This window comes from Syzygium oleosum, unplaced genomic scaffold, assembly GCF_021117445.2.
Source record: "Syzygium oleosum isolate NSW1041296 unplaced genomic scaffold, Sole_v2.1 Sole_v2.15, whole genome shotgun sequence".
NCBI lineage: Eukaryota > Viridiplantae > Streptophyta > Magnoliopsida > Myrtales > Myrtaceae > Syzygium > Syzygium oleosum.
In genome coordinates, this window is record NW_026607499.1 from 6,013,347 (window position 1) to 6,141,508 (window position 128,162).

At 39.7% G+C, this 128,162-nt stretch overlaps 13 protein-coding genes across 20 annotated transcripts; 6 read left to right on the plus strand and 7 right to left on the minus strand.

The window, feature by feature from the left end:
• The first annotated feature begins 5,042 nt into the window (after nucleotides 1-5,042).
• On the plus strand, nucleotides 5,043-7,246 carry LOC130140035 (salutaridine reductase-like). Its single transcript, XM_056318313.1, has 5 exons — nucleotides 5,043-5,196; nucleotides 5,312-5,555; nucleotides 5,635-5,700; nucleotides 6,070-6,252; nucleotides 6,593-7,246. Exons 1-5 carry the CDS (start codon nucleotides 5,189-5,191, stop codon nucleotides 6,968-6,970), a joined length of 879 nt encoding a protein of 292 aa, XP_056174288.1. The 5' UTR covers nucleotides 5,043-5,188; the 3' UTR covers nucleotides 6,971-7,246.
• Nucleotides 7,247-7,416: 170 nt separating this feature from the next.
• On the minus strand, nucleotides 7,417-13,442 carry LOC115675526 (uncharacterized). Of its 4 annotated transcripts, none has more exons than XM_056318309.1 (14): nucleotides 13,047-13,442; nucleotides 11,937-12,687; nucleotides 11,782-11,863; nucleotides 11,575-11,692; nucleotides 11,387-11,485; nucleotides 10,947-11,246; nucleotides 10,736-10,843; nucleotides 9,979-10,050; nucleotides 9,684-9,770; nucleotides 9,334-9,405; nucleotides 9,163-9,252; nucleotides 8,679-8,786; nucleotides 7,937-8,005; nucleotides 7,417-7,847 (listed from the first exon to the last, which is right to left on the minus strand). In XM_056318309.1, the coding sequence occupies exons 1-14, from the start codon at nucleotides 13,305-13,307 to the stop codon at nucleotides 7,773-7,775; spliced, it is 2,292 nt and encodes a 763-aa protein (XP_056174284.1). In that variant the 5' UTR covers nucleotides 13,308-13,442; the 3' UTR covers nucleotides 7,417-7,772. The 4 variants fall into 4 exon arrangements, 3 of the variants coding, with proteins under 3 accessions (XP_056174284.1, XP_056174286.1, XP_056174285.1); XM_056318311.1 differs by lacking the exon at nucleotides 13,047-13,442 and having other exon boundaries at nucleotides 11,937-12,507; nucleotides 12,579-12,687; XR_008818044.1 differs by lacking the exon at nucleotides 7,417-7,847 and having other exon boundaries at nucleotides 7,980-8,005; nucleotides 9,094-9,252.
• LOC115675454 (uncharacterized) lies at nucleotides 12,892-79,806 on the plus strand. Of its 2 annotated transcripts, XM_056318312.1 has the most exons (7): nucleotides 12,892-12,901; nucleotides 75,278-75,700; nucleotides 75,983-76,551; nucleotides 78,382-78,574; nucleotides 78,913-78,977; nucleotides 79,086-79,296; nucleotides 79,378-79,806. In XM_056318312.1, the coding sequence occupies exons 2-7, from the start codon at nucleotides 75,533-75,535 to the stop codon at nucleotides 79,741-79,743; spliced, it is 1,572 nt and encodes a 523-aa protein (XP_056174287.1). In that variant the 5' UTR covers nucleotides 12,892-12,901; nucleotides 75,278-75,532; the 3' UTR covers nucleotides 79,744-79,806. The 2 variants fall into 2 exon arrangements, with proteins under 2 accessions (XP_056174287.1, XP_030453971.1); XM_030598111.2 differs by lacking the exon at nucleotides 12,892-12,901 and having other exon boundaries at nucleotides 75,229-75,700; nucleotides 75,989-76,551.
• On the minus strand, nucleotides 17,067-18,839 carry LOC115675527 (LIM domain-containing protein WLIM2b-like). The gene is made up of 5 exons (XM_030598238.2): nucleotides 18,328-18,839; nucleotides 17,926-18,025; nucleotides 17,774-17,808; nucleotides 17,592-17,681; nucleotides 17,067-17,504 (listed from the first exon to the last, which is right to left on the minus strand). Exons 1-5 carry the CDS (start codon nucleotides 18,460-18,462, stop codon nucleotides 17,205-17,207), a joined length of 660 nt encoding a protein of 219 aa, XP_030454098.1. The 5' UTR covers nucleotides 18,463-18,839; the 3' UTR covers nucleotides 17,067-17,204.
• Nucleotides 18,975-20,782, minus strand: LOC115675528 (remorin-like). The gene is made up of 5 exons (XM_030598239.2): nucleotides 20,492-20,782; nucleotides 19,984-20,031; nucleotides 19,781-19,868; nucleotides 19,618-19,699; nucleotides 18,975-19,437 (listed from the first exon to the last, which is right to left on the minus strand). Exons 1-5 carry the CDS (start codon nucleotides 20,622-20,624, stop codon nucleotides 19,237-19,239), a joined length of 552 nt encoding a protein of 183 aa, XP_030454099.1. The 5' UTR covers nucleotides 20,625-20,782; the 3' UTR covers nucleotides 18,975-19,236.
• On the minus strand, nucleotides 26,348-26,726 carry LOC115675529 (nuclear transcription factor Y subunit C-3-like). Its single transcript, XM_030598241.2, has one exon. The coding sequence runs from the start codon at nucleotides 26,724-26,726 to the stop codon at nucleotides 26,367-26,369; it is 360 nt and encodes a 119-aa protein (XP_030454101.1). The 3' UTR covers nucleotides 26,348-26,366.
• Nucleotides 43,143-48,679, plus strand: LOC115675508 (uncharacterized). 2 transcript variants are annotated; one of them, XM_056318308.1, is made up of 10 exons: nucleotides 43,143-43,617; nucleotides 44,069-44,269; nucleotides 44,375-44,497; nucleotides 44,587-44,624; nucleotides 44,725-44,842; nucleotides 44,996-47,194; nucleotides 47,387-47,524; nucleotides 47,626-47,689; nucleotides 47,872-47,962; nucleotides 48,113-48,679. In XM_056318308.1, exons 1-10 carry the CDS (start codon nucleotides 43,540-43,542, stop codon nucleotides 48,354-48,356), a joined length of 3,294 nt encoding a protein of 1,097 aa, XP_056174283.1. In that variant the 5' UTR covers nucleotides 43,143-43,539; the 3' UTR covers nucleotides 48,357-48,679. The 2 variants fall into 2 exon arrangements, with proteins under 2 accessions (XP_056174283.1, XP_030454071.1); XM_030598211.2 differs by lacking the exon at nucleotides 47,626-47,689 and having other exon boundaries at nucleotides 43,144-43,617; nucleotides 47,874-47,962.
• Nucleotides 57,732-58,519, minus strand: LOC115675455 (protein LURP-one-related 11-like). The gene is made up of 3 exons (XM_030598112.1): nucleotides 58,274-58,519; nucleotides 57,950-58,177; nucleotides 57,732-57,866 (listed from the first exon to the last, which is right to left on the minus strand). The coding sequence occupies exons 1-3, from the start codon at nucleotides 58,517-58,519 to the stop codon at nucleotides 57,732-57,734; spliced, it is 609 nt and encodes a 202-aa protein (XP_030453972.1).
• On the minus strand, nucleotides 70,654-72,024 carry LOC115675456 (heavy metal-associated isoprenylated plant protein 39-like). Its single transcript, XM_030598114.1, has 3 exons — nucleotides 72,016-72,024; nucleotides 71,741-71,819; nucleotides 70,654-70,838 (listed from the first exon to the last, which is right to left on the minus strand). Exons 1-3 carry the CDS (start codon nucleotides 72,022-72,024, stop codon nucleotides 70,654-70,656), a joined length of 273 nt encoding a protein of 90 aa, XP_030453974.1.
• Nucleotides 79,807-94,594: 14,788 nt separating the features above from the next.
• On the plus strand, nucleotides 94,595-99,818 carry LOC115675453 (probable LRR receptor-like serine/threonine-protein kinase At1g63430). Its single transcript, XM_030598109.2, has 13 exons — nucleotides 94,595-95,369; nucleotides 95,804-95,942; nucleotides 96,082-96,153; nucleotides 96,263-96,406; nucleotides 96,501-96,650; nucleotides 97,122-97,238; nucleotides 97,313-97,377; nucleotides 97,659-97,910; nucleotides 98,000-98,205; nucleotides 98,319-98,451; nucleotides 98,539-98,693; nucleotides 99,035-99,250; nucleotides 99,364-99,818. Exons 1-13 carry the CDS (start codon nucleotides 95,285-95,287, stop codon nucleotides 99,607-99,609), a joined length of 1,980 nt encoding a protein of 659 aa, XP_030453969.1. The 5' UTR covers nucleotides 94,595-95,284; the 3' UTR covers nucleotides 99,610-99,818.
• Nucleotides 99,819-102,747: 2,929 nt separating this feature from the next.
• On the minus strand, nucleotides 102,748-105,849 carry LOC115675642 (serine racemase). Of its 3 annotated transcripts, none has more exons than XM_030598387.2 (7): nucleotides 105,764-105,849; nucleotides 104,780-104,969; nucleotides 104,489-104,575; nucleotides 104,177-104,407; nucleotides 103,764-103,837; nucleotides 103,472-103,658; nucleotides 102,748-103,239 (listed from the first exon to the last, which is right to left on the minus strand). In XM_030598387.2, the coding sequence occupies exons 2-7, from the start codon at nucleotides 104,950-104,952 to the stop codon at nucleotides 102,993-102,995; spliced, it is 999 nt and encodes a 332-aa protein (XP_030454247.1). In that variant the 5' UTR covers nucleotides 104,953-104,969; nucleotides 105,764-105,849; the 3' UTR covers nucleotides 102,748-102,992. The 3 variants fall into 3 exon arrangements, with proteins under 3 accessions (XP_030454247.1, XP_056174135.1, XP_030454243.1); XM_056318160.1 differs by lacking the exon at nucleotides 105,764-105,849 and adding an exon at nucleotides 105,560-105,730; XM_030598383.2 differs by lacking the exon at nucleotides 105,764-105,849 and having other exon boundaries at nucleotides 104,780-105,730.
• Nucleotides 105,850-106,139: 290 nt separating this feature from the next.
• Nucleotides 106,140-106,510, plus strand: LOC115675600 (dof zinc finger protein DOF3.7-like). The gene is made up of 2 exons (XM_030598321.1): nucleotides 106,140-106,241; nucleotides 106,328-106,510. The coding sequence occupies exons 1-2, from the start codon at nucleotides 106,140-106,142 to the stop codon at nucleotides 106,508-106,510; spliced, it is 285 nt and encodes a 94-aa protein (XP_030454181.1).
• Nucleotides 106,511-122,210: 15,700 nt separating this feature from the next.
• On the plus strand, nucleotides 122,211-126,732 carry LOC115675674 (probable copper-transporting ATPase HMA5). Its single transcript, XM_030598432.2, has 6 exons — nucleotides 122,211-122,562; nucleotides 123,040-124,383; nucleotides 124,605-124,859; nucleotides 125,170-125,292; nucleotides 125,452-125,931; nucleotides 126,093-126,732. Exons 1-6 carry the CDS (start codon nucleotides 122,392-122,394, stop codon nucleotides 126,507-126,509), a joined length of 2,790 nt encoding a protein of 929 aa, XP_030454292.1. The 5' UTR covers nucleotides 122,211-122,391; the 3' UTR covers nucleotides 126,510-126,732.
• Nucleotides 126,733-128,162: the final 1,430 nt, after the last annotated feature.

Genomic DNA, 128,162 nt, shown 5'->3' on the forward strand with positions numbered 1-128,162 from the left:
CATAAGCAGAGTTTTTGGCGATGTTGTCAGCAGCCACATCGACACCATCGTTTCCAGCAGCCACATCCACGACTTCTTTACCCGTAGCCATTTGAATTTCTAAAAGCGCGATTCTGTTTTAAGATTGTTGCGAAAATTCAAATTGACATTAGTATAAAAATCACAAACAATACAGAATCGCAAATAAACGAAATTGCAATAACAAAGTTGGAATCGATACAAATGAATACCGAGGCCTGTGTTTGACACAGTTTCCTTAAAACAGATTCGTTCCCTTCAAGACGCGTCCGAGGTTTCGTGAACGTCTATCTCCCAGGATACAACGGTTGACTGCTAAGAAGTAATCAGGACTTTAAAGCTTCCGGCGAACTTGAACAAATTACGGAACTGAACACTACCGAAAAACAGTGCAAATGCAAAGAGAGTGTAAAACCAGAGGAAGAATGATTTCGATAAAAAGGAACATAGGGGAGAGCAATTCAGGAATAATAACGGTCGATTAAATCTGTCGCACGTTATGAAATTCGTAACTGTTTGAGTTGAAAGGAAAAATAAATCAGAAGGCAAAATTGGGTTCGTCACGAGGCCCACTTTTCGGTCCTGCAATCGTGTACGCGGGATGTGCGCTTGCGCCCAAGTTTCAGCTTGTCGGGCGTCGGATTTGCACCCCCCTGCGCCTGCGCGCGAGGCAGAGAGTTTGTGCTACGATAGTTACCACTTCAAATAAGTGTAACTGTATATAAAGCACTCCATAGCCTTCTTTCTTTTCCGATGTGGGACTAGTGATTTTCCACATCCCACTTCTAACTTAAGGGTGTTCTTTGAGCATCAATTTCTCATTCATTCACCCATCAATTTATCCCATATTTCCAACAAAAACAACAGAGAGATTTTGCTCTCCTTTTGTAGTTCACTGCATGTGGTCACCAAGTTCCACGATTGCCATTGTGCCTGGGTTGCTGCTACCGCTTCCCACGTGGTGACAAGCGGCACACTCCTCTTGGAGCCCCTTCGACGAAATCCAATCTGGTCTGAGCCTCAACGACGAAGCATTCTGTTCATGGAGACGAGCCGATCCCACTGACGCTAGTGATTTTCTTCGGCGACACCTGCTATTTTCACCGCGAGCCAAAAGCCCCTGTGACGATCTACTCCAATATTGAGTTCGCTGCCCTATTCGCTGCAGATCCCGTGGAGGTCTTTGCCCCGACAAGCCTTAGTCCCTTGTGCCACCTGCGACAAACGCAGCACCTTTGCTATTTGCCCCCACTTCGACGACTGCTCATGTTCCGACTTCATCGCTGTTCCCTGGCTTGAGATCACCCCAGAAGACGACGACAATCTGCTACCTTTCATCCAGTCGAACGAAGCTGCTATCTTTTGTAGGTTGCCCCGGAGTATCTTGCGCCCCACCATCCATGAAGACCCAGCCAATTTGTGGAACTACTCAGTGAAGGTGCCCAGTGAAACCACCGAAAGAACCACAGCAACGTCCACACAGCAGCGAATTCCAGTAGCGATCCAATGAGCTCTCGACTTTCTTGCTGTGCTCGCTGAACCAAATCAGTTTCTTTCCAAGCCATCCAGCACTGGCGGCACCACCACCATCAGCCACCGCAATCCGAGCTGCCCCTGAGCCGCCGTCGGTCACCCGCCATTGGCCATTTCGTTATCCCGATCCGCCGGTGATTCAAATTTGGAAGTTATCCGCGAATTAGGTAAGAGTATTATCCAAATATTTTTTCTAAATATTTAATTTCTTAGTTTTCGGATAATTTAGATATTTCGTGGATATTCTTTGGTGGTTTGCTAGACATCTTAGGATAATGTTTGTAATATTCGCACTATCCTAAGATACTTTGAATTAGGAATTATTCCTAATTTGGCAACGTATTTGGACGACTATCCGACCTTATCTATAAGTTACTATACACGGCGATACGGAAAATCGTTATCTTATCCATAATCACTTGGATACGATAATAGATTTTATTCGCTTTCCAAATTCGAATAATCAGTTTTCCGTCGATATCTATAACCCTATAGATATGACTGTTAATTTGATTTCTTTTCCTAATTCAAATTTAATAAGAAGAATCTTGCGGATTGCGTGGATTGTTTGAATGCGGTTGTTATCTTTGTTTGATTTTTTTTTAAATAAAGAAAATCCAAAAATATGTTAGTTAGGATTTAAATTAGAAGTTTTGCATATTTAGGGAACCCTAAATGTATCTAGAAGATAGGATAATTATTTAATTTAAATTATTACTAGAGATAATTTATTTCCTAGTTTAAATTAGGTGTTATTCTAATCCTAATAGATTATTTAGGTCATTTTTTTATTCCGAATTTCATTGGAAAAATACCAAAAATAAATCATTTGTCCATCATTAGAATTAGGTCACGTCGTGACTATAGTTCGCATGCTAGGTTGCATTAATCGCATGTCATTTTTTGCACGTCATTGCATATAGGTTAGTTTGCATTTTAATAAAGCGCAAATCCTAAAGAACACCTCGAATGCCTTGTTTTGTTAATTAGAAATCATATTAGGATTGTCTGTGTGATTTTCTACTAACAATGCAGATGCTTGCGTTGCATTAAGGTACGTCATTTTCCTAATCTTGCAATCTATTTATTGCTTTCTTGGGTGTTAAATTGGTGGTTTGCGTACCCGTATGAACACCTCACATGTTAATAATTAGGTAATAAAATGGATCCAGACTGCCTGCATAAACATTTTTTAAAAAGAAAAGATACCGAAAGGGCGTTAGACTAGATCTAGCATAACCAAGTCCCCGAGCTTAGAATCTCTGGTTCGTAGGAATAAAACATATCTCCCTATGTTTTATTTAGGTTTCTAATCGACCTACCACAAATAGATTAGTGGCGACTCCAAGCATGAAAACTTTTGCATGTTAAAAACTTAAACCCTAAGTTGCGAATTGATAGGGCTTGGAGGGCCCGAGTTAAGCTTAGATTTAATAATCCATTAGCCTGAGAAATTTAGGTCGCGACAGGGGATTGCTGGATTATGTAGGACGATGAGGAGGCTGAAACTTGAATGTGAAGCAGTAAGCCCCTAATTCTGTGTAGATGTACGGGAGTGACAAATGAACCCCAGTACTTTTGAATACCGGCGTAATGCATAAACATCTTGCCACTGGTAAAATAAATGACTTATGCATCCAAATGAGACCATGTAGCCAATCTTTTAAATTAAACATCGCTCTCAAAGGGAACACATTAAAAATTTGATCTTCCAATGTGAACCTAATATAGATTCTTTGAAAATTGAAGAATTTGAAGAGAGTAAAAGCGAGAAAGAGAAATTGATAGGTTTATCCTTGTTGACACCTGGCGGGGAGGTCGCGACAATTCCGGTTTACCCTTAAACTAGGATTACATCCGGCAAATGATTCCACTATAATTAGCACCTCCTTTCTCTATACTTAATAGCTATTCATGGGCTAAGCCCAACTTAGCAACAACAACTTACCAACAAAATACGGGCCCAAAAAAGGTTTCATCCCTAAATAAATTGTAATGTACCGGACCAATTTTAAAATAGGACATAGGATCCAACATAGCATCCCATGACACTTGTGTCTGGTGTATTAGTTCAGGCAGGCCTTCAACCTACATAGGTAGTTAACCTTCAAACGCCTGTTTTGCTATAGCAGCCTCATATAATATGATAAGAGCACCCAATAATCCCAATGACAGAGATCTGATTTGGTTTAATTACAGATATCACCAACATAGAATGTTGAGTGAGCTCTCTATCGAGCTAGAAAAATCATATTAACCACCTACACGAAAATACCAAAGTATGTGATCTTCTTAACATTACATTTGACAACATCCCCACTGCGAAGTTTGGCCTGCAACAGAAAACAGCACAAGGCGATCAACAGAAAGCGGTTACCGTTGTGAGGTGGAGCCCCTGAAAGAGAGAGGAAGGAAGGAGGAGGTGGTGAGGGCGTGAAGCGATTGGATTCTCTTTCAAGCAAATAAATCCATAACTCCAGATTTGTGATTGGCTATTAGATTACTTTGAATGCGTAATAACGATTAAAGCAAGTTTTTATCTTTATAATGTCACTAGTCCAGAAGTGATCATCTCACTTTGATATAAGCCATAGCTTCTATCAACTTTTTTAGTTTGGCCCAATGGTCCAGTTAACAGTTGTTGTGTTTATCAAACTCCATCGAGTTTTCCTAAGCACGCATGTGAATTAAACTTCCTCTGATCTGTTGACCTATTGAATTCTCCAAGTCCTCACAAACTACTATTTCTCTTTGACTTGTTAACCCTTAAGGTTCTTCCAGTGTTTCAAGTTCTTTCACTTAACGCCAAGAATAGTTTCAATAGTGTTGTGTCATCAATAGTCACCTGGACAAAAACAACACTCGCATCTTTCAAACTACAAATCGCAAGAGATAGTTTCGTCATTATTAAAATCCTCAAGGTTTTTCTCAACAACTTGAGTGTCTACTCAACTCATAATCGATTAGTGATAGCTCTAAATAAATAAAATTGAATGTTTAATACAATTCAATTGAAACCTCAAGTTGTGATTGGAATGGACTTAGGAGAGTCCGCGTTAGGTGATGGCACCATCTCTTTATTAAATGACCATTTGTGCCCACTTAGTAATTTATTAACTTTTCCTTAGTGATTCACCTCGAGGAAGGTCACGATATTGTTAAAGAGACAAAGTAGGGCACTGGCTTAAGAACGACAAGCCACTAGTCAACTACTTGACATGGAAAGCTATGTATGACGGATAAATAGTACCTCGTCCACACATCTTATTACTAGATAACTTATGATATTCAAGAGCACTAATGAGAGAAGATTGACGTGTTCTAGAATTCTATTACACTTCAAAGGGTGATATTTCTTTGCCATTTGCTCCTTAAAAGAAAGTCGTCAACGCTTAGATTAAAAAACGGCGAGGATACGTCACTGCATACGTTCTTGCACGACCAACGACCAAATATAAACCTACGACGCACTGGCTGACGTTTTCTCTCTTTCCTTCTGTTCTTCTGGATAGAGAAAAATGATGTTTTCGCCTATACATATGCACTCAACAAGCCACAGCAGAAGAGCCACCACCTTGCAAAATCTTTGCAGAAGGAAAAAAAAGGGCGGATTTTAACATTTCAAGCTCTTCATCAAATGGACAGGTACTACTCGCTTCCACTACCCCTAAAAAATTATCGAGACCGGTTCGATACAATCTATTTCAGGGAAAATGCTAACCCTTGTGTCTTGTTCTCATCTTTGTGTTCATTTCCATAGGGTTGCGGTCGTTACCGGTGCGAATAAAGGGATCGGATTCGAGATATGCAAGCAACTAGCTTCGAATGGAGTCTTTGTTGTGTTGACTGCAAGAGATGTGAATAGAGGGAATGAGGCTATCGAGAAGCTCGCGAGTAGTGGGATCTCCAACGTGGTCTTTCATCCGCTCGACGTGGTCGACGGGACTAGTGTCAATTTGCTTGCGGATTTCGTAAAGGCTCGGTTTGGAAAACTCGATATTTTGGTATGATCTATTCATATGTCACTTGTTATATATTATGTTGCAAATAGATTGATAAAAGAGCCACAAAGTGGCCTTGCAGGTGAATAATGCAGGCGTAACCGGAGCTACAGTCATGAATAAAGACTTGGTTTTCACAAGAGATAAAGTGAGTTTTCTCAAGTCGGCAAGGCTACTATGAAATACATTTTTCACGTTATTTTTGTGAGGTGATTTATAGAACATATACAACGTTCATGTGTATCTGACGCCACTTTTTACTTTCCTAGATACTAGCCTTAATACCCATTTGCCCACCATTAGATAATAGCTTAGCTTTTGATCGGAAATCATTAACAAGCAAACTCGAAAATGTTAGTTTAAACATTAATTATTTCGTTTCTTAACATGAAAATATTCCTTCTACCATGATGTTTGGGGCATCCATTATATTTCCTTTTTTTTTCGTTTTATTCATGAAAAGTAAGAGGCTTAAACTAATTAACGCTGTCGTCTTTGTCATCTAAACTTATTGCAGATTACAGGTCCGCAGGCCAAATCGATGAAAGAATTCATGGAGCAGACCTATGAATTAGCAGAAAAATGTCTGAGGACTAACTACTATGGAGTCAAACAAGTGACTGCTGCTCTTCTACCTCTTCTTCAACGATCAAATTCGGCAAAAGTAGTCAATGTCTCCTCTTCCCTTGGCCAGCTTCAGGTACGTACTTAATTAGTGTAATATGCAAATGAATTTTTTCACGTTGTCGATCAAGTAAAACTACACATAATCAACTCATTATATCATCTGGTTGGTTAATGCAATGACGAGGAGATCGATTGAAACTCATGACGTGAAAGAAAAAAAATTAAGTGAGGCAGATTTGAATTATCGAACATGAGGAATGTAAAATAACCAACAGTTTATAAAGTGCGCTAATATTTAACCACTTTGCAATTATTTGCCCCTCAAATTGAATAATCCCTGCATGCTCATTAATTCAGTAACTTTTCGTATTCTCTCATGAAAGATTTGTTCATCTTATTCTTCTTGAAATTAGAACATCCCCGGCGAGAATATCAAAGAGGAGCTCAATGACATCGATAGCCTCACGGAAGAGAAAGTGGACGGTTTGGTAGTGAGATTTCTGGAGGATATCAAGGAGGATAGGTCGGAAACTGGAGGCTGGCCGATCATTTATTCCGCTTACATCGTCTCCAAGGCAACTCTCAATGCTTACACTAGAGTTTTAGCAAAGAAATACCCCGGTATCGCCATCAATGCCGTGGCCCCAGGTTTCGTCAAGACCGACCTAAACCACAACACTGGGTTTTTGCCAGTCGAGGAAGGCGCGAGAGGCCCCGTTATGGTGGCTTTAATGCCGAAAGAAGGACCTTCCGGCTTTTTCTTTGCTCGGACGGTAGTGTCGACCTTTTGATCAAGATTTGGATGAGTACTGCAGAGAGGCTATGTCCGTATAAACCCTAAAGCTATATATGTTATATTGCATTTTTCGCTCTGTTTATTGGTAGGAGCTTCTAAAAACGCTTTTAGCACTATACAATTTAGAGTTATGCTGGTGCGAGTTTTAAAATGATTTAGCATTATACAAGATGAAATGATTCAATTTGGGTCAAATCTTTTATAGAGTCATTTTGACTACGTATGGAATGACAATTTGTTCTCGAAATGGAATTGTACGTCCGCAATTAATTACTGATCTGGGGTCGAATACAATGATTCATATCAACCCAAGCTTTCCATGTACATACCATTTCTTCGGTCATGCCATCAGCTACGAGTGAGCATCAACACGTCTATGGTGTTCTCAAACTCGCCGACGCAGGCTGTGGCAGGTGTGAAGTGTTTCTCAGGATATGGGACTGCCATAGATGCATCTGGAATAGACATTGCTCTCAAAGGGAAGACATTACAAATTTGATCTTCCTATGTGAACCTAATATAGATACTTTGGGAATTGAAGAATTTGAATAATCTACATGCCATCAAACTGATTCAAAAAACGTATCTAATCCCAAATACCTCACAACCAAAAAGAATGCAAAAACTCGGCTTGTCTTAGAAAGCTGCATCCGCCTAACACCTTTGGCTCTGAAAGCGCAATTCCCAGTTCATATGGTCCACTTCTGCTAGTATCTTGGAGGATACTCACCAGATGAATGATATTTTCCATCAGAAAGAGAGTGATTGCAATGGACTTAGGAAAAAGGATGAGCAAGCTACTCGACTTGGTTGGTGCACATCAAAATTATGGATTTCATATCTTCTTTGTCCAACGATGCTTCAACTATTACCTACATAATATTTAGAGTTCAAGTGAGTGACACTTCACGCCGAGAGCTGACATTAATCAAAGAATGCAGGAATATACTTCAAATCATACCTCCTGTACTTTGTTTCCAGATCGAGCCAGTAATTTGTATTGATTTTCAAACATGGATGCCATATAAACCTGCACCATGGGACATCTCGCAAGGACACCATGCACTAGTTATAACCATGGACGACGTTCTTTTATTGTCTTAAAGTAGGAGTTTCATTGAAAGAAAAGCATGAAAATAGCCAGCATCCAAGCAATAAGAAGTGTTTAATATGCACACGGCAAAAAAAGAAGAAAAAAAGAAAGAGTGTACAAAGCATTTAATGCGTGCTTTCATCAAAAGGATAAATAGTATATACCTCCTTTCACATATGCAGGTAGAACATTAAAAATAATTATGTGTGTACTCGTACATAGATCTGCTGCTGTTGTTTCTTTATGCATATATGAATACAGCAAAAGCACAAGAAAAAGAACCGTCTGTCCTTGGAAATCAGAAAAAGGATCTCGGATATATTTGTTCATGCTAAGAACTAAAGCAAATGCAACGAATATTTCGAGCTTTTAAAATCTAGTTGGTCCTATGAAAGTTAGAGATGTCTTCGAGTGTGTTCAAATATCAAAAACATAAAAAATTTATGAGCTCATGAATTTGTTGTGCATCAACCTATACCATAATTTCTGCGCAACAAACAATGACCATTATGTAATGAGCTCGAGTATGTCCATAAAGATGGGAATCCATAATATCTTTTTAAACCACAACCTTGCATCAAATAGGAACTATACATTCATGTAGACACACCTGAAATGTTGGGGCCAAACCTGGGCTCAAGAAAAAACGACCTTTTGACACAGTGTGCACTCCTTCAATCTGTTGCAGCTCCTTGATAAGTGACTCCACTTCAACCCACTGTTTAAATTTAAAGCAAGCGATGAATAGTCCCAGTCCATATGTTCTAGTATTATCATGTAGAGACAATATTCAATTTGTCTAATTGCATGTACACGAATAAAACAAACACCATCTATGCTGAGTGATGCAAAATGGGAAAAGGGAATCGACTAGGCTAAGCATCATGGGACACATTGCCTTCTTCAATATTTTAAAGAAGGAATCAAGTAAACCACCTAATTTTATGCAATTAACTTCACAGACAGAAAAACCATCTGAGTTGTTTAGAATCACTACTCTATAAACATCTATAAGCCGCACCAACCAGTGCTCATGAGAGCCACATAGTTCAATGAGCGATAATAGGTTCCAATTAAAGGATGATTGCAGGAACCTCGGATTCTGCTTGTGTAGCTTCCAGGTTCCAATCAAAGGAATTGCCATCACCAACAACTGACTCCAAGGCCTCAATCAGCGGATCGGGCTGCCATAGGAAACAACAATTGTCATGATGAACCAATACAAAAGGTTTCGCATTTTACACCTAAATATTTAACTAAATTACCATAATTTCCTTCAGTGACAAGAAAATGCGTTCAAGTGCGAAATCCAGTTGATGAACTTTGGCCTCCACAACCTGATTTCAAATTGATCTTCTTGAGAAGTCAGAAGCCAAAAGGACCAACAGTGAAAGAGTACTTGGCAAAAATATCACACGAATAACTGGATATGCATAACCATATACACAGAACAGCTCGGGCAGCAACCAACAGAAAATTGGCAAACTCAAGCACTCTCCAAATCAAATAAATAAGTTTTTCAAGAAAATGCATATATTAGATTCACAGACTAATTTTCTGCAGAATTTGATCATGAAGAGAAAAAGCTTTCATCCCTAAATAAACTGTAAAGTACCTGACCAATTTTAAAATAGGACACAGGATCCAAAGTAGCATCCCATGACACTTCTGTCTGGTGAATTAGTGCAGGCACGCCTTCAACCTACATAGACAAATTCAAGGAGTTACCATTAAAACGACTATTTTGGTATAGCAGCCTCAATGGCAAAGAGATCTGATTTTGTACTATAATCCCAATGGCAAAGAGATCTGATTTTGTACTATAAAGTCACTTGGTTTAAGTACAGATATCACCAACATAGAATATTGAGTGAGCTCTCTTTCGAGGTAGAATAATCATATTAACCTACCTCCACAAAAATGCCAAAGTATGTGATCTTCTTAATACAACATTTGACAACATCCCCAATGCGAAGTTTGGCCTGCAACAGAAAGCAGTATGAGGCCTTACTGACCAATTCTCTCATGTCAAGTACTGAACTAACATTTCAACAAGATATACTTTGATCACTCAATTATAACCAAGGATAGCAAACTACTGGAGTAAATGAAAGAGGAGCTATCCCCTGTCGACATATACACCAATAGTAGTATCAGTCACTCGGGATCGGAAGACTGAAACCAACAATCTTTACTAGACTACCCACATGAATATTCTGAACTCATGGATATCACAAACACTGTCCACACAACAAAATTAGCACCCATCTTGGCCACCACACTGAAATACCAGCCACCAAAACACAAGAACCAGGCATTTAAAACATTGTCCATTCAAATTGGCAACCCCCTGGTAACACTTAAGGGTATATAAATATTGGCCGCCCTTTTCCACCCTTAAGCTTATCCCAGAAAAAAAGATTGTCCACATTGTTCATCTAGATAATCTTCTAAGCCAGAAATTGATTATTTTAACCGTTGCTTTAAGCAAAATGGTTAGAAAACCAAACTCGTGTAACAACCAAACAAGACCTTTGAAGCATATATGACAGGTATAACATTTATTTGTTCAGCATATCACATAACAAGTATTAAGTCTCATATTCAATTTAGGGAAGATATATGGCCAACATATAACGAATTTGATTTTCCATATCCTTGCCTTACCATGAGACTTCTTTTCTTCTCAACAATTGCCTCCTTTTCTTTGGGCTTCACAGAAAAGAGAAGCTTTCTAAACTTTCTGTCAGCCACTACCACATTAACCTTGATTTTCTGCACTTTAAGGTTATAGGAGAACAGTTATTTGACATGTAAAGTAACAATTGCAACATTGGAAATTTCCAATGCATTGATACTAAATCAGACTCCTAGATACCTGTCCAACAAATGAAGACAAGAACTTGAGTTTCTCTTGGTCGTAAATCCTAAGAAGATCTTCCAATTTCATATCTGGTGAGATTTCTTTGCTTATTGGTGGAACGTCTTCTGGATCTAGACCTCCACTGGTAGAACTACTTTTGTCCATAACATCATAACTTCCTATAACTCCAAGGTTTTGCCTGTACTTTGACGGGTCTAATCCCTTCTGTATTAGCCATGATTCAAATGCTAAGTACTTCCACTTGGTGGCAAGACTGCGGTATGGCAAAATTCCTATCAATGAACCAAAAGACACCTGCAGTTATTAAACCAATTTCAGGATGATCAACACAAACAAAATCAAACAAAATAGTTGCTACATGCTGATCTGCAATTCGACTCAGAAAAGAAGCAAATCAGCACAAGCAGCAGGAAGGTGTCCGCTAATGTACTTACAACAAAACCTCTGGTGCTAGAGCTTAGTAACTCCACTTCTTCTCTTTCTCCCGTCTTAACCAGATGCTCAGCTCGGGTCCAATCAGCATCGTCACGGTCCTACAGCCAAACAGAATAGCCAAATTTTTGCACAGAACACTCACCTCTCACTCGCCAAAAGAAAGCGTCAATTATTTATGACATCTTACCTCAACTTCAGGGGTACAGACACTACCAAGTTTAAAATCATCACCATGACGGTCAAATGTTGGGGTTGATGTCTCCACTCTGTCACTATTTGAGATTCCTCTAGCGTGTTCAACCATTCTACACTCAAAATGTCGTCATTCAAAAAAATTCTGATTTCAAAACATTAAACTCATTAAAGTCAAGTATTTGGAACCGATTTAAGACACCTCTTTGGTTTCCCCTGTAGTGCGGCCGTCTTACCAAAATTGACACCAGAATCTACATGGCTCTGCTCATGCAGCTGTGATCCTTGAAAGGACAATCATCATATTCATTCACTTATCCCAGTATAGAAAAATCAATAAAGAATCTAGATCTTTACCTAAGACAATATCATCATTGGGTTCAATTCTAGAGAGAGGTACATCAGTACTTGTTGTGGATGCTTCAAATTCTCCTGTAGTTGCACTTGTCTCCCCAGATACAGATTTCAAACCTTTCTCCTCTCCATCAGCAGTGGAAAGAGCTTCAGAATAGCCAACTTGTCCATGCCCATCAGTCACAGTCTCAGGCTTCTTTATTAGTGTAAAATCATTTGCTTCAACCTTTATCTCTTCATTTCGCATCTGCAGTTCACTATTTTCACCATGTACAGATCCGGAGGCATTTGCAGGTACTACTTCTCTGGAAAGATTCCTATTGACATTAGTTGGTTCAGGCTTTCTCAACAATGTCATGTCACTGAATCTCTCCTTCATCACCGGCTGGTTGCTCATTCGTAGTGACAAGTTTCGCTTAATTCTCAACTTAGATGGCTTATCTTCAACGTCATCCTCATTAAAGACAGTCGGCTTTCTCAATATGACATCAGGAACACTACTCTTCGGACTATATTTAGACTTCTCAGCCGATGGTGTTGGTCTCTTCGGTTCTGATGCCATTGGCTTATCACTCTGGAATTTCACACCTTTTTTAGGGACAGGCCGAGCCAAATTCAAACCATCTGATGAGCTGGACGACTTGCCCTCCTCCGTCCCTTCAAATGGCACCTCCTTGATATCACCCTTTTTCTTGTAGAACGATTTCTCGATTTCAAGAAAAGAAGCATCCGGATTTGCTTTCCTCCCCATTATCTGAAAAACCAAAAGGCAGTACTCTCCAATTAATTCACCACACATCTATTGCCCATCAGAAGTTTAATATCTTGATTGCATAACCCTCCTACGCAATCTTACATAAACTAATTCTTTGGCAGTACCAATTCACATAACACAGTCCTTATTGTCGACCATGTAATTAAAATGTTTCCACTCTCGTTGCTTACAGAACCTCTCATAAGAAAAGTATGTCGAAACACTACAATAAAGGCTACTTCTCTCTCATTTGCTATCATCCGAACAACCGCAAGTCTCATAATTCGATTGCTGAAAGCATCCGCCCACACAGAACTATAATTGCCTACAAACACGAGAGAGAGAGAGAGAAAAGTGACCTTGGCCATAGTCAATTTCGGATCTTCACCGAGCATGCGGCCGAATTTAAGCTCCATCTGGTCCCATTGATTGAGTCTCGGCTCCTCCTCCTTGGAGGCAAGAACCGTGAGCCTCTCAAATCTCCTCCGCAAACGGAAGCTTCCGGTCGCCGACCACTTCCTCCGGAGGGGAAACGGACCGGAGATGGCAACGAGCGCCTTGTCGCCGTTGCGAGACGAAGTCGGCATGCTAGCCACAGTGGTCAGAGCAGAGGCCTCCATTACTGTGATGAGTCAAGCAAAACTCATCAGCGCACTGATACAAAGTTTCGATTCGAACTCGAGAGGGAAGTGAAGAACGTGAAAATGGAGCGCTTTCAGAAATGAAGATTCTGGAGATCCTGGAGATAGAACGGCTTTAGGAGGAAGATGATTCTTTTTATCTTCTCTGGAATGGAACACGTCCTACGTGGCCTGTATTTTTGTTTTTTTGTCTTTTTATTTTGTTTTATTTTGCTTGGAGCCAATAGCAATTTTTTTTGCATGCTTTGAATTTTGGGAAAATTACAAATAAATGCGCTTATCAATATCACGAAAAATTCCAAACTGGTACATATGTTATAAATTTACGCCAAACTAACCATAAACTGGTACACATGTGACAAATTTATTCTCCGTTAGTTTTCATTAAAGTTTACCGTCAAATTGTTAAGTTGAATGACACATGACGGTCGACAGATATACCAGTTTGGAGTTTTACGCACAGGTGTGCCGGTTTGTGGTTTTTGGTGATATTAATTCAATTTAGCGGAAACTAACGGAAGGTAAATTTGTCACAAATGTACCAGTTTAGGGTTTTTAGTGGTCAAAAAATTAGTTTAGGTTAAATTTATCATGGGTGTATCAGTTTAGGTTTTTCACGGTATCAACCCATTTCTTAAAAAAGGGTTCAAACGAACCTTATTTCGATCTCCGTGGCCAACTGGTTTGTTGGGGTGATTTCATAGGAGCAGTTTAGGGTAAGTACCAGTTTAGGTTTTTCGCGATACCATTTTAGGTGATTGCTTAGGAGCACAGGATGGGGATTTGAGTTCTTGTCGACCGGTTTGCTGGGGTTTTGGATCTTGGAAAGCAACTTAAAGAGGGGACTCAAAATTGTTGGTTGGCCGCTTATACCCGTGGCCGGCAAGGCGGCCTCGCCCGCAGCGACGATGACCTCATCCAGGGGCGAGGGTCATGACCCTCGCTAACTACCGGCGAGGACTTTGTGGGCGTCTGGCGCCACCAATGTCGTTGCAATAACCAGGCTAGCTATTCTTGCACACGGCTCTGTGGTTACTAAGGTAGCGAATGATAACCATTCTGTTTCGAAATGAGTTCCTGAAACAGAAATAGATTTTTCTATTTCTGGTTTCAGGACGAGTTTCTGAGAAAAGAAACCCGTTTGATAACAACAAAAAATTTCTATTTCTGGAACAGAAACCCGTTTGATAACAGCACAAAATTTCTATTTCCTAAAACAAAAACTCGTTTGATAAACAACACAAAATTCTATTTCCAGGAAAAAAAATATATTTTTTTTTTAAAATGGAATAAAAATAATTAGAAAATCCAAAAAATTCCTAAAAATCTCAAAAAAAATCCAAAAAATCCAAAAAAATTGAAAAATTCTACAAAAATTCATCACAATTTCCAAAAAATAAAAAAAATTCAGATTTTTCTAGAAAATAGGAAATTTATTGAATTTTTTCAAAAAAAATCAAAAAAACAAAAATTTCAAAACTTCATAGAATGACTTAAAATACATGTGGCCACCCACTTTTAGTGAAACTTAAATTTTTTTAAGTGTCCAAAAAAAATCAAAAAATCAAAAATTCCAAAAATTTTAAAAATTCACAGAATAGTTTAGAATACATGTGGCCATCCACTTTGAGTGAAATTTTAAATTTTTGAGGTGAAAAAAAGAAAAAAAAATCAAAAATTTCAAAACTTCATAGAATGACTTAGAATATCTGTGGCCACCCACTTTGAGTGAAATTTAAATTTTTTTAGGTGCCGAAAAAAAAATAAAAAATTGTAAAACTTCACAGAATGACTTAGAATGCCTCTAACCACCCACTTTGAGTGCAATTTAATTTTTTTAGGTACCCAAATGGTATTTTTGATTTTTAAATTTTTTTCGGCACCTAAAAAAAATAAATTTCACTCAAAGTGGATGGCCACATGTATTCAAAGCCATTCTGTGAAGTTTTGAAATTTTTGATTTTTTTTCTTTTTTTCGGCACCTAAAAAAAATAAAATTTCATTCAAAATTGGTGGCCACAGGTATTCTAAGCCATTCTGTGAAGTTTTGAAATTTTTGTTTTTTTGCTTATTTTTATTTTTTTCGGCACCTAAAAAAATTAAATTTCGCTCAAAGTGGGTGGCCATAGGTATTCTAAGCAATTCTGTGAATTTTTGAAATTTTTTATTTTTTTCGGCACCTAAAAAATTTAAATTTCGCTCAAAGTGGATGGCCACGGGTATTCTAAACCATTATGTGAAGTTTTAAAATTTTTAATTTTTTGCTTTTTTTTATTTTTTTAGGCACCTAAAAAAATAAAATTTCGCTCAAAGTGGGTGGCCACAGGTATTTTAAGCCATTCTGTGAAGTTTTGAAATTTTTTCTTTTTTGCTTATTTTTATTTTTTTGGCATCTAAAAAAAATTAAATTTCGCTCAAAGTGGGTGGCCACATGTATTCTAAGCCATTATGTAAAGTTTTAAAATTTTTTATTTTTTTATTTTTTTCGACACATAAAAAAATTAAAATTTCGCTCAAAGTGGATGGCCACAGGTATTCTAAGCCATTCTGTGAAATTTTAAAATTTTTTATTTTTTGCTTTTTTTAATTTTTTTCGGTATCTAAAAAAAATTAAATTTCACTCAAATTGGGTGGCCACATGTATTCTAAGACATTCTGTGAAGTTTTTAAATTTTAGATTTTTTGATTATTTTTATTTTTTTGGCATATAAAAAAAATTAAATTTCGCTCAAAGTGAGTGGCCATAGGTATTCTAAGCTATTTTGTGAAATTTTGAAATTTTTGATTTTTTAACTTTTTTTTATTTTTTTCGGCACGTAAAAAAATTTAAAATTTAGCTTAAAGTGGGTAGCCACAGATTTTAAACCATTATGTGAAGTTTTGAAATTTTTGATTTTTTGCTTTTTTTTCCCACCTCAAAGATCGTGACTTCCAGATGAACATGTGTTTTAAAGAAAGAGTTCTCTCAGAAATGATTCTGATTTTTGGTCTAGAATTAGAAAACCAGCTTTTTTTTTGTTCTGATTTCTGGTTCAGAATCGGTTCTGGAACAAAAACTTGTTCCAGAAATAGAAAAATGAAATTGCGTTAACAAACGGATTTCTGATCCAAAACTGATTCTGGGAACAAAAAACCAGTTCTGGACAGAACCAGAATGGTTATCATGCGGTACCTAAGGCCATTGCTTTTGTCACTCTTCCCTATTTATCTTGCTGGACAAAAAAGAAGATGAACAAGAAGAGAAGGAAAAAAAACTATCTTTAGATGAAAATGCGCTTGACCGATCGGAATATTTGGCCAAACAACAAGGTCAAGCCTTTATTTGGCCACTTCAAGCTCTTATTTGAAACAAAATCCACTTTGAACCCTATGAGAAAATGATAGCACTTGGGGCCTTATTTGAAATCTTCTGTTTTTTGAAGGATGAATAACAAGGTCCATTTTGCTTGGAGCCAAAAGCACTTTAGGCCACTTTAAACTCTTATTTAAAATAAGGTCTACTCTAAATCCTCTTAAATTTTTTTGGAGGATCAACAGCATTAATTCACAAATTTTCACAGCCATGTAAGTTGGCTGTTTACATCTTGTCGACTCTTTTTTTTTTTCTGTGGACGGAACCTTGTCGACTCATGATCATATAAATTATCCACCATTCTCGCAAATCTGGGTTTGCACATCTACCTAGGCCATCAGGCATTTCATGAACAGCAAAATGCAAACAGAGGAGGTCAAAGAAGGTTTGTAGAAAGATCTCAAATTTGATATAAGAACATGAAAACAAGGTTAAACTCAATTTCAAATGCATAATCTTGATGAGCAAGAAAAAAAGCTCCGAATTTCGCCATCGCTATGACTTCATCATTTCAAAGCCAATGGCTACTGTTTCTGTTCCGACTTGGGCTTGTCCTCGGGTCCTGACTCCTGCGCCTTCCGCGGCTCTTGATAGGGCGCTCTCGCTTGCTCCTTCAGCTCAGGGAGTGGCACTGCCGCGTCCCTCTTCATGGAGGCGATCTTGTTGAGGTGGTTGTAGCTGCCCTTCTCCTTGAAGAGCTGAGCAAAGTGGTGCTTGCAGTACAAGATGCCATCCAGAGCAGCATAGGAGGATGGGGTCAAGAAGCAGCCTCCATGAGAGCACCTGAAGCAGGACTTGTGGTATGACTCTCCCTCCACTGTCAGCTGCAGAAACACTCTGACAATATGAGACCTCGGATGTTAAATTAATGAATCAATTATCAAAGCGAATGTGGTGCTATCGATGCTAACCTTTTCAAGCGGATAAGCCGTCTTCTGGCACAATGCGCATTTGTCTTGGGTACCGGAGAACCTGTGTGAAAGCTTGCTAGGAGTCCTAGACTGAAGGTGACAGGACAATGGCGCATAAATACCCAATATGATGATGCATAATGAGAATGATGGGATATTAGAGAGATTTGAAAGTTGATTACCAGCGCATTCGGTTTCTGATCAGAAGACTTTCCCGCTGGTTACCATTGATATAACAGACATACCCCACAAAGAAGATTGTCAGATAAGTGAAAAAATGGAACGACAAAGCGACGGGTAATGTTTTGAGTATTTTGAAATACAGAGATCTCACATTGCTGGAATTTCTTGCTGTAGCTTCCTGTCTCCTTGAAGAGCTGCTCGAAATGAGGCTTGCAGTACAAGACTCCATCCATTGAAGAGAAACTGCTTATCTGAGAAACAAATCGTGCACATCGAAAATGATTCCACATAAATCATACAGTATCTCTGGTATCCTAATGGTTACGTTTCAAACTCTTCAGAGATTGCACGACTTTTAGCCACGGGACCTTTTGAAAATAGGGCTAATTGTTTTTCTCGTTGGATCACGGTCCTTTGACCATTGTGATACGGGAAATAAAGAACACGAAGCACCTATAATTCATGCAGGATTTCCGCGATGGCTACAAAGAGGTGGGATTGATTTCGCATGTGAACACCAAAAGAGAACATCTAAAAAGATAGTGATTTATACCACTAATTTGCCATTGCAGTGACTGCATTTGAAGCAGGTCTTGTGATAAGGGACTCCATCCGCTGATACCAACTCGATGAGATGCACGGTCTTATCGCAAGCCTTGCATTTCTCCTGCGTCCCACTGAACCCCATTGTTCAACCCTAATCTGTGCCGGGAGTTTCCGACAAAATAATGCAACGTTACTCTGTTTAGCGTGAGAGCATGGTCTTCAAATTTCGGAGGTCTTTTAGACAAAAGAACTCAATTGTTTTCACCTTCAGCGTCGTAAAGCTTGGAAGATAGGTTGATGGGTCTGGGAGGAGTCATGAATTTCTACCATGAATTTTGGACACTTGTTTGAGGGTCCTTCTATTTTGGAACCTGTCATTGCCCTTAATTATCTAAATCAAATATGTTGACCTGGTCTGACCTGCATAAATTTAGAAGAGATGGTCTGTTCACTTCCTTCTATTTCTGTGCTGTCTTAGGCCGTTTCTTTTCCCTGCGGTTCATTTTGTTTTTCCCCTTTTTTTTAGATTCAAATGCTTCTTTTGTCGTCCAACCATGTGAAATTCGATTGGAGCCCAGAAAAGAAACATGCCCCTGTGAGAATTGGAGCATATTCCATAGCAGCAAACGCCATAAGCCATGTAAAGTCCCGTCATTTGGCAAAAAAATCTCATTCCTATGAGCCTATTTTGGTTGATGGCGGGTAACCCTCGAGTCTCGACCCCTTATATATATCATATGATACATGATTTCACAAGCCTGTATTACAAATCTTCAAACCTGTTCAAGCAAAATTGTACACACATTAACTGTACAAGCAGAGTCCTTGAAAAGCCTCGGATCGCCAAAAGTAGAACGTAAGCATGCTTGTACTTTCAAATATACATTTTTCTTGAATCAATTTTGGTCGAGGAAACTCAGCTGCCGAAGCATCTGAGGAGCTTCCTCGGTACATAACTGGTGGCGCGGAACTTGGCAGCTGCCTCTTGTACCTTGATGATGTCTTCACCTCGTTTCACTTCGATCGTTGCCTTCTTTACTTCAGCTTCCTTTTGAATTTCTACTAATTTGTTCTTAATTTTCTCTGCCTGCTCGGCCTTCTTCTTTTCTGTTTCCTCCTATCATTTGTGAAGAACATATCACATCAGTATTAATCTAGACCCTCCTCAACGAAATTGAATTACAAAACAGTGAAAATCGGAGTTCCAGTTCCGATCCGCTCATATAACTCATATGATTGGGCTAGAGAACCCCAGATGCCTGAGTACATTTTCAAATGTGGTTCGAATTTCGGTTACCTCAATTTGCTTTATCTGAGCCTCAATATAAGCTATCTGGGTGTTTTCCCAGGACCCAGTGATAGCTAGCTTTTTGTACGCCCTGTTTCAATATCTCATTCAAATCAACCAGGACTCAATGCAAATGCAAAGAGGGGGCAATCACAAGTGTAGAGTCTCTTACTTGCTCTCAGCTTTGGATTTTTCACTCTCTTCCCAAGCTCTGATCAAAGCCATCCTCTTCTCTGCTTCCACTCGGGCAAGTACATCATCTCAAGAACCATAGCAACAAGTCAAATTATATGTCTGATGATCTTACGATGATTTAGCTGACTGATCTTACAATAATGTATAACTATAGATCATCACTAGTCTGCTTGGTCATACCTCTCTCTGTTTGATCTCCTGAGCCTTTCTCAACAGGATCTGTAATCTCTGCCACAAGAAACTCAATTGGGTAAGGAATAAACCGAAAACCAAATGATAGGATATACATAACTGCAGGGAACCCCACCAGTCTATTTAATCAATAGATACAAAACTCTTTTCATTAAAATCATCAGCTTGAGTTAGTAGGCATTATATAGTACTTGGTTGTTCTAACATTCAGTCGTATTCAGGGGTTTGCACTCTATGCCCGAACACGCATCGTGATTGTTGATTTTGGATACTGGATTTCCTATCCTAATACCATGTTAATTTGATTATCTGACATATTTACTTAGATGAATGTGCAGATCATGATAAGTTTACCATGGTGCCCATCGTACTAAACTTGACCTAGAATTCTATTGTTTTCAATCCTAAATAAACCCATAAAAAAAAAAAGATCCAGATGAATGCATGCTAGATAATTAAAACCTCTGAAGAGAAAATTAAAGAGCAGATTACTTACCCACATCAGTTGTGAAAGCGACCTTCTTGTTGGGAGCAGATATAACGATCTTCTCCTCAGCTCCATTCTCTGGTTCTGGGGGAGCTTTTGGTGCTTCAGATCGATCAGCTTTCTTCTCCACCTCCTCTTCCATCACGTAATCCTTCAACTTAGCCACCGGTACGCACGAAAATAAGATAAAATAAAATACAAAATTGAGCAAGATTCGGAGGTGATTAACTGCAAACAATATCTTTAATTTGGGGAACAAGAGGATTCCTGGTGGAACTTGTTGAACCGGGTCATTTAAAATGAAAAGATTAAGGGTCGGGAATTGATTCAATTAGTTGTTAACTTCAAGGTTTCACCAAACATTGATGTGACGAGAGGAGTTGATGAATAAAAGTTGGTGCATGCATGAAAGCGAAGCACCCTCCGACGACAGGCTCCACACATGACGCTTCACTGTGGAATGAAATGAAGTTCTATCGAGAAAGGATGTAGATCAGAGGAAGGACATGCGTTACTTTAGCCCCGCTTGATTGCTTGCCAAGCAAGCGCTAATCTTGATTAATTAGACAAGCACTTTTATAAGGTTTCGCTGTTGATGGACTGCAACTTTCTTGTTAGCAGCATCGATCGAATGATATTTGATACAAATGTTTCATATGGAATCCATAAAATGAATCGATAAGAAAAAAAGGGTGTAGTTTTCGTCTGACAGTCACTGAATTTTGGTACTTCAATTACGGTTCATTTTGAACATTTTAATTTACTTCCAACTGATGCGCATTGGCTGTTTTCTGGTGATTGCAGACCTGTCTTCTCACTCGGCAAAAGATGCATGAATAAGTGGACGCGTGAAGCTCTTCGGAAGATAATATCTCATCACTCATGCATCTTTTCCGGGCGATCTTCTTTATTTTATTTTATGATTCCGCATAAAGTTTTCATAAGTAATCTCCTGGCAAGCACGAAATCACTAGAAAACAAGAGAAATCAAGCTATTAAAACTCTTCTCCGATCATCCCTTCTTTGTTGGAGTGTGGTTCATACTCTCCATCAACTAGAAGACACGGAGGCTGCTCCAGCGGGGGTCGCAAGGGGCCTCCTATGTTAGGTTGTGGTTCACAAGGGGCCTCCTATGTTAGGTTGTGGTTCATACTCCCCATCGATAGGAAGGCACGAGGGGCCGCCTCAAGAGGCAGCGCCCCCTAGCCGCTAGATGACTTTTATTGTTTGGATCCATGTTTTATTGATAGTTTGGATTTAAGTCCATAAATAGCTATTATCTGTATATAATTTTTTTTCTTGTAATTGATAGTTGTAATAGAGAGGTGGGAGGGGATAATTACAGTGGAATCTTTTGCCGGACATAGCTCTTGTTTAAAAGTGAATCAGGATAAATCTTGTGTTTCGATTTCTCTTTCTCGCTTTTATTCTCTATTTCGTTGTGTTTGTACGACTAATTTTAACATCAAAAAAGTTAAGAGGGCAGAATTAGCAATCGATCGAAAATTATCTAACGCCTGGTCAATGACATGTGAACCGACCCCCACAGGGAATGCCTCGTACTTTACCAACACAAAATGTGACTTACCCTGATCGCCGTGCCAGGCCAAGGCATCACATGCCTCCAACACTTCTAGATTTGCCCCCCATAAGCACTGACAAATTGACAATTAACCCCAGCAATCGATAAAAAATTTGTTAATCTTCTTCTCGAATTACGCAACTTAATTTATCTGCCGACGAAGGTAAAGGACAAGCCCCGTTTTTCCAGATTCTATGCACTGAGTTGGGACACTGTAGCCCACTCTAAAAATACTTGTTTCTTCACCGTCTCATCCTCTCGTCTCACATTACCTTGTCAAGTTTCGATCATTCAGAAGGTAAGAAGAGATTGGATCTGGGTGAGGTATTTGCTCAAGCTATCATTCCAGCAGATGGCTTTTGCTAACCCCACCAACCTCTTAAGAACCATCGAATCGAATGCCTGATATCATGGCGGAACGAGGTCGGGGTTGGCGAGGACCGTCGATTTCCCTAGTCACTTGGTTTTTCCTATTATCCTGTCCCCGTAAACTTAAACTGCAACTGCCACTAGCTTCGAAATACTAATGACGGTGTAATTTTCACTAGTTATGTCTTAATACCCAATTGAACAACTTACCTTACCTAAAAGAATCAATCAATTAAGCTGGAGGAAAACTCATCATATTCACATCAAACGTATCCCAAAGCACAAATTTGTAAAACCATATCTAGCTGGAGAAAAAAAGTGGATCCTTCTTGGGGTGTACTAGAAAAGAATCTCATGTGACTTATTAGAGAGTAAGAAATAGAAAATGTCTGAACCTCAGATGAAATTTTAATGCACGAGACAGGCAGTCTGAAAAAGGCCAGGAAATTCTCCTGTTCATCCCTACGCTTGTCAAGCAATGGACTATTATATACATGCCTTTACACCTGTCTTCTCTCTCTCTCTCTCTCTCTTTCCGTCAAAACCTCCAGCTTTCACGACACAAAAGTGAGTAAAAAAAGCACACTCCGAGGAAGGCAAAACGAAAACCATTTGCAGGCACCACCTTGATAACCCTGTCGCTAATTGGTTACCGCCGAAAACATGGGTCCTCGCCCATTGTAACTCTCTCTCTCTCTCTCTCTCTCTCTCTCTCTCTCTCTCTCTCTCTCTCTCTCTCCTTAATATATAACACACCCTCGTCGCTTGCACTTCACTCCACACAAAACCTTGTCGCAAACACCTGAGTGCTCATACCCCCACCATCAATACACTGTCCCATCCTCTCGGCAACAAACAGAAGCAAATAGTAATAATGGACGTGTTCATTCCCGAGGAGTACGTGGTGAGGCGGAGGATGGAGAGGAGGCCGTCCGCCGCTGGAAAGAAGCCGGACACAGCGGCCGGAGCTGCCGACAGAGCTGACCAATCTACCTGCAAGTGACAGAACTGTCGGACGACCGCGAGGCCAACTCCGATTCGTAGGTTTGATAGCGACCAGTTCTTGGTCTCGGCTGTTCCCGGCGAGAGCATTGTTTTCAGCTGCTTCTCTGCTTAATGAAGGCGTACTAGAGGTGTATTGCTTGTTTTTTTAGTACAAACTACGTATGTACGGTGTATATAGAATTGTAGTACTAGTACTTAATGTAGTAAATGGAGTGGTGAGCGAGAGCTTTCTCAATTCTCAGACTGCATTTAGTTATCTGGATTCGGATTGAGATTTGATAAGATAAAGGGAATTTGAAATCCTCCAAATATCCTCCGGATTGTGAAAATATCCCATCAAATGCTTGGTGGAACCTAAGATAAAATTGAAAATCTTTTGAAATCCTTATTATTGAAAATCTTTGAAAATATTTTAATATTCCATCTCTGATGGGCTCCTAATGTACGTGACGACTCAAACCCTCTCGACCACTGTCGTCAACAAGCAGTCTCTGGGAAATCAGCCTCGGGAGCTTGACAACTTTCAACATATATGACCTCTTCCATTAATAAAAATTCTAAACTTGATGAACTCTTAGTTCAGAGTCGACCAAGAGAGAGATTGTGGAACAATGGAGGCCGAGAATGAGTAATCAACGGTAAAGTAGAGAGAGGAACCGAGAGATGATTCGGTGATGGTGGAATAGCTGAAAAATCAACTGAGACAGAGAGGGAGCCACGGTTGAGGTGATGAGCCCTCTTAACCTTCCAAGTGAGCCACAAGCAAGGGCACCGGCGAGGATACTCGAGGATGCTAGAGTGAGGGACTATCACGGTGGATGGCCACCGGAGTGGTAGTGGGGTGTTGCCGGTGAGAAACACCAAGGACAGTGAGTCTCGCATGAGGTGGTTTTTCCTGGTGCGTGAAAATTGTTAAGTTAAGTTTAAAAATTTTACATCCAATCTGGGTCTATCCCACCTCCTAGGCCAGATTTCTTATCCGACATTTTTATCCGAATGTATATGGATTTATAGAGTCCGGTGAATGTCACCAAACACCCAAACGCAATCTCACAGTAGAGACAACCCCCTAAAGTACGTACTAATCATTGTATCCCATTTTGCATTGGTAATTTTTGGCATTATTAATTATCAGTTTTGAGATTTGTCCGCTTCTTAATTTGACAATGAGGCCCTGATTCATTTATTACTAAATTAGCGTGGATTTTCCTTTGTATCCCCCGGTGTGATATAAATCAACTATTGCAATAAACGATAAATAATTACAAAATTTTATATAGATATACATCATTAAAAATGATGGATCCATATGGACACGATGTGAGATCCATTAAATTTGAGGGTCCATACTCAGTTTGTTATATGTACTACTAGTTTTGTTGATTGGATAATTTCTCATTAGTAGTGTTATTGAAAATATAACAGTAAGTTTTCCCGAGTATGGAAATCCATTCGAATGTGGTGTGATGTATTTCCTGTTTTTTTTTTGGGATAGTGACATGGGTGATTTCTGAACTTTTCTTCGATGTTCAATGTAGTCTTTGAACTTATTCTTATTTTGTTTCATCTAATTGCTGGAATTTCAAAAATCTGCCGAATGTAGTCCTTCCGTTCAATGTATCTCCACGTCACATGCACCGCCACACCATTGTTCATTGGGCCAAAAAGTGAACTGGTAATTTGAGGTTTTGTGTGGTTGCATGTCGTAGGTGACATTAGGATGCATAAATAACCTATGACAAGTTTTGGAGATGGGGTGAAGAAAAATATTGTCCAGCAAATATGTTGCCATTGTCCTGGTGGATCTTCTACCTTAGCTTTTATATTCTTTCTTTCTTTCATTTGTCTGATCCTCACCAAGAAAAAAAAAATTAAAAAAAAGTTGACCCTGGAAGGAAAGCATAGGATCTGTGTGCGCAGCAATACAAGACTCTGGTGAATGGAATAAGGAAAGGGCCTAGAAGCAGCCGACCGAGATCCCTAACTTTTGGCCTTTTGCTCATATGTTCAAACCAATCTACCTGCAAGTGACTTAGTATATGAACCGTGTTGTTTTACTTGTTTGACCTAATATGCTCCTATGATCATGACACGTTAATCCTATAGACATTTTGGCAGTGTATCATGATTTAAAGAAGGTGAAATCACTGGTATATACATGAGCGAGCAATGGAAAATTTCCATCGTACCAAGGAGGAGGGAGATTGATATGAACGTACGAACAAGTCGTTCTACCATTGGAATATGTACGCATATTGATTGATTCCCTCCATTTGCCACATTGTGTATAATGCACATATGTTTAACCTTATACAATTTAGACGTATGAAAAATGAAACTTAAAAACACATAAATCAAAATTTGGGTTCGGAAAGACATGTTCCGTATTGTGTTTTTTTCCTTACGGTGGCTTATGATTAACAAAAGTTAAGGATTCAAATGCGCTAGTAGAGCAAGTTTAAGACTTGAAAGTCCAATACAGAAGGAGACTTTGGTGCTAAATACTTAAATTTCTACCCATGTGTACCAACTTGGGTGAGAAGCCTCTTATAGGTTAAACCCTTTCCATTTTTTTTTTCTCCTTACCAAAAAAAATATTGACCCTTTGCCATCACCGCTGTACGGCAATATTTCTTCATCAACTTTAATCCAAAACCCTAGCGAAACCCGCTAGAAAATCAATTCCATAGTGTGCATGTTTATGGCAGGATCAGAAAATGACTATTATGTCTAGCAGAAGGAAAAATAACTTTCGTTACATCTTTCTTCTCGAAGTCAGAAGCAACATATATAACTGAAGTTGTTTCAGCTTTTGCTAATTGATACATAAATTATATATCCAATAAAACACAGTTTTCCATGTACGTCCGAGCTATGTATGAATCGCCATTACCATGTAAATGGTGGGAAGCTAAACTTACTCCAAGATCAATGCTCGGTATCGCTAGTTCCTCCCGGAGCGTCCTCATCGGCAGCGTTTGGAGGCTCCGAGACCAAGTTGACGAGGAAGTCAAAGATGTCAGTCGCCACGACCGCCGAAACCACGTCGTCCTTGTGGAGCGTCCTCCTCTTGCCTTGCATAGTCGTCGTCCAGGACCGCCTGGTGAGTTCCTCGATGAACAGCTCGCAGGCCTTGGAGAACACGATCGGCGCCTCGCCGGAGATCATCTTCACGTCGTCCCCGGACTTCTTCATGATCTTCTTGATCCTCGCAAGTGGCAGAGAGTGAGGCCCGGTTTTGCCGGATAGTCCAGATAACATCCCCGAATACATCCCGGGCTGCCTCATGACTACTCCTCCCGTCACTCAAATCGATCGCGAAATGTACACGTGAGAGACGTAACGCGATGAATCTGTTTATGGGGTTAAAAAGAATGGAGAGATGAGATGAGAGTACTTTGAAGTTACTTTTGAGGGAATGATGTGAAGGAAGATGAAGAGAAGCGATTGGGGAGTGAAAAATGGAGAGAACTGTTGAGGTTTTTATAGGGAGAAGTAGTCATGTGTGAGAAAAACTGGAGATATCCTTATGGCCGGCTAGCCAGCTACGGCCGGCTGAAAATCTGATTACAACTGGTTTCGTATACGCGGGTGTTGGAAATTTTCTGATGATGGGATCATTTTCCCGAAATGATTAAGCGACGGTTCTTAATTTATTGTTTGCTCGTAGGCGTGCCATCATTAGTTCGTTTCTATTTTCTACGAGTGCAAGCCAGTTCCCTCCCTTTACTTAAGCTCAATCTACTCTCAAATGGAGTCTATATGTGATTTATTTAACATATCTACATGTTCGTCTGGATGGAAATAAATTAAAATTACTTTAACCATTCACTTCTTGATATATATATCCTGTAATAAAAATGGGCTCTTATCAACACGAGAGGTCAATTTCCAACAATGTTAAAGTGGCCAAAGAGGAAAACTTCAACAAGAACAAGGAATACAACATATTATTTCTCTCATCAGCTATCCTCATATACACAAAAGTAATACTGTGAGAAATTCATTTTGGAGGGAGAAAAGGGCAGCCAATCATAGTAAAATCCTTTTTATTTTTCTTTTTTCAAGGATAGAACCTCTCTTTCCCTTTGAAAACTTTTTTCTTTAAATTGTTTTTAGGGAAAAGTGCACCATAAATCCTAAAACTCATCGCGAAAGTACAATCGAGTCCTAAAACTTTCGAAAAAAGCAATCAAGTATTTAAATTTGTTGATTGATGCGATCAAGTCTCTCTGTTATCTCCATCCAATTAAATTGACGAAAAAAGCTTATTTGGCTTTTTTTTGTTTATTATTTTTCAAAGAGGGTTACCACATCGGCTATTTTAAGCCAAACCTGACTATCCTTAGCTTGATAAAAGTCTTAAAATAAATTTTGTTTTGTTGTTTCACTCGTTGACAACAAAGAAAGATCATAAACTCCCGACCTTCATTACTATATATAATAAGAATCTCTTTCACTTATGATCAATTGATCATGAACTCCCAAGCCAATTAATTAGATGCTTCAGTTACATCTGTTGGAAATATGGGATAAATTGATGGGTGAATGAATGAGAAATTGATGCTCAAAGAACACCCTTGAGTTGGAAGTGGGAAGTGGAAAAACACTATTCCCACATCGGAAAAGAAAGAAGGCTATGGAGTGCTTTATATATAGTTACACTTATTTGAAGTGGTAATTATCATAGCACAAACTCTCTGCCTCGCGCGCAGGCGCAGGGGGAGTGCAAATCCGACGCCCGACAAGTTGAAACTTGGGCGCGAGCGCACATCCCGCGTACACGATTGCAGGACCGAAAAGTGGGCCTCGTGACGAGCCCAATTTTGCCTTCTGATTTATTTTTTTTCAACTCAAACTGTTACGAATTTCGTAACGTGCGGCAGATTTAATCGTCCCTATTGATTTTATAACAGCAGAATTAATCGTCCGTTATTCGTATTGATTTTATAACGGCAGAATTAATCGTCCGTTATTCGTATTGATTTTATAACGGCAGATTTAATCGTCCGTTATTCGTATTGATTTTGTAACGACAGATTTAATCGGCCGTTATTATTCCCGAAATGCTCTCCCCTGCGTTCTATTTTATCGAAATCATTCTTCCTCAGGTTTTACACTCTCTCTGCATTTTGCACTGTTTTTCGGTAGTGTTCATTTCGAGTTTGTTCAAGTTCGCCGGAAGCTTGGAAGTGCCGTGCTCTATTCTTCGCTGTCAACCGTTGTATCCTGGGAGACAGACGTTCACGAAACCTCGGTCGCGTACTGGAGGGAACGAATCTGTTTTAAGGAAACTGTGTCAAACACAGGCCTCGGTATTCATTTGTATCGATTCCGACTTTGTTATTGCAATTTCGTTTCTTTACAATTCTGTATTGTTTGTAATATTTATGCTAATGCCGATTTGAATTTTCGCAACAACATCTTTGATCGTCCAAGACCTTAATTATCCAAATCTAGCCCGCTTCCCATGGACGGTGTAGATACGATCGTAACGTCAAATACAAAGGGAGTAATAATCATATTAGAGGTAAAAATGTAAGGAATTACCTCATTGGGACTCGACTCCAAGAGATTATACACGAGGATAATGAGATGTTCTTGTACTTCTCAAGAACGAAACTCAAATTGCTTTCCTTTTCAATTACACTATCGCTTGAACTAATCCCTTCAAACTTATCGGGCCAACTTATTTTAAACATCACGGAGATGATTTCTTAGGAATTAGGCACCAGATACAAGTTCGATTATTAAGCCTACTAAAGCACAATCAATTCAAAAATTAACCATCCGCTCGAATTCAGTTCGCTTCCTTTATCGTCTGAAAGGTGAGTGGAATATTTCACGAGCAAGTAATCTACCCACTCGAAGCGTGTCCGTCTTGCTTTGTAACCGAAAGAGAATAATAGTAGAAGTGACAATCTCTAGTCTTGATCAATGCTTAAATCTATTAAAACCAAGACAACAAGTAGCATTATTTTGTTGGCTCTAGACCAGGCAGCATAAGGCCAAATGAACGCTATTTGCGATGGCGTTTTCCACAGAGAATAACGTACATCATAATGAAATAGTCAATTGGGGAAGATGTTTCTCAAACTTGCATTTTTAATTTGCCAATTTGAGGTTCTCAGTTCCATAAACATTACTGTTTGATTATCAAATTATAAACGACCTTCTATCATATTCTACCGGCTATTCACAGGTAGCAACATGCCAAAAGCTCTCTGTAGCAGCGTCATGTTCTCGCATAAATCTGTCCATTGTCTGTAAATTGTACCAATAACGACAACCAGTAGTTTTTGCCGATGATACTGATACATCCATTAACTTGATTTGCCTTTGATTCGTAAATAAAGGAAGAAAATTCTATCTAAGCTAAGCAGAAAATCATGCATCACTAGAGATACCAATTCAATTGAATTCTATTATTTATAGACTATTCTCCATAATATTGGTGGAAAAGATAGCTAATCAATATAATAATCAATTGATTTCTGCGAATATCAAGAGAAATTCACTATTTGCTACAGCGTTCGCTTACTCTCACTAAAGTTTTTCCCCATTAAAAATTAGGGTTAATATCGAAAGAAGAACTTCACAATAGATTTTATATTTTCGTCAAACCCATACCCATCTTCCACATGGTGAACCAGCATGATTTGCTCATGCATGACTTCACGTAAGACTTCTTCGTGCACTTGAAAAGTCCACCTCTAACTTAAGCACGAAGAATAGTTGCTAAAAACGAGCATAAGCTTCCGCGCATGGCGCTTTCGCTCGAAAGTATAAAAACGATTAAATTGGAGATAGTGAAATGGGAAAGACAAAACTCCTTCGTTATTCATATTAATAACTGATTATGTATCCCTAACCCTAATGCGTCAAGGCGAAAAGTGTCAACTTCGAACGCGGTCAATTAAACGTACTATCGAAAGCTTTGTGCGTATGGGATTCGTTGAGATCTGCTCTGAGTTTTCAGCGTTTACAATTTCAGCGAGACATCATGGATTGGCTAAAGGAATTCCGTTTGCAGAAGAAGGCATTTCTTTATGGCTTGAGGTTGCTTTCACCGAATGAATTATTATTTGCATGTTACGACATAAACAATTCATTAATCACGATGGGTCAACAGCTATATGCATGCATTCAACCTTTATAATTAAAAAATCTACGATTTCCGAAGGCAGCACCTAGCTCGAATTAGGTTTCTTGTTCTTTGTGTTTGGCCTCTTTGATTGTTCTTATTTATGGGTCTATCTGACATGGTTCGTGTACTATAATATGTTTGGTAAGAGTGGGATGAAATCCTCCCTTTCGGGGTAGTAAATCTCCTAAGATGAAGGGCTTGCTCATTCATGGCAATTTACCCCGTTGAATATTGAGATTTACATTCATGAAGATGAATAATTTCGGATAGTTAGAACTCTGCGCTCATGCTCCTGAATTATAAGAAAATGAAAGTGAATAATTCATTATCTACCGGAAGAAAAACACCTTAAGGCGACAAAAGAGAGTTTTTTGTGACCTTACGATCAAACCAAAGGCAACAAATTAGTAAGTGTACTACCTTAGGGTCGACCAAAGGCAACAAATTTCTAAGTTTCTTGCCCTAGGTCATACTCTAAGACGACAAAATCAAAGTTTCATCGTCTTAAGTCAAATTTAAGCGAGAAAATTTGTACTTTGTTGCTGTTGATCAATTAGAGTTGAGATATTTTTCAACTTATGGCAACAAACACGAAATTTCATTACCTTAGGTTGGACCTAACGTGACAAAATCATGGTTTTGTAGAGCTGCCCATCACTGCCGCCCCCTCTATGAGTTTTCGTATCAATTCTTCTTTTTTTTAAAAATTTCGCATGATCATTGCTATGACCCCCATATTTGGGTCGTTGATTAACGAAATCCCCTCAAATGTGGTTGCGGTCAGGGCTTTAGCCGTGACCGTGATCAACTGTGACCATGATCTAATATGGGGTTGTCGCGGCCACAATCCATATCTGAGGTCACAGTCGTGAACCAGCCAATCCTTGTAAGCTGCCGTCTATGACTTGATATGGAGCCGTCAAGACTAGGGGTGAGCATGGTCCAAGTTGGGCCGGTCCACCCCCTAACCCTAGGACCAACCCGCACAGTGTTGGTCCTCAATTTTTGGGACCGAGGACCGACCCTATTGAGCCTGGGACCAAGGACCGGACCGACCCAATGGGTTCGGTCCGGTTCCAGGGTCAACCCGGGACCAACTGGTATTTTTTTGTTTTATTTTTTGTACTCCTTGAAAAGGAAAACCTACTATTTCAAATTACATATCATCGACAATGCGGCGCTGTGCAACCAAACTATAAATACCATTACATAAATACCATTTCCTTTTCAACTTGTAAGAACTTTAAGATCACTATTTGAAGCTAGACTTCTTGATGACCCCAACAATCAACTCAAAAGTAACCAACTTCAACCCATAAACTCCAGACTCACCCTTTGAGTCAAGACTCACTCGCTCGAGCGACGAGCGGCGAGCGGCAAGCACGGCGAGCGGCGAGCGCTTCAACCCATAAACTCCAGACTCACCCTTTGAGTCAAGACTCACTTGCTCGAGCGACGAGCGGCGAGCGAGGCGAGCGCGGCGAGCGGCGCGAGCAGCAAGCGTCGAGTGTCGAGCGGTGAGCGTGGAGCGGCGCGAGCAGCGAGCATCGAGCGGCGCGAGCGTCGAGAGGCCAGAGGCGAGCGTCGAACGGGGTGAGTGTGAAGTTTTTTTCTTCGATTTTGGCAAAATGGAGAGTCTGAACTCTGAAGACTAAAGAGACTTTACAAGGAAGACTAAAAGAGAAAATCAAAAGATGTTGTCAGTACCACTACCAGAGGAGGACCGAGGGTTTTGGACGCATGAGAGGCGTGAAAAAAGACTAAAGAGAGACTCTGAGACTGTACAGGAAAGACTAAAGAGAGAAGTTGTCGAGGATGACGCCGTGAGTAACAGTGTAACACCGTTTTGGACACGTGAGAGGCTGAGAGCTGTTTCCCACCTTTTCTTTTTTTGTCAGTTTTTCACAGCATTTCACAATTTCAATTGGGTTCTCTACATAAAAAAATTATAAATAATATATTAAATATATAATATATATAGTCCGGGTTGGTCCGGGTTGGACCGACCCTAAACTATCTGGATCGAGGACCAACCCGCACAGTGCTGGTCCAAGGATCCCAGGACCAAGGACCGATCCAGTCCCCCTAGGAACCGGACCAGGACCGGCATGGTTGGGCCGGTCCAGGGTCGGTCCAGGGTCAACCCTGGACCGATGCTCACCCCTAGTCAAGACCACAACCCAGATCTGGGGTCACAGTCGTGAACTCGCCAACCCTTGTAAATATATGTGTGTTTGGTTTATTATTTAAGCATGATCAAAAGCCTTATAGTTAATTTATGTCTTCTACCGTAGCCAAGTGTCTACATCAAAGTGGGATCGACCCCAAGTAGGATGTAATTACTTGGTATGCTCGATTTTTTTATCTTGTAATTATGTTGTTGTACATCAAGAGGACTTTGTTGGATTACATACTTGTAATATTCCATTTTATTTACCTTTTAATTATGTTGTTAGTACACTAGTATATTTAATGTAATGAAATTGTTTGTCGTGCTTATTAATATATGATGTTGTGATATGAGTTTCATAACATAATCGTCATCGAAATAATAAAAAAATAACTATACTCAATTCTAAGTAAAAATAGACTTTATAATTAAATGGACTCAATCATTATGGGTCAACAGCTATATGCACGCCTTCACCCTATATAATTCAATTTTTCTGTGATTTCCGAAGGCAGCACCTAGCTCAAATTTGGTTTCTTGTTCTTTTTGCTTGGCCTCTTTGATTGTTCTTATTTATGGGCCTATCATGGTTCAAGTACTATATATTTGGTATGAGTGGGATGAAATCCTCCCTTTCGGTGGAGTAAATCTCCTAAGATGGAGGGCTTGCTCATCCATAACATTTCACCCCGTTGAATATTGGAATTTACATTTATGAAGATGAATAATTTCGAATAGGTGGGACTCTATGCTCATGCTTCTAAATTACAAGAAAATGAAAGTGAAAAATTCATTATCGACGGGAAGAAAAACACCTTAAGGCGACAAAGACCATATAAAGGCGACAAAATGGAGTTTTTTGTTACCTTAGGATCGATCCAAAAATGAGAAAGGCAATTGACATGCGGAAAAATTTGGTTATAACCTAAGTCCAAACACACACACGGCAGATCCAACGGTATATGTGCACGTTCTCTATTACACCAGTAGTAGATGTAGCAATAGTCCTAATTGGGGGGAAAAGTGTCAGAAAAGTTGTAAACCTATTGCATTTATGTCAATTTAGTCATAAAAAAAAAATTGGTGCCAATTTAGTATTTCAAACTAATTTGGGCAGATATTGCTAACATGGACATTGGCCGGCCCATGTGACATCACCGGCGCTGACGTGAACAATTTTTAATTATATTTATTTTTTTTTATTTTCCGATTCTTTTTTCTTCTCTTTTTTTCCTTCTTTTTCCTTTTGCCGGTGGCAATGGTCGGGCGGACTGGCCTCGCCTAGGCAACGGTCGTCGTCAACAGGCCAAGCGAGGGGAGCCCTTGCCAGATCTAGCCTGGGCAAGCCTTAACGAGGGCTCCCATTACCTAGCCAGGCCGGGGCTTGCCAGGCCAGTCGATGGCGACCCTCACCCAGGTGAGGCCAACTCGTCCGGCCATGGCCGATGGCCAGTCACCAGCAAAAGGAGAAAGAAAGAAAAAAATAAAATCATAAAAAATAAAAAATAAAATATTAAAATATTGTTAAAAATTGTCCACTTCAGCACCGGCGGTGCCACGTAAGCCAGCCGACATCCATGTTCGCAATATCCAACCCAAATTAGTCAGACTAACTGAATTGGCACTTTATCAAAGGTTTAGGACTAAATTGACACCAAAAAAAAGTTTAGGACTAAATTGATACTAATGCAATAGGTTTAGGACTTTTTTGTATTTTCCCCCATTTAGGACTATTGCTACATCTACTGCTGGTGTACCAAAGAATGTGCACATTCGCCATTGAATCTGCCGCATGTATGTTTGGACTTAGGTTATAACCAAATTTATCCGCCTGTCAATACTCTAATGGTGGGTGCAAGTTATTTCTTATTGGGCTTAATAAAAACCCGTTCAATAACTACTAGATAAGAATGTCATGTAATAAGCATGCACTAAATTCTGTAAGCAAATTATAGGAGCTGGATGCTTGATTCCTGATTCCTTGAAATTCATATGAATCCTTCTCTTGATGCCTTTCTCATTTTTGGATCGACCAGAACTAGGCCCAAAGCAGATTAATCTTTCGTGCCCCCATCAAGGCTCACTCAGCTAAAGTGATTCCCATTTTGGACTGATTACTCGATGGGCCGAACGCTTGATCACTTCATGTCATGAATCACAATAACTGATCTGGTCTTAAGAAAATTGTGTGAACAAGAGAAAAGAACTCCAAAGATTTCTCTTTCAAAAGAAACGATAGGTGATAAATGTACTGTAGTATGAAAGCACAAATCAATTATGCAGGTTTCGACACTCCTCTTCTCAAACTCGTTACGCCATAGCTGTCTCTCAACTTGCTCACACCCAAATAGAAGCCGCACCATTACACTATATCGGAGCTGAGTCATACGCATGTAAGACTTAAAATCCCTTGAATTTCACTTTCCTAGGTACCTTTTAAGAGGTAAAGAGTAATTTCATTGTACATAATTTGCAATCGAGATTTTCTTGTTACTTTTGACCATCTAAAATTTTGCTCCCAAAAGATAACAATTATACATACTACATGTCATTTAGATTAGAAGGATGATTGTCCAAAATCTTTGACCTATTGTACAGGGGTCAATTCAGTCCTAAACATTTTAATTGTGCTAATTTAGTCCTAAACCTTTTGACGATTTGCCAATGTAGTCCACCGGTCAATTTCTTATCTCGTATTAGAGCAAAGCAAACAACAGAACTCTTGCCCCAAGAAACAATCCCTTTCTTAGAGACTTAAAAGACCCAGCAGTGGGTTCACATACCTTTGATCACGTGAGTCCTGTTCATTTTTGGCTGTCCTAGCATGTGACTCCTTTCCCATCTTTTCCCATGAGCAACTCGAAGCAGATCTCTTCCATCTTGCTTTCACTTTAGGAAATATGAAACGAAAGACAAATCATAAGAAGTGATGTTTTCTCCTTTGGGTGTCTCTAAAAAGCTGTTATCTACAATTGGTGATGCAATGGGGTCGACCCACTTTCACATCACATGTGCACTTTCCGTTGTCTCTCATGTTGTGTTTGTGTGGGTATGTTCATGTAGCCTCATCATTGCAGATGCTATCTTTTTCTCTCTTTTCTTTCCCTTTATATCATAATAATTTGGTTAATGAATTAATTTAATGATGCTTTTAGGACTTTATACACGAGGTGATATCATGTTTTGTAGAAAGATGAAAAGGGACAGTAGCCTAGGGGAATAAGAACCACCCCTCACGTGACTAAAGGCTAGGCTATGGTGCATGAAGATGTTACTTTTGGCAAAATTTCTCAAGCATGACTTGAGATGTCTCGAGAGACCTTTGGCCTTTCATGGCTTTCTATTAGTTCCTGTGTCAAGGATGATAAAAGATGACGAGGCGTATGTTTTTTTTTTTTTTTGTAACCGAGGATCCGCCACCATTCCCCAGGGACGAGCCCGCACAGGTAATCGGAGCGCCTATATCTCGGGAGAGACTAGCCCAGCAACCCACAACTAGGGCCCCCCACTTAAATTACGGAACCGAGCAGGGATTCGAACCCAGAACCTCTGAGGAGGAAAGGAAAGCGCCCATCAACTCGGCCATGCGCAGGTGCAACAGGCGTCTTTGAAAAAAAACTCATTAGTGCTTGATAAAATAGAATATGATTTTTCAACAACATATTCTTACCTTGTCTAATGTCCCCCTTTATTTTCAGTTGATATGCGACATATGTATATGATTGCGTAATTATTAACAAGACCTTAGAAAGGTTTATGTCTTTAAGAGATATGATGGGGAAACTGTCCTTGAGGTATCAAATGGACCAGTGAGCTCTTCCTAATCTTGTGAAATTGGTTGAGAGGGGATAATCAAAACGGTGGACAAACAAAGTTGATTAGGGGTCCAACTCATAAGAGAGTTGGAAAGGTTTCCTAATGACGACGACCATCTTCTTACCTCCATTCTTGTCACTCCTAATTAATCACATCAGAACAATCTTTATGGTGAGAAATTTTCCCTCTTGTTTTATTGTCCAAGTAGACCAGAGTAGCCAAGCATTGGATTAGCCAAAAAAAAAGAACATGTATGGTCCTGAAGTCATGTTATCTTTCGGATGCACTCACTATGAAGAGATAACCATGCGACCTGGGGTGTGAGCTCTATTACAAATGTTGGAGGACTAGTGATAGTGACTATATATTTACACGGCAATTAAGTATGTGTGGCTCAATTGCGTCGATGCACTTCCGACTATATCAATAGGTTATCATGATCGAATACTAAATACTACATGGGCATGAGCCCCAAGATTATTGTACGTGGAAAATGTTATGATCGGAACATAATATTTTACCGCTTTGTAAAAACAAAAGAATAAAGGATTCTCCGCATTCAAATTAAGCAATCAATCACCCACCTAACTCGAGTACCAAGTAACAAAAACAGCAGACTTTAGTTTCACCAAACAACTAGGCCTGGCTCAAGTACCAGCCCAAATATTCAAGGTATTAGAAATAGCAGCAGTCCGTGAGCATATCGCAGTCACATGCATTATGAGCTAAGTTTATCATGAGGATTTGCATGTGAAATCAGGAAATATTGAAGTCCTCGGGAAAGGATTATCAATCAATTCCTAATTGACTCGTGATCCTAATGTCTCAATGATTAGGGAAACATTTGCATATATGGACACCAGTGAAAGATAAGGAATGACTTTTTTTAATGAGGAATTCTATGTGCAATGATGAAGTAAGCACGAGGCCACCTTATCATTTCCCACCATTTAGGCAGGCTTCTTGATCTTCAACATATACACATCGATCTGGTCATCAACAAATTGCTAATTTGCACACTTCCCCAACACACATAGATGTGATGTCGATCTTTGTTTTGTCAGAAACGCATGCTTTTATGGGTCCTAGGAAGCATGTGTAGTGTTCCAGAAAAGGAGGTTCTCACAGGAAAGAGGGAACAAGGTACTGTGGGGTAGGAAGAGAGATCATCATTGCCTATATAGTGAAGTGATTACAATGCATCATATTGAGTAGGTCATAGTTTAGGAAGAAGGTTAAAAGGCTTGTATGATCCCTTCTTGATAATGAGTGACCATCTTTAATATTTGCAAACCTCTATAGATGAAACACTTCTGTAATCATTTGAAATCATATAATTTCTTTTTATATATTTTTGAACTACAGAATAAATTTTATAAGTTTTGATAGACAAGTTGATAGGTAGTAACTTTTTGCTTAAGAGTAGTGACTGGAATAAAAAAGAGAGTTATGCATAGAAAACTATAGATATGGAAATTTTGGGAGCTAAATGTATATGCCATGTGTGATTTGCCATAACAATTCCTAACAAATTCTGTGTCAAAATAAGATTGCTCTCCGGTAGGACATGCTCGACCGGTGGTGCACAATTTTGCTAGCCGGTAACACACGTCGTTATCGTCCATAGACCCTTCCAAAATTATTGCTACAATTTCTCTCTCTCCCCTCTCCTTTTTTAGGGTTTTTCAATCAGGTCAACTAAGGATCATTAGCGTTTCCTAGAGCTCAAAATGAAACCGATCGGACATCTTTCTAGGAGAGAGAAGTGAAACACAAGCTAAGAGTAAGAGTGCGAGTAAAGAGAGATGAGAGAGAATCCGAGGGAGCAAGAGAGAAACAAGAGCCAAGATGTTGGTAATAGTTGTCATGTGGCTAGTGATGGCTTCGCCAAAGGTGGTGGTGTTAAGGGATGGCGACCACGCTAGTCGGGTCACACGTCAAATTGATCTAATAAGTTGAGGGTGGAGATGAGTGAAGGAAATAGATGCAGGCAAATCCTGAGCTACGGTGAATGCAACAGTGCACCATGAAATCACACAAATCGGCCCAGGCACACCAGTTGTTTTGAGGAGGAAGCTGCTCAAAAGGACAAGACCTGTGTCCTGTCCAAGCTGCTAAAGCAGGTCGAGAATGGACCCTTGTTGTAAAGAGCAGTTAGGTTGGCAGTTGAATAAAGCTTCCGAACTAAAAAAATAAAGTGACACAACCCCCGATGGCCTCACGAAATAAACAAATAGGTAAAGCCCCCTCATTGACAGTGACTCTCTATTACCAAAGACGACTGTGCTTTTATCAGCTCATCCACACAGAGTTAAATGCTTCTTCGACACAAAAGTGGATGTAAGCTCCGAGTTTGGTGACCCGACTCACTGCCCCACCCGCACGCTTCGACTCACGTGGGACTCTTCACGACTCGCCCTCGCTCTCTCTCACGCCCATCCCATGATACTCTTTAAAGCCAAGTAATACAGCTTCACAAGAAGAAGAAAGAAAGAAGGAAGATCACACCGCCCCTGAGTTTGGTTATTTTCGCGTGGAAAGAAAGAATCCCATCTTCCAAGTTAAAAATTGTTAATTATGAATGATCTTTGAAGCATATCTTTTGGTCTTAGATCTAGATGGAGGACCATTTTTTATTTAGTGTTCTTGTGAATATACGTGGTGATTATGAATGTGTATGATTAGCACGTAGACGATAAGTGAGAGTTTGGAAAGAAAAGTACCGTGGGAGCCGGAGCTTGAAAAGATTTACTAAGATAGGAGGATGTATGACCGTGATATCATTCATATGGTCATCTTTTATTAGACTATTATCTGTTCCGATTAAACATGCAACATGCGTTGTTTGATTGCTAACGTGTGCTTGTGTATGGAGCAAAATTATGGCAAAAGCAAAGCACCCATATCGGATTTTGAACTTTACAATTCTTAAATTCCATCATAGAATCGAAAGAAGCAAAAATCCCTTTAAAGAATGGCTTTTGTAAGTGGTTAAGCCCCCATTCCCTGTGCAGGTTGATTTCAAATATATTCCCTCTGCACGTATGGGTAGCAAATCGAAGTTCTATGATCCTATGTATGATAAATCCGCACAAATCATTTCTTTGACATGAATTATAGGGAGCTATCTTGTTTTCTTCACCAGTCGAGCACTATCTCATAAATACGATCCAAATTGACTTTAAGAAAAATAAAAGTACTAATCACGCACTTAAATACTAAATACCCTCCAAGTTAAACATCATTGACAACGGATCGAGGGGCTAGCAAGCAGTGGCCACCGACTCACCGAGTGTCTTTTGTCACGCTTGTTGCTCGATGTGATTTCTTTTCTAATAAAGATCCAATATAACCTACAAAATTTCATGCGAAATCTCTCTATCTCGACATAGGGTTCTTATTTACGGCATGGCGTTTGTTTTTTCCAATCTCGTCTCTTTGATTGAAATTTCTGCATCCACCATTGAGCAGGACCACAATTCTTTCCTCATATGTATCTTATTCTTCTTCCATACCATACGGCTTCATACCAAACGGCAGGTGAAGCAAAGAGTAGATACCGGCGTTCGGCATGCGCGCTTGTATTTTATATCCAAGAGCATATGCTTGCTGATGAAAAACTCTGCAGATTTGTTGCAGAAAGACAAAAATGTAGAGGCCCAGTACGTGAAGACGCAGGAGTTTGTTGCACCAACAAATATTTAATGATTTTCTTGTTGGGTGTGTATTACCTAAAAACCATATAATGATAAAAAGAAAAGATAGGTGGTGGTGAAATTAAATTATTTGCAGAATGGTTGCTTTTGTTCCATTGCTTTTGTCCGACCCCATTGGAAATTGCAAAGGGAACATTCGTTTACAATAAGTTTACACAAAAGATCACAATTTCACCCAACGGTCGTTCATTTCAAAGGTTTTCCCTTTTCTTATCTTTGGTCATGTTTTTTTTTAATGTGATTAAACTTAGAAATCGATTCTAAGCCAAACGGTCACTATTAAGGTGCATATTTGAGAATGTCAGCCAAACGCGTTCTAATTTGAATCGTCAAATAATTTCCTGATCCTCAAAACATGGCAAATATTTTGCTCTACTGCGTAATTTAGCGTGATTTAGTGTTGTTTTTTTGGCCAAGTCATTAATATATCGCTTAAGAGATCATGAATTGTTAATAGAGATTCGAATCACGTCAAAATAATGTTATGGAATAAATAACTAAATAAGGAAATATTGCAACCGACACATTGATTACGCTCTGATATGCATAATCGGTACTTTAAAAGTTGAATCAGTCCTTAGTAACTATGCTTAACAAGTATTCCGAAGGTACCCTTTAATAAGACCCTAGCGTTATTATCCTTGGATTCCCTTGCAAATTGATATGTCGAGACAATTTCATTATCAATTAGATCATTAGCGCCTCCTAGTTCTTGTAGTCATATCAGTCTCTCGCAGACGCACAAATGTACCAATGGCGCTTCCTTGTCTAGTCCGCCATTGAATGTGATGTCTTGGCCATTATACTGAGAAATGCATGTAGATACTTCTCTGCACAGTAAGTAATAAAGAGAATATGTTCAATTGGTATATGCCGTCGGTGGGTCCAAAACGAAATTGCCAGGCTTTGAATTTCAAGGACGCATTTCTATTGCCACGATCTGAAAATTGTGTGGACTTGAAAGCCCCTGGGATACAGCCCCCCATGGCCAAGCCAAAATAAAATAGAAAGTATAGTCTAAAATAAAAATAAATAAATAAATACAAGATGAAAAGTGCACGGAGATCGTGAATTAGTGATAGTCCTACGTAATTGGTCTAAAATCATAGGCTGGAGTGGAATTCCATTTGTTAGAATGTCCTTCTCATGAGATGATATTCTAATGAAAAGTCATCAATCATTAAGCCTAAGTTTTTCTGGTCAAACTAATCGTTGAGTTTTCTTGTGCGCTTGTATTTTCTTCTTTGCCATTCTAAAAGATGTCTGTCGGCAGGCAAAACTAAAAATCGAGAAACCCTAATATCGAGAGAACAAGACGGCCATAAATTTATGTAAGATCGGCATTAGATCCTCATTTAACAGCATGAAATGACAATCCCTTTTGCAGTCTTCATATCATATCGAAATCATCAATATACCGGAAAACTTCAGTGAAGATTATTTAGTTTGCGTATAATGTTATGAATTGTCCATCTCATCTCATGCATTTTTTGCTGTCAAGGGGGTTGAATATTTTCCTTATCTACCACGAGGGCAATTGAAGTTTATAAACACAATTCATCTTATAATTGCGTATTCGTACACTGGTTGATAGGCAAGGATTATTTTATTTACCTGCAATTAAACAGCAAGAGTGACAAGAAGAAAAAAACCCCAGGAAAAAAAAAGAACAAAAAGAAGAAGAAATTATGTCGTTTGCTATACCCAATTAAAAGAAAGTATATGATGAAATATGTACATAAAGGAGCTGTGGGACATGATTACGAAAGACCCCTTTCCATAAAGACATCACTACCAAAAACCAACTAAAAGGGAATCCAATAAATGCAATCATCTATTATTATTGGCTCTACATGTAGATAAACATAACACATGGAATGGTCCCAAATTGAGGCAATTATTTTCACCTAATTTACCATCACATTATGTTCCAAAAATTCAGAATGACTAAATTGGCAAATTAAATACTACGTTATTCTCTTGTACAAGGGGGGCTTTCCCTCTAAAAAAATATATAACTTTTTTTTTCCAGCCAAATAATGAAGATAATTTCCTTCCATTTCATTTTGGTTGATAGCTAATTCCTTTGGAAGCAATATAAAAAATCACAAAATTGGTATCTTAACTACCCGAATCAAGCAGCTTACCTAACCTTGGTCCTTGGCCTCTCATATTCCCCTCTGTCATCTATGAAGAAACATTATATTTATATACATAAATTCATCATGTTGCTATATTAAACACCTCTTAAATAAATAAATAAATAAAACCATTTCTTTTTTTTCAATATGATTGAAACCCTCTACCGCACTCTAGCCAAGCTACCAAAATACCCAAAACATATAATAAAAATGAAAATCCATAGTCGTTGGATGAACATAAATTAGTGAGAAATCTTGGAAGTGGGGGAAATCTTTATGATAAATGACATGTAGACCGAATTTCAAGCGCAATTTCTTGTCTATTTAAATAGAGTGAACCGACAGTGCCGATGACCATAAGGACAAGACGAGAAATTTTGACAAAAAAACGTGCATGTCAATTTAGGTAATTCGCAGGTGTGCCACAGGGGCAAAGTCGTCATGTGAAATGTGAAGAAGATACTGTCCGTGCTGACCAAGATTAGGCATCCGCTTAAATAATTCATCACTTCTCTCCAACCATAGTAGTTTTTTATTATTCTATTTGCATTAAAATCCCAGAGAAGCTTCTGCTCCAGCCATTTTCCTTATTTTTTTTTTCTCTTATTGATTTCCCTTTTTCTTTAATTACCCACGTTAGATGTTCTGTTTTTTTTTTTTCCTGATCTGACAAAAAAAAGTCAATAAACCGAATAATCAAAAGAATAAAAGCGAAATAAGGAAAGTGTCATCTTTCTGAAAGGAGAGAGCTGTTAGCAAGGGAAGCCGAGCCACATTGCAGCAGAGCACGAGCTCTCACTCTCAAAGACACCGGAGCAGAGCACATCAGATCTGCTTCTTGGATTCATTTCACTTCACATTTCACCCTCTCTCTCTCTCTCTCTCTCTCTCTCTCTCTCTCTCTCTCTCTCATTCTCTCTGTGTAAGAGAATTCAGGGGCACTGTTGCTCTGTATCTCCGTCTGCCCAATAAGCTGACAACACTCAGGATAACGGTCAATTCTCAAGCATCCAGAAGACGGTGGCGGCAAGAAGGAAAATGGTGAGTCTCCGGTGGCTCTCGCCGGAGCTCCGGTGAGTGCGGGGGCGGCGCCGGGAGGGGGATTAGGAAGATGTTCAAGCCGGCGAGATGGAGGAGCGAGAAGAACAAGATCAAGGCCGTGTTCAAGTTGCAGTTTCATGCGACCCAGGTACCTAGAAGAGAGTTCGGTTTTTTCTATATGTCCTGTTGGATATTGAGAATGTGTGAGGCTTTGTGTAAAACGAGTTTGAGCCCAGCTTGGCTTTCTTCTTCAGCATTGTGATCATTGGTCCGTTTTCTTGATTATTATAGTGTGAGCTGAGTTGGGTCGGTTGGGAATTTGCAATTCCCCAGAAAGTGCGATGACAGCAGAAGTTATACACTTTTTGATTCTTGAGGGAGTTTATTCTTGGGATTTTGAGAAGGCAGGAGCTGTCTGGCCTACTGAAACCACACCAAGTCAACAATTAGAAGTCTTTGTGATTTCATCCATTTTTTTCTTGTATTTTCTTGAATCTGTCGGCAGACAAATCGCAATTTGAGAAGAAGGTGTTGTTGGATGCTATTTGAGATCAATGTGTTGGAGGACTGATGGTTTGAATTTCGAATTTAATTTTTAGGTGACACAATTGAATGTGGATGCATTAATGGTGTCTGTGGTTCCCGGTGATGTGGGGAAGCCAACAGTGAAAATGGAGAAGGCCACAATAAGAGAGGGGAGATGCCAATGGGCCAATCCAGTTTACGAGATGGTTAAATTCGCTAGAGATCCCAAAACTGGGAAAATAAACGAAAGGATTTACCATTTTATCGTGTCCACGGTAATGAAATTGTTGCGAATTTCAGTTGATATGTATCTCTTGATGTCGAGGCTTCTTTAGGCAAATGGTATGTTAGAATCAATTATATGTGGAGGGTTGTTGCAGGGAGCCGCAAAATCTGGTTTCGTCGGTGAAGCTTCGGTAGATTTTGCAGATTACGCAGAGGCGACCAAGGCTTCCTCTGTTTCCCTCCCTTTAAAGAATTCAAGCATTGATGCTATATTACATGTTAGCCTCTCTCTCTCTGTCTCTCTCTCTTCTTTTTGTTTGTTGACAGAACTTCGCTTACTGAGAAAACATCTTCTGATTGTTAATAGGTTTCAATTCAGAGGCTGCAGGAAAATGTTGACAACAGGTGAATACCAGCATGATAGCTGATTTTCATTGTGACTGCCTATGTTAGCAGAGCTTGACTTTGATTGTAATATTCATGACGTTTGGGAGTGCATATGCAGAGAGGTGGAAGAAAGTGAAGATACAAAAGTTAAATTGCAAGACAGGAGCTTGAGATCCCACTTAAGCAACAGTGACAAAGACGGGAGCAATGAGAACACCAATAGTAGTTCTGCAGAAGTATGCTCCTTTCTCATCCTACCTATGTAAACCAATTTTCATATTCAATTTCTATTTTTCATAAAGTATAGAGAAAGAACAACATTAAGTTTGAGTCTTTCCATGGAGCAAAGCAAATGAATGATGTTAACTTCAACTTTTTCTTAATCGTAGGATGTGCTAGTCAATAAGACCATCATCACTCAAAATGCCGAATTGAATGGTAGCTTCAGAGCCTCTAGTGGATCTGACTTAACTATTTCTAGCTCCGAGAGCAGCTCAGGACTGAACACGCCTCGGGAACATAGCGTTAGCAATGCTATCGTTCCACACGAATCTAATGGCTTCCAATCCTCCATGAGCAATATGTTACTGCCTCACGGACAGAAATGGGGTTGGTCCGCCAGTTTGGGTCACGAAGTGGTTGCTGATATGTCAGAAGCCAATCTGGAGGGAAAGTTGGAGATGGCTTCAGACTCTGAGATAGAAAGACTCAGAACCGAGCTAGCAGTGATGGCTAGGCAGGTGGACATGTCGGAGTTGGAGTTGCAGACTCTCAGGAAGCAAATTGTGAAGGAGAGTAAAAGGAGCCAAGATCTCTCTCGAGAAGTAGTTTGCTTGAAGGAGGAGAGAGATGCACTAAAATGGGAATGTGAGAATTTTAAGTCCTTACACAGGTCATCGGTGAAGAAGATATTGGAGTGTGAGGACGGGGATCTGCGAGCTCTCCTAGAAGAAGCTAGAGAAGAACTGGATCACGAGAAAAACCTTAATGCAAATCTCCGGTTGCAATTGCAGAAAACCCAGGAATCAAATGAGGAATTGATTCTTGCTGTAAAAGATTTGGACGAAATGCTGGAGCAGAAGAAAATTGAAATGGGTTATCGTTTCAGCAAATCGGGATTATATGAAAATAAGGAATTTCCAAGCGAAGGTGTCTCGAGATGTGATACAGATGAAGATGAAGAACAAAAGGCATTAGAAGAGATTGTTAAAGAGCACAGAGATGCCAAAGAAACGTATCTGCTGGAGCAGAAGATCCTGGACCTCAATAGTGAAGTAGAGATCTACAGAAGAGATAGAGATGAACTAGAAATGCAGATGGAGCAGATCGCACTCGATTATGAGATAATGAAGCAGAAAAATCACGAAATTTCCTGTAAGTTGGAGCAAAGCCAATTGCAGGAACAACTAAAGATGCAGTGCGAGGGCTTGCCTTTTCGAAATACGCAAGAATTAGAGAACAAGATTCAGAGCTTGGAAAACGAACTCAAAAAGCAGTCTGAAGACTTGACTGAATCTGTAACCACCATTGATGAACTTCGCGCTCACATGAAGAGCTTGGAAGAAGAGCTGGAGAGACGGGCAAGAGAGTTTGAAGCCGATCTGGAAGTCATAACTCGTGCCAAGGTGGAACAAGAGCAAAGAGCCATCCAAGCAGAGAGAGCCTTGCAAACGATGAAGAGGAAGAATGTTAATACCGCTGAGAGGCTTCAGGAGGAATTCAGAAGGCTATCTGAGCAAATGGCTTCAACTTTTACCGCAAATGAGAAAGTGGCCATGGGAGCCCTCACAGAAGCTGGTGAGCTGAAGATGCAGAAAATTCAACTTGATGAGATGCTCCTGAAAGCCAATGCGGAGTTACAGTTAGTCAAGAACTCATACGAAATAAAACTCGCTGAACTTTCTGATCAAATAAGAGAGAAAAAAAATCAGATAGACAACATGGCTTTGGAGATTGATGAAAAGTCCGAGCAGCTCGAAGATTGTAAGAAGCAGGAGAAGGAAGTTACAGAGAATCTACTCCACGAGATAATAACACTCAAAGCTGAGATCACAAGGCTCCATGCAGATAATAATCTCCTCTCTAAACAAGCAGGACAGGAAGACAATTTGAAGGAAGAGCTGAGACAGCTGAAGAAATCAATCACAGAGGCAGAGCTGGCGGTTCAGAGAGGAAATGTGGAAAGAAATGAACTGGTGAGTGCATTAGCTTTGGTGAAGAAAGAGTTGGAGGATTCACTTGTGGAATTGAAACACTCGAGGCTTTTGAGGGATGAGAAGGATATTACGATCTGCAAATTAGAAACAGAGCTCAAAACACTGAGAGTTCAGTGTAATGATTTGAAAAATTCGCTTGTTGAGGACAAGTCAGAGAAGGAGAATCTGAGAAAGCAAATAAACCAGCTGAAGGGAGACCTGAAAAATAAGGACAACGCCTTGATGGGCATTGAGAAAAGAGTCAAGGAAAGCAATGGCCGTGCAGCTATTTCTGAGGGAACAAAGAATGCAACAAGAAACAATAAAGTGGTTCCACTTGCTAGCAGCAATAAAGAGGTCTCAAATCTCAGGGAAAAACTGAAGTTGCTAGAGGTAAATCCTGTGCCCTTTGCACTTGGTTGATATTTTTTCGCTGTTGTCACTGTCATTATCTAGAGCTTCAAACATTTTGACCACCTATTACAATATCAAGAGTTTGATTGAATGATTGTTTCCTTCTGATGACAATAATTACTCAGAATGAGGCGATGCAGTGTATATTTTACTTACAGTAGCTTCTGACAGGGTCAAATAAAGTTGAAAGAAGCTGCTTTGGAAGACTCGGCGAATTCTTTTCTGGAGAAGGAAAAGAGTTTCAAAAGCAAAATTGAAGAGTTGGAAAGTAGATTGGACGAACTCAACCACTTTTACCCATTTAACAAGGTAGCCATTATATATATGACTCAACTATTTGTTGCTCATAAATTTTGGCTAGGAATTTGATTTTTTTGCTTGTCTAAGAAATGACGGAGACATTTTACTAGGTTTCCAACAACTCATGTCGTACGAAGATAAGTTTGCTAATTAAAGTATACCACCAAATTCAAAAGGAGAAAAAGATACCAGTGCTTGCGACACTATAATAATATAGCTGCTTTTTCGTCCTGCTTAGAATTTCTTGAGCCATAATATGATTGGATCTGACTACAGAACTGCTCTATAGATTTGTTTAGCTCCATGAGATCAGATCATGCTGTACTCTAATCTTATAGTGTTTTGATTATAAATCCAGGTTGCTGAAGCTACCGGAGGAATCACTCCAGAAAGTGTTTCGCCAAAAGAATCATGCTCATCCACAGAAAATGGAAACTTGACTAACAGGTCTGAATTCATGCAGCAAACTCCATACCCCTGCCAACTCTTTTTTTGTTATTCAGTAGTTGAAGAAATGCGAAAAAGAGGAAAATTATTACTTTTGTAGAGAAATGGCATAATAAATCTGTTACATTCTTTACTTTTCTATGCCTCCAGAAATGATGAAGCCCTGTTGGACAGAGAAGTAAAGAAAAATGCAGCGAATGCTACAGAGGACGATAATAGTCATCTGTCAAAAGAACTGGAATTGATGAAGGAGAGGAATCAATTAATGGAAAGTGAACTAAAGGAACTGCAGGAGAAATATTCCGAGATGAGTCTCATGTTCGCGGAGGTGGAAGGCGAAAGGCAACAGCTCGTCATGACTCTGCGCAACCTCAAAAACTCCAAGAAGAATTGATTTATTTATTTTTCTCATTTCACAGAAAGATGGATAGGCACATTGTACAGTTTAAGCATGGGGATGAACATTGAGAATCCAGACATGAGCCATCAGGGTCAATAAGAGTATACCTATGATACCTATTCTGAGTGCTGGCTTCTCTGATTGGCATTATACATCATTAGATAGGTTTTTCATTTGTTAATTTTTCTTACGGGGTAAACTCTTTTGTTTATACATAATTTGTCTGGCGTGTCTCTATCCATGCAAACTTACTATTTAGGTGTATTGTTTGTATTTGTCTTGGGAAGTAATGATCAATCTATGTTTATTTGTTTTCACTCTATCACGTATCATTTCTGCTTCACTCCTGTTGTTCTGATCTCATAACCTGTACAAGCCCTTATCTTAGAACACAACTAAGCTTTGCCCGGAAGCGAGAAAAATTCATAATTACTAATCGGAGTTCATCTTGATTGGAGTCTTGTATGTGTATTAGTATCAGAGGTTTTTTCAACCACAAAATTGAGACTGTCATCTTTTACAATAAAATGTTGATGTTGAAGCTAATAGCATAACCAATATAGGAAATATCTAAATTCTAATCTAGTGGATTGCTGCAAAAACACTGAAGTAGGAATCTTTTCATGCCCCATCTACTCATAAATTATGTGAGGCTTTTTTATTTGTTTCTGCTTTACAGTGTATCTGTTGTTTTTCAGTCTGCAGTCATCACCCTAATTAAAACAGTCATGTTAATCACTCTATTGAATTTTGTTGTCGTTCAAATCAGAGACAGGCCAATGGAATAGGGAATGCCTCTCTTTTTACTATATGCATTTTGAAAGACAGCACATCATGTCTGAATGAAGAAAATACCGTCTTCAGGAGCATCAGCAATGTTGTATGAAATTAGATGATCTTATTACCAGGTTGCTAGAGTTAAAAGTATAAGAGAGAGTGTATATGCTTTAGAGTTCACAAGTGTGATTCATTTTCATATTTTCCACTTCTTGTGCTGTTACAAAATGTACAATATTCTACAAAACCTTTCTGCCTTGCTTGTGCTTTCTAAGGGAGAAAGACTGCTCACTGGACAAAAACAAAACAGAGAGAGAGAGACCGCATAGCACGGGGGACTCGCCACTCTCGCTATGTCAAAATTAGATCACATTCTCCGATGTATTGATCCATACACAACGACAAGAGCCATGATAAGGGAATGATCAACTTCAGGCTCCACAACCAAACTCAAAACATCATCTCCTAGGCATACTCCAGAAGATGACTGCTTCCTCGTTCCCTGGAAAATCACAAATAAAGGCACAATGTTAGTTTAAGAGAGATGGAAGAAGCCATTCTAGACTGAGAGTGTTCATTTGTCTGACCTCTGCAATCAGACCTCCTGTTCTGTTGACTATGCTGAACTCTGATTTACCAGCCGTACTCTTTATGTTAAAAATTCTTGCCTGGGCCTCATCGCAGTGCACGGAAACTTGGCAGGACGATCTCCTTTTAAACATGGGACAACCTTTTTTGACCCGAAACCAAAGTTTTCCGTCATTTGAAACCGATTCACTGCATTGGTAGCCCTCCCAGCCCCCAAAAACTCGAACTTTCTGCATTAATGTTTGTCATTAGCCTCATCCTGTAGTTCATATAGTAATTGAAGTCATCTACTTGACTTATAAGTGAAAAACAAAAAAAAACATAGCCTATACCCTTTGAATTATAGTGAAGAGAACTTTCCCGCATAAATCCATGAGAAAAACTTTTCTGCTACCCTTCTTTTCATAATTATCGATACGGTAAACGATCTCGCCTTTCTGGTTGAAAACAGTGCATCCATTTCCTTGCATGAGGAGCGACTTCATCCACACCGTGAAAGCTTCTCTCTTTTGAGTCATATACGGAGAACAAGAAGCATCAGCTGTAGCAATTGGCACTACAGAATGATCCTTGGCCATCTCATCCACTGAACTTTGGTTTTCCGTGAGAACTCTTAGCACTCTTTCAAGTGTCGAAACGATAGGAGGGGGAGGCACTTTTTCGGGTTTAAATACTGGGAGAAGACAGTACCTAAGTAATAAAACGTGCTCAAGGCTTCACGTTTATGGTATGTATGCATTTATTATGGAGCTCAACGATTTGTTTATCTAATCATAAGAGTATTATAATGGTTACCCATTTGTTGACCTTCTGGATCTGCGGAGTCTAATAGTTCAGCGGAAAATGAAGTTGGACCTATCACTATGCAGGGGCTGTTGATGACACTGGTGACACAGAACAACTAACTGATATACAAACATTGCTGCAACACTTTTGTTCTCTTTGCCTCGAGTTTTATATGCATTTGTCTGCTTTCAGATCTGATTTTTTTGTGTCTAATTAGTAGAGGGCTTATGCTTATCCAAATAGAGAACATTATGAAGCTTAAGTATGCGCGCTGGGGCCAAACATGACGCAAATCGACTTTACCGATAAGCCTCAGAAGAATATCATTTTGTTGTCATCTTGAACTTCCATGTGTTATATCTTCAGCATAAAGTCCATGACTGCTGGGTTACTTTAGAGCCATTGAATTCTAAGCCACGGACAGTGAAGCAAGTAGTAATATCCACGTATACTTTGGAAACTGATCCGTTGTTAGTCTCGTTCTAGTGATTGGAGTTCAGTGGATTTGAAACTGACATTCAAGATACAGACTCAGTAGATAATGAGTCCGAAGAAAAATACTGTATTTAGACCACCGATCTGTTCCTTAAAAATTTAAACTTTTAAAAGAACGATTTGTCTAATAACATCATAGATTAGTTTTATTTCTAGCCAATTTCTATTATTTTTTATTATGTCCGTTATCCCCGACATTCTTTTCTTTTTCTACTTGTTTGATACCTCTTCAATTTGGTTAAATCTCATATCTCATGTGTAAGCTCAACTCACACGCGACGAAGAGCGTTAAGGAACGGAATATATATAATGTTGACTCGTTTCTTAATCAACTTTAACTTTTCAGGAAAAATGATAATGGACTTAAATTTGCTTGAAACGAGTGCCCTAAATCTCATAAAAAGTTATCTAGTGTAATTCAATCCTATATTTTTTAGAGATAAGTGCACCAGAAGTTCTAAAATTGATCATGAAAGTGCAATTGAGTCACAAAATTTTCAAAAAAGACAATCAAGTCATAAAACTTGTCATAAAAATGCAATTGAGTCATAAAACTTTCAAAAAGTGCAATTAAGTCCTAAAATTTATTAAGTTAGTGCAATCAAATCCTAAAACTTATTAAGTTGGTACAATCAAGTCATAAAATTAATTAGCATCTTCTGTTTGGCAAGTTGGATAGAAGAGATTGATTGCGTCGACTTAACAAGTTTTAGGATTTGATTATATTTTATGAAAGTTTTAAGACTCAATTGCACTTTCGTAATAGATTTTAGAACTTTCGATATACTTATTCCTTTTGTTTTTGTCAGAAGTCATATGGGCAGCCCCACCTGAGCCCACTATTACCATTATATTGTGTTGTGGCTGCGTAACTTTAATGCTTTGAGATCTCAGGAGACTCGTCTATTCCACGAAACTTAAATAATCGAAGAATATATCAAACAAAAACAATATGTATAATTGTTTAGATGATCGAATGATGTGTTCAGTAATCCTTTTATAAATTATCTTTACACTTATCAAACATTTCTATTTCCTATTATAAGAAAACTAAAGTTATCACATATTGCCTTTTCTTTAGCATAACATGATTATTTTGTCATTTTAAAGCAATTGCCATTCTAATTAACTCTAATCGTGTACTTCAATGCATTTTGAATGGGATTGAACCAAAGTAATTTTACGCTCTATGTTACAAAATCGATTCATGTTAATGATCATACTTAGTTCAAGATAGTCAACATACACCCTCTCTCTCTCTCTCTCTCTCTCTCTCTCTCTCTCTCTCTCTCTCTCTCTCTCTCTCTCTCTCTCTCTCTCTCTCTCTCTCCACAGCAGTTGGGCTCACCTCTCTGCAAGTAAAACTATGACACAAGCAATAATGTTAATGAAATACCGACCACGACCCTATGCATAAACAAGTGGGAGGCTTATGTTCGATCTCATCTCTTAGGGATCAAAGCGCAAAGGCCAACTGCGTTTATACCTCGTTGTTGTTTTTCTATATTTGGTTCACTGTTGTATAGGTCAGCAATGCTTTTAGTATTATTCCCTTGACGGTGGGATATGTGCTGCTCAAGTTTGTGACTCAATCAAACCTAAAATAAATATATAAATGGCCGAAATAAGATAAGAGTCACGTTTCATATCATCCTACATTTTAGATGTTAACACTGGATTTATCCACCTGATTAAGAAACAACAAAAATTCAAGGTAGAAACCAAATATGCAGTTGATATCACTCACATGTTTATAGTTGACAATTGATGAGCAATCCTATCCATATGATTATAAGAATGCTCGTCGGAGTGCACAAGTGACATGTGTGAGATGTGAAGTATAATGGAGTTTTTAGATTTAATTAGTGCTTAAAAGAAGTAGTTAAGCCTCCAAGAGGTTGGCTGCGTTGGTAAGGGTGTAGGACTTGGGATCCCAGGTCCCAAGTTCGAGTCCCTATGCCGCGTAGCCTTATCATACTCTTGACTTACATGAAGGCTAGTTTGTGGGGCCAGATTTGCTCTCCTCTGGTTGGTGCCTGGCCGGTCGGACCCTTTTAGTGCGGCCAGTGCGGGAGTCCGGATTATCAAAAAAAAAAAAGTAGTTAATGTACTCATAAGTGTCTCGTCTTATCGGCTTAATAAGTTTTACAGTGAAATCGAGTACTCCATATGAGTATGTTACTAGATTTGGGACAATTACCAAAAAAGTCCAAAATTTATTGCATTTTTGCCAATTCAATCATCAACATTTTAATTGTGTCAATTAAGTCATAAATTTTTTCATGTTTTGCCAATTGAATCCATTCAGCAAATTTTAGTCAGAAATTACAAACGTAAACGCTGGGCATCTTAGATTGCACAATCGGGGAACGCCTAGCAATGGCCGATGCTGACGTGGACAAATTTATTTTAATTTATTTTATATTTTTTTAATTTTGTTATGTTTCCTTTTTTCTTTTCTTTTCTTTTCTTTTCTTTTCTTCTCTTTTTTTATTGTAGCCAGCAAGGGCAACAAAGCCCTCGCCAGCTGCTAGGGAGGGCTACGAAGCCCTCACTGATCGCAGGTGAGGTATGAGGAGTAGGAAGTTCGAGATCCTGGAGCTGCAAGGGAAAACCCTAGGGTCATCGGAGAAGTGAAGGGGGCAGTGGGAGTGGAGGTGCGACCAGAGCGAGCAATTGCAATCCCGAGAAGAATGGCAGCTGCCGTCATCATTGACAGGGCAAGAATCGAGAAAGAGGGGGGAGGGGTCGTCGTCATGCTTCATCGGAGAGGACAAGGCTTGACTTTCGAGCGAGCTCGAATGCCTGAGCTCGGCGCCTGAGATCGACCTCGCCTAGATTTGCACAAGGCCATCGTGAGCGAGGTCGCCTTGCCAGATCTGGGTGAGGCCAGCCTCACCTAGATCAGGGCGAGAGCGCCAAGCTCTAGCATTCAAGCTCATTCGGAAGTCGAGCCTCGTCCTCTCCGATGAAGTGCGACGACTCCTCCTCGTCCCCAATTCTCACCCCAGCAATAGCGGCAGCCGCCATCCCTCTCGGGATCGTGATCGCCGGCTCTGGTCGCACCTCCACTCGCTCTGCCTGCCTCACTTCTCCAATGACCCTAGGGTTTCCACTCACAGCTCTAGGATCTTGATCTTCCTGCTCCTTGCACCTCACCCACGGCCAGCAAGGACGTCGCGGCCCTCGCCAATCACAGTAAAAAAAGAAAAGAAGCAAAAGAGAAGAAAAGAAAAAAAAATATTCAAAAATTAAAAAAAAAATGGTCCACATCATTGCCGGCCGGCGCCATCCATACCATGTAGGACACCAGCATCCACGTCAGCGATTTTCGACCAAAATTAATCGAGTAGATTCAATTGACAAAATGTGAAAATGTCTATAATTCAATTCATTAAAAAATTTAGAAGTGAATTGCAAAAGTGCAATAAGTTTAGGCTTTTTTTGATAATTTTCCTTAATATATTCGGATTTGGCTCCCTGGTCTTCCATCCGTGTGATCTAAGGGTGGCGACAACAAGTGAAGGCATCTATTGCATTTTACAAGTAGCTAGGAGAGATTTTCCAAGCTCTCGATTAAGACAATACTTGATCCGAGTAACAAACTTATTAGTTAGGAAAACTCTCGACGGAAACCCAAACCAAGCTGTAAAGATCACAATGAAACCAATGCCAATAACTTCGTCTTCTTATTGGTTTCGAATCATTAACGTAAATTTCGCTCATAAATAAGAAGCTCGATTTTGATACTAAATTATCAAATGGCAACAACATGCAATACAAGTACCATCAGATCTATTGGCAAAAGTGTCAGAAAAGTCTTAAACCTATTGCATTTGTGCCAATTTAGTCCTTCTGACTAATTTTGGTCGAATTTTGCTGATGTGGATGCTGACTGGCTTACATGGCACCGCCGGCGATGACGTGCACAACTTTTGATAATATTTTAATTATTTTGAATTTTTTTATTTCTTATTTAATTTTTTTTATTTTCTTTTTTTCTTTTTTTTCCTTTCCCCTTCTTCTTCCTCCTGCCGGTCGTCGGGCTCTGGCGAGCCCCACTGGCCACTGACAAAGGCTTGAGCCCTCGCCAGCGGTTGGGCAAGGCACGACCTCGCCAGATCTAGCGAGGTCGGGCCTCACCCATGGCCGGCTAGCGATGGTCAAGCCTCGCCAGCCCAGCGCGAGGCCGCCCTCGTGACCATTCGACCTTGCCGGATGGCCGCGAGGGTGGCCTTGCGCTGGGCTGGCGGGGCTCACCCTCGCCGAATCTAGTGAGGGTCGAGCCTCGCCGGCCATTGGGGAGGCCCGACCTCGTCAAAGGCTGCAAGGTCGAAGGCCGTGACCTTGCGGCCACTGGCGAGATCGAAGGCTACGAGGGACCTAGCCGGCCATGGCCTCCAGCTGGTCGCCGGACCGTCGACCAGCTGGAGGAAGAAGACAGGGAAAGAAAAAATAAAGAAAAGAAAAAAAATAAAAAATAATAAAATAAAAATTCGAAAAATATTAAAATATTATTAAAAGTTGTCCACGTCATCGCCGGCGGTGTCACGTAAGTCGACTGGCATCCACGTCAGCAAAATCTGGCAAAAATTAGCCAGAAGGACTGAATTGACACAAAGACAAAAGGTTTCAGACTGAATTGGCACTAAAAAAAAGGTTTAGTACTAAATTAGCACCACTACAATAGGTTTAGGGCTTTTCCGACACTTTTCCCTCAATCTTGTCATTCCAAATACGATAACAGACATAGTCTTCACATCCAAAGAATCACGAAATCACAAAATAAAAGGATGAGGTTTATGAAATTTCTATCTTGTGACAAGAAAGTTATGTTTGTCAAATAAAACAAGCATTATTTACAGGTAGCTCATTTGTTATAGGCTGGAGATTTGGGTTGACATTCGTTTAAAAAATTTCACAAACAACCGAATGGACGCCTTCGGTTACGGTTCATGCCACTCTTTTCTTCTCATGCCCCACAACAACACTTCACACCCTCTTCCTCATTGTACTAAATGAATTATTCCCGAGAGACATCAAAAGCCCGTATCTTATATCCTCTTATAATAGCAACATAGATCAATCGGGCACGGTCCGCTATCTCATTGAGCAACAGAAATATATAAATCGATCAATCAACTAAACTAAAACAAATGGGTTTTCGTTATCATTTGTTATTGTCAGAGCAAGATGACTCAGACGGTCTCTTTGCAACGTTACTACACTCATCAATATCTTCTCTCTCTATAAAATTAGAATAATCAGAAAAATAAATAAATGAATGAATTGGTGGAGATCATAGGTGACGAGCTGATATTTCTCCTGTATATTTATTATCATTAATATGGCTCTCGTGTTGCCATTAATTATATAGATGACGTATTTTGTAATGTGCTTATATTTATCTATGCAGGCGGAATATTTGTATTCATAAAGATAGACAACTGGAATTTGTACAGGTTGGGTCACGTTTTGCCGAAGTTGTCCGTATAAAAATATTAAAAAAATGATTAAATTACGTGAGATTTTTTTTGTTTTTGCTGCTCTTCGGTGTAACTACTGTTTTCCAGTCTGCAGAGTCATCACCCTAATCAAAGCAGTCGTGTTAGGCACTAGTTTGAAAGACAGCACAAAATGCGCCCATTTTATGAGCAAAAGACAATTTTTAAGCAGGGAATGTTGCTGAATGAAGAGAATATCTTGTCTCATTACCAGAGGAAACCTAAGTGCACGGGGTGCACGTCGCCCCCGGTGCACCCATCGCAAAATAATTTTTCGCCTCCACTCGCCGCCCAATAGTGTTCATCCAAGTGCCTCATTCCCATTTGAGTAAGTGCCACGGCGGTCATGTTACGACATTGGCAACGAGTCACCAGGTCAAGCTTTTCTTTTTCATTGAGATATTTTTCGATGCCGTGAAAACGCCTTTTCGCACAGTAACTTTTCTTCAGCAAAGCCTAGCTTATTCCGTTTGCTGTAGCCACGCCAGTTGTCAACGGAAATCTAGAGCCACCACACACACACCTAACGCACAGTTGCGCCACAAATCCACCATGCCCAATGATGTGCAGTGCTGGTTTCGACCGTTTTCGCTGTCTGATTTCATGGCGATTGAAGATTTAGGGACATTGTTTTGATTATTTTTCAAGCACAATGTGATGTTAGCAATTTGTTTCAACAGATTTGTTTCATCAACTCACCTTGCGTTTGAGGGGATGTTAGCAATATTATGCTATTTACTTGATTCTGCATATCTCTCAGGATTATGCATATATATCCCATTCATATCTTTGATTGATTTATTTGGTATTATGTTTATCTTATTAAGTTATCTAACAAAGCTTATAAATAGACTCGTGTTCAATTTATCATATACATCCAAATTTACAGAAAATCCACAGTCTGTCTCTTCCGCATTTTATTATTATTATCAACTTGGAGTATCAGCAAGATGAATGAAATTAGATGATCTTATTACCAGGTTGCTAGAGTTGAAAATAAAAGCGGTAGTGTATCTGTTTGAGTGATCACAAGTGTGATTCATTTTCATATTTTCCACTTCTTGTGTATTACAGTATGTACAGTATTCTACAAGGACTCCATGCCTTAATTGCTTGTGTTTTCTTGGGCAAAAAGACTGCTCATTGGACCCAAAAAAGAAAAGAAAAAGGAAGGCATAGTCCGGTGGACTTGCCAGCCACTCTTGCTATGTCAAGATGATCACATCCTCCGATGCATTGATCCGTAAACGGCGACGAGAGCCACGACAAGGGAATGATCAACTTCAGGCTCCACAACCAAACTCAAAACATCATCTCCTAGGTATACTCCAGAAGATGATTGCTTCCTCTTTCCCTGGAAAATCATCCCAGAAAGGCACATTATTAGTTCAAGAAGTAGTCCGTATTAAGAGTGTTTGAAAGTCTAAAGAGGCTAACCTCTGCAATCAGACCTCCTGTTCTGTTGACTATTCTGAACTCTGATTTACCAGCCATACTCTCTATGTTAAAAATATTCCGACCGTCATCACAGTGCACAGAAACTTGGCAGGACAATCTCCTTTTAAAGATGGGACAACCTTTCTTTACGCGAAACCAAAGTTTTCCGTGGTTCACATCCTGTTCGTCGCATTTGTAGCCCTCCCAGCGCCCGAGAACTCGAAGTTTCTGCATTAACATTTGTCATTAGCCTCAGCTCTATAGTTCAAATAGTAATTGAAGTAATCTAGTTGACTACTATGTGAAAAGAAACATTGCCTATACCCTTTGAATTATAGTGAAGAGAACTTTTCCGCGTAAATCCATGAGAAAAACTTTTCTGCTACCCTTCTTTTCGTAGTTATCTATACGATAAACGATCTCGCCATTCTGATTGAAGACAGTGCACCCATTACTTTGCATGACGAGCGACTTCATCCACACCGTGAAAGCTTCTCTCTTTGGAGTCATACATGGAGAACACGAAGCGTCAGCTGTAGCAATTGGCACAAATGAATGAACCTTGGCCATCTGATCCACTAACTTTGTTGTTCTGAGAGAACTCTTACCAACCTTTTTTTGTGTGAGAACACCACCCTTTCAAGTGTTCCCTAAATGACAGGAGGAGGAGGCACTTTTTCGGGTTAAAATACTCTCGAGAAGACGGTGCTTAGGTAATAGACGTGCTTGAGGCTTCACGTTTATAATATGTGTGCATAAATTATGGAGATCAACGCTTTGTATATAGAATCATGAGAGTATTATAATGGTTACCCAATTGTTGACCTTCTGGATCTGGGGAGTCTAAAGTTCAGCGGAAAATGAAGTTGCAGAGGTTGTTGTCGATGACAATGGTGACAGAGAACAATATAACTAACATACAAAACATTACTTTCAACACTTTTGTGCTCTTTGCATTGAGTTTTATATGCATTGTCTGCTTTCAGATCTGAACTTTTTCCTGTTTTATTCGGAGGGGGCTTATCCAAATAGAGAATTCGACCACACTTATAAGTATGCGAGCATCGACTTACCGATAAGCATACTAAGTCCTAAGTAAGTGATTTTGTTTCCATCTGGGACTACCATGTGTTATCATCTCTTTAGCATCAAGAACATGACTGCTGGGATTATTTTAGAACCAGTGATTTGTTAAGCCACCGACAATGATGCAAGTAGTAAAATTCTTCTATCCTTTGGAAACCGATCCATTGTCAGTCTCATTTTAGTGATTTAGTTCAGCGGATTGAAACTGATTTTCAAGATACAAACTCATTAGATAGTCATTAGCACAGCACATAGTACACATAGAGGCTTTGTAAAGGTTTTTTTGAAAGGTGAAATATGACAACCTCACTTGGGCTATTATGTTGTGGCTTATTTGCGCAAACACAACTTTAATGCTTCATGCTAGTTTGACATCGCGGGAGACCACGGGAGACTTATCTATCAGTGCAATATACTAGGCATGAGCGATGTAGTTCAAACATCCGGTGCTTCGTGTACTCTGCTCGAAAGTCAAAATCATCCATGTGTTTATTATTTTCATTTTACATTCAAAACGATCTATCAACTTTTTAAAAAGGTTCACCTTTCATCTCTAAACCATGTTGGCTTGACACATGAAAAAGTAGTTGTTATCAATGGGGAAAATTACTAAAAAAACCCTAAACCTATTGCAATTGTATCAATTCAGTCCTAAACCTTTTTTTTGTTGGCCAATTGAATCTTAAACATTTTGCATTTGTGCCAATTCAATTCATCTGACCAATTTTGGCCGGAAATCGCTAACATGGATACTAGCCTTCTTACGTGGCTTTTTAAGTGGTGCTGTCGACGTTGACATAGACAATTTTTTATAATATTATAATATTTTTTTCAAATTTTTTATTTCTTTTTCCTTTTTTCTCTTTCTTTTTTTTTCTTCCCTTCTTCCTCGATCTCGCCGGCCACTAGCAAGGCTCAACCTCACCAAATCTAGCAAGGTCGAGCCTCGCCTAGCCATGGCAAGGCTCACCCTCGCAAGTGGTGGGCAACCGACTAGAGGAAGAAGGAAAGAAAAAATAAAAGAGAGAGAGAGAGAGAGAGAGAGAGAGAGAGAGAGAGAGAGGATAATAAAAAAGAATAAATAAAAAAAATTCGAAAAAAATTAAAAATTATTCACATCAACGCCGGCCGCGCCACGTAGGACTATTAGCATCTATGTTAACGATTTCCAGCCAAAATTAGTAGGATAAACTGAATTGGCACAAATGCAAAAGGTTTAAGGGTACGTTTGGTTCAGCATTCCCAAGGGATTTTGGGGAAATGCAAATACCTTTAACTTAAAGCCTTGGGGAAATGCAAATTGCATTCGGTAAAAAATCCTTTGTGAAGTTACTTTCGGCCAAGTAAAGTTTGGCAAATCTTATTTTGCAAAGGGTTTCGAAATTTTTTTTATCAAAAAAAAAAGAGCTTACCCTTTACCGGAGTCAGCGATGGGCTACGGCCGCCGGCCAGCCAGATTTGGCGCCGGCAGCCGTTGCCCAAGGCTGGGCGACCCTTGGTGAGGGTCGCATGACCCATGACCCAAAGGCCGTCACCTGGGGTCGCGCGACCCAAGGCAGCCGTCGCCGGGGACGGGCGACCTCACCAGCCCCTCGCTGGCATTTCGTCGTCTGATCTGGCCTCGAGCGGCTCTAATCGACCGCCCTCGTCAGCCGCCCTCAACCCAAAGGAAGATGAACAGTCATGAGGGGCAAAATTGGAATGTTGAGGAATTAGTGAGGGTAGTTTGTGAAGAAAAAAATTGATTTTAGTATTAGGCAAATGCTAAAAGCTCAAAGCTGGTCCGGACCAGCAGTGAGCTTTCAGCATTCCCAATGCTAGCTTTCGGCCGAAAGCTCATTGGAAATGCTCGTTAAATACCTCAGCAGTTCCCCAAGGGGTTTTCGAATGCTGACCCGAACGCACCCTAAGACTCAATTGACAAAAAAAGATTTAAAACTGAATTAGCATAATTGCAATAAGTTTATGACTTTTTTGGTAATTTTCCCATTATCATTGCTCGACTTGGTATTTCAATTAATTTATTTTCAAAACCTTTCCTTTGTTTTTTATATAATATAAGGATGTGCATTAAAAAAAATCGATAGAACAAATAGAATGCTTTACTCCAATTCAGTTAGAGAAAAGGAAGTAGCTCGACCTTAACCTACGTAAGAGGTACAAATTGTCTGGTCCGAGAGGTCCCAGGAAGGAAATGTGCAGGTAGGAGTCTCCTACTACATTCTTTATTGTGTGACATTAGGATATCCTAATTCAAAGCTCTCATGGTCCCCTACGTGCACATATTGGCAGGATATGGCAAGCAGAAAGAGAAGTAAATAGAGAAAGATGCTTTGAGCATGTATATAAATATGGACACAACCACTACGCACGAAAACTCATTCTCTGCTATTGTAGATTCAATTGATGTAAAAATTCAATCCCTTTTAAAAGTAATAGTTGTGACTAGAGTTGTGGAATTTAAACAATCGAAGAAAATACCGGAAATAAATAATACGTTATGTATTTTATTTGATGATCAAATGATGTAGGATTGTTGGTCTTAAATTTAAATTCACTTTTACTAAAACTAAATTTATCGCTGTTTGTTTTTCCTTTTAACCTGACAGGATGATTTTGCCTCTTCAAAACAATCATCATTCTTTAATTAAGTTAGATTAACTCTAATGTTGTACTTCAATGTATTTTTTGGTCGGAGCTCTCTATACTATTGTTTCAATATATTTGTACTTTTTCTGTCTAACACATATAATGTATCGATTTGACTTATATTTATAAGCATAAATATCTTCTCATTCTCAATTTTTACTACTTATTAGACAAGTACGACATTCATGACTATGTTAACATTTCAAAAATTCTTCTGTCGTAATTTTTTTGGAAAAATGCAAACATTTCTTTCTACCTTTATGGCCCAATTCCAAAAAAAACCCTCAACTTTACACTTTGTCCCAAATATACCCTGAACTTTTTTTTGTCTCAAGAAAAACCACAAACTTTTATCTAAGTCCCAAATCTGCCCTCCCGTTAAAAATCCGTCCAAATCCGTCAGAAAAAAAAAAATAGAAAACCGGCAGCTGCGGCGGTGCCCAAGCCTTCGCCGGTGGCCCCTGCCACAGCCGTCGGGAAGGAGCGGCGGGCCACGCCCGGGCCTTCCCGAAGGCCGGCGAGGGCCGCAACCGGCCCCCGGGCGAGCCCGGCGAGGGCGCGCAGCCCCGATCCGGGGCGAGGGTCGCCCTCGCCGGCGGCTCGCCCGGGGCCGGCGAGGGTCGCCGGCCTTCCAGAAGGCCTAGGCGAGGGCCAGCAACCCTCGCCGGCGACTCGCCCGGGGCCGGCGAGGGTCGCCGGCCTTTGGGAAGGCCCAGGCGTGGGCTACCGCTCCTTCCCGACGGCTGTTGCGGTGGCCACCGGCGAAGGCTTGGCCACCGCCGCAGCTGCCGGTTCTGTGTTTTTTTTTTTTTTTCCTGACGTCAATTGGACGGATTTTTAACGGGAGGGCAGATTTGGGACTTAGATAAAAGTTTGTGATTTTTCTTGAGACAAAAAAAAGTTTAGGGTATATTTAGGACAAAGTGTAAAATTGAGGGTTTTTTTTGGAATTGGGCCCTATCTTTATTGAATTGAATGCATTTAATGTCCAAAAGCCATTTTTACCATAATAAATTAGATATTCAATGATCCCTTTCACTTTTTGAAAAAGTTCAAAATAGTCCACGTATTTTCCACCGGTCCCGCCACCCTCCATAGCCAACTCTATTTCTCCTCTCCATCCAATCTGATACATAATTATTAACGAAGTACCGACCACGCTCACGTATATTCGAATATTTTTCCAAAAATCATCGCATGTATGCTCACAAAAATGAATAAACAAAAAAAAAATCATCATTCACGAAAATATTTAGACAGAAAATCCTTGTCAATAATAAAAACATATTTCATTAACTAATTATTTCAAGCGAGATAAAAGATCATTTTTAAAAAAATGTCTTTCAAATTATTCAATTTTCGCAAACTAAACTAAGCATTAAACAAATGGGAGGCTTGAGTTCGATCTCATCGCTATGGAATCAAAGCGCAAAGGCCAATAACGTTTGAACCTCGTAGTTCTCTGTCTATATTTGGTTCATTGTTCTGTACGTCAGCAATGTTTTTAGTATGTACGGTCGGATGACTGCTGCTAAAGTTCGTGACTCGACCAAACCTAAAATAACTCACCGGCCGTCGAGAAAAGAATCACGTTTCGCATCTTTTCATATTTAAGATGTTAAGACTGATCTATCCACCTAATTAAGAAACACCAGAAATTCAAGGTAGAAACCAAAACCATAGTCAATCCACAGTAATGTCACTTGCATGTTTACTGCAGATGATTCATGGACAAGCCTAATCCACATGATTATAAGAACAATTGTTAGAATGCGCAAGCGACTAGTGTGAGATGCGAAGTGTGACGATGTTTCGGATCTGATAATTAGAGCTTAAAAAAAGTAGTTAATGTACTCATAAGGGTCGCACCTGACTGGCTTAATAAGTCTTTTTCAATGAGATTGAGTACCCAAGATGAGTATATTAACATGTCCGGATTTGGCTCCCTCTTTGTGATTTTCCATTGAAGCGACAACAATTTGGCCCGAGAGAGGCGATGGCAAGTGAAGGCATGTATTGCACTGTAAACTCTCAACCCAAAACCAAGCCAAACTATAAAGATCACAATGAAACCCGTGTCAAGTAACTTTGTCTTGTTACCGGTTTCAAATTAATGATGTAAATTCCGCGTATAGATAAGAAGCGCTAAATAGACACTAAACTGTCGAATGCCCATATGATGTAATACGAGCAAACCATCGCATCAATCTAATGACTCATAATATGATTAGAAACATAGTTTTCACATCTATAGAACCATAAAGTAAAAGAATGAGGTTTGTGAAATTTCTATTTTTGTGTCAAAAAAACAGTTATATCGTTCCAAATAAAAGAACGTGCATTGTTTACAAATAACCAAATGCGCACGCCTTCATCTTCAGTCCATTCCAATCTTTTCTCCTTATACCCCACAACAATACATCATACTCTTCTTCCTCATTATATTAGAGAGGCATTTCAGGCCAGTCCTTTATTTTTCGCTTAAACTAGCCAACATATATCGATCGGGCACGGTCCAAGACCTTATTGAGCGACAAAAAATAAGTAAATAGATCAATCAACGACACTAAACCATAGAACCACAAAAAAAGAGGGTTTCCAGTTTCATTGGTCGTATCAAAGCTCAATGACTCGGGTGATCTCTTTGCCACATTATTATACTTCTAGCGATTTCGTCAAGGAATAGCACCTCGTGCACGTGCTGGTCTCTCAATAATATGAGAATACTCAGAAAAACTATATAAATAAACTGAGATCTTGGATGACGAGCAGATTTTTCTCCTATATATTTCTTATCATTGACGTGGGTCTTGCGATGCCTTTAATTATATAGGTGACATATCTCCCAATGTGCTCATATCAATATATGCACGCGGAATATTTTTGTTTTCATACAGATAGACACTTAGAAATTCGTACAGGTTGGGTCACATTTTATTTAACGTGTCCGTATAAAAATAAGAAAAAATAACGATTTAACTTATCCAGCACATGATATATGCGTCGTACCAAATCAACCAAGCACGATGATAGGTTTAGCTTCTGACCTACCACGCGTCACGAAAGTGACCAATACTATAATTTTGGGTAATTCTAGACTGTCGTGAACTTAAGTTTTTTAGGTCAATGTGGCCTTATTAATCAGATTGGAGGGGAGGATTGGCATGCTTTCTTGGAATGAGCAGTGCTAAAACTTCAAAGCAAAATCAGTTGGGGTGCGAAGACTAAACTTGATTAATGATTTTTTAATTACCTTGGATTTGTAGCAGGCTTAATCACCTGCTTCTAGTTGATCTTAGTAAGAACACTTGCTCACTTAGCAAAAGATAAAAGGGGTATTCGAAATTACTTTAGGGAAAATTATTAAAGTATTCGATCTGGCTAGGTGAGGGCTTGGTGGCCCTTGCTAACCCCAGGTGAGGGCGTGGGGCCGACGAGGGCTGCCAAGCACCTCACCTGGGACTAATGAGGGCGTCACGGCCCTCACCTAAAGCTAGCGAGGGCCACGACACACTTGCCCAGAGCAGGTGACGGTGGCCAGCCCGAACTCCAAACGCCAAAAAAAAATGACAAAAGAAAAAAAGAAGAAGAAAAAACCATTAAAAAATTAGAAAATTATTAAAATATTATTTAAAAAGTTAACATCACACCACGTGACAGGCCGGCGTCCACGTCAACGATTTCCGGTCAAAATTATCTGGATAAACTCAATTGGCAATAAGTGAAAAGGTTTAAGACTCAACTGGTAAAGTTGAAAAGTTTAAGACTGAATTGGTATAATATGTTTAGAACTTTTTGAACAATTTTCCCAATTACTTTATATTTTGTAGAAAAGTTACTTGCCACCGGTGAATGTTTCTTATTAGAGGTATATAAACATGTTAGGGGCACACGACATAATAGAAGCCCGATACCTTCGCCTGGGGAGATCACCAAGTAGGGGCGCACAATATAGCAGAAGCCTGATACCTTTCACCCGGGAAGATCACCAAGTAGGGGCGCACAATATAGCAGAAGCCCGATACCTTTCGCCCGGAGAGATCACCAAGAGGAAGCCTAAGTCCGAGCTTATTGACATATCCAGTTGGACCAACGTTTACTCAAAAGTTTAAATCAATGAGTTATGGACCAACTATGATATATTAACTGCTTTACACCACAATATTTTTCTAATGTGGGATTTTTTTAACACAACTCACACATGCATCCTAACAAAACACTTGTTGTTTTACTGTGAACTTGCCACTTCACATGATTAAATTACAGAGCATTTAGTATGCTTTTTCGGTCATCTGTAAGTGACCACTATAGATAAAGTTAAAAACTACTTTAACCTCTCGATGCTGATGAATTTTTCCTCTAAGCTAATGTGGAAAATTGCTTGGGAACGACTTAACCAGTTGCTTGTTCCCCTTTCAATCTTATTCAAAAAGTCTACATTATTTCAATAAACTTGATGGGCCAAATTATACATGGCTGCAGTCCCATATTGAAGCCCACTGTATCATAAAATCGACCATCAATTCAATTTCAACATCAACAAATAATTGGCAGATCCATGAATTAACACAAGTGATTCATATGTGTACTCATTTACTATTTTGGGAAGAAGGCATTCATGGAAAATCGAAAAGGAGTAAAAAAAAGGACTAAGCAAATTATATAAAATGCAGTTAGATAATTTTAGCACACAGCCCCCAACTTAATTCTTTTTTATGAAGTGTTTTCTCAGAGAAGTTTATTATAAACTATAATTAGTATGAATAATGTCGAACGAGGTGTCTGTTCTGAAGTGCATCAAATGGTGTGTGGCTAAAAAGAAAAATTTATGGAATAAGTGAAGAAAAAGAAGTGTCTGTTCGAGAAATGCAACAAATGACTTGTGGTAGAACTTTTTGTAAATATTAAGGGTATTTTGATCAATAAAGGTGGAGAAAATAAATTCTAAAAATATAAAAAGAATTGCAAAAATCGTTCAAGTTATCATTGGTCGTGCCATGTAGGACGGTTGATGTCTACACCAGCGATTTCCGGTCAAAATTAGCCAAAATGACTACATTGAGAAATCGTCAAATGATTTAGGACTAAATTGGCCAAATTAAAAAGTTTAGGACTAGATTGGCCATCGTGCAATAGATTTATGATTTTTTGAACAATTTCTCCATACTTTTTATTAGTAGTTTGCTATTTATTTATTATTACATTGCCTTGAGTGTTTGGATTAAAAAGGACATAAATCCAAATTCTGACCCAACAAGAAATGCGAAGCCTACAAAAATGATATTTCTGAATTTGTGATTTATTAAGACCATTTAACATTCACAGTAGACGCAAACATGCAAGCAATTTAATTGTCCTCGCATATTTTTGTTTCTACACAGGCACTCAATTGTTTTATATAAATAGTTTAGGAAAATTGTCCAAAAAGTTTCAAACCTATTGAACTTTTGTCAATTCAGTTCTAACATTTTAATTTTGTCAATAAAGTCATAAACATTTTCACGTTTTGCCAATTAAGTCCATTCGGCCAATTTTGGCAGAAAGTCGCTGATGTGGACACTAGCCGTCTTACGTGGTACCACGGACGCTGATATGGATAATTTTAAATAATATTTTTGAATTTATTTATTTATTTTTAATTTCTTTTTTGCTTTTCTCTCTCTTTCTTTTCTTTCTTTCTACCCTTCTTCCTCTGGCCGGTGAGGCCTTTGGCAAAACTTGCCCCCACTGGCCACTAGCGAGGGTAAGCCTAACCCAACCAAGGTGAGGATCGACCTCACCGTCCTCGTCCAGCTTAGGCAAGGCCAACCTTGCCATCGCTAGGCGAGGGAGAACCCAACGACGAGGTCGGCCTCTCTTGGGATGGAGAGGTATACCCTCACTAGTGGCCGGCAAGGGCAAGCTTCACTAGAGGCCGGTGAGTTAGGGCAAAAAGAAAAGAAAATGAAAAAAGGAAAAATAAAATAAAATGAATCGAAAAATATTAAAATATTTATTTAAAATTTTCCACATTAATTGCGACAGCACCATGTAGGACTACTGACATCCATGTCAGTGACTTCAAGCCAAGTGGACTCAATTGACAAAAAGTGAAAAGATTTATGATTCAATTAGCATAACTAAATAGTTTAAGACTGAATTGGCAAAAGTGCAATAGATTTAGGACTTTTTGGACAATTTTCCCCGATTTGATTTTCAAGATAGAAGAAAGCATATCGACACCTAAAATTAATTTTTGTTCGAATGAATGCTCGACAACAAATGTGAAGAAAATAGAATAACATGCCTTTATAATGGGGGAAATTATCAAAAAGTCATAAACATATTACACTTGTGTCAATTTAACCGTAAAACTTTTAATTTGATCAATTTAGTCATAAACATTTTGACAATTTGCCATTGTAATCTATCCAGCCAATTTTGGCCGGAAGTCGTTAACGTGGATACAGGCCGTCTTATGGGACGCAACCATTGCTAATGTGGACAATTTTTACAATTCTTAATAATTTTCTAAATTTTTTTCTTTTTTTTTGTTTTTCCCCTTTTCTTTTTTTTTTCTTTTTCTCTTATTTCCCTCCGCCGATCTACGGCCTCAACAGTTGCCGATGGAGGCCCCAGTCGCACCTAGGTGAGGGCCTGGGCAGGGTGGCGCAGCCACGCCTAGATCTGACAAGGGGTGTTATAACCCTTGCCCAAATCCGGTAAGGGCCATGACCCCCTCACCGAGGGCCAGCGAGGGCTATGATGCCCAAATCCGGTGAGGGCCAAGCAGTGGCCGGCGAGGGCTTTGGGGCTCTCGCCTAATGTAGGAGAGAGTCACCGGCCACATTTAAAAAATAAAAAGAAAAGTAAAGAAAAATAGAAGAAATATTTAAAATATTTAAAAATTACAAAATTGTCCGTGTTGGTATCAGCCGTACCACATAGCACATCAACGTCCATGTCCGCATCCGCGATTTCTGCCTAAAATGAGGCAGATGTATTACATTGACAAATTTTCAAAAGCTTTAGGGCTAAGTTAGTCAAAACTCTTTGAAAAAATAATTAGTCAAATTGAAAAGTTTAAGACTAAATTGACACGAGTGTAATAGGTTTATGATTTTTTTGGTAATTATCCAAGCCTATCTACAGTTAAAAGAATGTCCATTTAAAGGAGTCATTCCCAGTAATGTATCAAACAGATCTGTAAAAGAGAAGGAAGAAATTCAATAATATGCCTTAATTTACAAGGAGTAAATCTATCATTAGATGAATTGCCATTCAAAGGGCTCGTTTTTATGTATAAATACAATGCCTCCCTCCTTGATTTTCTCACCCTTGAATCTTTATTTCTCTTCCTCCCGACACCTCATCAAAATTTTCCAGAGCCCCGCTGGACTTGATTCATTTTTATTGAGGTCTCTCTCTCTCTCTCTCTCTCTCTCTCTCTCTCTCTCTCTCTCTCTCTCTCTCTCTCTCTCTCTCTCTCTCTCTCTCTCTCTAACATTAGGGCTATTTCTTTAGAATCGCATTTACTGAAACTCTAGAGAATGGACTTGCATATAAGTCGAAGCATACGTGTCAAATTTTTATTTAGCAGAGACATTTCGTAGACGACAGTTTCTTTCTAATCATAAAAAGAGGTTGTATAGTGATCCTCGAAATATTAATGATATGTAAAGTTATATCTATGTATATCCTTTCAATTACAACAACGCAATTACCAGGGCGCGCTCTACCATTGATATTGAGGGCCATGTTATATATATCGGGTGACAATATTGACTTTGATAAGATGTGCTGAGATTTAGTATATTTATCTTCTATTTCAATTTGTACCACCTTATAAAACCCTAACGCCAGATGCTGCAGTGGTTATCATCAGATTGATCATTCTCTAGCTACTTAGCTTTCGATTCGCTAAATCTGATCCTATTCTGTGCAGTTCCTTGTGGTTTACTGAATTTCATGCATAGATCTCAGCTTGCAAGCGGAAGATGGCGATCAAAGAATATGCTTGATATACATTGTTGCACTACTTTCAAAGGTTGGTTTGAGAATTTTCATATGATGGTGACTGCACGGCAGCTATGCGATACCCAATTAAGACTTTCCCATTGCAGGACACTCCTGATTTACATCAGCATCAGGAGAGGCTTATCAGGTTGCTGAGCAGCAACCTACTGTAGAGTAAGGAGAAGAGCCGGTGGCAATAGGCTAAGAGCCGAAGTATATCTGCAACAGTTGGCAATGGAAGGCTCAATTCTAGGAATAGAGAAGGATCTTGTGGCAAAGAGTATCACGGGGAAGCGCAAGTGATCCAATTGAGAGTAGATTAGAAGTGCTAAAAAATTTTAGACAGCTGAGACTAATAAAAAAGACAGCGCGTGTAAAAGAGAGTTGTAAAAATCAATGCGAATGGGCTGCATTAAGTCCACCCCTATATACCCTTTTCTCTCTCCCCGCGACTCGTGTGGGCTCCTCTGACCTCGTCCGCCACCCTTAGCCGCGGCGATTACTTGGATGAGTTTGAAGATTGGCAGCTTGATATGGAGATACGAGATCTGATGCAGTGCATGTGGCCACGGGTGGGGAATTTCAATGAACAACATTTGGGCACAGATGACGAAGTAAATTCTCGGTACAACAAGGATGATACCAGTATATTTATGGATATTAGAGATATTATTAGATATTAGAAATAGTATCTAATGCTTCCTTGCTTCCTAAGATTAGATTATTTCTCTTTTGTACATATTGTTGGGATATAAACACCCCTTAATTCTAATGTATTATAGAAAAAAGTTATTGAGCAGAGATGTAACCGCTAAAAATCATGCATAATTCTTGATTCACGAATTATTGCAAATTCCCTTTTTTTTCTTTTGTAAACATAGGACAACAGACAAATGCATGTCACAGCAACTCTCACTATGTCTAAACAATTAGGTGCACTGAAATGAATTGAAGAAGGCGCTGTTTGTAATTTTCTATTTCTTGTCACCATCTTTATTCTCCTCCTTTTTATTTTCCTTCTTTTCTGCTTTAGCTGGGCCAACCGATACTATGTCCACTTTTCCAATTTTCTTCAGCTTCTTTGCTACAGCCATGGAGTCCATGTCACCTATCACAGTCAGCTTTTGCTCCTTCAGATCCGCTGCTATGGAATCAACTCCTGAAAAATTGATTTCAAGGGAACAAAAGGAAGCCTAATTATTACTGAACTCAAAGCACAAAATTGATTTTGCACCAAATATTCATATGCATTGAGGCATTCTTCTTGCATGAACAACATGGATGATTTTTGGGTAAAGTATTGAAAAAGTCCTAAACCTTTTGCATTAGTGTCAATTTAGTCATAAACCTTTTGTCTTTGTACCAATTCAGTCATTCCGGCTAATTTTGGCCCGATTTTGGTGACGTAAATGCTGGCCGGCCTACGTGGCGCTGCCGGCACTGATGTGGACAATTTTTAATAATATTTTAATATTTTTTTGATTTTTAAAAAAAATTTCTGATTTTTTTCTTTTTTTCTTTTCCTTTTCTTCTACCTTTGGCCAGTGACCGGTCCAGTCACCGGCCATGGCCAATCGCCTGGCCTCGTCTGGGCGAGGCCGCCGTCGCCTACCACAGGAGAGGCCCGACCGACCCTCGCCTAGGCAAGACCGTCCCCGGCGAGGGGAGACCTCGCCCAGGCAAGGCTTGGCGAGGCAGGGCGACGCCGCCGTGGCCTAGGCGAGGCCATGGCCTGGGCTAGGGCCTGCCTCGCCGGGGCTCGCCCTTGCCCAGGCGAGGGTAAGCCTCGCCTGTGGCGGGAGACGGCGGCCTCGTCTGGGCCACGGCGGCCCCGCCCCGGTGAGGCCAGGCGGCCGACCGGCGTCCACGTCATCAAAATCCAGTCAAAATTAACTGGAATGACTGATTAGCACAAAGACAAAAAGTTTATGGCTAAATTGGCACCAAAAATAGGTTTAGAACTAAATTAACATCAACATAAAAGGTTTATAACTTTTTCAACACTTTTTTCGATGATTTTCCTTTGGGTAATTTACATGGTGAAGGAACTCTTGCTAGTACCATAAACATCTGCAACGGCTTCGATGGCTTTCTGCTTTGTCTTCTCATCGTTCATAGTAAAGAGCTTGACAACCACTTTCTATAAAAGAGAACGAATTCAGATACATTCAGGAAATCAATGCTTACAAACAGAAATGACTCGGTGTCGAGAATTGATTCTCTCTGGTTTTCATGACAGGAGAGACGCGAGATTATACCAGCACTGAATCGATAACGGACTCGTCTAGAGAAGGAAAAGTGCTAGAAGAAGAGAAAACACAAGAGCCGTCACTTACTTGCGCCATCGAAGGCTCGCAAGGCGAGGGTGCTGCGAAGGTCAAAGCAAGAGAGACGCAAAAGCGAGCCAAGGGTTTGTGCTGAGGGGGGGGCGGGGGGGATGGGGTGTGGGGGCCGGGGGGAAGAATAGGATTGCATGGCCTGTAAGCTTATAGGTGGAATATGATGTGAGAAGATGGTTGTTCATGGAAACATTCGATGGGCTGAATCTTGAGAGGAGGTCAACGTGCTGGCCTCACCGCTTTTGGAAGAAGCATAACTCATGCGCGTTCTTACAACGCTTCTATCGATTATCTCTCTTCTTGTTATATTTCCAAGCAAAAAAAACCCTATTGTCATAAATTCAATGTCGCCTTGTTACCCTCCTGGAATTGACGGGTTCGAGTCAATTCTGCCCAAATCAATCAGTTTAACATCGGAGCTTGTTGCTATGACTTAATTCGATTCTTTTGTTGCTCAATCTTTTATGCACGTAGGGCGTGAATGATTCCTCAGTTTTGGTTTTAATGGCAGGCATGTGAGGCGGCTTCCAACATTAGAGATTAATTAAAGGAGTGCGCTCTAAAAGAGATTGATCTTAGTTTTGGTTTTGTCAATGTGAAAATGCTGGGCGGTCAATCGCGAGACAGCGAGTACGATGGTGACATGACTCAGCAAGAACGTGCCACGGACGAAAATGTCGGGATGGGATTTGTTCCCATGTTGAGATGTTGCATAATAATCGATCTACGACTTGAAGAACTGGTCTGCGAATTTCTGCGAATTTTTGTCAATTCCATTTTCAGTTAACATAAAAGTCTTCTACATAAGTAGCTGGCCGTGTAACACGTATTAAGATTGGCCAAATGACAGAAAAAAAAAACAAAAAAGCATGTGTCGCCAGGCAAAACTAATCTCACTTTTTATGCGATCTAAAAAAAGGTGCAAACTTTTACTTGAGCGACAAAAATATCCACCATTACCTTTTCCTCACAAAAATCTTACGTCAGATAATGAAGGTGATGTGTACAATGGACAGGTCAGCTAAGCCAACAGGGCATGTGGATTTTTAAATAAAGGCAATGTAATTTGAGTGAGGTTGTGACTCATTCCTTCAAATAACAAAGAGACTCAAAAGAGTTTAACTCCAAATTGAGTTCACAAATTAAATGGCCAGGATTTTTCCCCAGACCAAATTCGCAAATTAGGATTTCAGATAATTGATTTGGAGCTAATTTGTGGAGTTCAAGCAAACAGTGAAATTCGATTAGTGTTTGGAATTTGCAAATTAGGGTGACAAGTCGTGAATTTTGCAATGACTTTAGCAAATAATCTATTATAATCCAAGTCGAACCGCGTTGTTTTCGCTTAGTTGACTTGTCACGTCATTGTCATTAGCCACGTCATATCGAAATAAATGTAGTTGGATTGGAAAGTCAATGATTGATGTTTTTGACCCCTCAAAAAAAAGTTCATAGGTATAAGTTTGTGGATATTTTCTTCTATCAGGCAAACTTCACGCTTTTTTTTTTTGGTCATTTAAAAATTAGAGTTATCTGTCCTAAGCTATAAGTTGGTGTTTTTCTTTGGGATTTGGCCTATAAAGATATTGTTACTATGCGATCAAAGGTTGCTACGACAAAGTTCATGTTACACTCCTTGGTGTATCTAAAATAGTTTTTGCTCTGCTTGCAAAATAATGCAATTTGTCAACGAACGAAGGCATTCTTGTTTTCCTCATGCTGTTTCCGAAAGCTTACTCAACTAATAATCTCAATTCTCGAATAATTTGATGTTTTATCAGCTACACCAAGTGAAGTAATTCATTCGTTCAACAGGGACTAGAGCCATTGGAAAGAGTTGACAAAAATCTCATTTTAGTTGAATGTTTCGTCTTCTTCTTCTTTTTAAATTTTTTGTAATAATATATGTGCATTTCCTTATCTAAACAAAATCACGAACTCTTTTCTTTCCTCATGAAACATTTTTTTCACCGCCTTTTGCAGACAGGTGATGAGTACAAAAATTGATTGGACAAATTTTCTACTGAGGCCCAGTTTCAAAGCCAAGCCCAATTTCTAAGTATGACATATCTTGTGAATATTGTATGGCCCTAAAGGGCCCAAATAGTGCAAGACCCAGGGTGGATGGCCCACACTTGGAGAGTAAGCCACTCACTTCTACTAAAAAAACAAGGTAACAAGCCATTGTAGTAAAATCTGGGATATCCATCAAATTTGACTCAGTTTGCAATGTCGTCCCCGAATTTTAGTTTATTCAATATGATCTCCGGACTTTAGCTTAATACTCTAATCGTCACTGAACTTTTAATTTGTTCAAACCCTATTCAATCTAGTCCCTAGACTATATGAAAATATCCAATATTTATCCTTCAAATAATTCAAGTTCAAAGACAATATTGAAAATTTTCATATAATCTGATGACTAAATTGAACAGGTATCAAAAGTTCAAGACCACGTCAAACAAATTAAAAGTTCAGGGACAACATTATCCATTGAGCCAAAGTTGAGAGATCATTTGTGTCATTTTTCCTAAAATCCTCCACTTTCGTGTGGGCAACAGATACTTTATTGTTTCCTCTACTTAATAAATATAGGGTTTAATCGTGATTTTTCATATTGGATCCCAAAATATCGCATGTCTCATCATTCAACATTCTAGACTTATTTACAAAGTCATCCCTTTTTTCCCAAATTATCCCTATAATTTTTCTAATTTGCTCCACATTCCAAGAAAAAAAAACATCTTAATTAGAAAGATCCTAACACCTTAACCTACCTTTAGTCGCCACTGTCCTGTCCCGCTATCACAGCCACAGCCCCCGCAAGCGACACCTCTGTCGGGAGAGGTAGAGCTCGATAGTGCATTGAGCTCCATCACAGGTAGCTATGAGACTAACACGGCAGAGGTGACGACAAAATGCGGTGGCCAGAGGTGGTGGGGCAGCAATAGTCCTAAAATAAGTAGAGTTTTCTTGATAATTTCCTGACCGAGTGTGCGACCCATTGGACAGGCCTTGATGTTGTGGACTGTACAGTTGACATGGAATCCAGCCAAGGAAAGGGCCGCTCCTTCGCCAATCATGCTTCTCAGTGGGACCAAGAATAGACGAACCCCACCATTTTTTTGTTCATTCTGAATGTCTAGTGGGGGAATCATGCGGGTAGAGTTTCTCTTGTACTGTTGGCCATGTGCTTGACTTCTCAGTCCTTGAAAACCAGACTCTCTCTTCCACCGACGATTGATAAATCAAAGAAGAGAAAAGTATAGCATGCGAGTCATCAATGAAAGAGACAATCAATGAGGACTAGGAAGATGCAATTCTACGCTTTCTCCAACTTGCCACTCAGAAGCACACAGCTCTCTCCCATCCCAATGAAGAATTAAGCCAACTATTCCAAAGCAAAACACTGGCTTCAGCAAGAAACTGAGCTCTCTGTACATGCTCCCTCTCTCTCTCTCTCTCATCCAGGAGTCAGTGAATCACAAAATCCTCAAGAAATCAAACACACACCATGCAAAGATTATCGAGCACCGTGTTCCGGAGCGCGGGCCGCTTCGCCGGAACGACGACGATATGGCGTCCTCCGCTCAAGAAAGGGCCCTCTGTGGTTCCGTCTTTGTTGCTCTTCTTGCTGGTCCTTGCTGCTCTTGCTTTCACCTCCACTTTGAACATCCATACGGTAAGTTCTCGTTCTTTTGGTGTTTCTAGTTGCCTAGCTACTTCATATAACTCCATCTTAAACTTTACGGTATCTTTTGCGCTACAGCTTTTCACTTTCTTTTCAAGTTGATTTTAAATCAAGTTTCTGGTTCTAGGCTTTCATGGTTAATTTCAAAATGCTTTTGGCAATCAAGCGGATTAGTATATCTATATTAATTGTACATAATGTAAATATTGTAATTTCAAACTCCATACATATGTCTGTTTTTGCTGGACGATTGTCTAATAAAATTTTTCTTAGTTTCAGTCTACAATCTCTGCGGGTAATCCAAGTAATCAAAGTATAGTCGTCTCCGATGAGAACCAGCTTAATCTCCAACCGAAGAAGCTCGAATTCCCATTGAATTGCAGCTCCGGAAACCAGACCCAAACCTGCCCAACAAACTATCCGACGTCGCTTTCGCCGCGAGACCCATCGACCGAACTCGATTGCCCGGATTATTTCCGGTGGATCGACGAAGATCTGCGTCCGTGGAAGGCTTCAGGAATCACGAGGGACATGGTGGAGAGGGCCAAACCCACCGCCCATTTTCGCCTAGTGATCATTAAAGGCAAAGCTTATGTGGAAAAGTACAGGAAGTCAATACAGACTAGGGATATGTTCACCATATGGGGTATTTTGCAATTGCTGAGGAGGTATCCCGGTCCAATACCCGATTTGGAGCTTATGTTCGATTGTGACGACCGGCCGGTGATCCGGTCAAGGGACTACCGGGGGAAGAACAGGACGAGCCCGCCGCCGTTGTTTCGGTATTGCGGGGATCGATGGACAACGGATATAGTCTTTCCAGATTGGTCCTTCTGGGGCTGGTATGTAATTCCTTATCATTTCTCGTTATTTTTTATTTGTCTTTTGATTCAATCTTTAGTAGGAAATCGAACATCGGAGAACTGCTTGCGCGGATTCGGTCAGTGTTCTGAAGACAATCAATGTGGAATTAGTATCAATAATGACAGTAGTTTTCTAGTTGTGGTTGTTAATTTAGCCCTCGAGTAGACATGTTTAAGAAAGTACTTTCGATTAGGCTAAAAGGAAGTTATCTTCAAAGAATATGGGAGAGAATAATTTGAGATGCGAAATGAATTTCATTGGGCATTCCGGTCCCTCATGACTAGTGACATGTGACCTACCAATTGAGGTCATTTCATGAATTTTCCTTTTCCATGGCCTCTTTTGCTTTGTCGGCTCAAGAGGATAGAAATCCTGTATCTAGCGTATTACTAGTTATAGTTACTGGATCAATGGTATTTTGATAGATATAGTTCTACAGATTTCGATCGAAGAAATCGAATATGACCATATAGTACTTGTTGTGGTTGTGAGGCATGTCTTTTCGTAACGCGAAGAAAGCTGTTGAAATATTAAAATATGATGGCATAACTTGTCTAGCCGATATTCGAGATACTTTAAATATTTGATTATGATTCTGCGACCTAGGCTTGAGATATCCCGAAGCATGATGAGCCTTATATGGTCACGCCTAATGAGGGTAGCTATGTCGGTCGCCTCCTCTTCACTTTTTCCTATTAAAAAAAAGAAAATGTTTGATTAGCATCAAGAAAATTGAAATCTCTGATCTAATTACCACGATCTAATTTCCTAAAAAAACCCCACACTTTAGGATTAGTCCTAATTCTGCCCCGAACTTCATTCTGTCTAAAAAACAATTCCAAACTTTAGGACTTTTCTTTGTCTAAAAAAAACCCCAAACTTTAGGTTTAGTCCCAAATCTACCCCCAACTTTTTTTGTCTAAAAGAAAAATCACAAATTCTTACTCTAGTCCCAAATCTGCCCCCACTAGCCCTTTGTCTAAAAATCGCAGCTAGTCATCTCTAATTTTCATATCCTATAACGGTTTCATTTTTGGAGATAATTTTCCATATCACCTTGCTTATGTGAATTTGTTATCGATGTAAAAATGCCACATCAAGTTGGGACTGGACCACGATGGTAAATTGGAGAATAGATTGAAAGTTGGTGATTTTTTTAGACAGAACAAAATTCAGGGCAAATTTGAGACTAGACCTAAAGTTTGGAGGTTTTTCTAGGACAAAAAAATTTGGGGGCAGATTTGGGACTGGACTTAAAGTTTGGGGTTTTTTTTAACGGGATAAGTGTACTAAAAATCTTAAAACTTGTCACAAAAGTGCAATGGAATCCTTAAACTTTCCAAAAGTGCAATCAAGTCCTAAAACTTGTCATGAAAGGTCAATTGAGTCATAAAACTTTCAAAAAGTGCAATCAAGTCCTAAAACTTGTCATGTAAGTGCAATCGATTCCAAATTTTTTCAAAAAGTGCAATCAATGGAAGGAATTGATTGGATCAATTTAACAAATTTTAAGACTTGATTGCACTTTTTGAAAGTTTTAAGACTCAATTATACTTTCGCAACAAGTTTTAGGACTGAATTACACCTTTTAAAAATTTTAGGACTCAATTGCACTTTCGTGACAAGTTTTAGAACTTCCAATGCACTTATCCCTTTTCTGAACAAAAAAGTTCGAGACATAATTGGGACTAGATCTAAAGTTTAGGGTTTTATAGGAAATTAGGCCTAATTACTACCGATTAATCGTGCATATTATACGTAAATATATATCTGAACTGAGATTTTCATATTCCTTGGAATTTATGAAGGGCTGAGATTAACATAAAGCCGTGGGAGAGGTTGCAGATGGAGCTGAAACAAGGGAATGAGAGGAAGAAATGGATAGAAAGAGATCCGCACGCATATTGGAAAGGAAACCCCTTTGTGGCTGAAGCCAGAAGAGACCTCCTCAAGTGCAATGTTTCTGAGACCCAAGATTGGAATGCTCGCTTGTTCATCCAGGTAAATATACTATGAAACAAGCCTTTCATATAGAGCAAAAACCTAAACAATGAATAATAGAGTGGAGACCCAAGATTGGAATAACAGTTCCTTTCCATGTGTGAAGTCAGATTACAAATGTAGGAAGTTGATACAATTACTGCAACTAAGAATGAAATTGGAACTTCTCAGGTTTCGATTTTCAAGCCCATAGAATCCACTCTATCCGTATTCGACTATAATCACAAACAGCTTTAGCGTATATCGTTAGCTTGTTTCACCACCCAAATATAACTGCTCGGTCACTTTGAGTTTGTAAACTTAGGAACTTCATGCATGAATGTACGATGATTTTGCAGGATTGGATCCTTGAATCACAACAAGGATTCAAGAACTCAGACCTAGCAAGCCAGTGCACACACAGGTGATGATTAAGCTCTCATCATCACCAACCATGTCATTTCCATAAGCGAAAACGGCTTCACTTGGTACGTTAGAAATCTGACCTTGTGAATGAACATGTTGTGGCTAGATTCAAGATCTACATAGAAGGGTATGCATGGTCGGTCAGTGAGAAATACATTCTGGCATGTGATTCCACAACTCTGCTGGTGAAGCCACAGTTCTACGACTTCTTCACCAGGAGCCTAAATCCCTTGCAGCACTACTGGCCCATCAGGGCTGAGGACAAGTGCCGATCCCTCAAATTCGCCGTGGACTGGGGCAATAGCCACAAGGGAAAGGTAAAATATTTTCTCTAGCAGGTACAACCGAATTCCGTGATAAGCTAGTTTGGCCTGACGATCCTCGATGGACTTGCATAGGCACAAGCGATAGGGAAGGCTTCAAGTGACTTCATCCAAGAGCAAGTGAAGATGAGCAATGTGTACGACTACATGTTTCATTTGATGAATGAATACGCCAAGCTTCTCAGGTTTGAGCCAGAGGTCCCAGAAGGAGCAGTGGAGGTCTGCTCTGAGCTCATGGCTTGCCCTGCAGGTGGGGTGGAGAGGGAGTTCATGGTGGACTCATTGACCATGAGCCCATCTGCTACAGGCCCATGCACCGTGCCCCCACCATACGAGCCCAAATTGGTCGACGCCATGTGGAGGAGAAGTGCCAGTGCAATTAGGAGGGTGGAGAGATGGGAAGATGAGTTTTGGCTAAAGTCTCACAACAAATCAGCTTAGTTGTGTACATGTGCATCATTGGATACTTGTCTTGTAAACAGAGCAAGAGCCTTACTTTGTAAATCAACTATCTTTTTGGCATCACTTCACCAGCTAAGAAGAGAATTTGACTCGATGACTATATGCACTTGAAACCGATAGCTTGGGAGCAATGACCAGTCCAATCCATTCTATCTCCTGGTGCAACCTTTTAATTGATTTGTACTATCATTATCAATATTTCATGTATAGTTTTTAGTGGCGGGTTATTCCCATCCCAAATGGGGCCAAAAACACTCATTTTAGCGCGCAGTGATCAAATCACCCTCCAAATTATTCTATCTCCCCTCTTCAACACACTAGCAGTCTTTTCCATTGTCTCTTGCTTCGTTATCTTAATTTCTTTGCAACTCCTCTTTCTTTCTTATTTGGTTGACTGCCTCTCGGCTCCACACCTGAAACAACTTGGCACTCACATCTCTTACTTAACCAGAAAGGTCACACAACAATTTGGAGGAGACAACTGTTGCTCACATTCCTTTAAATCAATCAAAGCCTACACCAGAAAGATGAAGATGGAAAGTGGGATAGAGATCAATGACAATCCAAATACGACGTTATTCGACATGAATCTTACTGTTGCTAGTGAACTCCCTGTGCCACCTCTCTCTCTCTCTCTCTCTCTCTCTCTCTCTCTCTCTCTCTCTCTCTCTCTCTCTCTCTCTCTCTCTCTCTCTCTCTCTCTCTCTCTCTCTCTCTCTCTCTCTCTCTCTCTCTCTCTCTCTCTCTATGTGTGAGAATTGAGCTCCACGTCGGCCACGGGGGAGACACATTGTAATTGCTTTTATAGTAGTTACGACCACCATAAAAGCCCTTCTTTTTGTAACAGTTTTGCAACAGCCGTATAACGTCTTTCTAACGGTTTTATAATGGTTTTATAACGTTGATTTATTTCTTCTTCATTATTTTATAACAGCGATATTTTTTTATTATTTATTTTTTTGGTCGAAATAACGGCTATATTAACAGTCATATTCTTCAATTATTACCAATTGATTTATAATAGTTCCATAACGATTCTCTCTTTTGTTTTTGCCTACAAAATTTAACATCAAACCTTAATCCAAGATGATGCACCAAGTTAAAAGAGAATTTCCTTTCACTCTCATTCCATTTTTTGTATTTCTTTGCTAGATTATTCACATAATGTTGTTCCTATTATTTCTAATATTCAATGCGGAGTATAGAAGAATGTCTTTTGTATCTTAGGAGGATAGCCGCTAAAACTTTACATACCAAATTTCGTACTTCGAGGAGTGGAATTATTCTTAAGGATAGTTTTTGTATGACTCAGATATCTTATCCTATTTTTCATCTTTTTTAGGGGATTTCCATCATTTTCGTGTTTTTGATATTATCTAATGCTTTTCCAACATTAACGAGTCATCAACGACAAAAGGACAACTGAGTTGAGATATGACGGGCCAAGGGAAGCGGAGAGACAGATCCAGGGATATGACCTAGCAAACAATGAAGGGAGAGAGAGAGAGACAGGACTGCTAAGTGATGATAGCAACGAAGGTGGGTGGTGGCGCCGGTGCGGTGAGGTGATGTAATTGTTAGCAGGGTAGCAAATTTGTGCGCATGACCAAAGGTGCTCAAGAGATAGACATGTCAGTGCAAAGTCGAAGCACGTTGGAGGAAGAAGAGAGAAGGGATTGAAGGGTACTTCGCAATAGAAGGAAGTGTCTTTAGTTATTTCGGGAGTGGAAATAATCCACCCAAACTTTATATAGATCTTGTTAGCCAATGTGCCGGGAACTATATTAACCGCACTTGATACAGAAATATCTTTAATTCAAATGAACTAATTACCCATAATAGAAATTTTCCTTCATTTCATAAAACGTTTTGCCCTTTTCAACATAAATTTCTGTGTCCGCTGCTGCTGGTTGCAGCATATATTTATATACCATGTTCGTTTATTATTTCTTAAGGGTAGATAAATTATGTCAGGAGCTCAATTTTGACTGGTGGAGAAGCTCTCCCGACGTACTTCTCTTTTCCTGAACTCGAACATCGGAAAACAACGCCAAGGACAACCGCTCATTAATCAAATTTTCTACCCAGCTTGGTAGCCGTTACTCTTTAGCATTTATGGCATTGATTATCGTACTTTTTTTTTTTAATTTAGACACCATTTGTTACGCGAAATGACAGCACACATCGGTACAAATAATTTTTGCCATTTCTATTGCACGATGAATCCAACCTCTGTTCCGTTGTCAAATGTTTTGGATATTCATTTTTGCTTCCTTGCTTTTTGGTTACCAATTGTTAGGGTACTTTCACTAAAGAGAAATGCTTCAAATGCATAAAAAAAAAAGAGATAGATATTACTATGTATAGTAAATAAATTTCAATCTTGAACATGTCACAATCCTCCACGGTGTTTGTCAAAATCAAGGTTCTCATAATTGGGTTGTTGTTTGGCATGACCAAATCAGACATGATTCTCAATGTCAAAATCCTCATCTCGATACTACTTTGTTTTCATGTGTCTTAAAACAGAGACTTTCGATTAAGACGGCCATGCATATTGCTAATTGCATGTCATTTAAGAAACTAAGTCTTAGTTGAAGTACATTGTAATCTAGATAGTAAGCCACAAGTATAGGGTTTAAAGCTTTTAATGTGAACGTCCTCTTCATCGATCAAAAAGGAAAATATTAAGTTCCATGTTCATTTAGCGGTTAAAGTTTTCGGAGAACTCGATAATGGTCTAACAAAATTTATATGGTATGAGAGCTAGAGATTCAATGTGTTCCAGCCTTGTCATATCTCTCGTTTAGTAGAAAAATTATCCAAAAAGTCATAAATATATTGTATAACGCCAAATTTAGTTCCAAACCTTTTAACGATATGTTAATATAGTTATTCCAGCCAATTTTAGCTAGAAATCGCTGAAGTGAATGTTAGCTATCTTACGTGGCACGGCTGATACTGACATAAACGATTTTTTCTGTTTTTATAAAATTTTCTGAATTGTTTTTATTCCTTTTTGTTTTCTTTTCTTTCTTTTTTTATGTTTTTCCTATTTATCTCCTCCGATCTCTGAGCATCGGCTATCGCAAGGGTCACCCTTGCGAATTTGGCAAGAGCATCTCTTGCCATATTCAGGCAACCTCCATTGGCCATTGCGAAGGCCTAGTAACCAGCGAAGGGAAATAGAGAAAAAAAAAAGAGAAAAAAAGAAAAGGAAAAAAATATTGTAAAAAAATCGTCTACGTCAGCGTCAAATGTGCTACATAGAAGGATCAGCGCTGACTATACCACCACGTTAGTTAGTTCCAACCAAATTAGTTAGAATGACTAAATTAGCAAGTCATCAAAATATTTAAAACTAAATTAGCAAAATTGAAAAGTTTGAAATGGAATTGACCGACGTACAATAAGTTAATAACTTTTTACACAATTATCCCCTCGCTTAGCTCTTACCTATAATTCATTTCTACGCATTGGTCTTACGCACGAGAGGAGTATAAGAGCTTTCATATATCAAATCACGTTACCATCTATAACTACTACACCGCATGCTGCCACCATGCCACCGGTATGTTTGTCTTTCAATTGTAGGTAGGATGAGGTTAGAGGCTTACAAGGTATGTACACCTAATCAATGAAATGGGTAGTTCGACCCCCAAAAAAAAAAATGAAATGGGTAGTATCATTAGAAACGAAGGGAAGGCTCCATAGAAACCAAATCGGTGTGAATTAGGGTTTGAGAGAGTTATTCTATCAACCAAGGCTCCATATCTTTTTTGACATTAATGAAGTCACCTTCCTCTTTCCTTAGGCACATTATTGTCAAAATTATTTTGCCCTCTTAGATTGGTCCAATGCCTATTACACAATTATTTTCCTTAGGCATATAGAGTGTCTGGCTCAGAGGCCTAGTCTCTAGAATAGTTTTTAGTTAATTTGCAAGAACAGTTTAAAAAAAAAAAAGGAGAACGAATTGCGCCCTTCCCTTATTAAATGAAATATAGATTTTATGCACCTCTTTAGTTCTACTATCAAAATTTTGGTCAAGCTCATAAATTTTTAAAATGTTTTATGAACTCGATAGAGGTTTTTAGAGAGCGGTCTATGTTGATTAGACTTGCCATTTTACATACTTCGAGAATAAATAGCCACTAGTAAGGGAACATAGATGAGATACCTAAATTGATTGGGAAAATGACTTAATTAGTCCTAAACCTATTATATGGATGGCAATTTAATATTTTTAAATTTTGTCAATTTAGTCCTAAACCTTTGTGTGAAATTCCGATGTAATTATCCTAGCTGTTATATGGATGGCTGTTACCGGCCATCCTACCTAGTACACCACCACATCAACAATTTTCGGCTAAAATTGGTTGGGAGGACGACATTAAAATATTGCGAAAAGGTATAGGACTGTATTGTCAAAAATGGAAAGTTCATGACTAGATCAATATTTGTACTATAAGTTAAGGACTGATTGGACAATTTCTCCTATTTATATAAAAAAAAAAGTACTCCTATCCACCTGTGCTCTATCATGTTTTATAAGGTTTACTCTATGGTTTCCTCCCCATTGCAATTTTCACTTTAAAAAAGTTACTATCTTGATAATAGATGCACCCTAATTAAAAAGACATTGATTATGCTTGGAATAATAGCATAAATGGTCATTGAGGTTTCATCCAATGTGTATTATCGTCCCTAAACTTTTAATTTGTACAATGTAGCTTATGAACTTTGACCCAACATGCAATGTAATCCCCACACTTTTAATTTATTCAATATGGTCTTTGAAGTATCTGTAAATGTTTAGTGTAGTTCCTATATTATATGAAAATATTTAAAAATCCATGGATCATATTTCAGAGACCACATCAAACAAATTAAACGTTTGGAGATCATATTGTACATTTGGCCAAACTTCAGGGACTATTTGTGTCATTTTCTTTGTTATGCTTCAATTACAAAATTATGGATGTGAAATTATAGATTTTATGGAAATATCGAAGGAAAAACATATGGCGCGAGAATAAAAGAGCTGACCTGTTTGGGGATCTTTTTTTTTTTTTTCCTTCTTACCAAAAAAAAAAAGATCTGACCTGTTGCTGAAGACGTGGTAACGAACCCAATGATGTGGCTCAAGTTTCTTGTACAAAACGAGGAGTGTTTGGTCTGACTGAGGTTGTACTGTTGCTGTTCCACAGTCTATGTCTATGAGCAACTGATTCCTAAATCTTCCCCCCCCACCACACTTGGAATTCAAATCTTCTGTCCTAATGTGGTCGCTGAGCGATGTGGACATCAAACTGCTTCTGAAGGCTTTCACTTGACCAACTAAAAGCATTTATTTAGTACGATATTAATGTCCCCTATAGATGCGAGCCTAATTACCCCAGAAAGGAATCTAATATAAATACGTGCGTGTTTTCTGATCTTTTATACGAAACTTTGGATCTTACTATAATTCGATGTGAATTGGAAGTTTGATCCATTGTTATTACTTGGTCGGTGATTTTATGGGGTGTTGAAAATTTTTTGAGCAATTTGATAATTATTGTCACGTCGTGATGAATCTGTCGGTGTATGAATGTTCGACTTTCACGAAAACAAAGCAGCCTAGTGAAAGCCTCTCCTCAAGAAAACACGGCTCTTGATGATGAAAATGAAAGGCTAAGATCTGATTAAAGCACGAATTCCATGCATCTAGGGAAAATGAGGCTCTTGGGTTTGAATCTCTCTTCACCAAATTATGTAGCTTCTCTCTTGCTTTAGTGCTTTGTTCAATTATTAACTAGCCGATGGAGTTTCTTGATCTTGAATCAACTGTGTTACCGAAGACGGTGGCTGACCTAATCCTCAGCTTTAGCGGGACAAATGCATGATTAGAGCAAGAAAATTATCAGTTGATGACCCATCATGGCTCGTTAGTTACTTTTTATTGCAAGTTTAATAATGGGGTAGGCGAAGTTGACAAGATCATCTTTATTTATCGAGATCTGTCCAACTAACCGCAATTAGGAAGTGTCAGATTTGATTCTTGCGATTCCTCTTTTTATTTTATTTGGACTGCTATATATGGTTAGTGCAACATGGCATACCAAATTTCACAATTGAAAATCAAGTGACCCTGCATTTCTAGCGTGATAGTAAGCGTGGCCTCTTCATAGTCATTCATTGTAAATCATAACTTAATTAGAATTATGTAAAAGATGGTGGGAAAAAAAATGGAAAATCAAAGATAGGATCGATGGTAGGGTTAAAATAGAATCAAGCTACTATAGAGTTGCGAGTAACTTGAGTTCGGTTTGATGACTACTTGAGATCAGCTCACTTAATTTTGAGTCGAGCTCGAGTTCGAGCTATATGAGTATCTTGTCATATCGAGCTCGACTTGTTAATATCCGACTCAGTAAGCTTTCCCTAATCGAGCTTCATTATTAATTTCATAAACATTTGATGCTAATGAAAATAGACACAAAGTACTTCAATTTACATTACATCCGAGCTCATTAGACTCGAGCTCGAGTTTTATTTATAAGTTAATTGTAAACGCATCAAGTAGATCTCTAGTCTCTCCATTTTTTAGTTAGTCGAGATTGAGTGGGAAAATTGATATCCAATCAAGTTTGAGTCAAGTTTCAAGCACTGCATACTCGAGTCGAATCGAGCTCGGCCCTAGCAGCATGTCGGCTCGACCGACTCGGTCCGATTGCACCCCTAGTCAATGGGAGCAAGTTAAATGCAGGAACCCAACAAAAAGGTCCCCCAAAAGCATAAAGGGGAGGGTCCAATCTCAATGAAAGAAAGCACATGGGGCATGCTCACAACAAGCTACATGAAGACAATTGAACCCGTCCCACGTAAACTCTCAATGGCCTTCCTCAAAAAGCAACATCAAAATCTTTGAAATTCTCAGCCACATAGGCCCCAACTTGCCCCTTTTATTTTGTTTAAAAAAATTAATCCTTTGTTAATTACGACCCATTTTTCCTACTTGTCAAATTATGACTTCTTAGTGACATAATTACAGCATTTGATGGCTCACACCTAGCTAACACACACATTAATTAAAGACCAAAATATTTTATTTCACATCTCGTCTTCTGGACCGATGATGACCCGACACGTGTCCAAGCTCAGCTAACACTTGGGCTCAGTGGATCGTTGCATGTTTAGGAATCATTCAGTTCCTTCTTCCTTAAAATATACTCCAAGCTTTTATAATGTCTTGCTTTGAAGTATAGTCAGCATGGGCCCCTTCATGTTTAAACAATTTTTCCATTGTCTCCTGTCGCCTCTACTCTATGTAAAAGTCATCGAGTTTGTGACAAATCACAAAAGGCAATCATAGGGTATATCATAGGGTATTAAAATAGTGTGGGGATTATATATTTTTTATAATTGGGCACACATCAAATTGGACCACATATTCAATTAGCCTGCCCTCCTGCACTACATCAGACTTCTAATTTTTCTCTATTTATTTTAACATACAAGTTGTGTTAGCTAGAAAGATATGTACTTCTTATACATCACACTAGATTTAATGATGGGACGGTTGAATTGTATATTGAGGTGGTTGGAGACTACTTGAGAATTCTTTTATTTTGACACAAAAATGAGAGAAAGGGTCGGTAATTTCTCCTTGAAAAAGTGTTTTTTTTTCTGTATTATCATTAAGCCACGAGGTTGATTCTGTAGTTAAAACCAATACATATATAAGGGTCAGCGCACAAGACACAACAAACGTCGGATTCATCGTGCCAACGAGTGCAATCCCATATTCGGGTCTTCCCAGTTTCGCCTACCGTCCTACATTAGCCTATCTAAAATAAACTCACGACAAAAAAAAAAAAAGAAATTTCTTCCCGACATTAGCTTTGATTGTGATTCGTGGACACTCAGGTAGCGCATGATAACCATTCTGGTTCTGTCCAGAACTGGTTTTCTGTTCCCAGAAATAGCTTTGGACCAGAAACCCGTTTGGTAACGCAATTCCATTTTTCTATTTCTGGAATAACTTTTTATTCCAGAACCGATTCTGAACCAGAAATCAGAACAAAAAAAAAGTAGGTTTTCTATTTCTAGACAAAAAATGAGAATCAGTTCTGAGAGAACTCTTTCTTCAAAACACATGTTCATCTGGAAGTTACGATCTTTGAGGTGGGAAAAAAATCAAAAAATCAAAAATTTCAAAACTTCACAGAATGGTTTAGAATCTGTGGCTACCCACTTTGAGCGAAATTTAAATTTTTTTAAGTGCCGAAAAAAATAAAATAAAAAATAAAAAATTTTACAAAATGGCTTAGAATACCTACGGCTACCCACTTTGAGCAAAATTTAATTTTTTTTAGATGCCAAAAAAAATAAAAAATAATCAAAAAATCTAAAATTTAAAAACTTCACAGAATGTCTTAGAATACCTGTGGCCACCCAATTTGAGCGAAATTTAAATTTTTTTAGGTGCCGAAAAAAATTTAAAAAAGCAAAAAATAAAAAATTTCAAAACTTCACAGAATGGCTTAGAATACCTGTGGCCACCCACTTTGAGCGAAATTTAATTTTTTTTAGATGCCAAAAAAAATAAAAATAAGCAAAAAAGCAAAAATTTCAAAACTTCACAGAATGGCTTAGAATACCTGTGGCCACCCACTTTGAGCGAAATTTAATTTTTTTTAGATGCCAAAAAAAATAAAAATAAGCAAAAAAGCAAAAATTTCAAAACTTCACAGAATGGCTTAAAATACCTGTGGCCACCCACTTTGAACGAAATTTTATTTTTTTTAGGTGCCTAAAAAAATAAAAATAAAAGCAAAAAATCAAAAAATTTGAAACTTCACAGAACGGCTTAGAATACCTGTGGCCATCCACTTTAAGTGAAATTTAAATTTTTTTAGGTGCCGAAAAAAATAAAAAAATAAAAAATTTCAAAACTTCACAGAATTGCTTAGAATACCTGTAGCCACCCACTTTGAGCGAAATTTAATTTTTTTTAGGTGCCGGAAAAAAATAAAAATAAGCAAAAAAGTAAAAATTTCAAAACTTCACAGAATGGCTTAGAATACCTATGGCTACCAACTTTGAATGAAATATTATATTTTTTTAGGTGCCGAAAAAAAGAAAAAAAAGTAAAAAATCAAAAATTTCAAAACTTCACAGAATGGCTTAGAATACATGTGGCCATCCACTTTGAGTGAAATTTAATTTTCTCTAGGTGCCGGAAAAAAATTAAAAAATAAAAAAAACCATTTGGGCACCTAAAAAAAATTAAATTTCACTCAAAGTGGGTGGCTAGAGGCATTTTAAGTCATTCTATGAAGTTTTAAAATTTTTGATTTTTTATGTTTTTATTTTTTTTTGGCACCTAAAAAAATTTAAATTTCACTCAAAGTGGGTGCTCACAGATATTCTAAGTCATTCTGTGAAGTTTTGAAATTTTTGATTTTTTGCTTTTTTTTCACCTCAAAAAATTAAAATTTCACTCAAAGTGGGTGGCCACAGGTATTCTAAGCTATTCTGTAAAGTTTTGAAATTTTTGAGTTTTTGGATTTTTTTAGGCACCTTAAAAAATTTAAATTTCACTCAAAGTCGGTGGCCACATGTATTCTAAACTATTCTGTGAAGTTTTGGATTTTTTGATTTTTTTTGGGCACCTAAAAAAATTTAAATTTCACTAAAAGTAGGTGGCCACATGTATTTTAAGCCATTCTATGAAATTTTGAAATTTTTGATTTTTTTTAAAAATTCAACAAATTTCCTATTTTCCCGAAATCTGAATTTTTTTTATTTTTTGGAAATTGTGATGAATTTTTCTAGAATTTTTCATTTTTTTTGGATTTTTTGAATTTTTTTGAGATTTTTAGGAATTTTTTGGATTTTCTAATTATTTTTATTCCATTTCTAAAAAGATGGATTTTTGTTCCTGGAAATAGAATTTTGTGTTGTTTATCAAACGGGTTTTTGTTTCAGGAAATAGAAATTTTGTGCTGTTATCAAACGGGTTTCTGTTTTACAAATAGAAATTTTTGGTCGTTATCAAACGGGTTTCTTTTCTCAGAAACTCATCTTGGAACCAGAAATAGAAAAATCTATTTCTGTTTCAGGAACTTATTCCAGAACAGAATGGTTATCATTCGCTACCTCAATGAGTAAATCTTCATGCGTATTTTATTATTAAAAATTATTTTTGTAAATCGCGCATGGCCATAAATTACAAATATAATGACACGAAAACAGGATAATCAGCAACACCAAAAAATATAATACGATGATGCACTAATGCGAGAGCGATAATCGTCAATAACACCATTGAAAATGCGATGCCCAATCGATGTCTTGGACTGACCCTTCTGTTTGTTCTACTAAGCTGACGTGTAATTACCAAAAAACTTTCGAATTATATTGGTAATTATGGTAAGGGAAAAAGTCCCCAAAAACCATCAATCACTGTCTGCAATGTCGCATTTACCCTGAATTTTTTTTGTGACATCAAAACTCTTAAATCATGTCAATCATAATATATTTACTTTAAACTTTTTCTTGTGACGTAAAATATTTTGCAGGAAAAAAAAGTCATTCTTATTTCACTTAAATCACATGGGAATCATTTCAAAATTGTTTGTCTTTCGGCGTCCATGTAGGCAAAATTTTAATCACAAAATCTTGACGGAGGATTAATATGTCGCGCAAGTATAAGTGTGAGATTTTTGGTATCATAGAAAAAAGCTTACGGTAAATATGTCACGGTAGGTATGATTTAGGATTTTTGGTGGCTTTTTCCGTATGTTAATTTAGATTTTTTTTTCTTCTTTTTGGGTAAATGCGTGGAGTTAACAAAATCCCGTCTCGTGATATTTTGACTATAAATTGAATGAGTGGCGGGTTGGGGGCGCGAAATCTCGCGAGGGAACAATGAATGGAGGGCGGTGGGTGGGGTGCACTCCGATGGAACGCGGCACATGATTACGGGCGCGAATTCCGGAGACCCTGTCTCTATCTCCCTCTAACTAATCCGGGTCGGGTTTCCGTTCGAAATCAAATGGGGGCGTATTCCAAATTATCAATATGGTACCAACGGTAATTACCAATTAAACAAGTAAAAACGGTAAAAAAAAAAGAAAAAAATATTTGTGGTTATCTATATACATTTCGTAGAAGAAGGGAGCAAGGTAATAACATTTAAAGCGATGATGTGTCGTGCGGCCGGCAATTATATTATGAACCAATTTCGAAAGAAAAATTATCTCCGAGTGAATGTCGTAACACCGTAATTTTCCGTTTTCCTAGATGGGTAAGATGTGCTTTTTTTTTGGGTCGCGGTGCCCGCTCATTTCCTCTATTTCCAAAATGTTAAAATAAGCTATCAAAATGAGCAGTTTCTCTCCGTATGATTTGTTTACTTCAAAGTGGGTTTTGTGGACACTAAGCATATTATTGTATGTGGCATGACCCAATTTGAAAATTGAAAGGGATTATATTTTGGGACAATTATATATATTAGAGTAAGTGCATTTGCATTTCAAAGCGGAATCAATGAGCCTTTAAAAAAGGTGCCCTAAATTTAACACTTCAAATTTTATAGGCTCTCTTAAAGGGGGTTTTTCAGTGCATTTTATCTAGCTGAGCACTTGTTAACAAAACCAATACCATAATGGTCAAGTCTCATAGCATCCCAATTATCGTTGTAGTGCAACTACCGGTGGTTCATTCACGCACCGATCCAATAAAAAATAAAGAAAGGAGAGAGAACATTTCGAGCCCGGGGTACAGATTTGGAGACTTGGTTATCAAAAGATTCATGGAACACTCTGTAAGTCTTATGAACCGGTTAAGTGCATACATTTTGGTGGCCCCTAACCTAGAATAATTTGCATGTAGTTAGTCGAATTTGAATGGATGACCTGCGGTTCCTGAGCTACAAGTCCCCTAACACCCTAATCATATGCACAAAATCAATACCATAATGGTCAAGTCTCGTAGAGAGGCATGATGTAACAACTCGGTCCGACGAGAGTAGGGAGATTGTCGGGTCAAGAGGCATTGGACAAAGATTGGCTCTCATCTGGCTTCTATAATGGCAAAGGAGGGATAGCAACGAAACCAAATTACACAATGAACCCTAGGGGGGAGGAAGCGTTCTTGAATTACATACGTAAAAATATAATTAACTCACACGAGGCGCATTTTGATATAACGAAATCCGTTTAGTAATGACCTCTAGGGAAAATGCCTACCAATACGTCAAATGGAAAAACCACGAGTCTCGGTATCGAACGGGCCAAAACGGATAATATCTCAAGTCTCAAGTGAGTTAATTTAAGGGTGTCATACATGAAATCAATTATGCCCATTATGGGGCAAAGCAGCCCTACCATCCAACAGTTCCAAGAAATAAGGAACCTTTGGGTCATTTAAGTATAGATAGAATTGAAACAGTGCATTAAGGTCTGAGATGTTAATTACATTTAGCGATTACTTTGTCTCAGCTTGCTCCAAATTTACTTACTTTAAGGTTAGTCCAGCACTGACATGAGTATCGGAGAGTGCCCAAACAACCTAACACCAAGAGGACTTCTTTGTCCTAGTGTGCAGGGAGTTGAGAGCTGAAGGTCTATAAGGTCATTTGGATTTGCAAAGATGGTTTGTCCATGATCCAAATTGAATTTGTGAATTGCGAGTTAAAAATATTCAAATTGGATTTGCTATAATAATTCAATTTACGTGTGCCGAGTTAGATATACAAAAAGTGTCCTGGAAAAAGTATACTAGACATTTGGGCAGTGGAAATGGAGCTTGGGGACTACAATTTCAAGATTTGAACTCGAAACTAGCCATATCACAGCTCTTCATATTCACACCACTAGGTCAACTGTCAAGCGGCAATTGTATTGCAAAAGTAATTGTATTTCACGCAAGTTATGAAACCTTTAGCAACATCGATGAAGCACTCATGAATAACTGGATAGTAATTCGAATAGTCCCCATTTATATACAGATCTAATTTCGTGCACTCTTCTTGTTCTCCTTATTTCAAAGACGGTCTTTTTAGCAAGCAAAAGTGATGATTCATAATACTATATATTTTGTTGGGACTACCATTCTAGATATCCAAATCCCACTACCTACTCAAAATGGTCATTCGATGACATAGCTATACTGGCTAGATTATCATCAATTACCTAACACAAGATTTTCTTGCGTAGGGATATATGGTCAAGTCTCCAACTTCAAAAACAATAAAAAGAAGAAGAAAGAATCCTGGAAGTAGATGTCCGAACTGAGCAATCCTTGCAAAGGCGATGGTAATATAAATTTTTCCACATAGGTCGGCAGGCTGACGAACCAAAAACTATGTCGACTTGTATTCACCTGCCAGACAAGGGTCTGTGGTGCGGTTTTGAAAGTTTCTCCATGTCGCCTTGATCAGAAACGAATGAGTTACATACAGTAAAGGGAAGAAGACCATGATTCAACAGCTGCGAAGGAAAGGGACCGGAGGATGAAGACAAGATCCTTCATCGGCGTCAACAAAACCTGTGAACTCATCCTTGGATTTTTCTGGGTGTCTCGTGTTTTTTGATCATATGATAAAAATAAAATAAGGCACATTAATCAGCAACATTGAACACTATAGTGGCGTGATTAAATAAGACTAATGCTCCATGTTTAAATTAACATAGTGAGGGACGAGGACGAGGACTCTGCTTTGGCCGTGGGGCCACTGAAAATCTTAAGAAACTCCCTTTTGATTTGCCAGCTAATGAAACTTTTTATTAGGGAGTATGAATTTGAACTTTGACTTTACCCGTGATTTTGGCATCGCCAAATTTGACTCGTTAAAAGCTTTAGAAGAATACCCCAGCAATCAAAGCAAAAGAGGTCAAAAATTAGATCAACATTACTCTCCTGTCTCCTTTCAAATTCCGGCGAATGTAACTGAGTTAGGGTCTCTCCATAGGACTTTTTCATCTGATGTGATTCATTGAATGCTCTCGAAATTGGTTACTCGATGCGACGAAAAAAAATGGCAACTCTTTTCGCAGGTAAAGTTCTTCTCGTGTATACGTTCACTTACATCGCGAAAATATCGCAAATGCAAAATCAAAATGCTTGGAATGCGAATTGCAGAATTCTTGTATACAAGTAAGGTAAAACCTGTTTATATTCAAGCTCATTTACCCTTGTATAGAAATAATGACATGTTAATAAGAAGGCCGCGGGGGTAGATTGATACGTCTATCATCATCAATTTCACTTAGTAACCACCCACGTTTTATGGTACAAATAAGCACTAATCCCTTCTTTTACTTCCGTCCACTATTTCTTCTTGTGCAATCTATTGCTTCTGCGCTTGCTTTATCAAGTAATTACCCGATTTCCATCGAGTCACTGCATTTTGGCAAATGCCCAAATTTACATTAATGATATCCTTATCTATAGTCCTAATGAAGATTCTCGTTGTAAATTGTTAAGTCAATTTGCTGGCGTCTTGACCTTACTTCAATTTTTATCGCATTTTGTCGGTAACTTCATTTTTCATTCATGACGGGACAATCCAATAATTAATCCCTCCAAAGTATGGACAAAATGAAATAAACCAGCGGGAGGAAAATATTCAAAGGGTAGGGCCCTCCCCCGACCGTACGCTCAAAATCTCGCGACAGATGCAAATTTCCTCTCGCAAACCATATTGAATTTCAACCTCCCAAAATTTTTATCAAATTTCACATCCTTGTTGAAAGCAATCATTATTATTAGTTGACGGGGAGAGAGAGAGAGAGAGAGAGAGAGAGTGAAAAACATAAAGCTCCCACCTTTATCCATGCATATGACAACGCAGCACCAATCTGGAAAAAGAACCCATTTTTCCTCTTGTGATATTTCTCCATCCCCCAAAGGGAAAAGCTTGTAGGAGGAGGAGTAGCAACACGCTCTCTCGCTTTCACTCATCCTGTTCTTGCTTGGGGGTGGTCCTATCATCACCCTCCCACCCCCCCCACCTTTTGCTTTTCTCCATGCTTCAAATCTCTGCACCTTGAGCGAGCAACGAAACCTCTCTTTGAATCCAAGTCTCTGTCTCTCTCTCTCCCCCACATCTGGGTGTGCAGGTGTACACTCCCCCTTTAACTTCGCGTCCATCTGCTGCATTGTCAGCGCACATTCTTGGTTGCTTGGGTTGGTGGGTAGTTACCAAATCTTGGATTCGAACCCTCTGGTCTTCGCTACCGTGCCGAGGCTCTCATTCTCTGTTCTTGCGGGGGCTTCTTTCTTCGCCCTCTGTTTCGAGGCATTCCATTTCCGGTAGTAGATTGCGGCTTGAGGACCTAGAACGGAGATAGTGGCTTCATTTTTCCATTTTTTTGTCTGTTGTGCTCTTTCTTTGTGACCCCCATCTAGAGCAAATCTGGGGGCTTTTTCCACCCTCATTTCTTGTTTTCTTTGTTGTGTTGGTGTGATCTTCTTTGGGGGTTTCTTGAGCGACAGTGAGTTGGTCAGTGTAGAGATTTGTGAAGAAATGAGAGCATTCGGTTCAGTTCAGCTTCTGTTTGTTGTTTTTGGAGTCCTGCTGGTGACTTGTGATTCTTTTGCGCCTTACGAAGGTACGTGCTTTTTATGAAAATCACTCTCATATCTGATCCGCAGATCTTGTTTAGTTAAAAGCTCTTGAACAGTGTTCAATTGTAAAAAAAGAATCTGGACTCTATGGTTGGTGGAATTTTGGGTACTCTGATTCTATTTTGTGTTGATTTATTTTTATCAAGAAAAATCCAAGTTTGCAATTAATATTCTGATGCAATGGATGAGAACAAAAATTTGAGATCAAGAACTTGATTGCTCTCTCTTTATCGGCTTTACTTCTCAGCCACCAAGATAGCAATATTATCCTACCGGGATCTTAATAACAGAATGCAAATTAGTGCAGGGCATAGGAAGTAGTAATTATCTTGGAGCTTTTGTCTAGCTGCGATGTTGTAATTGATGTATTTTCAGTTTTCTGTGCTTAATCGTGTGTTGCTTTCTGGTTTTTGCGCAGGTTGGGCACTAATCACTTTCAAGGAGGCCATCTATGAGGACCCCAATGTGGTTTTTTCCAACTGGAATGCCCTAGATGCAGATCCTTGCGACTGGTCTGGCATATCTTGTTCGGCTGCTCGGGACCATGTACTTAAAATGTAAGTTTTGATATAGACTTTTCTTGATTGTCTAGTAATCAAGTATGTTACACCGTTTGCCCCTAGATTGCTGATGGTGCCGGCAGAAGGAATATTCTTGTTGCTCAATTTTGTGTGCAATCTCTGTTTTTTTTTGCAGGAACATTTCGAATTCGGGTTTGAAGGGGTTTCTTACGCCAGATCTCGGTCACCTCACCTACTTGCAGGAATTGTATGTTGTTGCTCTCAAGACATTATGCAATACACTTATGTTGTTGTCGATTCTACCAGACCTGTTTCACATTAGCGAGGCCCACTCTCTTTGCACTTGTGGCTTGCAGAATTTTGCACGATAACAACCTGATAGGGACAATTCCAAAAGAGGTCGGAATGTTGAAGAACCTTGAAGTTTTGGATTTGGGGATGAATCAATTATCAGGCCCGATACCTCCTGAGATAGGGAATCTGACAAATGCTATTAGAATGTATGAGGGGTTCTTTAATTGATTGTGTAGAACAGGTGTAGAATGTAGATGATACATTCTCATTTTCTTCTCATTGTTTGCTCTGTATGTGCAGAAATCTAGAGTCTAATGGCCTGACTGGCACGATGCCTCAAGAACTTGGAAATTTAAAGTATCTTGAGGAACTTCTGCTGGACAGGAATAAGCTTCAAGGAAATGTTCCTGCTGAAAGCAGCATCAATTTCACATCAAATGTACAGGGCATGTTAGTAGATGATCCTTGTGCTAGATGCTTTCTCTGATTTCAATAGTTTGGTACATGTGGATAAAGATTCATGTCCCCTCCTTTTGTGCCTTTGCACAATAATTTCTCAATATCCAACCTGCCTTTTGAACTAAAGCAAAAGACTTCCAAATCATAGCCTGCGTCGGGTAAGCCGTACATAGGCAATTTGTTAGCTGAAGGTCTAGATCAAGGAAATTGTCCTTAGAATAGTTTTATCCCCTGGTTTGAAACTTTAAAAATGCTGGAGCAATATAACAGTAATTGCGATTTACGAGCTTATGGAAAATGAACCTGATGTCCTTAATGACCCTTTACCAGTAAAGTTAAAGCTTAGAGACGAACGTGCTAATGCAAGCCCAATATGTTGTCAACTAAGTTCTTTTAATGGGGTTATGGTGATTTGGAGGCTTTATCGTCTATATTGATGCCTTATGCTGCCTCTTTTGTCAGGTACGCCTCAAATACAAATTCAAGCGGCTTATGTCGCTTATCCCAGTTGAAGGTGGCAGATTTTTCATTTAATTTTTTGGTTGGGGGCATACCAAAATGCCTGAAGTATCTTCCAAGGTGCCTTATTTTGGCTTTCTTTCTCTGCTTTCTTTTTTCTATGTAACTCTTTTTTCACTCACTCAACCTTGCAGTGTGAGCTTTCAAGGAAATTGCCTTCAAAATAAAGATCCCAAGCAGCGTTCCAGTGCACAGTGTGGTATGTTTGATGTTAGTTCTTCTTTTTCCCTCATCGTGTCAATGAAAATTAAGTCATCTGTAATTTCAGTAATATGGTCATATGTAGGTCATGCTAAATTTTGGTTTGATGTGAAATCGTGATTATATAAGACTAGTATGCCGTCATTGATTTTTTGTGTGGTTTATTTTGAAGTGTTATATCCTATTCTATTGGTAGACTATCTTTACTGAAGGGAAAAAGAAACAATCAACCTTTTGTTACCGGTTCTTGTTTCATTAATAACAGTATCTGCTGCTTAGGTGCTTCTCCACCTGGCAAAAGCCATTCAGATGTCATTCCAAAACATCGGTCTGCCAATGATGAAGCCAAACATCAGAGAACATCGAGACCTACCTGGTTATTGGCTTTAGAGATTGTGACGGGAACTATGGTGGGGTGTCTGTTTCTCATAGCTCTTGTGACTGCTCTTCAGAGATGCAATAGCAAGCCATCCATCATCATACCTTGGAAGAAATCGGCCAGTGAGAAGGACCAAATTTCTGTATACATAGGTCAGGACTTAGCCTTTACTATGTTCAATGCATTCCCCTGGTATTTCAAAAATTGTACCTACTTAAAATTTATGTTAGTTTTGCTGCAGATTCTGATGCGTTGAAGGACATAATGAGATTTAGCAGACAAGAACTAGAAGTAGCTTGCGAAGACTTCAGCAATATTATTGGTTCATCACCAGATAGTTTGGTATACAAGGGCACCATTAAAGGCGGTCCTGAGATTGCCGTGATATCGCTTTGCATCAAAGAAGAGCATTGGACAGGCTATCTAGAACTCTACTTCCAGAGAGAGGTAATTGGTTCCTCATCCCTATATGAAACTTCAGCTTCAAAAGCAGAAAACTTTGAGTTGAGATTGTGAGTTTGGAAAACCTGTGTAAAACTTTAGGTCATGTTTTCATCCAGGTGGCAGATTTAGCTAGACTAAATCATGATAATACAGGAAGATTATTGGGCTACTGCAAGGAAAGTACGCCTTTCACACGGATGCTTGTTTTTGAGTATGCATCCAATGGGACACTTTATGAACACCTTCATTGTAAGTGAAATAACCATCCTGTTCAACGCATGCTTTGGACTTGGCACATTTTGTCACCTCCCATTTATAACTGTAATACTAATGCAGATGGAGAAGGCTGCCAATTATCTTGGACACGGCGTATGAAAATAGTCTTGGGCATTGCTCGTGGGTTGAAGTATCTTCATGAGCTTGACCCACCCTTTACTATATCCGAGTTGAATTCCAGTGCCGTATATCTAACAGAAGATTTTTACCCCAAGGTATGCCAGTGCCTAAGTCATTACACATCACACAGAGACAATGAAAGATTTAGCTGCTCTGTCAAAATGGATATCCTAGAAAATGTGATTGAAAACCTGAAATGAGTAGAGACAGATGGAAAAAAAAAATTGAGGAGGATATTCTATAAAATTTGTCGCTCCTTTTAGCAGGCACCTTGAAATTACTTAAATACGACAACCAAATTTTTCTCTGCTTTGCTGTTTTTGAGCCCTACATTGTTTGGTCTTTAGTATCATTTCAAGTACTGATGGAGAAATAGAAATGTGCAAAATCTAGGGTTTTGTTTTGAGAAAAAGTTGTTTGCTCATTTCAACTGCAGCTTGTTGATTTCGAGAGTTGGAAGACGATTCTTGCAAGATCAGAAAAGCATTCGGGATCTATTGACAGTCAGGGCTCAATTTGTGTTCTTCCCAATTCCTTAGAAGGACGCCATGAGGATGTGCAGGGAAATATCCATGCTTTTGGGGTACTTCTGCTCGAAATAGTGAGCGGAAGACCTCCATACTGCAAGGACAAAGGGAGCTTGGTAAATTGGGTAAGTAGTCTTATGAAACTCATTTCTTTGACATGAACTTTTGTACTGAAAATATATTGAAGGATCACGGGAGAATTTAAATGATCTTTGCAATTAAAATCTTATCTCTGCAGGCTAAGGACTATCTTGAACTGCCAGAAGTAATGTCTTGCGTGGTTGACCCTGAGTTGAAACATTTCCAGCACGAGGACCTTAAAGTAGTGTGTGAGGTGGTGAGCTTATGCCTAAATGCTGATCCTACCAAGCGGCCTTCGATGCAAGAAATAAGCTCCATGTTGGAGACCCAGATCGACACGTCTTTTTCTGCAGAGCTTAAGTCGTCGTCTTTGGCATGGGCCGAGCTTGCACTTTCATCATAGCAGAGCTGAAGTTTGAACTTAAAAGCTAACATACTGTAAATCAGGAACATATAAGTGTAATACTTGTCATTGATACCTCATCTCTCAATTTTCTTACTGGTTCGTGTAAATGGTTCGAGTGCTAGAAGGAAAAACAAAGAGTGTTGAGCTTGACAGCCTACTCCTTGTATACCATTTATTGATGAGTACAGTTCTGAGGCTACAACCAATGGATTAGGATGCCTTGAGCTTCTTCCCCAATATAATCCTTGGCCTGGGCTCAAATCTAATTTTTGTTTCTGTCCTTTCTGAAGAGATTCAAACTGATGGGCTCATATGGACAGTTAGAAGCTTTTGGTTGGGGTTTCAGTGTAAGAATAATGGGAAAGATCGACATCTTTCAACTTGGGATATTTAGAGGTCAGACCATTTTCTCGCCCATATTGCTCAGGGAATCGAGATCAGTTGGTCTTGCAACGTAATCTCCAATGTCAACCCAGTTTACAGAAATTCTGTAGCAATGATCAGAATGCAGGATGGTAAATGGATGTAGGCGAGAAAATGGTACTGTTCTATCGCGCCGATGTCCATCCACAAGACGCATTGTCACTTCTATGTAGAAATGTACCAATAACGCATCGTCACTTCCATGTAGAAATGTACCAATAATGTCTCGGGATTGAATGACATCTCATTTCCCCAACCAATTTGATTCATAACATACAGCCTTTGCTTCCCTGGTCAGCTCATCTCAGACCTTGATAAGCTTGCAGTGAACCTCATATCATTCCCGAGGCTTCACTTCTTCAAGGTCAGTTCCCGACATCTAACTTCCGAGGCTCTCGACACTGCCATATGTGGGCAGTCCAGGAGCTCGCGTGGCCTAGAAGTGCAGGATACAGATGATGGGATCAGCCGGATATTTGCTTCCACCTTTCTATTTTGTTGTGCTATGCTTCGTTGAGCTCGAGTCAATATCATTTTCTGCATCCTCTTTCGACACTCTTTCTCGACATGTAACAAGAGCATAGATGCTATCCCTGAACTCGACATTAAGAGCAATGCCCTGGGCATTACCAACTTCCATTGAGCTCAGAGTTAGATGCCTGTTAGCCCCAGTACAATCCGAAGACATTGAATTTGCAAGGAACATTTCCTCCTGCCCACGGGCAGTGTCATATTGGGTCCACGTTTCGTGTTTTGACGAAAGAGTGCATCCGAGAGAGTTCGAGTTGAATGCCCTTCATGGAATAACATTCATTCATAATCTGAAATGAATCCCTTAAGAAGCTGATTGAAGGCTCGCGCATGGCGATCAAGGGTGCACATGGCAACGATTCTATGATCGAGAACTGATTCTGCTCAGAAATGATTCTTTTTTATTCCATGTCCGGAAACAATTTCTAAGCATTTGAAAGCGTTTGGTAACTACCCAAAATTTCTATTCTTTTAATAGAAAAAGAACAGAAATGCGTTTGATAACTACACAAAATTTCATTTTATTAATAATATTTTGAAATTTTTAATATTTATTTCCTTTTTTTTTCCTTTTTTTTCTTTTTTTTTTCTTTCTTTCCCTTCCTTGGCCATGGCTGGTCGCCGAGGCCGGCGACCGGCCACAGGCCAGGGCCGGCGAGCGCATTGCGGCCCTCGCCTTCGCCACCCAGGTCCGTCGCCTGGGTGAGGCTCGACCTCGCCTAGATCTGGCGAGGCTTGACCTCGCCGTTGCCACCCAGGCCCGTTGCCTGGGTGGCGACGGCGAGGTTGGTCTCGCCTTGGCTGGGCGAGACCTCGCCGTCGAGGCCGCGAGCCGCCCTCGCTAGCCCTGGCCTGTGGCTGGCGGCAGGCAGGGAAGAAGAAGAAGAACAAACCAAAAAAAAAGAAGAAAACCAAGAAGAATCAGAAATGGAAAAATTGTTCTAGAATAAAGAAGCTACTTTTTTTTGCTTCTTGATTCTGTTCCAAAACTGATTCTGGGAACAATTTTTGCAAAATTGTGTCCGGACACAAATAATTTAACAAACGGATTTCTGTTCTTAAACTGATTCTGGGAACAAAAGAACAGAAATTTTTATTATTTGGCATGTTGCCAAACGGGCCCCAAAATTCATTGTGGATTGGGCATGGCCTCGATAAATATACGAGGGTGTTTGTGCAGAATTGCACCAGAACACCTGCACTAGCCCAGCGTCCGCCATGCCATCGTTTGCTTCAATGCGCAGCCCATCTGCATTATGAGAACCTGTTAACGTTGAAGCATTTCTTGGCAAGGTAAACATGGTGGAATGGGATTCCTTTGTTGATTCCATAACGAGTGAATCAAACGAGGCCTAAATGACTTAATTACGGCATGCGTTAGGCCAAGCTTATCCAACTGCTTTGCAAATGCTAAAAGCTAAGGTATAATCAAAGAAGATGCAAGTAAAAGTTGTCCTAAAAGACAAACCATATTTTAGTTTTGATAATATTAGGTTCTATGCGTAGACGAGGAAATTTTCGAATTAAACCTTACTGCTTCCTTTTATGTGCTTTATATTTTGACATTAAAACTGTCAAAATATGAAATATGTTCTTCACCGTACTCTTACGATTTACACTTTTGCAGGAGAAGGTTGCACAACCGACTTTCAATTGGTATCAGAGCCGACCCTTGAGTTTGATTCTTCGCTCCTCCTTTTTCATCTTTTTATGGGTCCCCTTTCATTATATCCAATTGGGCTTCAAAAAATCTTTCGCCCACAAGCATTAGGTTTGCACGTTTGAGGCCTTCGTTATCAAATCGAACTTCATGTAAAGGAGAGTGTTACAAACTTTTGGAATAAATGGTCGCCCATGTAACTTTCAGTAAAACCATGGAATACTATGATTTATTGATGTTTTGTATAATCGAATAGATTGTATTATGCACTAAAGACAAATTGGAAAAAATGGCATATGTGGAGGATTTCAACTTATTGTGAGGAAGAAAGTGTACCGGTGCCACTTGATCAAGGTTATTGTGTCGTGTGCTATGAGACACAGAGCAAAGATGATGCGGATGAATTTGACAGGAAGGAAGAGCAGTGCCGGTTTACGTACTCTGGCCCATCGTAACCATTGCTGTTTCTTGTGCGGCATTGGCAACAAAAATGAGGTACACTTCACAAACTACACCAGTAATTGACAGAAAGTGTTGCCTTGATGCTGTCACAAAATTCACAAGTTTACAGACGATAAATGAAATAGAATAGTTTCTCCCATATGCAAGCAAAAAAAAAAAAAAGAACTAGAAATAACAATCCCTGGCTGAGCATTCAGAACAGAGCAATATTTCTGCATTGATGTAACTGAGTAAACAAGAGGAAAATCTTTCTTGCCTAGAGGTAGATTCCTTGAGAGCACATATTACTAATTTACCACCCCCTTCATTTTTTGTACGAGTCCCAAATCATACCCAAATCAACATTACCTCCTGAAAGGATGATTCCTATATGGTTACAATCCTTCCAGGCAGGATTACTCCTAAAGCTTTCCGATAGAACAGCAGCAAGACCAATGGCTCCACTTGGCTCCACCGCCACTTTCAGAATTTCATAGCAAAGTCTCATTGCTTCCACGATGTCTGTATCGTCCACAACTATGACATCATCGACTAAATCACGTACTACGGGCCTGCTCCACCAGAAGATGAACAGGAAGTCGCATGAAATCGAGAAGCCAAAAATCAGTCGGTCCAAGAACAAGGTCAGTTCAGCCTCATAGCTTGCAATACTTTTTACAAGTGCATCAAACTTACACATAGAAGCACCAAATATATATCTAAGTCATTGAGAACTGACAATTAGGAAATATCAAATACATGTGTTTGATCTGATGACTATAATAATCTCAGTATGAAACTTACCACGTAAGATCTCCTAGAGAAGCTCGAAGCCCATCAGCAACAGTGTTGGTCACGGGCAAAGTTATAATCCTTCCAGCTGCTTTAGACTGTGCTGCATCATTCGCCCCTCTAGGTTCTGCAGCCAAAACTCGAATTGTTGGGTTCATTGATTTGGAGGCCAATGCCACTCCCGAAATCAAGCCACCTCCTGCAAAAATTTCAATTGATTTTTTTTCAGTGAAGAGCATCACTGATGAGGATGACAACTATGCAGGACCAGAATATTGGACTTGGGAAAGGTTATCGGACAAACCACTTATTGGAACTATAATAGTGTCTAATTGTGGGGCCTGCTCCAGAAGCTCCACAGATATTGTTCCCTGTCCACTGGATAAATCAGAAGAAAATTACATGATAATATCTGCCATTGCAATTACAGTATCATGATCATGAACTACATCTAGAAGGAATTTCAGAGTTAAATATGGAAGCTGATCGAATCGAAAAGGAAAAGGGCAAGAAGAGGAAGGAACTAAAGTTGCTTAAACTTAATGGCACTGCAGCCTGGCCTCTCATTTGCAATATAAGTTTTTGCATTATTCTGAAAGCATTCATTAAGAAAATTACAAGTTATAGATTACAAATTCCTTAAATCCGCAGCTTCTAGACTTTGGATGATGTGATTATTAAAAAGGGTGAGAAAAATATATACAGTGAATCTAATACCTTATTATCCGTTTGTCATTGTATGGATGGATCAGAACAGCTCCAGTTTCTTGCGACACCTTCAAAGCTGTGTCTTCCCTTGACTGCATTGTGACCTCACTCCAGATAACTTGACCACCATAGCGAATGACATTATTGACTTTGCATTTTGGTGCATTTTTTGGTATCACTATATATGCTGGAATCCCTCGTAATTTTGCAGCTAAGGACAATGCAGCAGCATGGTTTCCACTAAACTCGTAGAACTTGGGGATAGTTAAAGCATGAGTAAGGAAAGTAATATTCTAGAACACCATCGAATGTCAAACTTACCTGCTGTGTGTAACAACCCCTTTAGCTGCCTGAGCATCATCAAGGGAACATATGGCATTGCAAGCACCTCTGAACTTAAATGCCCCACTGTGATTTGAAGACCCAGATTAAACTGATTGTAAAAGAAAAATGCCTATGGTTCTAGCCAACAACTCATGCCAAAGAAAAGGGAATGCTGCTTGTGCAAAATCTGAACTTTTTTTTTCCTTTGGCCAAAGAAAAATCTGAACTTGAACCAAATGGAGAAACACATATGCTATGAGTAAGGCACTCCACTTAAGAACTTCTCACCCCTTCTGAAAGCATTCGCACTTGAAGTATAAACTTCTGCTGCATATTGCATTAAGAGACTCTGAAGTGATAACTGGAGTCTTGTGTATAAATGATCCGATGCGTGCGTATGCTTCTCTTATGGAGGATATGTCAGCAGCGTATTTCCCTACCATGATACTTGCGTCCATCATGAAGCAACCACTTTGCTCTGTCATTTTTAATTAGAGCAAAAACTTTTCAGCAAGCACTAGTGAAGAAACTCAAATCTCAACATAGCATTGCACATATTATCTGACAACCAAAAATGTATTTACATATTCCCCCCACAGGATTTTCATCTCACCATTTCACTTGGGAAAAAGACAATACAGCTCAAAATCAACAAACAAGAAATGAAGTTCTTCCCAAATCCCAGTAAGATCTCTTTGCAGCTGAGATCAAAAGGATATGTTAAGCCAGGAAACAAAAATTTCATAGTACGGATTTTTCAACGGGACCCAACCGATTTTTTCAGACATTGCCAGCATAATTCAGTGGCTTGCTAGGCTGAGCCCGTGTTTGATTGCCATAGTGAATTGAACAATTTGACCAGCAAATGTTACCCATCAAACTGGTAAGATTGAACAGAGAATCACTAAACTCTGATGGATTGTAATCACACGCAAGCCACTCAACTGACTATATAGCATTGGCCACAGTCAAAACCCCACAAGACAAATCGAAGAAAAATCAGATTTTTCCGAAAACCCGACTGAGCAAGATCAATCTATTAGCATGAAGCAGGTCTTTTGACATCACATAAGCTAACGAGGAAGTTGCCGCTGAACAAAGAAGCCAACTTGATCAGACATGGATAAAAACCAAGTGTAATCCATGCGAAGCAGCTCATGCAGCTCTACAAGCTCTGCGTCTGCACACGATTTGAGCTCAGACCGAAGAAGATACAGGTTCAGAAAGTAGAAGAAACTCAAGAAAAAGGAGGGTTGGGTTTCAAGAACTTACGCCGGAGAAGAGGATGACAAGCGAAAACGACGGAGAGAGCTGCGAAATGGAGGATCTTTTTGGAGAAAACAACGGCGGATAGAAAATTCAATAATAATATATATTTTGAAATAAGAGAATAAGGGCATGTATTAGTCTAAGTAGCACCGACATGCTATACACATAAGTTTTCAAAAAATAATTATGTATAAATAAATATATTAATTAAGAAACTAAAAATAAATAATTTAAATTTGAAAAAAAGGAAAGTACAAATGCTGCCTTCTCCTTCACGTCTCCACCCCATTCTCTCTCTCTCTCCCTCCTCCAAAGCCTTCGCTTTTAAGTTTTAACACTTTTTCTCTGCACGCTCCTCGACGCCCGCGAGGGAGAAGACATGCCTTCGGACACGAGCGAGCGCAAGCAGGCCCGGCCTCAGGCCTCCGCCGCCGCCGCGGGGGGAGGAGCCGGCTTGCACCATCCGCCTCCGCCGCCTCAGGCGGAGGCGCTGCTCTGCCTGCGCTGCGACTCCACGAACACCAAGTTTTGCTACTAGCCTACTACAACAACTACAACCTTTCCCAGACTCGTCACTTCTGCAAGTCTTGCCGCCACTACTGGACCCAGGGCGGCACCCTCCGCAACGTCCCCGTCGGCGGCGGCTCCCGCAAGTCGGCGGCAGCAGCATTGGCGTCGGCCTCCGCCTCGTCGAAGAGGCCCCGCCTCCGTCCTCGTCTCCTTTTTGCAACTCCTCCAACTCCTCCGTGACCCACGACCTTCGGCGCCGGACACGCGTGTCGCCGGCGTGTAAGGCGCGTTGACCGCGTGTCGGAGATCCGACACGCGTTGACCACGTGTCGGAGCGTGTCAGCCGCGTGTCCGAGCGTGTCGGACACGCGACACGTGTCCGATACCAACTCGGACGCCTCCCAAGCGTGTCGGTGCTACGAAGGTATTAATAACGTTTGTATTTTTTTGTTTTTCTATTCTTTTGTTTCTTGGAGCAGAAAAAGAACAGAAAATCCATTTAATAACATCAGTTAGTTTTTTTTTTCCCGGGAACAGAAAAGTGGTCAGGGAATAGATTTAGAATAGAAAGTAAAAGTAAAAAAAACCTATTTTTCTGTTTCTGGAACAAAAAAAGAAACAATAGAAAAACAAAATCAGTTTTCTCTCTTTCACAAGATATTATCATACTAAACCCTAAAACCCCAAATTCTAAATCATAAACCTTAATCCTCAAACCCTAAAACCCCAAATTCTAAACCATAAACCTTAATCCTCAAACCCTAAACCCTAAAACCTTAAGTCTTAATACCCAAACCCTAAAACCCATGACACTAAAATGAAAAACCCCAAACCCAAAACTCTAAAACCCCAAATCCCAAATTCCTAAAACCCTAAACCTTCTAAACCCCAAATCCTAAACCTAAAACCCTAAAATCCAAAATCCGAAACACTAAACCTTAAACCCTAAAACTCCAAACCCGAATCCCTAAAATCGTAATTGCAAACCCTAAATTCTAAAACGTTAAATTGCAAAACTCTGAACCCTAAACCATAAACCCAAAATCCTAAATTATAAACCCTATACCCTAAATCCCAAATCCCAATACCCAAAATCCGAATCCCTAAAACCCTAAATCCTAAACCACTAAACCCAAATCCTAAAACCCCAAACCCGAAATGCTAAACCTAAAACCCCAAACTCGAAACCCTAAAACCTAAACCCTAAACTTTAAACCATAAATCCAAAATCTAAAACCCTAAACCTCAAAACCGAAATCCTAAAACCCTAACCCCAAATCCTAAAATCCTATACCTTAAATTGCAATTTCCTCGACCACCACCTGATATTTGATTTATCTATAATGAGTAATTTTCTTTATGATTGTATTAAAGTCATCCAATCCTATATCATAATATATTATTATGCTATTTCTAGTCTAATTTTATCCGGACATGAATTGTTAAGTCCCCTAAACTGCAATTTTCTTGACCACCACCCCGTATTTGCTTTGTCTATAAGTAGTAATTTTCTTTATGATTGTATTAAGGTCATCTAATTATATATCATAATATATTCTTATTATATTTTTAGTCTAATTTTATTCAAATATTAATTGTTAAGCCTTCACCGATAATTTTATAATTAACTAAAAAAATTGGGAGTAGAAATTTTAGTGTTCTACCAAACGCATTTATGTTCTTTTTCTACTTCAGGAATATAAATTTTATACAGTTACTAAACGCGTTTTTTTTTGCTCAGAAACTTGTCTAGGGAATAGAAATAGAAAAAACAATTTATGAACATAAATTATTTTTAGGAACAGAAACGTTACTAAACAAACCCTAAGGTGCTAAGCATATTTTTGAAATAAGAACAAAAGTCGAGAAATCCTCCATTTCATAGCTCTCTCCGAGGTATAAAATTTGATGGAGGTGGCAATAGGTGAAATTCGATTATGACCACCTGTTGCCGTTGCATGTTCATAGTATACCGGACCGTTTAGTAAATCAATTCAATAAATCAATTCGGGTATCTCTAGCATTATCGTGTCGCCCTTACCAGCTTCGCCACTTTCCTTATGAAGCATCTGGTGAAGTAGAAATAGACTTCGACCCAAAAAAAAGTACAAATAGGTGAGTGTGGAGATGAATGCTGCTGACATTGCTCGAGGGGGAGTTGAAGGATTGGGGAGAAGGTATATTATAAAACTTTACTGGTCATCAATTCATGGGAGTAAGGCAAATTAGACCGAAAAAACTGATGATTCATTCATGTAAATTTTGGTAGCTAACGGTCAAACAAAGTTGAGGAAAGGAAAAGCGAAGCCACATCCGTCTGCCGCCGCCGCCGCCGCTCCCTTTTGGTGCACTTTTACATCGGAATGCGTTCGGATTTACATATTCATATGGGTACGGTCTAGTTCGATCATCTAGAAGTCCGAATCCTAATAAATCATGAGTAGATTTTAGAATCGAGTTAGGATCTGAATTAACGGACTTTACAGGACTATCAAAATCAATAGCCATCAAAGAAAGTTAAAGTCAGGAACTACTTGCTCTCGATTGGTGATCACGCCATCGTTCGCCACCACAAGATGAAAAAAATTTAAATCTTGACCAAATGCACAAGGCCCAAGTTTGATTATTAACCCATTACTAAAAATAAAGACTAAATCAAATGCCCACTTGAGAAGAATAGTATTAACCGATAAATGACAATCTTTGCTTGTTCCAGATGAATCGCGTGAAATTGTGCGGACAGCTCTGAAATAATATTTTCAACATGGGGATGACATCCAAGAATATCAAGTATATGTACGCGATCAAAGCTAAGTTAATCAAAATGTCGACTCGATTTCAACTTTCAAAGGGGGTAGTTGACGAAATGAAGGTAAATTTCCACAAATCGTCTTCCCCTTTATACACGCTCTACTGGGAACACACAAAGTGCAACTTCTTTGTTTCTTCCTGGAAGACCCATATGTCATCTGACGGACCCTACTCTTTAGTAAGTGGACCAGAGCGATAAAGACACTTGGAAAATTCCGAGCTGAGAAAATTGTACTGGCTTGCTCCTTTTTGGTCTGTCTGAACATGAACCTTCCGACCCTGACCCAAGATCATATGTAATTCAATGCACCTTATTATTTAGATATTGTGTTACAACTTACCTATGTATGGTTTATGTTTCTAGGAACGACTTATATAATATGATACCAGAGCACATGTCAAAAGATCAAATTCGAAACGATCTCTCTCGATGATTCGCCTTAGCATTGGGTGTGCGTATATAGATCCCTTCTTGGCTTCCTTCTTAATTAATTGTTGTCTCATTTTTCTCTCTTCTTGTCAAATCTTAACCTAGGAATTAATTATTTGGGTTTCTTCCCACAACATACTAAAATGCCACCAGGCCTTCCTCAATGGAGAAGCATCGAAACTTGGCCTGCCTTGTTCACTAGTTCCCACCACCATGGCACTTTCACCTTCATTATTCAAGTCCTGGTGAATCTCATTGAAGTGAAGTACCAAGGCAAGCTACAGAATCCTTTTGACACTCATCCCTTCACCACCTCTATTGCCATATTTAGCCTTCTATATATTGTATTGCTTCTTGGCACTTCTTTATCAACCATCTGCATCAGCCATCACTCCTGGTCCACGTCCTTGTGCTCAAGCCTTAATCCGAAGCCTCATGGCCCTCGCTGCGTCACTCTCGGTGGTTTCCCTCGCATCATTGTTGTTCCGAGGCTCCTTCTTTCGCTTTCTTCCCTGTATAGTGCCGTTTGCATTGCTATCTTCGAAAACTTCATGGGTGGGTTCAACGACAGATTGTGCTCATTTTCATGGACAGGCTACGTGCACGTCGGCCATACGGCAGAAGACTAGCACAGCCACTTTTGCCTCGTATAGTTACCCATATGCAGACCATGCTGACGTGAACAAATATCGTATGTTGACTGATGTAGGTGGACAGAACTAATTATAGTGTGGACCGGTGTTCGCCTAAATGTTTTTTAGTAGGGTGTTTCTTTGGTCATGTGTAGTGTAAATATGCAATGTTGTCTCCTCCTCCTCTTTTGCCCCAGCAGGGGAAAATCATTATGAGATATTTAGATATCTGTATCATCCATGGGCTTTTATGTCTAAACGGTCTACCTAGCATTTGTCGTCATCACACCTTTTTGGGGTTTTAGTTTCCTTTTCTTAGTTACCTTGGGTTGTACCACGGGCTAACGACCAGCTACCTTACATTCGTCGCCGAGAATTTTTTGCCTAAACCTAAGTCTGGTTGACCAAATTAATCACAGCTGTGGCTTACTTTGATGGGCACACTTGTCAGTCTCACAAAATCAATAATTGTGATTGCACTCTGTCCATAAATTCAGGTTTAGGCAAGAAAATCTCAACTTTAGAGATTTTGTAATATAAAATGGATTGCGCTTTTGTCACTCTTCATTTGACTTAGACACTCCTTAATATAGCATTTTGACTATATTATCGTTTGCGTGGCCCACCTTTTAGCATTATTCTCTTTTTTTATTTGCTCATCTTTTTTTTCTCTCCTTTTCTTTTCTGATCGATCCCACTTTCCATCTCATTGTCATCTTTCCAGGCCCTTAGTTTCGTACCGACAATAGTGTTTCCTTCTATTCCCTTTTCTCCATTTTTTCGCTTCAGACACGCCCTTGGTATCTCGCCATCTTCCATTTTTTCTCAAAAAACATTCAAATGCAATGCTAAGTTGAATTCTTCTTGTGAGTCCCCGACAATAGTTGAATGCTAGTTCCTATGTACAGATAACTGACGAATCCCGCTGAAGCAGCTTGCAAACACAGGGTTTATGACCATGAGGGAGATCCAAGTCGCTGGACACTGATACACGTCCTCGAACAGGACGATGTCTACGATTCGGTCACTGGTCGTCCCCTCATCGGATCCTGGCTCTAGGACTCCTCCCTCGTCCTCTCCGAGGGGCTCTCCATCGAAGCTCACTTCCACTCATTCCCTCTCACTGGCAAGAACGTCACCGAGCTCGGCGTCGGATTCGCTGGCCTCCGTGGGCTCACGGCAGCTCGACTCGGGGCCAGCCGTGTCATCCTCACTGATGTCGCGCTGATCCTCTCGAGGCTAAGGAGGAACGTGGAAGCGAATGGCGCAGGGGAACATGTGGAGGTGAGGGAGCTGGTGCGGCGATCAGAGGAGCTAGCAAGGGGAATCGGGGAGGAGTTCGACGTCATGTTGAAGAGCACATGTTTTTAGACATGGAGGAAGTGAGGGAATTGGGAAAACGTTGCGGGGTTGTGCAATGGGTTCACTACTCAAAGCTTGGACTTTTCGTCAAAGTTATGGGACTTTTGGCTCAATGTGTCTTCTACCAATCCTCCTTCTAGAGTCTATATACATGCTCCGAAGGCTTGTCTAAAGCGAAAAATGTAAAAAGAAGGAATAGTGAGGGAAAAATAAGAAGAAAGAAGAAAAGTGGGACCGGTGAGAAAAGAAAAAAAAAAAAAGAAGGACAGCGCATTTGACCAAGTAAAAAGAGGAGAATAGTGCTAAAAGATGGGCCACACAAGGGACGACATGGTCAAAATGTCATGATAAATAGTGTTTAAGCCAAATAAGGAATAGAAAATAAGAACGTACTGTTATTCATCCTGATAATCCAGGTTTTTAGTTAGATACAATTCTAAGGACAAGAATATATTGTTTAATATTCTGATTATCCAGATTTAGGCAAAAATTCCCCAACTATGGGGTTCCTTATAAGAAAAAAATTCTGAGAACAAGATTTCTGTAAGACCAAGCCAAACAAACTACACTTGGACTTACCTTGAACGCCTCTTCAATGGATATAGATGCCGCTTTCATGCTCTATGATTGGCTTTCCCTATCGGTCTGCAATAAAATGGATTTTACAATCTCTAGTCTAAGAACTTAACAATTAGATACCCATTGATATTACAGGGGCATTAGTCTTCCAAATATTCACATCGACCAACATACACAATTCTATAAATGGATACATGCCCCATCCATTCTGTGGTCATGGATCATGTCCTTCCTAGACAACAAACCCCGTATGGAAATGGCCGTGCATAATCTTCTCATGGCGTCCTTCAAATCATTTCGTATCCATTCAGATTTTTCTCGATATCATGCATTAGATTGAGCTATGGATTATTCTACACTCATCACGCTTTTTAAAAGGTGTTTATTCTGTACACCGTCGGTGAAATTTTAATATAGCTTCCACCAACTGTATTACGAAATTGGCATACGTACAAGTGAGATCTATCTAGGAAAAATCAAGTTACCATTCCATAGATAAACAAACTGTCACTGTCAATTTGGGAACACCTGAGTTGTAGTGAAGTTAGCCGTTTTCTCAGAACAGCCTAGATCATGGGACTTTTGCTTAATGTAGGGAAAGAAAAGCATTGTCCCAGAAAGAAGAGTTCCTTATTTTTATGGGCCAAAAAGAGCAAATCGATCACGGTGGGATTCTTAGTGGTGAACATTGTCAACCATTATCCATGAGCCCTAACAACTTAAAAGTTATGCCACTTGTAAACTGTACATGTTTTGCCTGTTCATTACTCAAAATATGAAACTGCAATATCGCCCGTCCTTTCAATCATGAGCCAAAAATTGAGCACGAGCAAAATCATTTCATGACTGCTTCTTCTTTGCTTTTTATCTCTCTTTTAGTGCTACAGTCTATTTGTTCTTTTTTTGGGCTGAAATGGCCATGATTGATGAAGGCGGAAGAGCAATATCTTCTACATAAGAGTACTGGTTGGGACACAAGTAGAGGCAGATACAGATAGTACTTGGCTTTGAAATGCAATTGACTCGTAAGAGACTTTAGCATTCCAACGGAAGGATTAGAGACGAGCGCAATGTTTTCAGCCCAAAGATTCGTTGTTGTTCTAAGGTTCTTTCTTTCGCTTTCTTCCCTATTTGGTGCCGTTTGTATTGTTCTTAGGGCTTCACTTGCATGGTCTCTTTCGAAAACTGACAATCGCATAATCAGTTTTTCAACCCACTATGTGAAATCAATCTATTTCGCATCTAGCACGTCTTTTGACATCACATAAGTATCGAGAAAGATGCCGCAACATGGTAAGCCAATTGAATCAGAAATGGATAAAAGCCACGAGCAATCCATGCGAAGCAGCTTATGAAGCTCTACAAACCCACCCTGTGTCTGTACATGGTTTGAGCTCAGACCGATCAAAAAGATTCAGAAAGTAGAAGAAATTCAATTGGAGGGTTTCCAGGAACTTACGCTGTTGACTAGGAAGAGGAGTAGCTAGCTCATCAGTCTCTACAAACAGTCTGTACATGCTTTCAAGCAATGAGTGTTCAAAAATTTGCTGCAAGTACATTAAACGGTTTGTCGACCATTATGCATGATTTTTTCTTCCTGTTTCCCAATGCGTGTTATTGTCTATATGATACAGGTGCGTTCACATTCTGCATTTCACGTGCAAAGTCCGACTTATATACAACGTGCATAACATGTATTACAAGAATGTTTCCGCACACGGTTTAAGCTTCGGAGGAAAATGTAGCGGTCGCACAAGATGTGTGCACACTAGAGAATAGCCAGGCTTCCCTTTCCATATATAAACCCCTTCTTGGCTCCCTCATTTGTTAATTATTATCTCCTCTTCGCTCTCAACGTGTCTAATCTTAACCAATGGATTATAATTATTTGGGTTTCTTCCCAACTTATATTAAAATGCCAATAGGCCTTCGTCATCGGAGAAGCATCGAAACTTGGCCTACCTTGTTCACTAGTTCCCCCCACCATGGCACTCACCTTCATCATTCCAGTCCTAGTGAATCTCTTTTCAAGTGAAGTACCAGGGAAGCCACGGTCTCATTTTGACACCCATTCCATCACCACCTCCATTGCCATCTTTAGCCTTCTATTGTTTTGCTTCTTGGCACTTCTTCATCAACCATCTGTATCAGCCATCACTCCTGGTCCGCGTCCTTGTGCTCAAGCCTTTATACGAAGCCTCATGGCCCTTGCTGCCTCACTCTCGGTGGTTTCCCTCGCATCGTTGTTGCTCCGAGGCTCCTCCTTTCGCTTCCTTCCCTGTATAGTGCTGTTTGTATTGCTCGCTGGGCTTCACTTGCATGGTTTCCTTCGAAAACTTCATGGGTGGGTTCAATGCCAGATTGGGCTTATTTTCGTGGACATGCTACATCCGCATCGGCTGCACAGTAGAAGTTTAGTACGACCACTTTTGCCTTGTGCAGTTACCCATATTGAGTTCGTGCTAGCGTGAACAAATATTGTACGTTGACTGATATAGGTGGACGGAAACAATTACAATGTAGACCGGTGCTCATCTAAGTGTTTTCTGGTAGGGTGTTCCTTGATCATGTGTTGTGTTAATCTGCAATGTTGTCTCCTCCGTCTCTTTTGCATTAGTAGGGGAAAATCATTATGAGATATTTAGATATCAGCGTCATCCGTTTATTGTCATTGCACTCTTTTGGGGTTTTAATTCCCCTTGTTTGTGTCTTGGTAAAATTCTTACCTAAACCCGAGTCCAGTTGATCTGATTAATAACAATCGTTGCTCACGTGAGTCTTTGATGGACACACTGATCAGTCTTACAAGATTAACGATTGTGATTGCACTTAATTTATGGATTCAGATTTGGGCAAGAAATACCCCAATTTTGGGGTCTTGTAAGATAAAATTCTAAGAACAAAAACATAGTGTCATATACTCTGATTTTCATAGGCAAGCCAAATATACTAAAGTTGGTATTACCTTGAACGCCGCTTAAATGGACATAGATGCCAAGTTTCTTGCTCTATAGTTGGCTTCACCCACCTATTGCGTCTCTCTAGTCTAAGAACTTAAACAATGAGATACCTATTGACATCACAGGGGTTTACAAAATATTTACATCGAGCAACATACACAAGTCTATAGATGTGTATCTTGTCATTTCTTCGCAAGGAGACAACAAACCACGTATGGATTTCATGACGTCCTTCTAATCATTTGTATCCACTTAGATTTTTTTGGATATTATTACAGGGAAAAGCCATAAACGTATTGCATTTGTACCAATTCAGTTCTAATTTAATCCTAAACCTTTTCATATTGATATCAATTCAGTCCATCCGATCAATATAGGCAGGAAATCGCTAATGTGGATGCCAGCCATCCTACGTGGCACGACCAGTGTTGACGTGGATAAATTTTAATAATATTTTAATATTTTTTTTGAATTTTTAAATATTTTTTTCTTTTTTTTATTCCTTTTTTTTTTCTGGCTTCTTCTTCCTTGGGTCTATGGCCATTCGCTGGCCAGGCGAGAGCTAGACCCTTGTGGCCTAGGCAAGGGCCGCGAGAAGTGAGGGCTGGAAGAGGCCGACGAGGGCCGCCCTTGCTGGATCTGGCGAGGGTCTATCTGGCGCCCTCACCGGCCCTCACCTGTGGCCGGTCACCAATCATGGCCGGAGTCCAGCCACAGGCCCAAGGAAGAAGAAGCCAAAAAAAAAAGGAAGGAAAAAAAAGAAAAATTATTTAAAAATTCAAAAAATTATTAAAATGTTATTAAAATTTATCCACGTCAGTGCAGGTCGTGCCACGTAGGACGACCGCCATCCACATTAACGATTTCTGGCCTAAATTGGCCAGATGGACTGAGTTGGTATCAATATGAAAAGGTTTAGGATAAATTGATATAATTGAAAGGTTTATGACTGAATTGGTACCAATGTAATAGGTTTATGACTTTTTTTGTACTTTTCCCTATTATTATGTGTCTAGATTGAACTATAGATTATTCTAAACTCGTCACGCCTTTAAAAGAAGTTTTCACCGACTATATTACGAAATTGGCTTGTGTACATGTGAGATCTATCTAGGAAATCAAGTTAACGTTCCATAGATCTATTGTCACTGCGAATCTGGGAACACCTAAGTTGCTCGTGAAACCATGTTTCTCAGTTTCGTGAGACTTTGTTTTATGTTTTCCGAGAATAGAAGATCATGGGACTTTTACTTAATGTAAGGACAAATATATGTGTCATAGAAACACGAATGCGTTTCTTTATGGGCAAAAAAAGAGCAAATCGATCACGGTGGGATTCTTAGTGATGAACTTTGTCTATCATTATCAACGAGCACTAAAAACTTAAAGTCATGCCACTTGTAAACCCTACCTGTTTTGTTTTGCACGGGGAATAAGACTAATGGGACATGGGTGCAAGTTCGATTACAAGTGTCGAGGATGTATACTCGAAATGGGCAAACCTGATTTCAGTGCCAAGTTAAAAAGTCCAAACCAAAAGTTGTAAGTAGAGAGAGATAAACTCGATTATCAAGCAAAGTGGTAGTTTCAACACTTGCCCTTTCAATAGAAAGCAAAAGTCGTTGGCTCGGCAATGAGAAAAAGCAGAGCCTACGCATAAAACCAAATGCCCTTTTCTTCGGTTCAGGCCAAAAACTGACATTGAGCAAAAGCACTTCATGTTTGTGACTGCTTTGCTTTTTAGCCCTCTTTTAGTGCCATAGTCTATTTGTTCTTTTATTTTTTGGACTGAAGTGGCACTGATTGATGAAGGATGAGCAATGTTTTGTATATAATGGTACTCATTGTCACCATGCGTATATAAGTATAGAATAATACTAGAAACTCGTGAGCCAACTCTTTCATATACATATCAAATCATATATGAGTTGTTTCATTTTAACAAACTTTGTATAATTTAGAAATACTCATTTGAATCATCATGTCAATTCAAATATCAATGGTTAAGTCCAATTATCAATTTCAATCAAATCGCACGTCAATGGTCCATTGAATCGACTAATGTCAAATCACATGTCAATGGTCCATCCATTGTCCAAACTCGTGCTCAAATATCTAACTATGATCAAGCATAACGTTCTACAATAAGGCGACAAAGCTACCCCCTTGACAATGTCTCTACCTATATTATCAGTGGTTGGCTTACAAGGATATCCTAACATTAATATGCATACCCACAAGACCATCAATGGACTCACAACGATATAGAGCACCGACACAAACTCACAACAGCATCCTTCACAATTCACAAGTCAATTCGGAATCAAATCACAAAACGGTTTCACAAAGCAAACATATAATCTTTCTTAACTCCGTTCATCAAAAGGTTTCTCAAGTCATTTTGGAATCCATTGTTGGGGTTATCCAAGGGGTGGGTGGTCAGTATATAAATGTGACAGAAAGTATCACCATTTGAGCTAACTTTTGAGATGAGAGAGACACAAGACCACCTAATATCCATTTCATAAACACATAACATTTCGAAACGACTTTCCTAAAAGGTTTCTCAAACCATTCATATATAACAAAAAATGTGGTAAATGTCCAAACATACTATTTCATAACTCATAATATATCGAATTTTTATCGCTTTCAAGACATGGGTTTATAAATTCATTGAAGAAATATCACTACTAACCTGGAAATGCCCAAAAAACCAAACAACGAAACTCACTCGAATCGACGATCTTGATTATGATTATTCAAATCTAAACGTAACACGGAACTCTCACATGTCGTGGCTCAAATTCAAACCTAGACGTAACACTAAACTCACACACGTCGCAGCTCAAATTTCACACGTGATACGTAGTTGATCGAACTTGACGAAGCCTCCGTGGCGTATATGCAAACTCCTCTTTCCATTTCTTCTTCTTTTCCCTTTTCTTCTTTTCCTTTCTCGCGTGCGTGTTTCTTGGTCTCTTCCTTTCCTTCTATAAAGGGTTGAACGTCCATTTTTTTTCTATTTTTTTTCCTTGTGTGCCCCACCCTTTGACTCTGTCGGTCTCTTCTTTTCCTTATATAATGGGCTGAACGTCCATTCTTCTTTTTCTCTTTTTTCTCTTTTTCACCCTTCGACAAGTCAAAATATTACATATTCATCAACCAATCTTGTGTTTTCGGATTGTTAACGTCGGAAGAATCATTCATTGCTAACAACAGAAGCTGCAAAAGTTTCATTGGATTTTTTTGAAGACATTTTTTAACTAGTTCAATCCTACTACTTCTACTCCAAGAAGTTATCAAACCTTTTAGTAGAATACTGCAGGGTTTTCAAATAAGTACATGATTTCTGGACAAGAGCCGTAGCCGTCTGATGTTTTCTACTTCTCCGGTCCTTCCATATGAATTAACATTTCTGAAGATTTTAACTGGAGACGAGTGTGAGATCAGTCTGGGTCTGTCGGATGCGCATCAATGGGATGACTTGCACCTCTTGTTCCTCCACATTTGAATCAGCTTTACTAGCGGTGGAGGGCGTGCGGAAGGCCCAGGTGGTTTTACTAATGGATGAAGTATAAGTATATTACGACTCAAGCATCTTCACCTACAACAAGTTGCTCAAAGCCATTGAGGATGCTGGATTTGAGGCCACTTTTTTTAGTACAGGAAAAGATACTAGCAAGATACAGCTCAAAGTTGAGGGCATCGAAACAGACAACCCTTCTGGTAAGATGAAAGTCATCCAAAATTCTCTTGAAAGTAAGATAAGAAGACTATCTTTAATATTAAAAGCACCGTATCAAGTACAGCCACGTCCCCAATCAAAAAAAAGAAAAGTGCAGCCACTTCAAGATAGTTATGGCTAATCAATGGCCAAATGGATAACATGAGTAGGCCAGAGGAGAGAAAAGACGGGGGTTATCAATGGATAACATGACCAAAAAGAATTGGAAAGTGGAGTTGAAGGATGGGAGAGGACGTTTACTTTAAAACTTGACTGGTCATCAATTCATTAGAGTAAGGTAGATTAAACCAGAAAACATGGGTGATGATTCTCCTCATTTGATCCGTCAAAATGGATGATAAATCCATTTTTTAACCCACTGAGTTGAGTTATTATATGGATTAATTATATTCAGTAAATGAGTCATAAATAAATTTAAACATAATATAGGTGTTAAATGAGTCATAAAAGGATTTACAATCTATTTCGACCCAACCTATCTCTATGACTCTATTTTCATTCTCTCTCGCCTTCACTCCATCTCGTCCTAACTTACTCCGCACTCTCATCTCAGTTTGAATATGAGTTTTCCTAGATTTTATTAAATATAGATATGTTTTAGTAATATGGTTCGAATTAAGTATGAGTCACTAGATTTACATTGCATGAAATTGATCAAAACGGGTTAAATTGGTCTATTTGGGTCGAACCATTTTCAACAAATCCAAACCTGACCCGACCCACCCATTTGATAGATCCCCTTGAAATTGTTACAAACACTGGGAGATCTCTCTGCCCATCTTTTTGCTGCACTCTTATGTGGGAACGTGTTCAGGTTTACATGTAAAAAGGGGTTCGGTTTAATTCGATCCTGAAAGTGTCCGAATCCTAATAAATCATCACTGGGCTTTGGAATCGATTTAGGATCTCTTTTAACAGTCCTTATAAGGCTATCAAAATCAGCAGCCATCAACCAGTTGTGGCTCTTGTTGTAAATAAGTCAAGGCATACTTATCCTAAATTTATAGGTGGAGGGAGACCACAATTGATGTGGGGTATTTCGACAATGTTCTTGTTGTCACTCACAGCTCCAAATGACCCCTAAAATTTAGGAGAGATGTTTCAGATTTTCCTAATCGTAGTACTCTTTTTCTCCCATTGATTTTTCTTGTGTTATAGCTCATTAACACAGCTATATTAGTTAAGACGAGTCCCCCAACTGACGAATGTCAGCTGGATTGAAGGACGAGATTGATTAGATTCAAACGAATGCAAAGATCTAATTGAATGCACACCAGAGAATAACCGGGCTACCCTTTCCATATATAAACCCCATCTTGGGTCACTCATTGATTAATTTATTATCTCCTCTTCTCTCTGGATGTGTCTAATCTTAAACCCTTTTTTTTTTTTGGTCATACTCTAATCTTAACCTATGGATTATAATTATTTGGGTTTCTTCCCAACACATACTAAAATGCCTCTAGGCCTTCCTCATTGGAGACGCATCGATAGTTGGCCTGCCTTGTTCACGAGTTCCCACCACGATGGCACTCTCACCTTCATCATTCCAGTCCTAGTGAATCTCATTCAAGTGAAGTACCCGGGCAAGCCACAGTCCGCTTTGGACACCCATCCCCTGACCACCTCCATTGCCATCGTTAACCTTCTCTTGTATTGCTTCTTGTCACTTCTTGATCACCTCTCTATCACTCATCACTCCCGGTCGACATCCTTGTGCTCAAGTCTTAATTCGAATCCTCATGACCCTCGCTGTGTCACTCTCGGCGGCTTCCCTCGCGTCGTTGTTCTGAGGTTCTTTCTTTCGCTTGCTTCCCTATTTGGTGCCATTTGTATTGCTCTTTGGGATTCACTTGCATGGTCTCTTTCGAAAACTTCATGGGTGGGTTTGGCGCCAAATTGCGTTCATTATCTTGGATGTGTTACATTCACGTTGGCTCCACGACAGAAGATTAGCACGATCACTTTTGCTGCATACAATTACCGATATGCAGATCGTGCTGGCGTTAAGGGTTGTTTCCTTGGCCATGTGTTTTGTGAATTTGCAACATTTAGTCTCCTCCGTCCCTTTTGCACTAGTAGGGGAAAATTATTACGAGATATTCAGATATCCGCATCATTCACGGGCTTTTACGTCTGAAAACCTCAACCTAGTATTTGTTGTCATTGCGTATTCTGGGAGTTTTAATATTCTTTTCTTTGTCACCTTGGGTTGCAGTCCATGGGCTAAAGCTCAGCTATCTCAGCTTCCATTTAGAAAAATTTCTTGCCTGAACCCGAGTCTAGTGGACCAAATTAGTCACAGTCATTACTCACGTGGGTCTTCGGTAGGCACACTTGTTGGTCCACAAGATCACGGTTGTGATTACACTCACACTCGGTCGTCCCCCATTTTGGGGTTCTTGTAACTTGTAAGACAAGATTCTGAGAACTAGAATATATTGATATACATTCTGGTTTGTAGACCAAGCCACATTACTGTCCTTGGATACCTTAAACGCAACTTAAATGGACATAGATGTCACATACACTAGGGTTGGATACCGTGAACGCAACTTAAACGGACACAGATGCCACATGTTTCTGCGATCAAATGGATTCGTAATCTCTAGTCCAAGAAGCTTAACGATGAGATACCTATGGATATTGCAGGGGCATCAGTTTTACAACATATTTACATGGACCGACATACGCAAGTCTATAGATGGATATAGATATACCCCACCATTACGTGATCTTGGATCCTGTCATTTCTTTACAACGAGACAACACATCACGTATGGAGATGGCCATGCGTAATCTTTCATAACATCCTTCTAACCATTCGTATCCAGTTAGATTCAACTATAGCGTGTTTAAACTCCTCGCGCTTTTTAAAAGGAGTTCTATTCTGTACACTGTTGACAAAACTTTAATATAGCTTCCGTCGATTGTATTAGGAAATTGGCTTATGTTCATGTGAGATCTATCTACGAAATCAAGTTAACATTCTATGGATAAGTAGATTGCCACTTTCAATCTGGGAACACCTAAGTTGCTTGTTGAAACCATTTTTCAGAATTTAGTGAGACTTACGTTACTTGTTATCTGAGAACAGAAGATCATGGGACTTTTGCTTAATGTAGGGACAGAAAGACATTGTCCCAGGAACAAGAATTCCTTTTTTTATGGGCCAAACAGCAAATCAATCACGGTGGGATTCTTAGTGATGAACATTGTCAACCATCATTAACAAGCACTAAAACTTAAAGTTATGCCACTTGTAAACTGTACATGATTTACCTGTTCATTACTCTAAATATAAAACTACAATAATGCGTCTCCTCTAAATCATAAACAAAAGTTGCTAGCTTTGCAATGCGAAAAAGCAGAGGCAATGCGTAAAAGCAGATATCCTTTTATTCGGTCCAGGCCAAAACTGAGTCCGAGCAAAATCATTTCATGTTTGCGTCTTCTTTGCTTTTTATCTCTCTTTTAGTGCTCCAGTCTATTTGTTCTTCTCATGGGCTGAAGTGGCCACGATTGATGAGGGTGGAGAGCAATATTTTGTATATAAGAGTACTGGTTGGGACACAACTAGAGGCAGATAAAGATAGTATATGCATTTGAAGTGGCATGGACTCATAAGAGACAATAGCATTCTGACAGAAGGATTAGATGCGAGCGCAATGTTTTCAGCGACCGGAATGAGGAGCTCTGCAAGCGCTGGATCAGGGGCGAAAGCAGTTGAGCAACTTCCAGGAGTCCGGGAAGCTGTTCTGGATGTCGAAGTAAGTTGACCCGAGTCCATGCCGCACTGAAGCTTTTGGTGCGGTTGCAATGATGCTTTTTCCTGTTCCGGGAGATGCATTGCAATAACTTCGCAGCCAATATCTTTAAACTGTGTTAGTGATTCAGATGCACCATCTAAAGCATTTGCGGATATTGTTTAGTGAACACAAAATTTCCACTTAGAGTGAAATATTCATCAACCAATCTTCTGTTTTGAGATCATTAATGTAGGAATAATCATTCATAACTAACAACAAAAGCTGCAAATGTTTTATTGGATTTTTTTGAAAACATATTTTAGCCAGGTCAATCCTGCTTCTTCTACAGTACTACTCCATCAAGTTCTTAAATCTTTTAGTAGAATCCTGCAACGTGTTCATGAGTACATGACAACTGGAGAAGAGCCCGTACCGTTCTGGCTTTTTCTTCTTCTCCAGTATTTCCATCTGAATTAACATTTCTGAACATTTTAACAGGAGATGAGTGAGAGTTCAGTTCAGGTATGTCGGATCCGCATCAATGGGATGACTTGCACCTCTTGTTCCTCCACGGTTGAATCTGTTTTACAAGCGGTCGGGGGTGTTCGGAAGGCCCATGTGGCTTTAGTAACGGAAGAAGCAGAAGTATACTACGACTCAAGCATCTTAGGCTACGACAACTTGCTCAAAGCCATTCAGGATGCTGGATTTGAGGCCACTCTTGTGAGTTCAGGGAAAGATATTAGCAAGATACAGCTAGAAGTTGAGGGAATCCAAACAGATAACCAATCTCATACATTGAAAATCATCCAAAGTTCTCTCCAGGCACTTCCCGGGGTTCAATCTGTGGATACAGATCATGCAATGAGTAAAATCTCCATATGCTATAAAGCAGATTTGACAGGACCCAGGAGCTTCATCAAAGTGATTGAGTCAACGGGGTCCGGCCATCTCAAGGTGAGTATATCTCCTGAAGGAGAACGAGAAAGAAAAGCTCGTAAGCAAGAAGAAACTGCGCAATACTGCAGATCTTTGCTCTGGAGTTTAGTGTTCACTGTTCCTGTCTTTTTGACCTCTATGGTTTTCATGTATATTCCTAGGATTAACTGTGTATTAGATGTCAAAGTTATCAATATGCTGACTTTTGGAGAAACTTTGATATGGGTCCTATCCACTCCAGTACAATTCATCATTGGACGGCAATTTTATACCGGGGCTTTCAAAGCTTTGCACCACGGTTCTGCTAACATGGATGTTCTAATCGCTTTAGGGACAAATGCTGCGTACTTATACTCTGTCTACTCATTGTTGAGATCAGCAACTTCTCAAAGTTTCAAGAGCATGGTTTTCTTTGAGACAAGTTGTATGCTTATCACGGTCATACTCTTAGGGAAGTATTTAGAGGTTTTGGCCAAGGGAAAGACTTCTGAAGCTATTGCCAAGCTTATGGACTTGGCACCTGAAACAGGAGTTCTATTAACAATGGATGAGGATGGCAACGTGACTGATGAGCATGAAATCAATACCCGGCTGTTGGAGAAGAACGATGTGATAAAAATCATGCCAGGTGCAAAAATAGCCTCGGATGGTTTGGTCATATGGGGGCAAAGCCATGTCAATGAGAGCATGATAACAGGAGAACCCAAACCTGTGATGAAGACCAAGGGCGACATGGTGATCGGAGGCACGGTGAATCAGAACGGAGTCCTGCATATTATGGTAACACAAGTTGGATCAGCCACTACCCTTTCGCAGATTGTTCGACTGGTCGAGTCCGCCCAAATGGGCAAGGCTCCTATCCAGAATTTTGCAGATTGCATTTCCAAGTACTTCGTGCCTTTGGTAAGCAAGTTTTGTCTCGTCTTCAGCGCTCCCACTATTTTTCTTGCAAACATATCCAAACCAACATGCTCTTATGAACCTATATAAAATAATTGAATCGAGTCGTGCACGGATCCAACAACATCAAACCATCAAAACAACTTGAACCCAAGTAACAGCACCTTCACCAACAGCAACCAATGAAAGGAAAGAATCTTGCTGAGCAATGATCATTCATGCAGGTCATATTCTTTTCAGTATCTACATGGGCTGCCTGGCTTTTGGCGGGGAAGTATCATGGCTATCCACCATCTTGGCTTCCAGCTTCCATGAATAGCTTCGAACTTGCTCTGCAGTTCGGAATAGCCGTGATGGTCATAGCCTGCCCGTGTGCCCTCGGCCTAGCAACACCAACTGCAGTGATGGTCGGCACCGGACTCGGTGCATCTCATGGTGTCCTGATCAAAGGAGGCCAAGCATTGGAAAGTACACATAAGGTTAGCATTCAAGATATATATGTAGCCATAGTTGACAGGACAAATACCCGGTCTAAACAGCTGAACCTCTGGATTAGATATAAATCACTTTAGCATTATATTAGAGAGTTTCCCTAGTTTTTCTAGTTTCTCTTTGTAAGCTTGTTTCCGGTCAAAGCTGTGACGAAAATATGTATGCATTTTTCATTCAAGTAGGCCAGCGAAGAGGTGGCAGAGATGGATTGTTTTGTGTCTTCCGTCCTTCCATACTGACGCACTCGGCGTGAATTTTTCTTTCATCATCTTAATCTTGTGTTCTGCTTAATCCTAGGTGAACTGTGTCGTGTTTGACAAGACAGGAACACTCACAATGGGGAAGCCAGTGGTGGTCAACACAAAAGTCTTGAACACCATTGAACCACAACAATTTTACGAGCTCATCGCTGCAACTGAGGTAGCCTTTCCACATCTATACATCTTTAACATCAGTTTACTAACCAATTAAGATCAACTACATCTTTGTTCTTCACATATTGCGCCCAAAGAGTTTCTTTGTTGATTATCTGATTTCTTCGGAAATGATTATCGTGTCAGTATAATGAATGTATGTCAGGTCAACAGCGAGCACCCATTGGCGAAGGCCATTGTTGAACATGCCAAAACATTTTGGGCAGAAGGGGACAAATCCATCTGGCCAGAAGCAAGAGACTTTGTATCTGTCCCTGGCCACGGAGTCAAGGCCATGGTTAGGCACAGAGAAATATTAATAGGAAACAAGAGCTTGATGCTGCAACACAACATGACTATTCCCGAGGATGCCGAGAACATACTAGCACAAGCAGAAAAAATGGCTCAGACTGGGATTCTAGTGTCCTTTGACCGAGAGGTGACGGGAGTGTTGGCCATATCGGATCCATTAAAACCAGGTGTACGTGAAGTTATCTCCATTCTCAAGTCTATGGAAGTGATGAGCATCATGGTGACAGGTGACAACTTGGGCACTGCTGAATCCATTGCCAAGGAGGTTGGCATTGAAACAGTTATTGCAGAAGCCAATCCGGTGCAGAAAACTGAGAAAGTCAAGGACTTACAGGTACTTAAACCATCTCCATCCATTCAACTATAAACCATAAGCCATGTCCATTGTCTCGATCCACTTAAAGTCAACATGGAAGTCTCTACTCGCTATCTGCAACTTATAGAAAGCTGTTGCTAGTTACACTATTAACACAACTTCACCTGTGACAATGACAGGCTTTAGGTTATACAGTGGCAATGGTAGGAGATGGGATCAACGACTCACCAGCACTCGTAGTAGCTGATGTAGGAATGGCGATCGGTGCTGGCACGGACATCGCAATCGAGGCTGCCGACATCGTCCTCATGAAGAGCAATCTGGAAGATGTGATAATGGCCATCGATCTCTCCAGGAAAACATTTTGCCGGATCCGGTGGAACTACATCTGGGCCTTCGGTTACAACGTCATAGGAATACCAATAGCAGCCGGGATTCTCTTCCCATTTACAAGATTCAGGCTACCACCTTGGATTGCTGGAGTGGCAATGGCAGCCTCCTCTGTCAGTGTCGTTTGTTCTTCTCTCCTGTTGAAGAATTACAAGAGGCCGAAAGAGCTGGACACTCTACCAATGCATGGGATAGCGACAGAATGATTTACCGCGAGGACCATTCCCATCAAGTGAACGCCCGCGAGTGATGCAAATCTACCTGACAGATCACTGAAAGTATGCATACGAAATTTACATGATTTACATGTGAGCATATTAGTCCCTCAATAGAAAGGAAATATTCTTCCAAGAAGATCCATTTAAAGATACGTTCTTCGTATCAGCATGAGTTGGATGATGAAATGACATCTCAATCAACTCAATATTTAAGTAATGCAATCAAGTCCTAAAATTTAATAAATTGGTGCAATTTCCGTCCAACTAGTTACGACAAATGCAAATGTGACATTTTTTATTATTTTTTGGAAGAGAGACATTGACGTGGCATCTGCAACTCTAGCATATTCTTCCTCCTTGGTCCGTCATCGCTTAAATCCGTCCACCACCATCGTTGCCCGACTCCAGGACTGCTCCAACCACTAGGCTGCGTTTGGTTCAGCATTGGGAAGGGGCTTTCAGCCCCGAAAGCCCCTTCCCAAAAATGCTGAACCAAACGGTTAGCATTGAGCATTGAAAATGCTCAAAACTAGCATTTTCAATGCTGAAAGCCCAATGCTGATCAGGACTAGCTTTGGACTTTCAGCCTTGAACCAAATGCCAAAATCATTTTTATACTTCCCAAACTACCCTCACTCAAATTTCAATATTCCGGCTTTGCCCTCTCGTTACTGTTCATCTTCTTCACCAAAGGGACTCCGGCGAGGGCAAAGGGCCGGCGACGGCGAAGGTCCGGCGAGGTCGCCCGACCCAGGCGACGGCCGCCCGAGGTCAGGCGATCGCCCAGGCGCGGCCGCTCGGGGTCGGGCGACCGCCCAGTGCGGCCGCTGGGTCCCGCGACCTCGGGCGGCCGTCGGCTGGGGTCGCGCGACCCAGCGGCCGTCGGCTGGGGTCGCGCGACCCAGGGCGGCCGTCGGCCGGGGTCGCGCGACCCGGGCGGCCGTCGGCTGGGGTCGCGCGACCCGGGCGGCCGTCGGCCTGGGTCGCGCGACCCAGGCGGCCGTCGGCTGGGTCGCGCGACCCGGGCGGCCGTCGGCTGGGGTCGCGCGACCCAGGCGGCCGTCGGCTGGGGTCGCGCGACCCAGCGGCCGTCGGCTGGGTCGCGCGACCCAGCGGCCGTCGGCTGGGGTCGCGCGACCCGGCGGGGCCGCGGCTGTGGTCGCGCGACCTCGGGCCTCGTCGCCCGAGGTCGGCGTCCCTCGCCGGGGGTCGCTCGGCGACGGCGACGGCCGCCGGCGCCAGATCTGGCTCGCCGGCGGCCGTAGCCCTTCGCCGGAGCCGGCGAAGGGTATTTTTGCCTTTTTTTTAAAAAAACCCCCTCAAAGTCCATTTGTAAAAAAAATTAACCAAACACCACTTGGGTCAAAATAGCTTTGCAAATGAGTTTTTACCAAACGCCATTTGCATTTTTCCTAAAGGGCTTCCACCCAAAGGCATTTGCATTCCCAAAGTAGCATTCCAAATGCTGTACCAAACGCACAATCTCCCAACTCCGATCCACCCATAACTATGTCCTCCTCATTGCCGTCTTCACGGTTAACCTCCACAAAACCACATTCAGAGGCTTGAGCGGCCATGGCCAAGCTTGACAAAAGTTGAGCAACCATGTGTCTCAGCCTAGAGAATTGGATCATTTGCGAG

Coding starts and splice junctions, on each gene's coding strand:
- LOC130140035 (XM_056318313.1), top strand. Junction 5,556..5,634: donor TTGGAAAACTCGATATTTTG/GTATGATCTATT, acceptor GTGGCCTTGCAG/GTGAATAATGCAGGCGTAAC. Junction 6,253..6,592: donor CTTCCCTTGGCCAGCTTCAG/GTACGTACTTAA, acceptor TCTTGAAATTAG/AACATCCCCGGCGAGAATAT.
- LOC115675526 (XM_056318309.1), bottom strand. CDS start 13,307: ATGGAGGCCTCTGCTCTGACCACTGTGGCTAGCATGCCGACTTCGTCT. Junction 12,688..13,046: donor CGAAATTGACTATGGCCAAG/GTCACTTTTCTC, acceptor TTGGTTTTTCAG/ATAATGGGGAGGAAAGCAAA. Junction 10,051..10,735: donor AGAAGAAAAGAAGTCTCATG/GTAAGGCAAGGA, acceptor TTTCTGTTGCAG/GCCAAACTTCGCATTGGGGA.
- LOC115675527 (XM_030598238.2), bottom strand. CDS start 18,462: ATGGGGTTCAGTGGGACGCAGGAGAAATGCAAGGCTTGCGATAAGACC. Junction 17,682..17,773: donor ATCAGAAACCGAATGCGCTG/GTAATCAACTTT, acceptor TGTCACCTTCAG/TCTAGGACTCCTAGCAAGCT. Junction 17,505..17,591: donor CGGCTTATCCGCTTGAAAAG/GTTAGCATCGAT, acceptor GTGTTTCTGCAG/CTGACAGTGGAGGGAGAGTC.
- LOC115675528 (XM_030598239.2), bottom strand. CDS start 20,624: ATGGAAGAGGAGGTGGAGAAGAAAGCTGATCGATCTGAAGCACCAAAA. Junction 19,869..19,983: donor AGGAGATCAAACAGAGAGAG/GTATGACCAAGC, acceptor ATGGTTCTTGAG/ATGATGTACTTGCCCGAGTG. Junction 19,700..19,780: donor AAATCCAAAGCTGAGAGCAA/GTAAGAGACTCT, acceptor ATATTGAAACAG/GGCGTACAAAAAGCTAGCTA.
- LOC115675529 (XM_030598241.2), bottom strand. CDS start 26,726: ATGAGGCAGCCCGGGATGTATTCGGGGATGTTATCTGGACTATCCGGC.
- LOC115675508 (XM_056318308.1), top strand. CDS start 43,540: ATGTTCAAGCCGGCGAGATGGAGGAGCGAGAAGAACAAGATCAAGGCC. Junction 44,625..44,724: donor CAGGAAAATGTTGACAACAG/GTGAATACCAGC, acceptor GTGCATATGCAG/AGAGGTGGAAGAAAGTGAAG. Junction 47,690..47,871: donor AGTATACCACCAAATTCAAA/AGGAGAAAAAGA, acceptor GATTATAAATCC/AGGTTGCTGAAGCTACCGGA.
- LOC115675455 (XM_030598112.1), bottom strand. CDS start 58,519: ATGGCCAAGGTTCATTCATTTGTGCCAATTGCTACAGCTGACGCTTCG. Junction 58,178..58,273: donor TCTTCACTATAATTCAAAGG/GTATAGGCAATG, acceptor ATGTTAATGCAG/AAACTTCGAGTTCTCGGGCG. Junction 57,867..57,949: donor CAGGAGGTCTGATTGCAGAG/GTTAGCCTCTTT, acceptor ATGATTTTCCAG/GGAAAGAGGAAGCAATCATC.
- LOC115675456 (XM_030598114.1), bottom strand. Junction 70,839..71,740: donor AGCCGTTGCAGATGTTTATG/GTACTAGCAAGA, acceptor TCAATTTTTCAG/GAGTTGATTCCATAGCAGCG.
- LOC115675454 (XM_056318312.1), top strand. CDS start 75,533: ATGCAAAGATTATCGAGCACCGTGTTCCGGAGCGCGGGCCGCTTCGCC. Junction 75,701..75,982: donor CCACTTTGAACATCCATACG/GTAAGTTCTCGT, acceptor AATTTTTCTTAG/TTTCAGTCTACAATCTCTGC. Junction 76,552..78,381: donor GATTGGTCCTTCTGGGGCTG/GTATGTAATTCC, acceptor GAATTTATGAAG/GGCTGAGATTAACATAAAGC.
- LOC115675453 (XM_030598109.2), top strand. CDS start 95,285: ATGAGAGCATTCGGTTCAGTTCAGCTTCTGTTTGTTGTTTTTGGAGTC. Junction 98,206..98,318: donor AACTCTACTTCCAGAGAGAG/GTAATTGGTTCC, acceptor GTTTTCATCCAG/GTGGCAGATTTAGCTAGACT. Junction 99,251..99,363: donor AAGGGAGCTTGGTAAATTGG/GTAAGTAGTCTT, acceptor TTATCTCTGCAG/GCTAAGGACTATCTTGAACT.
- LOC115675642 (XM_030598383.2), bottom strand. CDS start 104,976: ATGACAGAGCAAAGTGGTTGCTTCATGATGGACGCAAGTATCATGGTA. Junction 103,838..104,176: donor AATGACAAACGGATAATAAG/GTATTAGATTCA, acceptor TGATTTATCCAG/TGGACAGGGAACAATATCTG. Junction 103,240..103,471: donor TCTCTAGGAGATCTTACGTG/GTAAGTTTCATA, acceptor CTGGTGGAGCAG/GCCCGTAGTACGTGATTTAG.
- LOC115675600 (XM_030598321.1), top strand. CDS start 106,140: ATGCCTTCGGACACGAGCGAGCGCAAGCAGGCCCGGCCTCAGGCCTCC. Junction 106,242..106,327: donor ATCCGCCTCCGCCGCCTCAG/GCGGAGGCGCTG, acceptor AACCTTTCCCAG/ACTCGTCACTTCTGCAAGTC.
- LOC115675674 (XM_030598432.2), top strand. CDS start 122,392: ATGCATTTGAAGTGGCATGGACTCATAAGAGACAATAGCATTCTGACA. Junction 122,563..123,039: donor AAGCTGTTCTGGATGTCGAA/GTAAGTTGACCC, acceptor ACATTTTAACAG/GAGATGAGTGAGAGTTCAGT. Junction 124,860..125,169: donor CATTGGAAAGTACACATAAG/GTTAGCATTCAA, acceptor GCTTAATCCTAG/GTGAACTGTGTCGTGTTTGA.